The sequence below is a fragment of the Megascapheus bottae genome, chromosome 19, assembly GCF_031878675.1.
Source record: "Megascapheus bottae isolate mThoBot1 chromosome 19, mThoBot2.hap1, whole genome shotgun sequence".
NCBI lineage: Eukaryota > Metazoa > Chordata > Mammalia > Rodentia > Geomyidae > Megascapheus > Megascapheus bottae.
The window spans coordinates 11,262,898-11,379,343 of NC_143527.1; the positions used below are offsets into that span (position 1 = coordinate 11,262,898).

Below are 116,446 nucleotides of genomic sequence, written 5' to 3' on the forward strand. Positions count from 1 at the left end.
AGAGTCAAGAACTGAGTTCCAAGCTCCTGGGTTTGACTTCCACTGCTCCAAGCAAAGATGTGGGTCTTTGATGGTGTGAATGTTGACTGGGAACGGTGTGGGAAGAATGGTAGAAGCCCTCAAAACCCTGACTACAGGAGAGACCCTACTTGAGCCATCGGGGATCGAGGCTGAGAAGGGCACACAGAGCCCGTGAGCATAAAAGATGTGCGTGGATCTCACTCAGGAAGGCTCTGGCCAGGGCTCAACCTTGGATTCTGCGTGAAGGTCATTCACAGGTTTTGTCACATACAAGATGGTAGGAAAACTATCTCAAGGTCTCTGTGATTTATGGACAAGTGTCACATTTTATTATGGCCCACTCAAAAGAGGCTAAGCACGTTTATACTACTTAAAGTGTAATGTTAACTTTTGGTCACAAAACATAGTCGTTTTTTATGTTTCTTAATTAAGACAAGCAATTGGTGGAGTTGTGCTCCGTATCATATTTACTTATCTTTCCAAAGCAGCATTCAGGTCCCTCACAATAAACATCCCCACGCTCACCTGTAGTATGTGGAGCTTACAGTACCGCCCTCGGAACCTCCCAGAGGGGCTGTGGGTGGAGAGGCACTCGCTGTAGGATCCCAGCCTGTCCACGTTGCCATTAAGGACATTGCTCCCGAGCTTCCCCACCGAGTCATACACTGAATTCCAAAGCCAAGAAGATAGCGAAGTCAGTTGTCTGCTTTGTGTCTCTTGGAAACAAATTTACTGAAATCTGACTCTGCTTTCCAAACCTGTCTACCTTAGATGGGAGAGAGAGAGAGAGGCCTCAGACCTGTGCTTTGCACGAATAGCCTTGCTTATCACCTGGAAAGAACCATACTATATGTTCCTATACCATTTCACAGTCTGTCCACGGTTGCTGAAAAAGATGATTCTATTTGATTTCTTAAAAAAAAATACATACTTTCAGCTGGTCACCCTTCTTGTAATCCTAGTTACTCAGGAGGCTGAGATCTAAGTATCAAGGTTAAAAGCCACGCCTATAGAAAAGTCCGTGAGACTCTCATTTCCAACTAACCAGCAAAAAGCTGGCAGTGGAGGCGTGGCTTAAGTGGTAGAGTACCAACCATGAGCAAATAAAGGCAAGACAGAGCACCAAGCCCTAACTTCTACCCCTAGTACTTGTGTGCATGCATGTGCACACACACAACACAGACAATTCACTTCTACAAGCACATGGAGAAGCACCAGAAGGAGGATCACAGCTATGCTGGCCCAGACATAAAATTAGACCTTACCTCAAAAACCACCAAGGAAAAGGGGCTAGGCCAGGCAGTAGTGCCTGTAATCCTAGCTCCTCAAGAGAGTAGCTGAGATCTGAGAATCAAGGTTCAAAGCCAACCCAGACACAAAGTCCATGAAACTCTTATCTCCAATTAACCACCAGAAAACTGAAGTGGCACTGTGGCTCAACTTTGTAGAATACTAGCCTTGAGCTGAAGAGCTCAGGGACAGTGCCCAGGCCCAGAGTTCAAGCCCCATGACCGACAAAAAAAAAAAGGTGAGGGGCTGAAAGTATGGTAGAGGACTTGCCTTGCAAACATGAAGGCTGTAGTTCAATCCCCAGAATTACCAAAAATATACATGTTTTTCCTTAATCTCTTCATTTCCCTTCCCCAAAATGTCCCCATATGTTTGATATGTATGTATGTGTATATATATATATACAATTTGTAGATTATTTTTGACGGTCATAGGGCTTGAACTCTAGGCCTAGGCGCTGTCCCTGAGCTCTTCAGACCAAGGCTACTGCTCTATTACTTCAGCCACAGCACCACTTCTGGTTTTCTAGTGGTTAATTGGAGATAAGAGTCTCTCTGGACTTTTGTGCCCAGACTGGCTTTGGACCGAAATCCTCAGATCTCAGCTTCCTGAATAACTAGGATTACAGGTGTGAGCCACCAGCACCTGGCTTAATTTGTAGGTTTTTTTTTTTTATTTTGTGTATGTATATTGTCATTTATAGGAATGATTTTTTTATGTTTCTAATCTCCTATTGCATATCTTAATTGGAATCTAGCTTATATAATCCATATATTTATTATAACAACATGACCACAGATCCAGATTGTACCAGTGTCCAATTCTCTCTTAAAATGTTATAATTAGGTTAGATATAATTGGTTAAATTTAATATTTGTCTTTTTATCATCCAGTCATCACACAATCTATTGTATTAACTATATTTTCTTACTTTTGATGCTGTATTGAGGTGCTGGGGATTTAACTTGGGCCTCTTGTATACTAGACCAGTCTTCTAAAACTGAGCTTTCTACCCCCACTCCATCTTTTTTGAGATCCTTGATATCATCTGATATCTTTTTATCACTCTTTCCTTCTGAAGAAAATACTGCCATTGTTTGCTGAAATACTTTGTCACACTTCTTCTACTCCTCTTGTTTCTGTTTTCCAATCAAGGCACTTTTGGTTGTTAGATCTTCGTTTTGTTTATCTTGGTTTTAGGTTTGATTTACTTTCCATCCCTTTTACTTTTCTTTCTTGCTAAATGTTCAAAGAGCTATTAAACTCATCTTCTAGCTCATCTTTTTTTGTGGGGGGAGGGGCCTATATCAGATTAAACAATAGAGCTTAAACAATAGAGCACCAGATTAGTGAGGTAGCCCAATGAGCACAAGGCCCTGAATTCAAATTCTAGTACCACCAAAGGAAGGAAGGAGAGAAGGAGGGAGGGAGGGAGGGAGGGAGGGAGGGAGGGAAGGGAGGAAAAAAGAAAAGAAGGGAAGATGGAAGGAAGGAGCAGGAGAAAGAGGGACAGAAAGAAAGAATTAAATATTTCTAGTAAATGGAGATTTTTTTTTTTGCCAGTCCTAGGCTTGAGTTCAGGGTCTGAGCACTGTCCTTGGACTTTCTCAAGGCTAGAGCCCTACCAGTTGAGCCTCAGCACTACTTCCGGCTTTTCTATATATGTGGTACCAAGGAATCGAACCCGGGTCTTCATGCATGCTAGGCAGACACTTTAACCACAAGGCCAAACTCCCAGCCCAATAAATGGAGATTTTTTTAAAGAAGTTCTTGAACCTTCTAGAAAAATACACAGTGTGCTGACAAAAGATTTTATTCTAGAAGGAGATTTGTATTTGAATAATAGGAGTCTTGCATTTTGTCTATCTTGTTTAGGTTCCTTTGAAGGGTAGATTCATATATCATGTAAACATAATAAAACATAAACAAAAATTTAATTCACTATGTTTTCCACATTCCTCTATTGTCTCAAGTAGGGGCTGGCAATCTATGACCCTGCTGTTCTGCCAGGAGGGTCTTGTTGGAAGGCAGCTTTGTTTCCATACTGTCACAATTGCTTTCCAGCAAAATGGCTAAGTGGAGTAGTTCCACCAGAGGCCGCCTGGCCCACAGTGTTGTCGCAGTTATGATCTGACCCCTTAGGCTTTTTAGACATCTTATTTATAGATGTTACTTTCAGCCCTAGTGGCATTAAAATCAGCTGGCACGTTTTTTTTAAAAAAATTAACAAACACTGATGCTCATGCTTTTTCAGGCAGGAGCTAGCCCTGAGCAATGGAAAAGTGCAAAGACAACTCGAAATGGATGATGGAATCACAAAGGCTCAGAGAACACACAGTCGTTAAACTACCCGATTCACAAGTGCTTGTAGCCCTGGACGCTGGGACCTAGGGCTAAGAATTTCTTGCAGGCAATCTCAGTAAGTACTCATGTCTCAAAGGCTATTGCTGTTCTCTAGGAGAACAATCCACTTCCCCACACTCTTAAAAGCGTATTTGTAACAGGTACTTAAGCTGCTTTTTGCTGCTACAAATGGACTAAAAACAAGAGAAAAGCCTGGCAACTCTTCTTCCACTTTTTTTTCTCATCACTTTGCAATCATCACGGTCTCCAAGAAAGACAACATCTCTCTGATCAAGGACTTTCAAACCACCCCTGGGGAATAGCAGAGCCTTGCAGGGCAGAGAGCCTCCAAATGAAGATAATTACCTGTAATCATCAGACTGCACCCTGGAGCCAGGGGAGACATCTCATGGGAATCAGATCAGTCCCTTCAAGTGACAACACGCAACAACTCCAAGAACCTTTGAGAAGCATAGCTGAGCTAATGACCAGCCAAACTTCAAGTGTACCTGGAGCTCTTAATCTGTGCATCCTTCTGTTCACTGACTCTAATTTTCCCTCTACTTAAACCTAGTGCTCGGGGCCGGGAGTTTGGCCTAGTGGTAGAGTGCTTGCCTAGAATGCACAAAGACCCAGGTTCGATTCCTCGGTACCACATACATAGAAAAAAAAGCCAGAAATGGTGCTGAGGCTCAAGTGGTAGAGCTCTAGCCTTGAGGAAAGTCCAAGGACAGTGGTCAGGCCCTGAGATCAAGCCCACGACTGGCAAAAAAAAAAAAAAAAAAACCCTAGTGCTCATGTTTATACCCTGAAGATTCAGGCTAAGGATGAACTGGCTTTCCTTGGCACATCCATGCCTCATAATCTCCTTTCTTTGCTATTTCTCTATCATTTATCCTAACATTCACTTCCAGTCTGAATTCTCTTGCTGAATGTCTGGGAGTTGGATTCTTGCTATCAGCTTCCCTGACATTTTGGTAGCAGGCTCCACCTTCCCAAGAAAACTGAGGCCACAGGAAGGGATTTGACTACTCCTGTTTCCCAGGTGCTCCTAGCAGTGTGGCCAGGTTTTACTGTTCTGAACATTAAGATTATTCCAGACTCCTGAGCAGTACCTTAAAAGCTCTTTGCCCTCCCAGTCTTATCCTTCTGAACCTGAGTGCACTTCCTCTGTTCCACTGTTCAGGATACACCAGCCCCAGGTCAGCACTTGCCGTCTTGTGGTCTAGATTGTTTGTCCTTTCCATCTGCTGGGAAATACTGAGTCATTCTTCAGGCCTAGATGGAGGACAGTCTCTCCCAGGAAACAGTCCAGACTCTGGCATCGAAGCGAGGCGATGTGGATGCCTCCCTGTCTGTCTCCCACAGGGAGGAAGTTGCTCATAGTTTACCTAATAGGTGCCTCAGAAAAAGCTCAGTGGCTATTTGCTGAATTGAATTGAACTATGCTTTTTTACAAAATGAAGTTATAGGCCCAATCTATCCAAAAAGTAAAATAATCACAAACCATTGGAAGTATTTATTACACATTGACAAACATGTTGTTCAAATTACTTTCTCCCTCATTTGGTTGCTCAAATTCTGTGGCCTAAAATTTAAGAATCCAGAGCAGTAAGAGCTGAGGAGGCAGAAATGAAAGGTGTCCACTCTGAGCCTGCCTTCCACTAGAAAAGCTCTGAAGGACACAGACGGAGGTCAACATCATACTGAGATCATGCATTTCTTTCCAGCTGATGTTTTGCTTTGTAAACTGACTGTGTTTCTGGTTGAGCTCATTTTCTGGGCTCCACAAAATTTCAGGTTGTATCTATTTCCTTTCTGGTTATGAACTGAAAGGGACAAATTGTCCTTTTCTGGCCTCCACCCTAATGAGTCTCTGGAGAGAGGTAAGAGACAGCAGGGCATGGGCACCTTCTCCATCCAAGGGCCTTCAGACCATCCTGAGAGGCATGAACACAAGAAACTAAGCCCCTGTTGCACTTGTGCCTTCAAATCACACAACTATTGATCCAGGTCTTCCTTTTCAAATAATTAGAAGTGGCTTGTAAACCAGGAGTTGGTGGTTCACTCCTGTAATTCTTTATGGTTTGACTCTTATCTCAAATAAACCAGCAAAAAGCCAGAAGTGGAGTCAAATAGTAGAACATCAGCCTTGAGTGAAAAGGCTAAGGGACGATACCCAGACGCTGAGTTTAAGTTCAGCACGGACATAAAACAAAAGCAAAACAAAGAAAGGTTCCAAGTAATTTGTTGCGTCTTGGGGAAAGAGAGTCTTGGACATCAATTGGCTTTTTTTCTTTTCCATCCCAGATGATACACATCTGCTTTTAATTCTTGAGACTGTGTTTGGAGGCTGGATCAATCCATATTCATTTCTGTATTTATTTTCTAGAGCCATTGTAACAAACCCCCATAGCCTGGGTAGCTTACAACAACAGACCTGTGTTCTCACACAGTGCACTGAAAGTCTGCCGTGGGGGCTGGCAGGGCCGGCTCCTGCTGGAGGCTCTGAAAGTCTGTTCCCTGCCTCTCTCTCCCAGCTTCCGCTGGCTGCCAGCAGCTCTTGGCATGCCTCCACTTGCAGATGACCTCCTTCTACCCCCCGTAGTTTATGTGGTTCTCCCTGCTGTCTCTCTATGTCCAGATTCCAGATCCCCTCTGAAAAATTAGCTGGCTCTGTGTAGTTTACATTGCAGACTTCGTTGATAATTGTAATTCATGTGCAGAATGGGTTGAATTGTGTGTTTCCCAATTCATATATTGAAATCTGAAGCGCAGACATATTAGCAACATCACACAAAAAGAGGAAGGTTGTCTGCTTCAGCACCCAAGTTGCTCACACATGGACAAATGTGTGCAGTTTTGATCTTTTCTTGTTTTCTGTTCATTTTATTTTTGCCAGTCCTGGGGCTTGAACTCACAGCTACCCTCTTTGTGCTCAAGGCTAGCACTCTACCACTTGAGCCACTGTGACACTTTCCAGCTTTTTCTGAGTAGGTTACTGTAAATAAGGGTCTCATAGACTTTTCTGCCCAAGCTGACTTCAAACCTTAATCCTCAGTTCTCAGCCTCCCGAGTGCTTAGAAGCATGAGCCACCTGTGCCCAGCTTTGTTTCCTGCTTAGATCCCTCAGTAAGATAAAGAACTAAACCAGTGTTCACAACAGGATTTTGTATCATCTTGCCAACCACAGATCAGCTAACCACTCCAACCTACTAGAGGCACTCACCCTGATAGAAGAAATATCCACAAAGACCCTATTTCCAAAATAAGCTGGCAACCACAGGAACCAGGGGCCACAGTTTGGGGGCAATTCAACCCACAACACTCTCCAAGTATGTGCTCTTCTAAATTGTACTGAGACAAAGGATGACATGTGATTCTATTAGTTGGCTAGACTGCCATAGCCAAGGGTCACAGGCTGGTGCTTGTAGCAACAGGAGTTCATTTCCTCACTGTTCTGTAGGCTGTTATATCTAAAATCAGGTTGTAGGAAGAGCTGATTTCTTCTGAGGTCTCTCTCTGGGGCTTCCAGATGGCTTCCATCTTCTGTGTCCTCAAATGGCCACTCTGTGAACATGCCAGTGTTTGACTCTCTTCTTTCTTTTTTGTGCCAACTCTGGGGCCTTATGCTCTCGGTTGGCTTTTTCCGCTCAAGGGTGGCATTCTACCACTCCAGCTTTTTGCTGGTTAATTGGAGATAAGAGTCTCATGGACGTTTCTGCCTGGGCTGGCTTCAAACTGCGATTCCCAGAACTCAGCCTCCTGAGTAGCTAGGATTGCATGCAGGAGCCACCAACACCGATTTATAATCTCCTCTCTGATACTTGGTATTGGATTGAGGCCCTTTCTGCTTAATCTTGCTTTAGCATAATTTTCTTGTTAATGACCCAATCTCCAAATACAGTTGCATGTTGAGATACTGAGGTTAGATTAACATGTGAATTTGGCGCCATAGAATTCAACCCATAACAGATACAAAATTATGAACAATATTAAAAATCTACAATACTCCTTATGAACTCCACAAAGAGCCAAATTCACAGAATGCTTTCATTACACCCCCTCCCCTCCTACACACACACCTGGAGAAGGGTGGGAATAAACTTTTGTATCTGTACCTAGTCTATAGTTTCAACTGACCAACAAGTATAATCTTGACTTGAATGTGAGTTGGTATTTTGCCAGCCTTAATGAGTAATAGGAAAGTGAAGCAAAGATGTAGTTGGCCTGTACTTGACCATACCCTGAATAATTTGTATGCTGAGCCAGGTGGCAGTTTGAAATCCTGAAGACTATCCCCTTGTCTTTTTGTGGAATGGATAAGTTGATGGCTATAGACATTACACATTTCTAAGTTTAACTTGCATTTGTAACTATGTCTCCATCAGTTTCTTAAGTCTAGACAGTCAACAGGACAATAAATCAAGCTCCAACTTGTAGCAATTGCTCAATTCCATGTCAGCTCTGCTGACTTCCATTTCCCAATGAAATCTGGCTGATCACAGAGCTAGAAGGCTGTGTAGAGTAATGCAGCTACAACTCCACCATGCTACAAAGCATTAATAAGTAGTGCAGCTAAGTACTTGCCTAGTAATGCATAAGGCCCTGGATTTCATCCTGGGCACCATACAAAACCCAGAACCTAAAGCCCATTTACAAAGCGGTTTGCTTAGATACCATTGTTTCTAACCTGAGACAACATAGCTGTATCTGCATATACCTATTAGCCAATAGACAAGATGGCTTCTCTGAAGAATAAAACCCCTTATTATCACAAGCAAAGTCAATGTCTAGAAAAAGAAACTAACCTTTGCCATATGGCAGGAAAATGCTATTGTTTCCAGTCATAATAAACAACGTAATGAGATTTATAAACACTTCTTTTATCAGGGTGTTGATCCTTATGAGATTCCCATGGTCAGATAGGCCATAGAAACTTTCGCAATGAAAACCCTCCTCCCTCCTTGATGCCTGCTGCAATCTATATGCTAAGATTTAAGGCTCTGTTTTTCTCTGGTGTAGTATTTCCAAGCAGGCACTCTACCACGTGAGCCATACCTCAGGTCTTTTTTACTTTTGTTATTTTTTTCCAATATGGTCTTGTTTCTCCCAGGCCAGCCTGGACCATAATCCTCTTATTTAGGTTTCCTGTGTAAGTGGAATAACAGATGAACACTTCCACACCTAGATTCTTATTGGTTAAGGAGAAATCTCATGAACTATTTTTTTTTTGCTAGTTCTGGGGCTTGAACTCAGGGCCTGAGCACTGTCCTTGGGCTTTCTCAAGGCTAGAGCTCTACTACTTGAGCCACAGCACCATTTCCAACTTTTTCAATAGATGTGATACGGAGGAATTGAACCCAGGTCCTCGTGCATGCTATGCAAGCACTCTACTACTAGGCCAAACTCCCGGCACCTCTCATGAACTTTTTGCCTAGGCTGGCTTCAAATCACGATCCATATCCCCTCCAAGTAGCTAGGATTATGGGCATAAGACACTGTGCCTGACTGGATGCTGTATTTTTAATTTCTAGTGAGGTCATCTAAAATGCTCGTACCACATACCTTAGACTGCCTAGCCAATGGGCCTGGCTGCCTACTTACTTCTCAGAGCGTATTCTTTGGGCTTCACCGAATTCAGATCAGAAAGGAATTCACTGGTATCTTGCATGCACTTGAGAGAAATGTTCCTTGCAGGAAAAACAAAAGGAAATTTAAAAAACAAGAGACAAAATAATGCAGTGAACCCCATCCCTCTGCCTTTATCTGTCAGGATCCACCTCCCTTCTCAGACGAAGAGTCTTATATTTATGAGGTCCAGGACTACAACACATCGGTGGCAAATGTGACATTACTCACTCCTTAACAAGCAAAGAGACAAGCCGCATCTCCTCAGCCACCTGCAAAGCGAGCCTAGATAAACAAACCATGGAAACCAATTTATGTACAGCTTGTTATTGCTGAGTAAAATAGCAGTGCGGAGGTGCAGCCCGCTGACCACCTGGCTTTCTTTAGTTATGCAGATTAACATGAATAAAACTTGACATCTATTGAGGGTCTGGTGTATATCTCTGAGTTGAAATATATGTGCGTGTGTACATATATATATATATATGCTAAGTAACAATATTTGGATTCTGCCCAGGAATGATAACAAATCCAACTGAGAAATGTTTAGATGTATATTAAGCACACAAGAGCTTCTTTGTGGTCATGTGACTAGGTCATCTGTCTGTAAGGAATTCACTGGGCTGTGAAGGCAGTGCTACACAGGGATGATGGCCTCTTCCCTGGGAAGAAGATCTTATAGGACAAATGCATGTGTATCTACATGTGTGGGCTTATGACACATGTGTGACAAAAACAACATGTGCTCATGTCAGTGCTGTAGACCACTTTCAGGAAATGTAAACTGTGTTGATTTCAATTTCTCATTGTGTAAATACACTCCCCCCCTGCCCCGCAAAAGGACCATCTTTAAATAGTATACTCTATCTCTACTTAAGGGGTGGTACAGGGGCGCTAGTGGCTCATACCTGTAATCCTAGCTACTCAGGAAGCTGAAATCTGAGGATCTCAGTTCAAAGCTGACCATCTGAGCGACTCTTATCTCCAGTTAGTCAGTAATAATCTGAAGTGGAAGGAAGTATGCTTAAGTGGTAGAGTGTCAAGCATGAGTGGAAAAGCTAATCGAGACTGCTAGGCCCTGAGTTCAAGCCCAAGTGCCCACATAAATAAAAAGGGTGGTACAGTGTCTTCATGCCTTGTTTATGCTGCTGAAACATGTCCGTGCTTCCTGATCCTGCTTCTGGCATCCCAGACTACTGTGTCTTTCCAAGCACACACTCCTGTGTCCCTCTCTTGGTTCTTTTGTTTCCATGGGGCCCCTGTGCCAGGCATTCTTCTCCCCACTGTCCTCACCAATTTTTCCTTCAAAGTGGGTACTGGCCCTTCCAGGAAGACCAGGAGGGTCTCTTCTTAAGTGATAATGTATTTATCAGAACTGAGTGCCACTATCCTAGCCATTCAGGAGGCTGAGATGGTTCAAAGCCAGCCCATGTAGGTAGGTTGTGAGACTCATCTCTAATTAACCACCAGAAAATCAGAAGTGATACTGTGGCTCAAAGTTGTACAATGCTATCCTTGAGCAAAAGAGCTCAGGGACAGCACCCAGACCCTGTGTTCAAGCCCCATAATTGATAAAAACAGAAACAAACACACACACACACACACACACACACACACACACATATATATATATATATATATATCAGACATTCATACTGCACACACACACACAGACCTTGCTATCTCAGATCTGTTCTACATTAAAACTATTTAGTTGTTCTGGGGGTTGGGGAGTGGGAGGGAAGGAAGTTAGTGGAAATTGTTAAGCTACCATTGGATAAATAGTTTCTTGAAAAAATAAATCATTAAATCAAATTATAAAACAGATAACTTCAGAATAAAAGAAAGCTTTCTAGTCATAGAAATCACTCAGACATATGCAGGTTCTTCCAGCCAGAACAGAGCTCCAGACTAGAGGTGCTGAGGTACAGGTTGAACTCTGGCTCAGGGAGTTAGGCAAGAGATGCAAGCAGCACACAGTCCTCTTCGAACTCAAACCCCTCTGCATCTGCTGCTAGCACACTGATGGCTGTTAACATACCTCTGAAGAGCCAGGGGCTCATGGCTCTAATTCCAGCTAATCAGGAGACTGAAGTCAGAGGATTGCCATTCAAAACCAGCCAGGCAGGAAAGTCTAGGAGACTTTAATGGCCTACTACTCTCTCTCTCTCTCAATCTCTCTCTCTCTCTCTCTCTCTCTCTCTCTCTCTCTCTCTCTCTCTCTCTCTCTCTCTCTCTCTCTGTCTCTCTCTCTCTCTCTCTCTCTCTCTCTGTCTCTCTCTCTCACACACACACACCATCAATATGACATTAACTCTAAGGATTTAATGTTAAATGTGCCATCAATAGTCAAGACCTCTTAAAAAGGTTTTCAAAACTACCAAACTAAGAAGAAAAAAATAAAAAAGAAAGAAAATTGCACTTTTGAGCAATTAATGGTTCAAGACCTTTTACATGTTGGAACCAATCTCTAAGAAATAAAATTATAACAAGTCAAATTTAAAGCAATGCAGACATTATACAAGGATATTTTAAGCACCTGTTTTATGCAAGGCAGTGCCAGGGTGGGGTGGGAGTGGGGGACAGAAATAGGACAGGAAAACAAATTTGGCCTTCCTTTCCAGCAAGAAGGCCTTTGTCATTTCCTGAAGAAGCAGCTGTCTGTTGGCAATGCTGTGACAAATGCCATGGCCACTGAGAAAGAAAGGGCCTGGGACCTTGCATCACTCAGACCCAAGAAAACTCGGGTCTGTTTTTGCTGACAAAAATAAGCAGTGATGTGATAGAAAAAGTGGAACTAATTCCTGCTGCTCTCAGGCAGCAAAAGGAAAAATGCCTCTTGTGGTGAGAGGAAATGGCGACAGCCTGACTGGCAGCAAATGGAGTTCATGGAAAAGATCAGAGCACTCGTCCAGAGGCTGACTGATAGTTAACAGGCATAGGATGTCTGGCAGGGCTGAGAGCTGGGGAGTCTAGGCAGCAGGCTTCAGCAAGAGACCCTGGGAAGGTTTTCTGGGCAGGCAAATCCTGAACTGATTTAAAGGAAGGGAGAAGCTCGCCTGGGAACCTCTTGGGAAAGGCCATTCCAGAAGAGTGGAGAACATTCCTTTGAGAGCCAATGTGGTGGGATGGGATAGGAACGGGAAAGCTGTGGAGAGGGAGGAAGGATGTGGCAGGGGATGAGGTCAGGCATGAAAACAGGATGTGGGGGAAGCAGGTCTCCTGGGATGGATCTCACTTCTGTTTGTCTGGGTGAGCGTCTCCTACCATACTTGGCATTGACGTTTTCTTTGACAGGACTCTCAAGTCAGAAGGGTCTAAACTTTACTGCATCCCGCCATGGAGAGATCACTGCTTACTTTCAAAATGACGCAGGAGCCCTTATAAGACAGCCATCTTCCCTCAGCCTGACCACAGGCCACTCTATTGGCTGTCACCATGAGCGTGGCCACCATGCCAACAGTGTCATACATTTCATCTGTCCTTGCTTCTTTACCCAACTTACTTGAGAGTCAAGGCAGGAGTGTGGTTTATGCTCCTGCGCTGTCTTGTGCGAGGCTGGTATGAGACAGGTGAATAGCTCCCAGCTTCCATGGGAGACCAGACCCATCTCTTGCCAAGAGTCACACAATACCAAGTTCCCCAGTACTGGGTGGGTAGTTCAGATACTGAAGTGGTTAAATAAATGTGGATTCTCCCTGCTGACTGACCCATCTTCCTCTTTCCTATGGCAGTAGATGCTGCTCTGCTGTCTGCTGGCTGTCCTCATGCTTTCCAGTCAATGTCAGCCTTCCTTGTTCTTTTCCAGGGGTGCTATTTATTCTCCAGAAGTAATTAGTTCAATGAAGCCTCACTTGACCTCAAGGTCAGAAAATAATTCTTGAGCAAAACCCACAATTTCTGGGGCAAAATGGAACATGTACTATGATGACTTCTAAATACAGGCTTTGTCCGACTCCGTCCTGCAGACATGGTCTGTCTTGTTTACAAGCAGATCTGTCATGGCAGTGTAATTTGCCAGTAAAGAAAAGCCAGTGGATAGGTGGCTTGTTGTAAAATAAAAGCAAACTGAGTACACAGTTCCCTTAAATATCATGAAATATTATAGTGATGCGTTATGTGACTTTAGCACTAAACCTATAAAATAAATTTTGAAACTTGTTAAAGAATATTTGCTGGGAAATGCTATTCTGTTTCCTTGAGGGAAAATAATCACTTGGGGAAGTGTATAATTTCCAGATAGGCTGGTGGAATAATTAAAAGGAAAAGGTAAAATCCACTCAGTACTGTGCTGGCAGCTTACCTAGAGGAGACGGGTACTTGTGGGTAGGAAAGTTGGTGTAGCCCTTTCCTCTACTCTTCTCTGTCCTCTTTGTGCTCAATAGTCATGTCCAGACTCCTTCTCCTTTTATATTGTGCCGATCATGGTAGGTTCTGGCCCCATTCTTTGTCAGGAGAGTGAGCCTGTAATCTCTCTCCCTATCATCCCTGTGACATTGTAGCTCTGGCAGTGGCTGCTATTGATTCTGTTCCATGGCCCCCTGCTGAGGTTCTGAGGCCTGAAATAGGGGAAGGGCTTCCATTTTGCTAGTCCCAGGATGTGTCAACAATCTTTGTTCCAGCCCATAACTCTGTATGTATTCCATTTAACTTCCCAAAGTTAAATCTTATCTGCTGTGCTGTGCTCTGTGCACACATATTTAAACTGGGGCTTGCTCTCAAGGCCTGGGCACTGTCCCTTAGCCTTTTTGCTCAGGCTAATGCTCTGCTGCTTGAGCTATAGCCCCACTTCTGACTTTTTTGGTGGTTCAAGAGAGATTAAATTTCACCCAGGCTGGCTTCAAACTTTGATCCTCAGAGCTCAGCCTCCTGAGCAGCTAGGATTAAGTACATGCACCACAGGATGCTAGCTTCCCCTGTGTTTGTCTTGTGCCAGGACTCTCCTTGAAATAAGATCTACTGCTGGCCACTTCCCCAGGTCTTTGCAAAAAAAGGCAGCTCATTATTTTCCTCCTAATCTGATCCTTACTGATAATAGAATTTCTTTCTCTATCTCACTGTATGGAACCCTCAATAGCTACTTCTGAAGTTTTACTCAGAACTGTGTCTAAGCCAATCCTTGACTACCTTAGGTCAAATCATCATACTGGGCTACAGCCATTACTCCTCTGGCTGTCATTTATGCCATCTAAATGTTTTCAGCCTTCTGGGCATAGGAGGGACGGTGTTTCTGGCCTGCTGGGGACCTCATGGATCCAGGTGATAGTTGTGGCTGAGTAGTGAGAACTGTTATTACTTCTGGACCACAGCACTTTTTTTGTGACTGTGACAAAACAGGATTAAAAGAGAGCGAGCCATGCCTCAGCCATCTACAATAGGCACTGATAAGTAAGACACAAAGTCTTGAGCTAAGCCATTTGAGATGGCAACCATGTAAAACCTGCTTGCAGCCAGGCAAGGTGGCTCACACCTGTAATCCTAGCTACTCAGGAGGCTGAGATCTGAGGATCATGGTTTAAAGCCAGCCAGGGCACTAAAGCCTGTGAAACTCTTATCTCCAATTAACCACCAGAAAACCAGAAGTGGTGCGATGGCTCAGGGCATAGAGCTAAAGAGCTCAGGGACAACGCCCAGACCCAGAGTCCCATGACCGACCAAAAAAAAAAAAAAAAAAAAAGAAAGAAGCCTGCTTTCTCTGCTTACAGTCCCCTTCTCCCAATCCAGCATAATACTGCAACCAACCCATCTATTGTCTTCATTATGTGTTCTTATAATTATCCAAGTACAAAGGGTTAGCATTTCACCCAGATTCTTACAATTCACTCATGCCACGTCTTTCAGACTCAGTTCCCACATTTCCACTGTTGTAAATGATTTCCTAGCAACTCCTTAAGCATGCTTTATAGGATTCTACCTTTGGTCAGATGGTCTTCTCGTTCCCAAATGCCTACACCTAGCAAGTAGAACTGGTTAAGGGCAGGGAATGCAAACCCTAACCCATGGATTTTCCCCCCTGCATTCTGTTACTCCAATTATTCATGGTTTTCTTTAATGCCCAAGACATTTTCACACTGACCTCTTGATTATTTCCCTCTTTCTAGAATTCCTGCTGACCCTAAATTGGGTTTTAATTTGTCCATGACTTTTTTTTTTTTTGGTATATATGTGTCAGTATTGGCAGTTTGAACTTAAGAGTCCGTGAACTATCTCTTAGCTTTTCCACTCAAGGCTGGCATTCTACCACACAGACTATACAGCATCACTTTGGCTTTTTACTGGTTAATTGAAGATAATCAGTAAACCATTAGACTTTCATAACTTTGAATCTCCATCTTCAGATCTCAGCCTCTTGAGTAGTGAAGATTACAGAAGTGAGTCACCAGCATCTCACTTCTTCTAACCTCTCTTCCATGGAGTCTAACCCTCATCTCTGTATTACAGCCTATTGATTCCCATCCCTCCCTCCTACCCAACCAATATGCCTTCCAGTTGAGTACACCCTCCCCAGAACTTACCACCCAGCTTTCCCCCAGAACTCCCATACACCACATGCTTTTCTAGTCTGTTTCAGCTGCTTCCTTTTAGACCTGTGAACACTTAAAAATTCTTTAAACATTCCATCTGACATTCAAAATGAATTCCATATTATCAAGTAGTTCCTGAGTCTTAAAAAGACTGTGAGATGATCTTATAAAAGCCAGTGCCCAAAACAAAAGCTCTAGCGTCATGTTTTGCACATACTTTTTTTTATTTGTTGAATAAATGGATATTTGTCGATATGTACATAACCACAAAGAGCGAGCACTAGATTTAGAACAAAATATTTGGGTTCTAATACTCAAAGCCACTCAGCAGGTATGAGGGCTTAGGCAAAGAACTTAAATCAGAGCTCGGCTTCCTCAGCTGTAAATCTAGGCTGTACAGACCTGCGTGGCCTCCACGCGGGCTTATTGCAAGGTTCCAATGCAGAAACAATGTGAAAGTGCCATGAATACAACTTAGAGCAATACAAACAGAACAAGGAACAGCGATCCCACTTCAAGTTGAGGAATACGTGGTCACACCCTTCGATTGTACCAATGTACGGATGGAGTCAACGAGAAAGTGACAGAACAGCTGGTGACCGGGGAGCACGAGTAGGCCACTCTTCAGAATGGAAAGAATTCTGCAGCATCCAACAGCTTATTCCATCCAGCAATGCATCACTTCTTAAACTCCAGGAAGATGTCAGCCCCACCATCAATAACTCTCTCACAGAAGCACAAGGCCAAATGTCCCACGTTTTATTTACACGTGAAATGTGTTTATCAATAGTCATGATAGATGTGGGGCCTACACCTGACAGCAGCAAGACCTTTTGAGGAACCAAACATTGACTACAGTCTATCATGCAAGTATCTATATATACACAAAAGAATTCCTTTTCGTTGGGAAAAAAGTAAAAGTATAAAACATGTTCGGGGACAAGTACAAGGTATAAAATACAAAAGAAAACACAAAACTCAAAAACAAAAGTACATATCATGATAGACACACACTGTGTCTATATAAACTATGTTTATAACTCTCCCAGAGAACTATGAACGGAAGGGACAGAAGAGCACCTGCGCGGTGCGTCAGCTACGTAGAACAGGAGCTACACTATTGAAATGCAGAACGAAAGCCGGTGGTGGCTCAGTGCTTCATCCAATGGCCAATTGCCCAATGCAGGCTCCTGCATTGACAGGTCTGTGGTTGAAGTTGTGCATCCCAACTCTAAGTACCAGAACGTTTGGCAGTAGCACCCAGAACAGGAAACGCCAACTGTGTCGACGGCAAAGGGGTAAGTCAACTATGACTTTATATTTTTTCCTGTCAAGAGCCAGAGAAAACGACTTGATACTCGTAGTTGTGTGTTTTTGTAATAGGTAATAAGTTACATGACAAAAAAACCTGACTAGACGGAGCTAGGTCTGACTCCCCAGGTGTAACTTTTATAGTAGTCTAGCCCTTTCCTAGCAAATCTCCTTGTGCTCTTGAAGTCAGCCTTGCCTGTCTGCCCTGGTTTTCCCCTCTTTGCAATTAATTCTCTTCTTCCCCCTTTCTTAGGATAGTACAGAGGAAATCTACGTTCCTTACTGGATTTTCACCTGTTGTTTCCAACCCTGGGGACTCAGGGATCCTTGCAAGGCTGCTTCAACTACCACTGGGTGCGGCCTGACCCAAGGCCAGGCCGGGGAGCATGGAGTCCTGGCTCCCTTGCAGCAGGCACGCTGGGGTGGTGCTAAGACACTTCAAAGTTTCTAGTGTTGTGAGAGCCACAACCACCTAACACATTATGTAGTGGATTCTAAAAAAAAATTAAAAAAAAAACAAAACAAAAACAACCAACACTAAAAAGAAGGCAATGCCTGTTACTATAGTTATCAACCCATTCAAATTGGTGACAATACAAAAACGGCTGGTTTGACTTTAGGAACTGCCCCTAGTACTAAGAACTGTTTGTAAAGAAACAGTACAAAAAGGAAAAAAAAAAATCAAATCCATCTGAACAAACCAACCAACAATAACAACAAAAAAGAACACCTCCAAACGTTTTCTACCAAAATACTGATACAAACATGTAACAAAGAGTATAAAAAGTTATCGTTTAAATATATACAAACTCTTTTGAACTCAAATACTGTCTGGAGACTCCTGGGGACACGTGGAGGCGGAGGGGTTGGCGGGTGGAGGATCTATTGCAGCGGCCTTCACCGTCCTGTGAGCCCGCGCACGCGCGGTGACGCCAGAGGGCGTGGCCGGGGCGTGGCCGGGGCGTGGCTGGGGCGGGGCTACTTGTCGGCGGCGCTCATCCTCTTGGACTTGATGAAGGCCATGCCGTGCGTGCGCATGTGCGTGTTTAAGGCAGCTTCCGTCTCAAAGGTCTTGGCGCACACTTTGCACTTGCGGTCCGACACGGCACCGTCGGCGGCCTCGTCGTCCGGGCCCGGCTGGTTCTCCTGCTGGCCGTCCTCGCCGGCCCCGTTCTGCTTGGTGGCGGGCTGCGGCTCCTTGAGCTTGTGCACGATGAAGAGGTGCCGCGACAGCGACACGTGCGACGTGTAGCACAGGCCGCACTCGCGGCACTGGTAGGACGAGCCGTCCGACTTGTGCTGCGGGATGTGTTCGTGGAACTGCAGCAGGTTCTCCGTGGTGAAGCCGCACACCGCACACTTGTGCACCTTGAACACGTTGATCTTCAGCTTCTTCAGAGGCTGAGTGATGGCGCCGCGGGGAGGCCGGAACTCCAGAACCGGCTCTTCCAACTTCCGCTTGGGGCTGGGAGCCTGTGGGGGAGGGGAAGCGGAGGAGAGACCCTGCTGAGCACCCAGGGACCAGGTGCTGACAGGGTGACCCAGCTGAGCACCCAGGGACCAGACACTGACAGGATGACCCAGCTGAGCACCCAGGGACCAGGTACTGACAGGGTGACCCAGCTGAGCACCCAGGGACCAGACGCTGACAGGATGACCCAGCTGAGCACCCAGGGACCAGGCGCTGACAGGGTGACCCAGCTGAGCACCCAGGGACCAGACACTGACAGGGTGACCCAGCCGAGCGCCCAGGGACCAGACACTGACAGGGTGACCCAGCCGAGCGCCCAGGGACCAGGTGCTGACAGGGTGACCCAGCCGAGCGCCCAGGGACCAGACGCTGACAGGGTGACCCAGCCGAGCGCCCAGGGACCAGACGCTGACAGGGTGACCCAGCCGAGCGCCCAGGGACCAGGCGCTGACAGGGTGACCCAGCCGAGCGCCCAGGGACCAGGCGCTGACAGGGTGACCCAGCCGAGCGCCCAGGGACCAGACGCTGACAGGGTGACCCAGCTGAGCGCCCAGGGACCAGGCGCTGACAGGGTGACCCAGCCGAGCGCCCAGGGACCAGGCACTGACAGGGTGACCAGCCGAGCGCCCAGGGACCAGGTACTGACAGGGTGACCCAGCCGAGCACCCAGGGACCAGGTACTGACAGGTGACCCAGCCGAGCACCCAGTGCCCAGGTAATGATCCAGTGGCCCAGCTGAGTAACGGGTGACATAACTGAACGTGGGCATAGGTAAACAGTGATGGGGATGAAGACTGACACAGCCAAGGAGACTGAGTGACAACTGAAGACTGCGTTGCTAGGAACATGTGCACTGCACATTGGAATTGGGGGAGGGGGGTTAAAGCAATGGTCTGCCCTTTGTGGCCCCCAGCATCCCCACCCCACCAGTAGGAGCCATGTTCCTAGATGTCCCTCCAGCAGTAGACAATGGAGCCCCTGCACGGAGCCCAGTGGGTATGGGGGGGAGGGGAGGGAGGAGGGACACAGTATGGTCAGGCAGGGCAGCAGTGACAGGTATAGGAAAGCTGTGGAGACACAAGGATGTCAAGGCCTTTGAAACGTCACAAGGGGGCATACCTTTATGGGTATAATAGTAAATTTTTTTAATTGTCTGATTGCGGCCTAGTGCTGATGGCTCACCACTATAATCCTAGCTACTCAGGAGGCAGAGATCTGAGGATGGTGGTTCCAAGACAGCCCAGGCAAGGAAAATGCACAAGACTCTAATCTCCAGTTAACCACCAGAAAACCGGAAGTGGTGCTGTGGCTCAAAGTGGTAGAGGGGCTAGCCTTGAGCAAAAGAGCTCAGAGACAGCACCCAGGCCCTGAGTTCAAATCCCATGACCACCCAAAAAAAAGTATAACTGTCAAAAAAACAAAAAATGTAGGGAAAGAGAATGAACCGAGAAAGGAAGAAGGTCAGCCCAGCCCCTCTGTAAAGGAAAGAGTTGCAGTGTTTCACCTTTGTGTCTTCCTTTATCTCCACTTCCTCCTCATTGGTAGCTTCCGTCATTTCTTTCAGGTCGGGATCCTTGATCCCATGCATGAGCTGAATGTGTTTCTCCAGCATCAGTCTCTTGGTGAAAGTCCGCCGGGAGTCTGGGCAGTGCCTGCAGTGCATGGGCAGGGAGGGAAAAACGATCAGTGCCATGAAGCCTTGGCAAGCAGCACCCACCCAAGTCAGAAGAGTGATTGACATGGGGGCTCCATGTGAATAAGGCAGTCTAGAGCTGAGAAAAGCACCTCTCCCCACAAGCTCATGTGGTATTTGTGCTTCTTAGATCTTATTCAAGTGAAATAGTTATGTTCTAGGTCTGGATAGGGAATATTTGACGTGTACCTCTCAATGGCCTTGTAAAAGAATGTTATGTTTCCAAAATTTTCTTTACCATGGCTCAGAGAATGCCCTCGGACTGGACATCATGGCTGAAGATAACCCATCACAGACCCAGCCCTGCTGGTGTTCACTGCCCTTGTTCCCTCTGCGTGACAAGACAGAGCCCCGGCAACCCACCAGAATACAGATGAACACACGGGTTCATCATCACAGCCCTTGATTGAGAACACTGTCCATTGAGTAGATTACAATGTAAAAAATGGACATTAACCAAGATAGGACACGAATTTATGTTTTATAGATTAGGAAGGTGGTTTCTTTGAAAACAGTAAAATTACTGTGTTCTCAATAAACGTTTTGGCCAAAAGCACATGAGCTCTCCTCCCCGAAGCTCTGGGACTATGGCTGGTGTCCAGCACGCAGAGAGGAGCAGCAGGAGCACTGTGCAGTGGGGCGGGTGGAAAGCATCTCGTGCTCTTATGTACAACCACATCTGCTGCCTTTGAAAGCCTTCGGAGGGTTTTGTGATGACAGATCCTGAACGCAGCCCAGCCCCCGCACACATACTCTCCATAGTCAAGTGTTTGCTGGAAGTAACCCCAACATTTTACTGCCTTACAGTGACTTCCCAAGGCCCAGAGGCCTCCTTTCCCTCTCTTCTCAGCCCGGGGCATTTTACTAATGTTAGATTCTTTTATTCTGTCAATATACATATTTTTATTTATGTAAAACAGCTTACTGGAATCTCTCTCCACCTTATGATCCTTCCTACCCAGGAATCAAAGTCCCAGCAAACTCCTGCATGTCAGCTGGCTAACTTTCTACAAAACCCCCAGCTCCTGCCCTTACTGCATTTATGCCACATTACATTCATCTTCTGCGTCTTCGGTTCTGTCTTTTAGGCATGTCCTAATTGAGTGGGTGATAGGATTCTCCACCAACCATAATGAAGCACATCCTGGCCGTCGACATCAAGACCTGGTTCTCCACTGGCCCATTCAGTCCCTGCATGTGTTTGGTCTCAGTCTGTCTTAGGGGGCAGACTATAGTTAGATGGCTGCCGTGTCATCTTTATGGGTCATGATCCAATGAAAAGCACCACTTGCTCAGTCAGAATTTAACATTGTAAACAATATAAACTAGAAACCAGGGCAATCAAAGGTAGAATTGAAAACCGTTGGAGATGTTCTAATGGTCTTTCCATGGCACTTCCTTATTAGAAACCACAAACTTTCCTTGCTCCCTGAAGATGGCAGAAGGTAAACTGGGGTGCCCTGATTGTGTGGCCTCAGGCCATGTAATCCTTATTCTCTGCCCTATTTCTTTCCTAATAAAAAGGAAAGGAGGGGCTGGGAGTTTGGCCTGGTGGTAGAGTGCTTGCCTAGCATGCACAAAGTCCTGGGTTCAATTTCTTGGTACCACATACAGTGCTCAGGCCCCGAGTTCAAGCCCCAGGATTGGGGGGAGTGGGAGATAGGAGCCACTACTTACGAGCAGGTGTAGACTTTCCTGATGCCTTTGTGCTTGATCCGATTATGTCGGCACAGGCTGTGGGATGAGCTGAAGGACTTGTCGCACTGACGGCAAGGGTGCTTCTTCATTTGCTGTGTCAGGAAAGAAGAGAAGGCCAATTGAGACAGTGAAGCAGAAAACATTACTCTGTTTATTTCTGGCAGTGCTAGGGATCAACCTGGGGCTTCATGCATGTACTCTAATACTAAACTGCCCCTGCCTCCCTCAGACCTAAATACTGCAAAAACTTAAAGAACACCTATCATAGTCGAAGTCTATACTCACTACCTAGTAATATATTAACAAAACTACAAGACTCTTTTAGAGAAGCAACTAAAATAGAGAGCTGCACCACACTATTGAAGAAAGGGCCAATTTCAGGAAGATAGAATAAAACTAAGAACAAAAGATTAACCCCCCAGTACTTTTTGTTTAATATGACACAAATACACAGGTGTTTTAATAATAATAATATTGTTATATAATATAATTATATTAACATATTTTTTACAGAAGACTAATACTATTATTTAAAATATCTAGGAAAAAAATACTTTAACAAATAGCAAGTGAAAGCATTACTTGATTTGTTGCAAATAGAGAGAAGCTGTCACCTTTTCTGGTGTGAGGTATTAAATTATAACCTGGGCTAATTATAAATACTTAAAACTTTCCTCTTCAATGACTAAAAATTATTCACTATATAAGTAAGGGCTTTTGTTCCATACAATGTCATTACAGAGAATTCTGAAGTCACTTTCAGGATGTATATGTAGGTTTATGTGAGAGATAAAGAATGAGATAGAGTTGACACTTTCACAAATGAGCTATCAAGTAGGTAAGAATAACTTTCCACGTTTACATTTCCACTTTGGCTAACTAAGTGTGTGTCCAGGCAGAACCTTTGAAATAGATTAGAGGCTTAGCTTTAAAACAAATTCTTTGAATATGACATGCCTCAAGCAGCCTGGAACTAAACAATGCCTTATCACAAGGAAATAGAATCCTAAGGGCTGTCACAAATGGAACATGAACATGAACTCCTGGAAATGGAAACAAGCAAAAACAAAAACACACAATTTGGCATGAACCCTCATTAAAAAATGAGGCTGAGAAAGAATCAGTCCTCCTATGAGATAATATTATCATTCTTGGCAACAATTCTTGGAAGCGATACACATGCAACTGCAAGATAACTGAAGAAGAAATAATAGTTTTGAAAATTTCAATTAACCAGCTAACAAGTGTATCTATATTTAATCTGATGAATGGAGAGAGTCTGACTGGACAGAACTAGAGAGGGGCTGATGCCAATGACAGACCAAGAGTGACCGAGTACAGCTACACAGTCACTACTTGAGGGGGGGGCAGGTATCATAAAATGCCTTCCTTGTTCCGGTGTGGTGCCTCAAGCCTGTGGTCATGGCCACTTGGACGCAGAGGTTGAGAGCTGTGATTCAAGGTCAGACGAGGCATAAAAGTTTGAGATTCCATCTGAACCCATGTCTGGGTACAGTGGTGTGTGGTATGTGACTGTTGTCAGGCAACAAAGGGAGAAGCACAAGTAGGAGCAGCCCAGATCAGGCTGGGAATTAAAGCAAGACACTACCCAAGCTAGCAGAGGGGCTCAACTGGTAGAGCACTTGCCTAGCAAGCACGAGGCCCTGAGTTCAGTCCTCAGTACCACCAATGCCTTTGACTTCCTTCCTCAGCATATGACTTGAGGGAAAAGAATAAAGTGTTATAAAATGGCAATACGTCTGTACCTTAATAATAAATACCTTAATAATAAAATGTATTTTTTAAGAAGAATGAAGTGACCAATTATGCATCAGATTATGCTGCCTCCTCACCGAAGGAAGTTCTTCATAAACCTTTTGATCACACAAATGCACTATCAGCAATCCCTAGTCTATTTATATAGCCAAAGAATGAGGAAGGGGTAATAAGTCTTTATTAAGAGTAAAGCCTGAAGAATATATGCATGAATATGTAATAGTTTTATGTCTCAAAAAATACTGAATTCTTTTGTAATTGTATATGCGTGTATGACAACATTAAGACTGATCCAAAGAGCCAAAACTCAAACCATCCTTCTGAAAAGACTGTTTGGGGAAATAATCCTAACAGATGCAGAGAAAGGAAATACACCTTCCTGGCACTGAGAGTGCAAGAGCAGCTTTGTCCTTAAGGTGTTTAAGATTCCACTTCTTATTGTGTAGTTATACTGACATTGAAGCAAAATCTGAACAGAACAATGCCAGGGAGGAGTCTTAGCGGGCAGAAAGTCTATTCTCACAGAGCAAACAGGCATGAGATAACCTCATCTCTCTTTATCTTCAGTAGAATACACAGAACTGAGTGTCATAATCCTCAAACAATAGAGCAGGCCTTCAGCTTTACTGGTGACAAGAAAATGAGAGGGTTCAATGTTGACTTCCAGATCAAGACAAGTGACATTTTTCTTCTCTGTTAAACTTCACATTTATTTCCAAAGATGCTTCAGAGATTTTTACAACTCCTTATCTTCCAAACAATGAGTTCACAGCTGCTACTTTATGATACCAAAAACAAAAACCCCAACCAAAAAAAATTTATAGCTCAAAAAGAAACAGAAGAACAATCTGGACATAGTGGCATATGTCCACTGAGCACCGGAGAGGGCAAGAGGATCGAGGAGCTTCAGTTTGTGGCCAGCTTGGGCAACAAGGTAAGAGCCACTTGCAGAAAGCAAAAAACACAACAACTAAAGAAAAATATAAACTAGAACCCATGTGAGGAATGTTTCTACGATGTTTTTGGCTTCTGGCTTCATGTGGTACAAGTAGAGAGAGAAGAAAGGGTCTGAGTAGGCTTTTTTTTTTCTTTTGCCAGTCCAGGGACTTGAACTCATGGCCTGAGCATTGTCATTGGGCTTTCTCAAGGCTAGAACTCTACCACTTGAGCACAGCACCACTTCTAGCTTTTTTCCCCCTATGTATGTGGGACTGAGGAATAGAGCCTGGATCTTCATGAATGCTAGGCAAGCACTCTACTACTAGGCCAAACTCCTGGCCCTGAGTAGGCTTTTTATAGTTTACTTATCAGGAAAGGAATGTATCTACTCATGCAATGCCCAGTTACTCTGCTTGCTAAGTGGCACTCTTGGGAGAAACAACTCATCGCTGGCAAGGGCCCAGAAATGCTCACACAGAGCTTGAGAATAAGGTATCGACCTAGACAAACATGAGAAATGTCCTAAACTTTATCCCTGACCTCTGAATCCCAGTGCTCCCCAATTTTACCGCTTCATTCCTCTTGCCAAACCCCCTGCTGTGAGTGGGGCCAGCCACAGCTCAGCACTGCTCCCTGCCGGGGCTGAGACACCTCCTAAGATGCCCGTGGGATGTGTGTGCCTGTAGGACGTGTGTCTGGCTCTCCCACAGCAGACACTCCAGCGCCATTTCAAAGTCCTTTCTTGTGTCTGCTTCAGAATCACTGAGGGAGTGAGAAGGAGAAAGGGAGGTCCCGCCCCTCCCGCACATCTGGAGAAACACCTGGCCTTTTCTGAGAGCCCTGTTTTACCTCTGCCAGGCCTTAGTCACATGTGGAGGGGCTGCTAACATCCACACACCTACAACAAGAGGGGGACACAGACTTCAAGCCACGCCCAACCCCTTCAGGTGTCACTACATTCTGTAAACAAGGACAGACAAAGTCAGTTCCACAACGGAAACATTTCACAGCCATCCTCCCTCAGACATTCTAAGTTCTGAACTCTTCTGCCAGGGATCTGCCCTATATTCCAAGTCTCTCAAAGGCTGCCTAAAGCCTCGGTCAGCACTGGAACACACATGATCTAGGTTCTCTCATACAGGAGCGCCTTGCCTTGTGATGGGGGTGCATCCTGATAAAGCCACCCTAAGTGGAATTATAAACTTGAAAGACTGAAAGACACACCACTGCATGTTGAAGACAGTCTGGACATATATACTTATAATAAAACTCTGATTCTTTTTGAATTTTAGTATCTTTAAATAGCTATACAAAGGAGTTGCCATTTATGAATACAATGTAGCTTCATCAATGTCACCCCTTCAAAATTCTCACCCCTCCCTCTGCTTTCCAACCCTTCCCTTACTGCTTGTTTTGTGGGATGTATATTGGATTCCTGACTGTATTCTCCCCCTCCTCTCCTTTTCATTCGTCTGCCTTTCCCCTTGGCCCCATCCCATCCCTTTCAAGTAATCATTTCCAGGAGTTTTATTTTGCTCAACTTTGACTTTAAGTATAGCAAGTGGTTCACAATGAATAAAACAGAACAAACAAAGCTGTAATGAGATGTGCACATGGTCTCTCTCCCTCTCTCTAAAGAACCAAGCATTATTTTCACCTTCTTCTTTAAATGCATCAACTTATGATTTCGTTCTGGCATCTGAATTGCCAATACCACAGCTCTTATTCTTTGGGGCCATGATTAGAAAAATAAAAGGTTACTATTATGCAAAACTGACCTGATAAGCAAGGCAATAATTGACTAATGGTGGATAATATAGAATAGTATAGTACAGTATCATATAGATACATAGACAGACAAACAGACAGGAACTGGAAATGCTGGACAAAAGGAAAACTCAGTTCCTGGAAGGGACTAAGTAGGACAGAACAAGATGCTATGGCACTCAAAATGTACACAACTTAAAACTGATCAGCTTTGTTTATTTCTAGAATTTTCCATTAGATGGTGGATGGGGATGACCACACTTGTATAAAGGAACTTCAGTACCTCAGGCAGGGTGCTGGTGGCTCACTCCTATAATCCTAGTTACTCAGGAGACTGAGATCTGACGGTCTCAGTTCAAAGCCAGCCAGCCCAGGCACAAAACTTCATGAAACTCTTATCTTCAATTAACCACCAGAAAACCAGAAGTGGTGCTGTAGCTCAAGTGGGAAGAGTGCTAGTCTTAAGCTAAAGGGCTCAAGAATAGCACCCAGGGCCTGAGTTCAGGCCCCACGACCAACACCATGCACACATGCACACGCACGCGTGCACACACACATAGATTTATCGCTGCATTCCTTCCTATCATTTGAATTTTTAAACCATGTGAATACAGAACATAAAACTTAAGTGAATATACTGAGGAAGTGCTTACAGAATGTAAAATTTATCTTAAAATATGGTTCTGTGAGCTTTAAGAGCTAAGAAATTGCCATAACAATCAAGACATAGATGTACCCCCTAAAGCTCCATATGCCCCACCCCCTCTGCAGCCAGCCTACACACCTGGCTTTTGGCAACCATGACCTGTTTATTTTTCCTTCAGTTTTGCTTTTTCCATTTGTCATATAATGGTAGCTTCCTTCACCCGGCATGATTCATGGATAATTTGGTAATTCCATTCTATAGATGTACCTCAAGTTTATTGATAGATATTTACCAAATGATAGATATCGGGCTGTTTTCAGTTGGGGGAAAATAAATCCCAGTTAGAAACATAAACCCAGGTGATGAGGACATAAGTTTATGGGCTAGGATGAAAACTGTCCAAGAATAAATGGACACTCATAGTACAGCAGTGGCTAGCAATAAAGCAAGAATACCTAAAGAAATATTGCATCCCAGAGGCCTGGAAATCAGCATTTCAATAACAAGTGCTTCACACGCAACCAGAAGACAGCGAGTGAGTATTCAAGTCAATCAAGTCCCTGGAGACTTTCCTCTAACAGGATGTGCTGATGGCACAGGGAGGCAGGGCCCGGCTGGGCAGGGGGCGTCGGGAAGAAAAGACTCCATCTGTAAGACTGGTTATAAAGGGAGATGGAAAAAAAAATCTGAAGACAAAGGCAGGAAAGACAAGGATGGTTATGACACCCTAGATGATCAATAAAGAGGCTGGTGTGACACAGCATCGCCCCTGGAACAGAAAGGAACAGACCATGTCATGAGCTAAGACACCACAGCCCTTCCCTCCCTGCCCACTGGAAACTACTTTCCCTCTTCCTGAGGCGTGTTGCCTCAAGCCAGCCCAGGTGGGCTCTATGGGGCCTTCTTGGCCCCTGTTGTCACCAGTCCCTTCCTTTCCCCTCTACATCCCACACTGCTGTCAGAGCAAACCACAAACCACAGCAAGTTCACATGCCAACAGGTGACTGCTGAAAGCCAGCAGAGTAGCCCTCGCCTTAAGGCCCATGCCTTCTCTCCAGTCTTAACACACATAAAGATGTGTGTTGAGAACTGGGTGTCTAGCAGTCACAGTTTGTCTGGATCTGCTTGGTACCACTCCTTATGGGTTTGTTTTTTTTTTCTTCTTTCCAGTCCTGGGGCTTGAACTCAGGGCCTGATCACTGTCCTTGAGCCTTCTCAAGGCTAGGACTCTACCACTTGAGCCACAGCACGACCACTTCTGGATTTTTCTATGTATGTGGTACCACAGAATTGAACCTGGGTCTTCACAAATGCTAGGCCAGCACTGTCCCACTAGGCCAAACTCCCAGACCCTGGTACCACTTCTTAAGTAAACAAAAGGTGTACTCTTCACTCAGATTCAAGTTTTACATCAGTATAAATAAAGAAAAATTACCTGCTTCAAAAGTATTAATTTCTCATTCAACCAGCCTCCAGTAGCTCATACTCTGTAATTTTAGCTTATTTATTTGCTGCCTCCAGACAGCAAAGTCTGTGAGACTTATCTCTAATTAAATCACCATCACCACCACCACCAAAGCAAAACTAAAACAAAACGAAACAACAACAGAATTGACACTGTGGCTCAAGTGGTAGAGCACTAGCTTTGAGCAAAAAACATTCTGGGACAGTGCCTAGGCCCCGAGTTTAAGTCCCAGGACTAGTTCAAACACACATACAAAAACCATTCTGGGACAGTGCCTAGGCGCTGAGTTTAAGTCCCAGGACTAGTTCAAACACACATACAAAAAGTTTCTCATTCATTCCTGCTAGGTCTGGGTATAGAAACTGAGATCACAAGCTGGAAAGCTTCGGCTCCTACTATATAAAACACCACCTCTGCCAGGAGTGTGGCCTTGTGGTAGAGTGCTTGGCTAGCATGCACAAAGACCCGGGATTAACTTCTCAGTACCACATACACAGAAAAAGCTGGAAGTGGCACTGTAGCTCAAGTGGCACAGTAGTAGTCCTGGGTGTCCAGGCCTTGAGTTTAAGCTCCAGGACTGACAGAAGAGGAGGAGGAAGAGGAGGAGAAGGAGGTGGTGGAGGTGATTGAGGAGGAGGAAGAGGAGAAGGAGGAGGAGGAGGAGGAGGAGGTGGAGGAGGTGGAGGAGGTGGAGGAGGAGCAGGAGGGGGAGGAGGGGAAGGTGGAGGAGGAGGTGGAGGAGGGGGAGGAGGAGGAGATGGAGGAGGTGGAGGAGGAGGTGGAGACAAGACAACGATGACCACCTCCATCTCTGGTTACCAATGTTAAATTATAGGGAATAAACCTGATTACCCTTAGCAAATGATCCTTTTCACAGACAAGAAGTAGCCTCCCCGTAAGTTTGGAATATTGTAAGTATAAAATCTCCAGTCTTAGTGTGAGATTGCAATATCTAGGGCTCTGGTAAGATTTTCCAGTTCTCATTTCATTAGATCCAAGAATAGACAAAGCATATTTTGATGCATACAGCACAGGAAACCCAAGCCGCCTACACGTGGAAGCTTTGAGAAATACAATTCAAGTACGAAAATTAATCACATCACCCAGCTTTCTATCAGCTGAGGCTGAGGGGCTCTAGGGAAATCTCTAAGCACAGCAACATGGCCCACAGATCAGCCAGGCTTTTCTGTACCAGGCCAGCAAGTAAATACATTAGATTTGCAGACTGTAAAGTTTGTGCTGTAGCTACTCAATTCTGCCCTTGTAGTTTGAAAACAGATCATATGTAAATCAGTAGGCGTGACTATAGTTTTACAAATCACTTACAAAAATAAATGACAGGCCATATAATGCAGCCTGCTAATCCCTGACTTGGACAATTGTGTCAATCTAATAATAAAGAGAAGTAAATCCAACAACCTGCAAATCCATTTAACCAAGCAAGACAGTCCATCTAGGCAAAGCAAGCTGGAACTTAGCAAAGGAAACACTTGTGGTTCCACATAACAAACTACACAGGTTCTGAGCGCCACTGTTGTCACTGTGAGGGTCTAGATTGCTCAGAGGGTAGCTTTGAAAAGGACAGCATTCTAAGAATGAGTATGTGCCTACTGCTGGCTTCCTTGGCATCAAACCAAACCAAGCCTCTCAGCTTTCTGGTTATAAACCTTTCTGGTTTGCTGATGACATTGACAACTGAGAACCAGTAACATCCAACAGGGAAAAAAAAATGTACAAGAAAGAAAAGCCAGATCCAGAGCAGAGAGGAGAGCATCACAGCTCCCCAGTACCCATGCGTGGCCCAACAAAAGCTCATTTCCTAATGAAACTGTGGCTGTGGGGAAATGAAACTCAGACACATCGGGCGTACCACAGGGGTTGCCAAGAGCATGTGCCTTGCTGGGAACCCCCTGCTCCCTCCACTGCCCTCTCAGGGTCCTCTATCCCCTTGCCACTGGCTTGATTGTTGATTTTATCTTCCCTTAGCTAATCCCACCTGGCAGGCCCACACAGGAAATCCTAAGCATTCAGGGAGACATGATGAGGCTAGGGATAGAGCTTGACAGTAGAGCGCTAGTCTATCATGTATAGGGCTCCTTGTTCCTCCCCGACAAGTACCAGAAAAGGCACAGAGGGAAGCATGGGCTCTGTGCTTCCTGAACTCTCAAATATCTGCCACAGACCATAGACCATAGTCTATGGCAGTCTAAGAGGACTGTGAAGCCCACCTTGGATGCTCAATTCCCCGGCTCACCTCCGCCTTCTCTTCTACTTCCTGGGGTGGATCCCATCTCTGAACATTCGTGTTGCTAAAATGTCTACCTACAGGTGGGAACTCTGCTTTCTATTATTTCTATTCTTGGACAACCCAGGCTTCCATGAGGGACCATTGGAGGGAATGTATAGACCATCTTCGTTCTATACTTTTTTGCTACAAACAAAAAGCAATTCAACTAGAGAAAGAGCATTGTAGAAGAGGTGTTTCCTCCTCCAACTGCTGTTACTTTATAAAAGGAAACAAAATGGTGCAAAAAAAAAAAAATCTCAAGTGCTAAACACTTAATATCTTCAAGACAAAATAATCCATCCTTATAGGAGATAATAGATTTCTTTTTTGTGTGGCCAGCTATTAAAATGTAAGCAAACACAATTCAATATCCAAAAGTGAATCATGAAACTGATTAATGATGTTATTGTCAATAACTTTGTTCCTACTCTTACATCACGTCACATAGGGATTTTTCCAACTGTCTTAAGTTGGTCCTTCTAAGGAGGTGGTATTGATGGGTACAATCAACCAATAACCAAAAGGTGGGAGCAAATTGGGCTGGTGCCACAATCCTGGACCGGCACAATCACTACTATTTTCAGCTCTGATCCCATCAAGAAACTCATTCCAGGACAAATCAAACCTGCAGGAGCTACAGCCATGCTGTGCCTGCCAGGAACTCGAGGGTTTCTGTGTGGGGTGGGGGTGGGAGACCCCAGGATGAGAAGCCAAGACTGGATCCCCATGTGGCATGTACATAGTACAAAGACAGCAAGACTGGAATAAGTCAGAAGACCTAGGAGCTGCAACCCTTGCAGCCAACAAAACCAAGGGCAAATTGCTGTCTGTACCCTGGCAGTGGTATTATTTTTAGTGAGAAATGTTCTCAAGCAAGTGAAGTCTGTGCATTTGCTTAAAGGAGACTGCAATGGGAGCAGGATCCTACTCTTCCCTGTGCTAGCTCAGTACCAGCTCAGTGCCAAGGGAGCCTCCCCTCCACCTTTCTCCACTACCTCCTAGAGATCAACAGGAAAGGCTTGAGGAGGAAGCCTCTTCCTTGATCTTCAAAATGTCAGTGGCCCTGCAGGCAGAGCACCACAGCGTCTGTAAACGTTTTAGTCACTATGTCTAAAGGACCAACTTTAACCAGTTACTTTAACTCCATTCCTTATCAAGTCGGGACTCTCCAAGTACCCCATCTCACACAAAAGGATGTACCATGTGCTTACATCTGGAATGCTTTCCCTGCCTGAAACCACCTCACGAACCCAGATCCCTCCCTTCTTAGCAGGCAAAGCTGGCTAAAGTTTTGCATCTGCCAGGCAGCCAAGTAGCACCCAAATGTGCATCTGTGACTACAAAAAAGAGTCCAAACGTGTGGTTTTGGCCAGCACGCGGTAAAATTCAGTGTCTGGACCAGCCTAGTTAGTCTAGTGTCCCCAGGAGTCTTTCTACATCCACAGAGCTCTGCTTTCGACTCACAGGATCTCCTGCAGAAAAAACCCCAAAGAGAACCCAGCACACAGAGGCCCTCCTGAGGGGGCCTACGCCACAGGAGGAGCAGTGCGACCCCAGAGCCTGCTGCCAGCCAGGACAAGGGCAGTAAGTAAAAGGAACAGAAGTAGCAAAGACCAAGGTGCCAGGGTGCCACAAGCTCTGTCATCGAACAGCAAAACAGACAAAGTGGAGGGTTGTAAAAATGGCCGGATCATCTAGCTCAGACAGGACTTCAGAGGTCCAGCTGAGAACAATGTGCAGAGACCATCAGACATAAAGACTTGCACTGAAGATGAAGGCGGCAGCAGCCAGGGATCTCAGATGCAACCAACAACTCAGTGGAAATAGTTGATATGGGGGTTGGGGGGGCGGAGAGGAACAACCCTACTACTGAGCAGACATATTTTTGTGTTATTCCCTAAACAATATATTGTAATGAAAATTTGCATAAGACTTGTACCTTTCTTTTTTTTTTTTTTACGATTTGGGACAAAACCACTTATCTGTATCCTAGGACTCAACTCATTTTCCTTACTACTTTTTTGCTATAAACATGATGGCATCTCCTTTGATTTGTAGTTTTTCTGCTCAATTACCAATGTCATATACTTCAATGTACACTTCTTTCACATAATGTAATCGTACTATAGAAATGATATCTCCCATGACAACAAAAGAAGAAAGCCTTTTCTTTTTTTGTTGGTCATGGGGCTTGAACTCTGGGCCTGGGTGCTATCCCTGAGCATTCCAGCTCAAGGCTACTACCCTACCCCTGGGCTTGGGTGTTCTCTTAGCTCTTCAGCTCAAGGCTACCGCCCTACCCCTGGAACCACTGCCCCACTTACCATTTTCTAGTGGTTAACTAGAAATAAGAGTCTCTTGTTCTTTAGTGCCCTTTAGTGCCCAGGCTGGCTTTGAACTGTGATCCTCAGATCTCAACCTCCTGAGTAGCCAGATTACAGGCATGAGCCACTGCACCCAGCTCCATGTCCTTTTCTTTAGAGCACAAACAAATCCATGCCTACATTTTTTGTGAAGCACCCTCAAATGAGTTTGCAGGAAAATGCCTCTCAAATGGCTACACAGACATCTGACCAGAAACCAAGGCCCTGCTCCAAGAGTAAATACTCAAATGTATCTGAAATCCACCAATCCTGGTTATGAGCAAGGCAAAAAATAAGACATGACAGCCTTATTTGAATCACATTTTCAAATCATTTACATTTCTTGCAAGATTTTATTTTCCTCCATTTTTCTGTCCTTTGTGGAATAACCAGCAAATGTTACAAGTAGAAACTGGGTACTTGCTTGCCATTTCATTTTCTTTTCATTTAGAGTTTCCATAGCTCCTTCTGTATTCTTTGCTTTATTTAGATTTAGCGCAATGCAGTAGAATTGCTTTCTGCTGGAAAGCTTGGCACTTTCCAGATTCTGGTTGATGATCCCAAAATAAACTGGTGTGTCAAAATAGTTCAAAAAATATTATAAGCCAACATTAAGACATATAATTTTTTGTGTGTGCCGATCCCAGGGCTTGAACTCAGTCACTGTACCTGAGATCTTTTGCTCAAGGCTAGGGCTCTACCACTTGAGCTACAGTTTCACTTTTAGCTCTTTGGTGATAATTGAATATGAATGTTATAGTTTTCTTTCTCAGGCTGGCTTGCAAGTATAATCTCAGATCTCAGCCTCTTGAGCAGATAGGATTACAAGCATGAGCCCCCAGCACCTGGCTAACACATATGATTTTTAAGATAAACACTTAAACGGAAAGTAGAGGCAAACTAGAGCTTTCTATTTTTAAAATACAGAGCTAGGGATGTCGCTGGGTGGTAGAGTATATCATGCCTAACACACTCGTGTCCTGGGTTTCATACCCAGCACCATAAAATTAAAAAATGAAAGTATATTATCTCCTACTCTGAAGTTACTCTTCAATACAGTCTTCCTATTAGAGCAGCTTCTCCCAGTTCTGTAGCATAAAAAGCTAAGCACTCTAAGAAACTTTTCTCTCAGCTGTCGACTTCATTTCTATGCAACAGAACTTTTTCCAGGGCAAGAAAGGGCAGAAGAGTGGGAGGGAAGGTGTGTGTGTGAGTGTGTGTACATGCCACCACGATCCAGGAGAAGCTAGAAATAGACTTCACTCCCACTCAAGTCCCTCCGACGCCCTGGTCCCGGCCCCTACAGCCACACACCCTTAAGAAAGATGGCTTCAATGCTGCTCTGCGCCCGAATGTCTCCAGATTCTGAAACTTTCTGCAGGGAGAGCCTCTCTTTCTGAGAACTAACCAACCAACCAATCTACTCGGCACCCATATACATCCTGTGCAATGGCTAAGAAATACATGCCACTCTTAAGAAAGAAAAAATAGCACTGACATTGCGGGAAGATATGCCCAATTGACTGATTATACCACATCACTGTTAACCATTTGCAATCAACTCCAGAAAGGATGCTCCCCCGAAGCCTCCTTCACTGGGGTTAGCATACTACCCAGAGCTCAACCACACAGAGCTAAACCACACGACAAGCGCGAGCCAGGGTAAACACAGCATGGAGGAGGTGTCTTTGCTAGCTGATCCACATGAAGATTCAATGAGATGAAATTGAAACAGGTTTTGAAATGCCAAGCTCTCACGTCTCGCCAACAGCATGGTGTAGTGGTGCACGAAGCATCTTCTAAAATCCCTCCTACTCCATCCTTTACAAGCAGCCACCCACCTGGCCACTGTCTGAAGAATGCCAGTAAGAAGTAGACGTTTGCCCACGTGCAGGCCTGTAATCATCTCACATGGGTCCTCCCGTACAAAACACAGATCTCTAAAGACATCTGTGAAAACTCCCTTCCCTCCAGTCCATTTCAATTGGCACTGTCTCAAGCCATCCTGGCCACCCCTGTCTGAGTGCTAGATTATCAGTATGCATCTTAAACAAACGGGGCATGTGCAGCGAGAACCTGACCACCTGCATTCAGATTTGCAGAGGCCACCTTTGCTGGGGTGTAAAATGCAACTCATGATTCCCTTTCTCGGGAGCCAGAAGATAACACATATCAGAATCCTTCCATGGGACACTCACCTGATTGTGTCATACCAGAATACAATAAACAGAAAATGGAGCTGGATGGTTATTTTCTTATAGAGTCATGCTATAATGGTGATGCTGTCGGGTTCCAAACTCCCAGGTTTCTTCCACCTTACAGGCACAGAACTTAGTCACACTCATGATAAGCTTTAAGATTAATTAGACAGAGCTGAGTTCCAGAATTTGGCACATGCCCCTCTGCTCTAGTCTTTCTATGAACGAGCTGAGCAACGGTTCCTTCATGTGTGTGGGATGCCCAGCAGTAAATGAGAAAAGGTCACCAATTACCATAGATAGCACTGCAGTTTTTAACTTATGAACAAGTATGAATGACTTTACTTTTACCATTGTCACATAATTGACAAGACATGTTTATCTGTAAGAATGACCTCAGATTCCACTGTACCCAAGGGACCAGGGATGCTATTTTGAAGTTCCTAGAAAGAACCTTCACAATCCAAAACCAAAAACAGATTACCAGGAGGTATATAACCCAACTAAAATTGTGTGTGTAGACACCTGTCTAGGAAGAGCTCATAGCTCAGATGAGATTACCAGGGGAATTAGTGACACCAACAAGCTGGTTTTTTCATTGAAAGTACAGCTTGTTGCTGGTGGCTCACACCTGCAAGCCAAGCTGCTCAGGAGACTGAGATCTGAGGGTTGCAGTTAGAAGTCAGCCCAGGCAAGAAAGCCCATGAAACTTTTATGTCCAATTAACCACACACACACACACAAGCACACATGCATGTCAAAAATGGAGCTCCTGCATAAGTGGTAGAGAGCTAGCTTTGATTACAAAAGCTCAGGGATAGACCTAGTCTTTAAGTTCATGACCCAGGACTAAGCCAGCCCCTAACCTCCCCTCCCCCCAAAAAAAGGAAAAAAGAAAAATAAAGTAGAGAGACCTCAAAGGAAGGTATATAAGTAGAAAACTTTAAATCACCAAACCTACACTTTACTATATCGAAGGTGATGGGAATATAATGCTTTCTATGATGTAGATGAACAATGGTTGAACTTTGGAGACTGAAAGTCAAGGAGAAAACACAGGAAGACAATCTCAGGAAGAAAGACACAGATAAGGATGCTATCTGCAAATATATGATTAGTGACACTCTGAGAGTGGTTGAATTTTCTGGAAAGAGAATTACAATGTTTTTAGAATGGGATTGGGAAAGACAGGGATATCAATGGAGGAATGACATTGATCAGGATGCATTGTACTCAGAATCTGGCTTGTATTGAAACTCCCTCGTACAACTACTTAAAAATAAAAATAAAAATAAATAAGTTTTAGATACCTGATGGGATTTCTAAACAACAGGACAGTTCGACAATAATGATACTAAGTCAGAAGGGCTGAGAGTGTGGCCTAGTGGTAGAGCTCTTGCCTAGCACGCACAAAGCACTGTGTTTGATTCTTCTGTACCACATGAGCAGAAAAAACCCAAGTGATGCTGTGGCAGAACACTAGCCTTGAGAAAGCTCAAGGACAGTGCTCAGGCCCTGAGATCAAACTCCAAGACTGACCAAAAAACAACAACAATAATGATGATGATGACACAAAGTGCTTTTTGGAAAGAACTACCAATTATGAAACACCGCCGTGGAATTGATCCAAGTAAAGTCGGAAGCACATCCAATGAATTCAACAAGCAGGTGGGCTGAGCAATTTGGGTATGGCAGGGAAGTAGAAACAAACTCACAGGTGCAACTTAGAGCCGTATGCAGGTAGGAGAATGGGAAGAGAATGCCTTGCTACACTGGGATCTGAAGAAGAGGAAAAAAGACATTGTAGGTAATTCAAAGTTTGAGCTTTAAAGCAAGAGTACTCTGATAAAAGCATCAAAATAAAGACAAATACACTTGTAAGGAGGATACTTGAAAGTGGAGGGTTCCAATCCTATCCAGCATAGCAGATGCCAGTACTGGTTTCTGACTGGCTGTCAACACTCTTCATTCTACTAACTGATGTCAGGTCTTTCCTTCCTTCTTCCACAGTCCCTCAATTCCTTCAGAAGACATAGTGAAAACAGGTAATCTACTCCAGAAGCCAGGATGTCAGAGATGGAGCTGTGGCTGAAGTGGATACCCAAGGCTCTAGGTTCAATCCCCAATACAGCCACAAATATACATATACACATACATACATACATACATACATACATACATACATACATACACACACATACATACATGCACACGTGCACACACACACACACAGTAATTAACTATTTAAAAAGAGGTAAAAAGAAGAATTTGACTATTAGATAACTAAATTTGTCTCCTTTGAACACTTATGAAATCCATTTTGGTACAAAGTAGATTCTAGAATCCACATGCAAGGCACTGCTGATGTACAGTTCTGAAATGATTATCTAAGAGAACTGACATGGTGGATTAAAAACACAATGCTAAGAATCATCCAGTATTTACAATAAAACCCAAATTACAACAATAAGAGACATGCCACTCAAGCCAAATAACAGTATATATAGACTACAACTACACGAAATGCAACAAAAACAAATCTCTATTCAATTTGTGATCATTGTGATGGCTGTTCAAAGACAAGTTTATACCATTTGGATGTTAATGAGGTAACACATGAGCTTCACAAGTCGTTCAAATATATGAGATTAATAATTATGATGAATACTTCATGTTTCCAAAGATCAGTTTGATATAGATACATGAAGACAGTATAATAAAACTTGCCAAGTACTGTTTGAAAAAGGAGGGGAGTAAGGGAGAGAAGGATTAGAAATATGGAAGACATGATGGGAAAGGGGTATGGAGATTATTCAATGTGTACCCTACACATGTATAAAAACATCATAGTAAAACCCCGTCATCTAACAAATGCATGCTAATTGAAAAATAAAATACCTGTTAAAGAAAGAGCCAGTATGCACTAATTACAAGTCAATTCCTGTGTATGCTTTACACAAGTTACTAAAGGACAAAGCAAAGACAAAGGATAAAGCAGTAAGATGGCTCTCTTAAAAAATATTGTACCTCTGAACTTATTAACCCACCTCAGTATATGGCTAAAAGTAAAACGCTTGTATTAGGTTCCTCATGACCTATTATGTCCCTCTGATAGATTTTTATCTAAAACCATCAACTTGAATAACCAAATTATGCGATAAAGAGGAAAAGAAACCAAAAAAAACACAAGCAATTATCCAAACCCAGTAACATTAGGATTAACTCACAGGGATTAACTCACAGACCAAACCATTTAACAACAAATCAATGGCACATTAAAACTTAGGGTGAACCACAGTGGGGAAGAAGATTTAAATTATAAACCCAAATAGAATATGGACTCTTGGATCCCAACCAGATAACCACAAACGCAGACACAACCTAGTATTACACTAACTGTGGTAAGATAGTGCTCAACTTCTTGAGAAGTAGCTAGGAGTGCAGGCGTGGGCCACTGGCACCCAAAATGTACTTATTTTTGTGTTGTTTTACTTCAAAGATAAAGAAAAATTATATATATATATATATATATATGGATATATAAGTGACTGATTTTTCACGAATTCCTGTGGCAGCCTCTTCTTACTACAACTTCAAGCAAGATCAGGGAAGCATGTGGGACAAATGCTACCAGCAGCTCTTGGTGGGACTGCTGCCTGGCCCTCCTCTTTCCCCATCACCTTCAGAAGCACAGACCTGCTCAGCAATTAAGAGAGTGCTTATTTACAAAGCGTACTTAGGTGCCTGGATCTTGCTCTCAATTGGCTCAGCTCTAAACACACACGTGGTGGCCATCTTACTCTGATGAGCGTGTGAAGGCCATTGGGGAAAGTTATACAACAGTAGTGGGAGGATTTAGGAGTGTCCGATAAATTGAGGCATGGAGGCACAAGGCCAGAGAGATTTCTGAGCTGGCACTATTACTAATCACCTTCAGAGCCAAGCCAAGAACCAGGTCTTGGAAGGTGGTTGGTGCCGCTGGCACACTCCTGCACTCCCTGCATGGCTCTGTCTCTTACTGACCTTCCCGTGTTCCTTCCTCATGTGGGAGATGTACACTTCCCTCTGCGTGAACAGGCGGTCACACTCCCAACAAGTCCACCCAAGAATGGCCGACTTCTTGGATTCCACGGACTTTTGTGCAGGAGACGGTGACTTCTTTTCCAATTTCTCTTTCCCATTCGTGGACTTGGTGTCCTCTTTGCTGTGGTGTGATGAATTTTGAGATGCGGGCTTAATGATCAAAGGCAAGTGTATACCCAAGTTGGGAGGCCCTTCAATACTTTTCAATGTTCCATGCATAGACTGCATTACAAAAAGAGAAGAAATAGCTATCACAAGTCACACCGTAGAAAGAAAGCACACCTAGACGGTCTTAATACTCTACAGACATTTCAACAGGTTGTTTAAATTAAATCATTCAGGAATAGTTCCTAATTGGCAATGGAGAAAAGCCAAGCCAAAGAACAAAAAACGTAAGAGATTTTTTTTAAGAGCATTAAATTTTATAACTGTTATGTGTTTCTAATTCCAAAGGATTCTTTAAAAATGTTTTAAAGACAGATCCCCATACTGAATCACATTAGATCTGATATTCTTCCTCTCCTGGCCTGAGAGGACTGAGTCCTCTCTACAACAGACCATTTCCAAGGTCTGTTTCCTTTTCTGATCTGCAGTGATGTTTATATAGGTTAGTATACCATAGCTCACCAACTTGACCCAATTTCTAAGACCCTCGGTAGCAACAAACCCTTTTCTCTCTTTTTCACGGTCTTGGAACACTTGTGATTCTGTAGGATTTTACTGATGAGTGGGGGTAATTTTCATCTCCCCAGCTCCTATCTATCCATTCCTTCTAACTAACAGCACCCAGACTAGTGAACCGTACATAGGAGGTACTTAAAAGCCCTGTTTGGCTATTTATTACTATTAGCACAATAGACAAAACAGCCACCTAAAACTCACAGAACACCAAATGCCACAGATATAAAATCAGTGCTATTGGATTGTGAAGACCGGCTCACTTTGGTTTTTGTCTTTTGTGTACTCAGGACGTAAAGCCCACAAAAATAAAAGGAAGTGAGTGTGCCTTCCTCAGTTGATCTTACAGTTTATCTTCCAATGGGGCTGACTGCTGAACAGGATGCAGACTGGCAGCTCGCCTATACATCCTGAGCCTACAGGAGACAAGACCTGGACTCACGCCCCGACAGGCTGTGGCACCCAGATTCCTCGAGTCACAGAGCCTGGTTCCATCACCTCCCAGCCACAGTCCTGCTGAAGCTCAAGCTCACAATTTCTTCTGCCTGCTCCAGCTTTCACAGACAAGGGCTTATCTAAACAGCACCAGGATTAGCTGGCCCACATTCCTGGGAGGAAAGGGTGCCATGACATTCTCTTTTAGCAGGTCACAAGGCCTAACCAACAAGATAAGCATTAAACTGGCTGGTCAATATGGATAGGAGATAGTCCCCATCTGAATCTTCCTCTCCAGAGAAAAGCTGGGCGGCACGGTTTTCAGTCAGCCCCAAACAATTCATCAGTACCATCTCCACTATGCAGGCAGGCAGGCAGGCAAGCAGGCAGGCAGGCAGGCACATAGCTTCTAGATTGGGTCTTTTATCAAAATGGAAGCTAATTTTATTTTTACATTTTGAGCCATTTCAAATGCAAAAAGACAAAGTCCAAAACTTTCCAATAAAACTTTTTAGGCAAATGCATTTCAACTATGTGCCTGAAGAGAACCTAAATTCTAAAGTACTATAAAAGTTACAGAAAAGAAGTGAAAATTCTAGCTGGGCACAGTGGCTCACACCTGTAATTCTAGCTACTCTGGAGGCTGAGATCTGAGGATCATGGTACAAAGCCTGCCCTGGTACTACAGTCCATGAAACTTCTATCTCTAATTAATCACTAGAAAACTGGAAGTGGCAATGTGGCTCCAGGGGCAGGCCAGTAGCCGTGAGCTAAAATGCTCAAGGACAGCACCCAGGCTGAGTTCAAGCCCCATAACCAACAAAAAAATAAATAAAATAAGGAAGTGAAAATTCTGTCATGACTAAAAAGGGTTATTGGAGATTGCTAAAATGAGATTAAAAATAAATTTATTTACTTTACAATGCAGTAAAAATTATGGCTAAACCAAATGTCCTTTTTTTAATAAAAGAAATACAATTGGGCTGGGTGCTGGTGGCTTATTCCTGTAATCTAGCTATACTCAGGAAATCTGAGGATCACAGTTCAAAGCCAGCCTGGATAGAAAAAAAGGCTCTATGAGACTTTTGTCTCCAATTAACCACTCAAAAATTGAAAGTGAAGCTATGGTTCGAAGTGGGGAGTGTTAGCCTTGAGCAAAACTGCCTCAAGGGCAGCACCCAGGCTCTGAGTTTCAGCCCCACCACCAGAAACACCACCACCACCAAAGAAATACAATTGACATGTGCCTTATCGTAGCGTACTTTGTTCAAGGCCTGGGTTCCATAGGAAGGAGGAAGAGGGAAGGAGAAGGAGGAAGAGGAGGCAGGCAGGCAGTCAGGCAGAATTGATTTCTCCTTAGCTTTTACAATAAATGACAATTTTTTAACTAAAAGGCTTACTTCAAATGTGAATGGTACACAGATGACCTGAAAGTAAATAAATCTGTTTTGATAGAACAAATAAATGGTATGTCTTGGACAGTGCTGGGCCAAAAAAAAAAAAAAAAAAAAAAAAAGCCACTTGTAAGTGAGTCCCTATGAGTAGCCACAGCCCCACCCCCATTCCATTCCTTTCTCCCAGTTCTCCCAGTCATCAGGGAAGCTACATACACAGCAAGAGCTGGATACATTATTAAAAAACAAAAACAAACAAAATGATACCCTAAAACTTTATTCTTGCCCACCCCAAATGCATAAATGCAGGATAATATTTTAAGATGCACTGAACATGCTGGAAAATTAGGCATGGTTCAACATGCCTATAATCCCACATCAGAAGGCTAAGGCGGGAGGATTAAAAGTTCTAGACCACCCTGGACTACACAATGAGACCTTGTCTCAACAAACAACAACAAAAGTCCATGACTGAACAGAGGACCTCAGTGAGGGAGCATTCTTTTTATATCACCGAGGCTTGTAAAGAATTGGGTGACTAAAAACATTTGTCCTCCATAAGATTCTCCACTCCACAACACTCACAAGAAACCCTAACCACAAAGCCCACCGCCCCACTTTCTGATCTGTCGATGACTTCCAGAAGCCAGACTCTTGTAAGACTCTTAAAAGGAACTTTTCTTTCTCTCCCTTCCTTCTTTCTCTTCTTTTATGACACAGAAAGTATTAGTACACAGTGTCCCTGTGTATTTATTAGATTATTTCCCTGTCATTCATGAATATTTCTGTTAGACCGTTTTATAGTGCACACTGTAATCTCAGCACTTGAGAGGTAAAGGCAGATGAATTCTGAGTTCAAGGCCATGAAATAGTGAGATCCTATCTTAAAAAGAGAAAAAGGAAAAAAGCAAGTGCTGGTTTCCATTTCTTTTTTTTCTTCTGGTTTCCATTTCTTAAAACCTCATATACACATATTATCATTTCAGCTCAAACATTTAAAATATCTTGAGGATTTATTGAACTTCGACTGAAAATGAAGATCCTCCCTCGCCTAGTACACCTCATGCCCTCTAGCAATGGTGGTGCCACCGCTACCTTCACTTTGCCTCCAAGAGCAGAAGCTTCTACTGTTGAGTTCATTGGTGGCAGGCTGTGTGTGTGATCAGATATGCTCAAGACAGGAAATGTCAAAGACTAACAATCCATTCATCTAATGAATATGAGACTAAAATTATTGATATACATCATTTGACCTGCCACCCCATGTAGTAGTAGGATTTGAACTCAGTGCTCTATGCTTTCTCAACTTGCTTGGCTAGCATACCATGACTTGCGCCAGGCTTCCCATTTGAAGTGTGTGTGTGTGTGTGTGTGTGTGTGTGTGTGTGTGTGTGTGTGTGTGTGTGTGGTGTGTGTGTATGTGTGTACTAGTCCTAGAGTTTGAATGCAGGACGTGGGACCTAGCCACTGACCCTGAGATTTTTTGTTTTGTTTTGTTTTGTTTTTGTGGTCCCTGAGCTCTTCAGCTCAAGGCTACCACCCTACCCTTGAGCCATGCCCCAATTAATTGGAGATAAGAGTCTTGGGTCCTTTTGTGCCCAGGCTGGCTTTGAACCTTGATCCTCAGATCTCAGCCTCTTGAGTAGATAGGATTATAGGTGTGAGCCACACCAGAAATTTTTTTTTTCAAGGCAAGCACTCTACCACTTGGATTCCAGCTCCACTTCCAGCTCTTTCACATGTCTAATTGAAGCTAAGAGTCTCAGCGACTTTCTGCCCAGAGTTCACTTTGAAACATGATCCTCAGATCTCAACTTCCTGCTTAACTAAGATTCCAGGCATGAGCCACTAACACCTGGTGGCTTTGTGATAGGTATTTGAGATGGAGGCTTTTGAACTTTTTCGTCCATGCCAGTTTTAAAACTGCATTCCTCTGGATCTCAACCTCCTAAGTAGCTAGCATTACAGGCATGAGCCATCAGTGTCCAATTACTTTATTTTTAACTGAACTGTTTCTCTCTCTCTCTCTCTCTCTCTCTCTCTCTCTCTCTCTCTCTCTCTCTCTCTCTCTCTCTCTCTCTCTCTTCTCTTTCATATGCATTTTTTTTTCAGTCCTGTGGCATGAACCCAGGGCCTGAGCAGGGCTTCCTCCAGGCTAGCACTCTACCACTTGAGCACCACTTCTGGCTTTTTCCTGTCTATCTGGTACTGAGGAATTGAACCTGTGCCTTCAGGCATGCTAGACAAGCACTCTACTACTAAGCCAAACTCCCTCAAAAATGCATTTTAAAGAGAAAGAAAAAAAAATTAAGATAAAGATTGAGTTGAAGATAGTATTAGATTTCCTGGTTTTCTAAAGGAAGCTCTGTTAACCCCTGAAAGCCAAAGGACCTTCCCGCCTAAGCACTCAAATAACAAAAAACTGGTAACGTGTCACAGTGTCCCAACAAACAGGCACAAGCCAGGAGGGAACACTGGCCTGGGAAAGCTCAAAAGACTAAAAACACAGCTTTGCATCCCTCTGAGAGTGGAGAGGCATGATCCAAACAAGACATCTACTCACTTAATATCACACCAGATGTTCTAGTCTGAATATTTAATCCTCGTTTTTATATAAGGTTTTGTAGAGGAAGTGAAAAAAAAACTAAACTAAAATCCCAAGGACATCAAAAGTAATGCAAATTCAACTGTGTATAGTATCACAGAGTAAAATCTTTTTTCAAAAAAGAAATGAAATATGATGTAAAAATCCATGTTAATAAATTCTTAAAAAGAAAAGAAAAAGAAATGAGGGGGCCAGGAGTGTGGCCTAGTGGTAGAGTGCTTGCCTAGCATGCACAAAGACCCAGGTTCGATTCCTCGGTACCACATACATAGAAAAAAGCCGGAAGTGGTGCTGAAGCTCAAGTGGTAGAGCTCTAGCCTTGAGAAAGTCCAAGGACAGTGCTCAGGCCCTGAGCCCAAGCCCAGGACTGGCAAAAAAAAAAAAAAAAAAAAAAAAAAAGAAATGGGTGGTATTTGTATGAGTTAGCATAATTCCTATCTAAGTATCATGTGCAGTAGAGTTCTCAAAATAGTAATTTCAGTTGTTATCTTCATATTATATATATATATTGCATATATATATATATGGGGGGGTGTCTACATACACACACACACACACACACACACACACACACACACACACCCCACACACATGCATGCGCGCGCGTGTGCACACGCTTGATTATTCTTCCACAAAATCAGAGCATTCATCTGTTCCCTTGCATTCGTCTTTGCAGCAGACAGATCCAGATCCCTGAGTAAACAGCGCCCACCATCACATGAACACAGGACAGGCAACTACGATATGCTGCTCACTGACAACGACCGCTTCCATCCCTTCTCTGGACAGTGCAATACGCCTTGCAGAGGCCTGTGGCTCAGCCTTGGCTTATGTATCTGCAACTCACTAAGAGGAGAGGAGAGGAGATGCACACACACCTTGATATGGTCCATCATAAGTTGCTTCTGTGCATATAAAAGAGAACAGTCTGGACACTTGAAAACAGACACCTTCTGGTTTTCAGTGTGCTGGTCAAAGTGGCGAAACAGCAAGTTTTGCAGCGTGAACACAGTGTCGCACATGGAACACTTATAGATTACTCTAAAATAGAAGAAGCGCAGCGAGATCTCGTCAGTCAGCCTCGTCTCAAGTCAAAGGAGCTGCTACTTGACATCGAAGGGACTCAGAAGGCAGAAGCAGGTTGAGAACACAAAGACAATTAAAAGAACAACATTTTAGCTTTGGAACAAACTTTTCAAGACAGCTGGCAGCAGTCAATTACAAATATTACCATTCCACATCAAGAAGCCGTAGGCTACACCTATTGAGAAATGTAAACTGAAGACCACATGACACCTCCTAAATCAATACGAGATGCATTTGGATGTTCCTTTGGAGCAAAAGTATCAGCAGGGGGAGGGAAGGGGCAAGGGAAGACAGGACCAGAACAGTTCAGGGGTGGTAGTCTAACTTGCAAAAAGAATTTGGTTAAAGATTTACCTAGGCCTACAGGACTCCAGTGCTGGAACAAGTTGTTACTTGTTACAATTCTCCTTTTAACGCTAGCAACAATACCCTCAAAACAAAGGAAATCACTACTGAATAATAGGGGGAAATCAGGTACGGGGAGAAACCTGGTAGATGCCAATCTGGCTCAAGGATGAAGGACAGAAACTGCTCAAGCCGTTAGTGAGACCCACTGAGAAGCCAGTGATGGAATGGGAAGACCATCTCCAAGATGAACCTTGCATCCTCTTTGGGAGAACCAAGCAGAGGGGGGGAAGACAGTAGGTAGACATGGGAGCCACAGGACAACTGATTCCAAAGGCTAAGCCCAGATTAGGATTTTGGGCCACTGGGCATGTTGGAATGCAATTTACAAGCAGGCTGACGTGACAGTCCACACCAGCTTCCAGGGTGGGGGTCTGTTTGGTGATGACTTATATGAACATGCTCTGCAGGAAGAGAAAACACTCAAACTGCGACTCCTACAGATACATGGTCAGGGTGGGGCTTAAAAATGATGGACAGGGGCCAGGGGTGTGGCCCAGTGGTGTGCTCTTCTAGCATGCACGAAGCTCAGGGTTTGATTCCACAGAACCACATACACAGAAAAAGCCGGAAGTGGTGCTGTGGCTCAAGTGGCAGAGTGCTAGCCTTGAGCAAAAAGTATCCAAGCATGATGCCCAGGCCCTGAGTTCTAGCCTCAGGACAGGCAAAAAAATAAATAAAATAAAAGGACAGAACCAGATACTGGTGATTAGGAGAGGCGGAGGTCTCAGTTCATTCCTCCAATAATTCTTAGGGCAGAAACTATTTTTTTTTTAATGATGCCACTAATGTATCAAACCAAAGAACAAAAGTACTACAGGATCACAGGATAGATCATGAAGCTAGAAAAAACTCCCCAACCACAGTGGAACAACCCAGGAAGACAGCTGCCAACCCAGTAGAAAGATGGGAAAGTCTCCAGACAGGAAAGGCCCCCTGGCTGTGAAGGATTATAGCATAGTGTGGGAAACAGTGAGGACCCAAGGGCAACTGGGTTCCCAGGGTATGGGATGGATTTAGGGTATGGGGTGGATGTGGGGCATGGAGGGAAAGCTAACCCTAAAATCTAATCCTATTTGTAAGACTTGTGAGGGGGCCAGGTAACTACATGGTAACAAAAGGGAGAGGAGAGAAACAGGGAAAAAGGAAGAAGAGAGGGTGGGGCACGAAGGGGGAAAAAATAGAATAGAAAACTGAAAACACACACAGATTCACATCAAACTTACAGCAGCCCAAACTTTGCAGAGCACAGAGCTACCTACAAGTGAACTTGATGTGAACAAATGAAGAAAGGGTTGTAAACCACTGACTGAATCTCACCAGGTGTGTGGTACCATTCTCTCCATCCCCACATGACCTTCCACATCCTTGAGAGATGAATTTACACTACTACAGTGCCCAGGTGGTACACTGACACTCAAGAGACAGTAGATTATTGGTTCAACATTGAATAAGCTCATGGCTCTGGCTCAGCCTTTTCTGAGAGCATGACCCACTGTCATGCCACAACTCTAATTCTACACAAACCATTTCTTAGGAACGTGCTTAAAACCTCTGTCTCTTAACTTTGAGGTTGGAACTTCTTCACTTACATATGCTTAAAATGGAGAGGTTTTTTTTAAGAACACACAATTGCAGGCACTCAGTAGTGGCTATGTGGGAAATGAATGATGTAACTTGTGGGCAGGGCTTGGAAAGGGAGATGGGCAGGGGATTGGGGGGCTGTGAAGGTAGGGGTGACATGTCCAAAAAGAAATGCACTCAGTATCTGACTTATGAAATGGTAACCCTTCTGTACCATAACTTAACAACAGAATAATATATATATATATATATGCAAAGCTTTAGCTCCCAAAAACGCAATAGTAGGCAAGTAAAGTTGAGTTATTTCTAGCAAAAATGAATGGCGTGCACAGACAGCAAGGAACTATATCTGCTAGTACAATAAGAAACAACAAAGTGCCGATCACCGTGCCTGGCATAGAGTAAATGCTCTGAAAAGATGGGGAATGGAAGAACCGGGAGTCTGGCCTAGTGGCAGATTGATTGCCTAGCATGCACAAAGACCTGTGCATACCACATACCCAGAAAAAGCCAGAGTGGTGCTATGGCACACGTGGTAGAGCTCTAGCCTTGAGAAAGTCCAACGACAGTGCTCAGGCTCCTGAGTTAGTCCCCAAGAAGGGGAAAAAAGACAAAAAAACATTGGGGAGAAGAGGATGGCGGGGAGCTGTGGGTCAGTGATCAGTGGTAGAACATTTGTCTAGCAAGTAAAGGCCCTGAGTTCAATCCCCAGTACCACCAGGAAAAAAAAAATGGGGAGGGAACCCTCTAAATGTAAAATAAGTCAAAATCCTAATGGTGCTTTTTGAACTGAGGCGCTATGACTGCAGATATGGAAAATTCTTTCAGGCATCCATATATTATTCACTAAGGAAAAATGGGTGGGAAACTTTTTAATAATAAATTCATAATAATGATTCACAAGTTATGCAATCTGTACTAGTTTTTAATTCATTATCTGCATAATCAAACCCTGCTAGGAGATTTCAGTGTCCTGGGTCTCTTTGAGTTAGAGACTACATACTCATTTTGGACTTAATTCCAAAATGAATGTTTTGGATCAAATGCAAAAGTGGCTTGAAGGTGAGTCTTACAGGAGCCCGGCTTGTGAGGTAACAATGAGGGTCAGAGACAGATACTGTAACTAGGGGATAGAGAAGCCTCAGTTCCTTCTTCCCATAGTTTGTAGGGCAGAAACTATTTAAAACAAAAACAAAAGCTAAACCCTGCCCTCTCACTCACAGGAGAGGAAGGTCACGTTGCTTGGCCCCGGGATGCCTGAAACTGTGGACAATCCCCACGCTATGGCTGAAGCCTCTTCAGCCTCTTCAGCGCATTCTAGCACTATCTTCAGCCTACTTCAGAATTTCACAAATCCAAGATTTATTTTAGCATGCATCTTAGCATATAATCCCCCTTTTCTATGTGCTGGTCCTAGGGCTTGAACTCAGGGCGTGGGCACTGTCTCGAAGCTTTTTTGCTCAACGCTAGCACGCTACCCCTTGAGCCACGGGGTCACTTTCAGCTTTTTGGTGGCTGAGGTAAAAATCTCACGGACTCTCCTGATGAGTGTAGCTTCGTTCTCAGATCGTAGCCTTCTGAGTAACTGGGACTACAGGCCTAAGCCACCAGAGCCTGGCTTACCCCTCCATTTTAAAAGAGCAAAAAGCTTCTATAATTTTACCTAAAGAAAGCACTTTATGGTTTCTCTTTATTTCAGAATCATTACTCTTGTGCTTTGGGACCATTTATATAAAATAAGAGTCACAAGAACACAGGCGCTTCACTTCCTCAATCCAATGCCAGGCTGGTTAATCAGTGACCAATCAGCAGCTGGTATGGACAACATATACATACTGGGCAAAGCGGGGGTTTGTGCCACAGGACACTGAGAAAATCTATCACACTTCTCAGAATAATGCACAATTTCAGTCCTTCAACTTGTTCATGCCCGAAATTCCCCCATTTAATATTTTCAAACCATAGTTGACCACAGGTAACCGAAGCCACAGAAAGTAAAGATGTAGGTAAGGGGTGGGAGTGTGGCAGCAGACTGCTATACTCACATAGTACCTGAGCATATTTTAATTACCACTGCCCTACGTTATCAGGTTACGACTACTATTCCAGAATTCAAACACCTTCCGGAAAATAAAATTCCATTTACAAATGCAGAATAAGTACAACACTAGTAAGAAAAGGTTGCATAGCATCACAGCATCACAAACGCTGAAGATACTAAGACTCACTAATCCTTGTCTTCAGAGTCAGGCAGTATGTGGTACATGGTGGGGTGGGGGCTAGAGGAGTTGCTCAAATGATAGAACACGTGGCTAGCAAGTGCTAGGTTCTACCCGAGTACTGCCCAAAAGGCACATCAACAAATAAAGTTGCATGTAGATCCCCTAATTTATAATCTGTTTTATTTTAAGGATCGGTGCACCAAAGATTGGGGTGAAGCTCCTACTGGAGTAAAGTTAGATTTGTAAACAGTGGCTTCTATAGTATTCAATGGAATACCCCCTAAATATTACATTAAAAGGTAAGTTGTGCCAGGCACCAGTGGTTCAATCCTGTAACCCTAGCTAACCAGGAGGCTGAGATCTGAGTATCTAGATTTAAAGTCAGCCCAAGCAGGAAAGTCCTATCCCCAATTAACCACCAAAACGCTAACAGTGCAGCTGTGGTAGAGCAGGTGGAGGAGCACTAGCCTGGAGCAAAAGAGATCAGAAATAGAGTCCTATGCCCTGAGTTAAAGCCCTAGGGTTGGCACACAAACACACACACAAAGTTTGCATGTCTTCTCTTCAATAAATTGTTGATAATGGACAGATAGGCAAAAAATGTGTCAACAGACTTTGCACAGCAAAGCTAGCCTTGTGTGATTATGAATGAATCTAGGAATAAAATGAACATAACCCAGAGCATTTGAACCAGTTGAGGGATGGAGAAATGCAGGAAGGAACTAATGGTTACAAAGCCCTCCCCACTCCATAGAGGGCCCAAGTGCTACATATGTTAACCTCTCACAACCTTGGGATGCAAACATGATCTTTGCTTTACTAGACAGAAAGCTACAGTGGAGAAAGGCAAGAGACCAGGGTCACACAGCTGGTAGGTGTTGGGATTCTGACCTGCTCACACTGTACCCCCATCCCTTGGGCAGCCAGGCCGCCCTAAATGTCAAGGAACCATTCCCCTGCTAAAGACTTCACAAAGCAATTATTGTTCACCTGATGAGCAAGATTAAGGCAAAAATAAGCTTAACTTCTACTAATCCTACCAACTAAAGGATCATACTGATTATGAAGTTAAATTTGTTAACCAACATCTTAAGTTGACTTCTTCTAAACTCTACAGGGAAAAGTGTATCCTGTAAGACAGAAACTATGGGAAAGCATAAAGGACAGTGCTTACGTTTGAGTGTTTGGGGTTGTTTTATATTTTTTTCTCTCAATTTTTTGGTTGAAATAATCATCTGAAGAATAAAATAGATAAATATCCACTGGACCAAAACTGATTAAAAGAGCATAAATGATAGGTGACAATTTTGACCAAGGTTTTTTTACCTGGAAAAAATAGAAAGGTTTGGGTGAGCTATATAAGTATCAAAATCAACCCAGCTGCATCAACTTCAAATTTTACTCAATAGAATGACCATCTCCTCTAAATGACTCATACAGAAGTGGAGTAAAACTTGGCAGTCAGGATGACTTACTTTGGTTCTCCTATCTTGATGCCAGGATGCTGTGTGTAGGCGTGGGAGTGTGTGCTTGGGGCAGACTTAAACGCCATTGGACAGTTAGGGCACTTGTAGAAGACTTCACAGTGAGAGCCTTGAATGTGAGACTTCAGTGCAGCCACATCAGAGTACACAACATTGCAATGTACACATCTGTTAGAGAAACAATACCGTTGTTAGCACAGACTACTAAACAGGTGTGACTTCACTGTGTATGAGACCAGGTAAAATGACAGTTCACAGCCAGGTTAGGTTTCAAATGGCTTTGTAGAAATGTTTTGAATTGGGTCTTTATTGTTTGTTTGTTTTCTATTTATAGTAGATGAAAAATAGATGTTGAAGAGGGAAGATCATGAGGAAGAAAAGCAAAACTCAAATGGTTGATTTTGGGAGAACATCTTTGAAGTTTCTAGAAATCATGTGTGTACTCTAGACTACCGAGGATAATGGGTTATGGGGGACGGATGAAGATGAGGGGACACAGCATGCCCTCCTGACTCCTGGCTCTGAGGACTTCCATGTGCTTCCATCCATCCCGATGCCCTCAAGGCTCTCAATGGAAGATGCCTTCGCCATCTAAACCCGCAAGCCTTTGACAGTGGGAAGAGAGAAGCTGCGGTCCATCACCTTCTGGTATACACGGCTCTGATCATAAGTCATGGTAACCTGCAGGGTGGAAGCCAACCACTTAGGATTTTTGTCTACTGGAAAATAAATGTGAATGTACTCATATTTTTTAACTACATTAATTCTAAACTTCTGAAAAATAATTATCTCTTCTTTTTTAATATCTAGTCTTCTTCTTTATTGAATTCCTAATTCCAACCCCTACACAATTTAGCTCATTCCTTAGTGGTCTAATTCCACAGAAACCAAGTTAAAGTACAAGACATTTCTCCCACACCTCACCTTTTTTGTACAAGGACCCTTAGCAACATTTATAAGCCCTCCAGTTAATGAGTCTTCTTGGTTCACACCTGAACACTATATAACCGTGGCCTTGAGACTCTTAGGAGCCACTGTAGATAATTTCTCCAGGATGACAACACGTGTGCCTGGATGTGTGCATAAGTCACCACGGGAGAGGGGCTGCAGACGGGACCTGCCCTCTAGGATCCAGTATATCTAGGGACCTCAACAATAACTTAAGGTATCTCTGCTTTAAAGTGTCTTTCTAGATCTTAGGGCTGCTTCCAAACCCATACACAACAGTGGGTTCTACACTGTACATATTCTATAAAGTGTGCCATGTGGAGGTGTTATAAGCACTGCATACAAATCATTATGAATGCATCTGCACTGATGTCTTAAGTCCGAGAGCTCAGAAAACACAGACATTTAAAACCACTGAAGAACAGGAGGAAAGTTTCATGTCCCCTGTCTAATGCAATGGGATAATACAGGAGCCACCGGGGCTCACTCAAGCCCTTTTGAGTTAATTTACAGTGTAGTCTTGAACACAGGCCAGTTACTCATTTGTAAAATGAGAAGACACAGATCATTTTTCAACCTTCTGCACTCTAAAAGCCTGACTCAAGGGAAAGGAAGAGGGAGGAATGATGCCAAAGAGGATAGACGGGTAACTAGTGAAATCCAAAGATCTCCAAACCACCAGCCACAACAATCTCCCCATCAGTCATAGCGAGGTGGTATCCAAAGGGCCAAAGATCCAAGAACAAAAAGGAAAAGAAAACAAACTACTAATCACCTCTGGTCACTTGGAGTAAAAGGAAGCTTGAGCCTACAGAGTATGAAGACTGCAGCGGCCCATACCTGTAATATGAGCTGCTCAGAAGGCTGAGGTCTGAGGATCACAAGTTTGAAGCCAGACCAGTCTGGGAGACCCTAATCTCCAATTAACCATCAACAAACTGGTGCTATGTTCCAAAGTGGTAGAGTGCAATCCTTGAGCAAAAAATGCTGGGAAGCAGCACCCAGGCCTTGGGTTCAAGTCCCAGGACTGAACTCAAGTCACACGGGACTCCATGTAACATTTTTGATGCAATGACAATGATTCAGTCAAAGAGCACTGGAGAGGCCAAGAAAAAGCCGACAACTGAGGAAGGAACACAAAGAATTTAAAGTCTTAGCCGGGTGCCATGGCTCATGTCTGTAATCCTAGCTACTCAGGAGGCTGAGATGTGAGGATTGCAGTTCAATGCCAGCCTGAGCGGCACTAAAGAACGCGTGAGACTCAACTCCAATTAACCACTAGAAAATTGGAATTGGCGCTGATGCTCAAGGGGTAGGGCAGTAGCCTTGAGCTGAAGAGCTCAGGGACAGCTCCCAGACCCAGAGTCCAAGCCCCATGACCACCAACAACAAAAAAGTCTTATTAAGAAAGGACAAAGTTGTAAAGGATTTGCCCACAGGTAACAGAAACATGTCAGGTAACAGAGACCAGCATCTCTGAGGCAGGCTCACGATAGCAGAATTTGAAAGGCTCAAACAATATAATACTACTACTAAAACCTCTGGCATATTAAGTAGTGCTTGAGTACCAATCAAGTTTTTCACTTGATTTTGATTAAGAAAAAAAGATTCATCAAGTGTCATCCTCTAATAATCTTCTTTCTAGATGTAGACTCCATGTATCCAGGCAGGAAAATTTGGAAAATACTGCATCCTTATCAATATTCGATTTTTACCAGGTTAACCAGGAGCTGGAGGTGACCCCTGTGGATCTGAGAGATATAGCCTGAGCAAAGAAGAAGGGAGCAAGACACTTGCATCAGGAAGAGACAAATGGAAGTGTAAGAAGAAAAGACAACAACTAACTTTGGATCTAAAAGGGAATAGCAAAGACTGGCAGCTGCCAAGCTCCAATCCAGCATCATACCAGACCATTGTTTAAAATAGTGAGGGGAAAATTAAGGTTAAAACATTTTCCCCCCAAATCTCTCTTGTAACATGAACTAAATGTTGTAACAAATACAATATTTGGACAGCTCACATAGCCTCAAGGGAATAAAACCCCATACTAAACACAGACCTTTCAGGAAGAATTTGAGATTTATACAATTTAAAGCACCAAATGTATATATGAGCTCTGAGGACAGGGCAGAAGAAAAGCAAGGGCCAGGGATCTTTCCCCAGTGGAGGCGGCTGCTGGCCAAGACACATCTGGAGCTTCTGCCTTCATACAGGAAACCAGGAATAGCACACAGAGCAGAAGGGGTACTTCCCTTAGTCATTCCAACCTAGCTTCTTTCTCTTCTGTTATGAGAATAAACTCAATGTTGGAGGAAATTTAGCCTTAAAAATAGAAAAGCACTTGCATAATGGTGCAGTGATGCTTACTTTTACTATTGTCAAATCTATGAATCATTTCCAAACATGTAATGGTAAAAAGCAAAGAAGTACCCTGGTGTAGAATCTGTACAGAGGCCACCTCTTGTCCTGTTTAACTATCACATCCCTCAGTGGAACCAGAGGTGGGCAATGATTTTTTAAAAAAAATGAGAATCCATGACTTCCCACACAAGGAGTTAGAGGCAAACTTTCACCAAAAAACAAAAACCCTCCAGTTTCTTGAATTCTAATCTGAATGATTCCTACCAGATTCCATTTGCTTCATAGATTCCAGTCCATGAAACATGTGTGTGCTGCAGGTTCGGAGGCAGGAGACAGAAATGGGAAGTCAGTTTCATCTTGTTTAGTGCTAGTAAAAATGGGCAGAGCCACCTAGGACTCAATAGTCTCATAAACTGCAATAAAATGATTCATTCATGCCAACTGGATTTCATTTTTTCATAGGTAAATTACAATTAAGAGAATACTGTGTGCTCACAGCCTCACAGGAAAGTTACCGGATCGCCAAACAATGGTTAAGACAAACATATGAAGAAATGGTACTGCTAGCAACTGTTGTTGTGAGGACTTTCACAGCCCAGAAGGTCAGAAGGTGGTGAATAAAGTTCCTGTACATCACTCAGCACTAGCTAAACTAACATTAAATTTGCCAGCTGTTGCAAGTACACATTCGTGAACCTTCAGGGGCAGCAAAGAGCCAGGGTTAATTGTGCTGACGGAGGAGAGAAGGAAGAGACCTGGCAGCAGGTAGAGGAGGAGGAAAGGAAGGTTAATTGGAGTGACAATTCTTCCAAAATGAGTGATGCTAGGAAAGGATGTACATGTGATCCTTTGACATGGATAAAAGCAACGAATCAGCTTACCATTTCTATTTTGCTTGGCAGAGGGAAAATGTTAAGAGGTGACAAAATGCATGCTATTCTTACAGCGGGGGGAGGGATGTAAAGAGTGTGTCAACAGAAAAAAAGGTCTGAAAAGAAAAGCTTCTGTGGATCAATCAAAGCCAAATCTCCTTCCATGCCCATTCACCTAAAAGAACAGGCCCACTCACCCCCTCGTGTGGACCAGTCAGGCCAATGTTACATGAAAAGGATTCGGAGGTGAACTACACTACAAAAGAACTAGGCTCCCAGAGAATCTCACCGTCTGCCCGTGAATGCTACTTAGGTGCACAGACCTCTCAAACGGCAGTGCTGTTATTAGCAACCGAGCTGTACTTGCACGTTAAGTGAACGATACTAACCGAAAACCAACTCTCCGTGTGTAGTGCAGACAGTTCTTGGTGACGTGGGTCTGGAAGTGCATCGACCTGCAGATGGCCCCACACTCAGGGCAGGAGTAAGGAGATTTGTGCTGATGGATTCTCTGGTGTGAAGCATAACTGCACTGGTTAGGAAGCAGCATCTGGCAGATAGTGCAAGTCTTCTAAATAAACCAAAGGGGGAAACAGGGTTGGTCCTGCTAAGTAGTTTCTAATATGCAAAGAACCTTAGTTAAACCTCACAGTTAATTATGCGCCTTGTCATTTCTAATACTACTGTCATTGATTCTAAGCCCAAGGGGAAATGCAAACTGGAAAATTACATGTTCAATGGAAAACTCTTTACTGTGTAAAATAAAAAGATCAGTGCTGAGTAGTCATTCATCCTCAAAATAAGAACTCCTGAGAAGTCCAATTTTCAATGCTTCCATTTTCATGACGCTCACATTTTATTTAGTGCGAAGAAGTATTCAAGGTTGTGTTTTTGCAAATTATGTTAGCAAGCCAACTTTATTTTACATTAACAGGTTTGTAGGCATGTGTATTTTGACAGTATTAACAGTTGCACAGCTCATAAAATTTCTTCAAACTAATAATATTAACTAGAGGCTAATCTAGTTTCTTTTTCTGCCAATCAGTTTGTTATGTGAGTAGCCACTTGAATTTTGCACTTAAACTGGCCTGTAAATTAAGTGGCCATAATATGATTTATAATTAAAATCAATAAACTCAAGCTCAAATGGGTAAAGTTAGCTATTTTATAAAGCTTAATGGCTGATGGCATATATTGTTTTTAAATGATGACTGAAATCCTCTTTGGCAAAGGGTCTACATTATTAACTACCTAAAATGCTATTTTTTAATCTCTTTATGTGAATCTAGATGTAATATATTTTTAAAAAAATAAATCAAAAAGTACTCAAACTAATATAAACTGAGGACTTATTTCTTCTACTACAAAAGTAAACCTAGCGTGACATATAAAATGATTTTTAGATATTCATGCAAAAGCAAGGGCCTCTAAAACACACAAGAAAGCCTCAAAACATAGATAAAAATGTTCCTTTATATCTTATTCTTCATATTTATTTTGAATCAAGTCCAAAAACTTAATGTTTAAACTTTAAGAGTATCTTAGACTAAGAAAAATAGAAAACTCACTTGGAAATTCTTTGTTGGGTATTTTCCGAAAGGACTAAAATACAAACTTTACCCCACAAAATGTTTATTATAATCACAAAATAAGAACATTACAGGTAGCTTTGATGTGATTAAGCATCATTTTTTAAAATAGCATTCCTTTTCTAATAGTACACATTTCAAAGGTTATATAATAAGCCACAAAGGAAATCAATGGACAAATTTATTAATTATAGGATTCTGTTGGTGTATACAGGTATTAACATTATTACCAGCCATCATTTGTTTCTTTGAACTAATGTTTTCTATCTACCTTCACATCATCATTCCTTCCAGGTAGTAAATTATGACATCTGGATTCCCACAGGCATCTCAGGCCTTGCACTTACTTGGGATAAAGTACTTTCAATATTAACGTCAGCCAATAAAAAGATACTATATCTACACAATCCATCCATCCACCACATATATGCATATATATACATATACATATGTTCACAGTGTAAGTGCACATGTAAAAAATATAAATAGGGATTGGCCCCATTTCATCATGAGCCAAACAGTGAATCAGGTAGTTTAATCAGGTACTTTTAAATATATAAAGAAATTTAAATACATGTTCTCACTTATTTTTCATCTATGAACTTGATAATACTCCCATTTTATAGATGAGGAAATCAGGCTTAGCCAACTTAATACACTTGTCCAAGGCCCCGTAACTCTTAAGTGGTTTGAACAAGATTCAGTTCTGAGGCCTCTAATGAAGAGGGGATGTCATAAAGAACAAAATATGCAGGGTTGAAAACTATTAGCAAGTACACCTGAATGCCAAGGATGACATGCTAGCATTAGAATCTCGTCCCCAGCCCCCCAACTAGCTTCTCAATACCTAAAGTAATATAATCATACTACTTTTATAATAGTACAAAATTAAAAGGGAAGAAAATCTAAGAGGGATAAGGTATGTTCCCTAAAAGTTAAAAAGAATCCTTTCACTCTGTGTGTTATTCTTCCTAATGTATGTAAAATGCACAATGAGTTAGTTACTTAAGCTCATGGTCACCACATCATCAGATGTCCCTCTTTGCACTGCCCACAGGGAGGTGCGCAGATGCGCCTTCACCAGCTCAGGGGCCTCCCTCATGGGAGACTCAGCATGATTTCAAGGAGCCAGCTAGCTTCTCCCTTTCCACTGCTTTCAGAACATGAGAGGGTTCTGAGGCTGACAGAAGGTGTACATTCTCTGGCTTTGGGGGTTATAGTTTAGCAAAGTGGTGGGAGGCAAAGATTTCCTTATAGTCTAAAGAATCTGATGTTAGCTTCCTTTTTTTACTTATTACTTTAAAAAACAATATTAGATGGCAGTACTGCTTGAAGCTGGGGCCTGAGTCTCGTAGAACTTGTTGACTCAAGGCCGGTGCTCTATCATTCATGCTTCCAATTCAGGTTCCTGTATTTCATGGTTAACTGGAGATAAGTCTCAGACTTTCCTGCCCTGGCTGGCTTCTAATTAAGATTCTCAGATCTGAGCCTTTTAACAACCTAGGATTACAGGTATAAGTCACCACCTGCACCAAATTCCTTTTTTGGGGGGGGAGGGGGCAGTCCTGGAGCTTGAACTCAGAGTCTGAGCACTGCCCTTGGGCTTTCTCAGGGCTGCCACTTGAGCCACAGCACCACTTCCGGCTTTTTTCTATGTATGTGATACAGAGGAATTGAACCTGAGTCTTTGTGGATGCTTGGCGAGCTGTCTACCATTAGGCCAAACTCCCAGCCCCCCAAACTCCTTTTTATGTTACTGGAAAGATGTTTGGTTAAAAAAAAAATTTTCAATCAAATAGATCATACCAACAAAGCGTTATTAGCAATATTAATAGCTACTTGGATAATTTATAACTGATGATTAATATTAAGTGATTGATTAATAAACAAATTTTAAACTCCCCATCGTGTAAACTGAGCTACTTATTAAGAAAAAGAAGCAGTTTCATTTATTCAAGATATGATTCCTTTTTAAAGTAAACATTGTTTTTAACAGAGTCAGGTACTACTAGAAAGCTATAAGAAAATAAAGCTAAGAAATAATCACTTTCCATGCTATAAATTTCTCTCCCCCCTCCCCTTTCTCTGTCAGAACTCTGGGCCTCAGCACTGTCCCAAGCTCTTATGCTCAAGGTCAGCACTCTACCACTTGAGCCACAGCACCATTTCTGGTTTCCTGGTGGTTAATTGGAGATAAGAGTTTCATAGACAGCTTGGCTTTGAACCATGATCCTCAGATCTCAGTTTCCTGTGTAGCTAGGATTACAGGTGTGAGCCACCAGTACCTGGCCACGCAACATTTTTTTTTTTTTGCCAGTCCTGGGCTTGGGCTCAGGGCCTGAGCACTGTCCTTGGGCTTTCTCAAGGCTAGAACCCTACCACTTGAGCCACATCACCACTTCTGGCTCTTTTTTTTCTATATAAGTGGTACCTAGGAATCGAACCCAGGTCTTCATGCATGCTAGGCAAGCACTCTACCACTAGGCCAAACTCCCAGCCCAATCTTGAGCCTTTTTTACCCCATCCTGCCAGTGAAATTGATCACTGGCTCACAAATGCCAGGGTTGGTATAAGGACAGAGGATTTAGGGCTCACTGCCCTTCACCTAAGCGAGGAGCTATCCGAGTAACAAGTAAAATAATTGCATTTCCATTCATATTTTGGTGAGGAAAAATTGCTTGGGAAAATGAAAGGGGAAGAAGAAAGGCTGGAGATGTAAGTGAAGCATACATTTATATGAATAGACCCAACTCCAGTGACAGCTCAAAACACTAGGTCCAGAGGTCAAAACACCACCAGCTTCAGAGTCAACCAACTAAGTAAATTACTGCTGCCTAATTAACAGCAGCTCCATAAACTCTATCCACAGTACAATTAACAACAACAAAAAATAGTAATCAGAAAGATATGTTTCCTAGCCTTCATATTCATCCAGTTTCACAATAAGAACACACACACACACACACACACACACACACACACACATACACACACACACACACACACACACACACACACACACACACACACATTCCATTTCAGTTCACACTTACATGGGAATAACACAACCGCACACAAAACATTACAGAGGAACTGGCTACAAAAATCCCTTTGTTTTGCTAGTTGGTGGCAGTTTTGTTCTCAAAGCATATGCAATCAAAAGTCTTAACTAGGGCTGACAGTTAAATGATCACATTTAGTGAAGGCTGCCTGGTGGACATGTATAATCTACTTAGGTGATTATCGGTGAAGAATATAAAGTTGGTAACACTAAAATATGAGCTAGTCTGAATAAAATAAAAACTCAGCACTTAGGAAAGTAGAGCCCCAAACTAAGACCAACAAGGAAGTTTGAAGAAGGGAAAGGAGCCTCATAGATTGCAGAAAACACTTGCAACAGGATACCTAGCAGTCACAATTAACTCTCAATAGAATGTGATATACTTCATGTGCTATGTATGGCAAGCTCCAGAATCTAAAATGAATCAACAAATAAGGAACAGGCTCAAATCCATCTCCTCTGTCCTCTATCTGTACTTTTTTTTTTTTAATTCATCAAGGGCAATATTTATTTATTTATTTATTTTGCCAGTCCTGGGGCTTCAACTCAGGGCCCGGGCACTGACCTTGGACACTTTTTCTCAAGGCTAGTGTACTACCACTTGAGCCGCAGCGCCACTTCCAGCTTTTTCTGTGTATGTGGTACCAAGGAATCGAACCCAGGGCTTCATGCATGCTAGGTGAGCACTCTACCAGTAAGTTATGCTTTCAGCCCCCTCTATCAATACTTTTAAAGCCAAAATGGATCTAACCCTAAGAGTCCACTCTGCCAATTCTGAGGTCCCTGTGCCTGTAAACCCTATGCTTCTGTAGCCACAGGAATATGCATAATGAAAAGAAAAGGTTGGGAAGGAAATAGGGATAAAAACATGAGAAAGGGTATCAATGTATATGAAGTAATACACCTTCTATCTGGCGAATATTACTGTAACCCCTCTATTACTTACAATTAAAAAATGAGAAGAAAAGAAAGGTTATGCCAGGCGCAGAGGCGCATGCCTGCAATCCTAGCTACTCAGGAGGGAGGCTGAGATCTGAGGATCATGGTTCAAAGCCAGCCTGGGCATTATAGAACATGAGACTCTTATCTCCAATTAATCACTAGAAAATAGTAAGTGAGGCTGTGGCTCCGGGGGTAGGGCGGTCACCAGCAGTGAAGAAACATTGCCTTGGTTTTCTTCTGCCACTAATTGGACATTTGTTTTTACAATTGCAAAATGCAAGCAGAACAAAGGACCTATCTATCACATTCATCGATTTTTTTTTTAGGGCTGACTTAAAGTCAACAGAAAATACATTTTAGCAATTAAGAGGTTCCAGTATGTATTGCCAGGCAGTACGTGGCTAAATTTAGTCATAGTTTTACTAAGAGGTGAAGCAAAGACATTCTAATACATTTCAGTATCAATTATTAAACTTATAGTCATCCACTCTTAAATACTTCATGGAGAGAAGTCCTGCTTGTCTGGCCTCTGCCCACTGCCTTTCTCAAGGTGACCTCCCCAAAGCCAGGGTTATGAAACATAGTTCAGACCAGGAGCTTCCAGCTGGGGCAGATGTGCTCGTGTGACTGTCGATTCCCAGTAAGCTCCATTTGCAGTGCACTGCTTGATTCCATGCACCTTCCTCTCTTCCTCCAGTGACAGCCTTCTCTGTGGGGGAGGTACCCTCAGGTAGGGTAAGTGAATTCCTTGGAATTCTTTCCTAGAGAGCCACAGCAGGAAGGGTGTGGCTGAGCGCGCTGACTGAGCTAACAAAGGGCTGTGGCTCTGCATCTCCCATAGATGGCTTCTCCACAGGAGGGGAGGAGAAAGGCCCCAGCCTACAGGACAGACAGCAAAAAGCAAAGGCTGTCTGAGTGGTGACAGCCTGGCATGGCATCAGAAGGTTGAAGAGCTGTGTACAGGGGGCTGAGAGATAACAAGAGGTGCAGTCAGAACGGCCACAGACATGTGCAGAGGAAGAGTCTTGGTTTGGACAAGCAAGGAGAACAAAGAGGCCTACGCTGAGGCCTTTGGGGGCAAAGGATAACAGAGAGAAGACAGAAGAAAGGAGGGGAGTGGGCTGGGGTGAGGCTCAGTGGAAAGTGAGTTACTGAGCACAGGACAGGGTTAAATCAAGAAACGGCCGGTCTTGGGAGCAAGGCCAAGCGCCTGAGCAGGCGCACCAGATGTGAGGTGATTTTCCTTCCTGCTTTGAAAGATGGGCTGAGAAGGGGGGCATTAACCCCAGAGAGGGAACAACTGTGTTTCATGTCAAATACAATGGGAAGGCCGATTCCAAAAATCCCATATTGTCAGCAAGTCTCAAGCAGAGCCTGACAGAAGGGCTACCTCCACTTTAGAAAAGGGGGGCAGCAACCAAGTATGGTAGCATATACCTGCAAACCCAGTGTTCAAGAGGTAAAGGCAGCCTGAGAGTCTACCTCAAAAATTAAATCATTGCCGGTGCCACTGGCTCATGCCTGTAATTCTAGCTACTCAGGAGTTTGAGATATGAGAATCAAGGTTTGAAGCCAGTCTGGGTAGAAAAGTCTATAAAAGTCTTATCTCAAAACCTGTTAATTACCAAAAAGCCGAAAGAGGAAGAGCTGTGGCTAAAGTAGTACAGTATTAACCCTGAGTGAGAATGCTCAGGACAATGCCCAGACCCAGAGTTCAAGACATGCCCCCCCAAACACACACACACACACATAAATATACCTCAAACACACACACACACCAACAACAACAACTTTAAAAAAGGGGAAAGAGAGGAGGAGGATGATGACAACAGAGGTGAAAGAGAAAATGGAATACATCTTTCACCTGTAGGAGACAAAATAAAAGTGCCTTTTCTACCCTTTCCAAGAAGGGCAACTAGAAAGCTGGTGTGTTAAACAGCCACAGAAGGACTCTGAAAGGGAGCAAGATGACCTGTTAGGGACTTCAGGGTAGAAGAATGGCAAGTCAGAGAGCTGGACATTTCCTTTTGCCTCACATATCCCAGGCTGGAGCTGAAGAAGCTGGCAACAGAGAGATGCCAACACGAAGAGAAAAAGCACCCTGTTCTCTGTGGAACAAAAGCCTGTTTTCTGTTGCCAAAGGAGCAGGCAAGGGGCAGCCTAGGAAAAGGAGAAAGCCTTTAGACAATTACTGCTCTACTCCAGCCTGCCCCCACAGGAAACACTGTGGCCCCACCACACCAAGCCAGACTCCCAGCCCTCCCGAGACTGTAATGAGAAGCCCCAACACCCCTGCACAGCTGGAGTTGAGAATGGCCAAGGGGCTGGATAATGAGCCCCTCCAGCTCAGTGGGTATAAAGAAACCCCCAGAAGAAGTCTCCAGGCCCAGGTGACTTTGCTGGAGAATTCTACAGCATTTTAATGAATGACTCACACCAATTATAGACACATTCATCTAGAAAATTCAGAAGTACTAGATTCGTTTTATAAAGCTCTTATTAAACTACCCAAAGCTAGAAAAGGGGTCATCCCCAACAAGAAGCTCTGCAATAAGATGACCAGGTATGTGACCCCCTGATGACGAGGATTCAGAGAGGCCTGGCATGGCCTGAGCAAGCAGCAGGAGGAGGAGAGAGAAAGGAGGACTCAGCCTTGGATCAGGAGATCGACGAAGCTGACCCTGACCCTAAGGAAACGCAGAAGCTCCTGGACTTCTGCAGCTTCTCTAACCTGCAGGTCACTCAGTCTACCTTGAAGATGAACTTTAAAACACCTTGCAGAGCTATTTAACTACTGTGCTGAAATCCTTTCAATAAATTGGATAGCAAAAAAAAAAAACCCCACAAGCTAGAAAAGGGTGGCGGGGTCTACATAAATACAGATATGAAATAACAACAAAATATTGCCAAGTATGATTTACAAACAGGAAAGAACTAGGTAGCCTCATCAAGTAGATTACTTTCAGGGATATAGAAGTGTTCCAACACCTGAAAAACCATCACAAAGTTAACTCTCCAAAGGAAAAAAAAATACCCTCTAAAACCAATAAATTAGCTCAACAGTCACAAAATAAGAAATGGGTATGAAAAAACTAAGTTGTGTTTTTATATATGAATAAATATATGTATGCCAAAATTATACTATTTTATCATTGCTTAGAGAAACAAATTGGGGCCGGGTATAGCAGAGTAGTAGGGTGGAGGCCTAGCTTTCATGACCTTGGGTTCATTCCATAGAGCTGGGAAAAAAAAACAAACAAAAACCCAAACATGTACAAGAAAACTATGGAAGAAATCAAAGGGGAGACAGCCTGCATTCATGGATTCAGCACAGTACAGATGTCCATTCTCCCCAGAATGGATTTTAAGTTTAATGCAATTCCTGTCAAAACCCTAGCAAGATTTTTTTTTTTTTTTGCAGATCGACATGATTATTCTAAAAATTTGTATGGAAAGACAAAGGAACTAGAATAAGTAAAACTTCTAAAGTTTGAAAAAGAAGATGGTCTCTTAGAAGTTGAAGGCAATATATTGTTAGCTACTCAAGACTGGGTGACATTGGTCTAAGGACAGACAGAGAACAACAGAATATGCTCACCTGGTATTTGACAAAGACACAGAATCAATTCAAGGGAGGAGAGACCGGCAACAAATGATGTTGGAGGAATGTATATGAACCAAAACAATTATCCCAGCCTAAGCCTCATGTCTTACATGGAAAGTGTCTCCAAATGTATCACAGATTTAAATGTGGAAATCAAAAAAAAAAAAAAGAGTAAAATTTCAAAATCTAGAACTAGGCAAACCAAAAGCATATGGGATAAACAGGAAAATTGATAAACGCGAACCTCATTTAATAGGTCAAAGGCCTATAAAGTGTAGGAAAAGACAAGCTGCAGACTGGAATTAAAGGCTTGCAAACACATACCCTGCAAAGGACCCTTGTGAGATTTTTTTTTTATTTTTTTTGGCCAGTCCTGGGTTTGAGCTCAGGGCCTGAGCACTGTCCTTGGACTTTCTCAAGGCTAGAGCTCTACCACTTGACCCTCAGCACCACTTCCGGCTTTTTCCTATATGTGGTACTGAGGAATTGAACCCAGGTCTTCATGCATGCTAGGCAAGCACTTTAACCACTAGGCCAAACTCCCAGCCCCCTTGTGAGATTTTTATCTGGAGCTTTTAAACTGTGAACCTCAATGGAAAGGAAAGAAAAAAAAACCTAAATAGCCTATTTAGAAAATGGACAAAATATATAAAAAGGTATTTCTGAAATATATACGTATTATATATAGCTAATGTGTAAAATTATGGTTAGCATCATTAACTAATAGGAAAACACAGGGAAATAATATATCTAAGGAAAATCTAAGACTCTTAACTCCAGCAGAAAGCTGGAACTGAAGGCATGGCTCAAATGGTAGAGTAGCAGCCATGAGCAAAAAGGACAAGCAATCTTACAAGGCCCAGAATAGGAAAAAAATAAAATTAAAAAAAAAAATGGTACCACCAACTAATTCTGGCCAATCTGTAGAGAAACTTGATTGTTCCTGGGGACAGCTACTCTAGAACATTTTCTAAGCATCTAAACAGGCAAATCACATAAAAACCAGCAATTAGGCAAACTTCTGGGTACTACGCCATAGAAATAAAAACCCTGTTCACACAAAAACTTGTACACAGTGTTCATGGGAGCCATATTCTGAACAGACCCAAACCCGCAGAAGTCCAGCAACAAATGGTTACAGAAAACTAAGGTGCAACAACAACAACTCAGGTGTAAGGAATGCCACTGTGTAATTAAAAAAAAAAAAAGACTAAGATACAGAAGGCCCAACTTGCAAAAGTTTCTACTTTCATTGTGTAAAAGTGATACACTTCCAGGAGAATTAGGCTCAGAATAGAACCACAGTTGGAATGTTGGATCCTGATCTTTTCCCAGGCCAGCAATACATTCTACCATCTCTCTCAAGGCTGGGCAGCTGCAGCCACCACTGGAGAAACAACAGATAATCTACAGCATATTGTGTTGCTAAGCTAGGGTATTTGGCAGGTGAGGAACTTTTAATGCATTTTCAGCTAATACAGTATTATTGAGAAGACAGTTGCAGCATCACAAGCAGAGAAGCATTTGTATTCACACAGGCAAGAACCTGGAAGAGTCTCCAGGGAATCATGCTGAGTGACAAAATTCCAATCCTAATGACTATACGCACAGCATAATTCCAGGCACATAACATTCTTAAAAGGACAGAAATGCAAATAGTGGTCACCAGGGCTTATAGCGGAATGGGTGGCAATAGCAGCTTCACATTATAGAATTTTTCTCTCTCTTGACTGCATTGATGTCAGCATCCTAGTTGTGATACGGACTGTTTGTAAGCTGTGACCCTTGGGGAGAACTGGGTAAAGGGCACCCCTCAGTTACTTCTACAAGTCTACCGTTACCTCAGACTCGGAGGCAAAGAAAGAAGGGAGATCCCTGCGGCCGGCAGAGGTTCCCCTTGCCCAGGCTTGACTAACTGCAGCTGAAAGGCAATGCCTGATGGGCTCTGATCTGCAGGTCTAGTCAGGACCTGGAGGCTTCCTGTAGAACCTGTCACTAGCAGCAAGGGCTTGTGGGGAAGCTACTCTCTAGGACTAGTGACTCTCTAGACCAGGCAGCTGTGCAACATCTAGGCCCAGTCTCAGGACTAACAATGGTACAGACGTAAACCAGGCAGCTGTGCTGAGCCCAGCCCCAACTCAGGACCACCAACACTGTAGGCCTCCGGGGGAAAGCAAGGTAAAGTGTAAGCCTTACTATAGAGAAAGCCAGTACATTATGTGGGCAGTCCTTGTTTCTCAGTTCACCAATGAGTTATCAGAACACAAAGGTCGGGGCCAGGGGGATATAAAGGGAAGTTCTAAATCCAGGAATACAGCAGACAACAGAAGAAAGAGGCTCAGCGAAGTCAGCAAAGTTTCTGGTCCTAGAGGTGCCACTAGTTCATCTTTTAAATTTTGTAAAGGGGGAAAAAAAAAATCACAAGGCTTTCAGTTCCATTCGCACAGGCAAAGTTTTTTTCCCCCAATGGTCATGTGATTGGTAAGTGAAAAGATAGAAGGACAGTTCTTTCTTATTGTAGCCCTACTTCCGGCCACCACATTAACCAACATTGCACTTTTGACAGTGACATAGGAGAAGGGACCCCAGCTTGACTGCAGTGTGAAACTGTGGCACCTTACAGACCTCTTGGAGCTGGAAGAGATGAGGTGGCTGAGTCTGCATATGTAAGTGGAAACGCAGCCATTTCACAAAGGCTGCCGTGGCCCGGGGCTCAGTTAGAACCCAGACTTCCCACCTCTGTCCAGGTAAGAAAGATGAGGCTGAGTCTGCAGGGACCAGGAAGTGGACAGGGGGTCTCCTGACCATGACTGCTATGGGAGGAAAGCATACCATGGGCGTGGCTCCATGTCGTTGGCCTCATGGGACCCAGCTGACCAGCTGGCTGATGCTCACTGAACACACATCTTCTGAGAGGTGCTGCTCAGTGTATTTCTGACCTTAACTATAGTCTGCTATGGCTCGTTCCTTAGGATTCCATGTAGCCTAGGTAACATGCACATTTTACTCGTCCCAGCAAAATAAAAGTGATGGTGAACCCACTACACACAACAAGAGGGACATTCCGCTTCTCTCCGATGGAGGATTCATCCTTATCTGGGCCTGGCTTTGCTGTTGAGTCTTCAAAAGTAACACAGAACCCACACTGGTGAACACTGAAAACAAGAGACATTCTTACCCCTTTGCCCATTGCCTGCAGGCTCCAGGAGAAAGCAGCTTCCTAAAGAAGACACAGGAAGGCAGTGCCAAAGATACCCATGCAAAAGTGGGGTGAGCAAACCTTCCTGGGCCAGGTCAGAGGCCATGACCCACAGGCACAGCAGGAAAGCTCGGGACAGACAGAACAGAAGAGATGCTTGCTTGCTATCTTTTACTGCAGACTTAAGATGGAAAGAAATTCTATCCTTGTGATTAAATGGTGGCAAGGGAAGGGAGAAGCAGGAGGGACAAATCCCAGACACCGTCACTAGGACATGTGCCAAGAGCCACAGCCATCACTGCCCCTGGAGCTTGCTGCTGTTCTCTTCCTGGAACATCTACTGTGGGAACCATGAGCACGATAAACACGACGCCTGCCAGAAGCCAGTCAAAACTCTCATTTCCACAGCCACTAAACTAAAAACCAGAATAAAGTACAATAATGTCGGTCTTTTCTTCCCCAAACTCAAAATCCTACAAATAAATCAGTAGCTGCCTTTGAAAATGGATCACCAAGACAGAGGAGGACTTCTGGCCTCAGCACAAATCTCCTAATTAACGAAACACTAGAAGAGAACATCTGGTTCTTCATAAAGAGAAGTCTGAGCCACAGTGAATGTGAGCTCACGCCAGCACTCCCTCCCCCTTCAAATAGCACACATTTTCTGACTGAGACTGTAAGTCCTATGGTCTTTCTAACTAGACATTATTTCATTCAGCATGTCCAGTTACTTCCAAATAACAGGCATATTTGTGAAACACATTCTCTAGTACTTAAAACACTGTGTTGCCTCCCAGAGAGAAGTAGACGACGAAGGTGATCAAAGCCTGCTGCCTATTGTGAAATGTCTTTCACCCATACCAACCTGCAGAAACACAAAAGAGCTACAAAACCAGCTTACTATAAAAAGTGCCGGTTTGTTATCCATAGCTTAAATCCACTGCAGGTAAGAATATGACTAAATAGGCTTCTGAACCACTGTCTTCTTAAGCAGACACACTAGAAAAGTTGGTACCCATCAGATGTGTTTGGAAAAGACATTTCAGGACTACAAGTAACCACAGAAAGTACTTTTAAAAATACCAAAATCGTCGCCGATAACTGACATGTAACCTGACAGTGGGGTCACACTAATTTGATAGCTAAGCCTCACACTATCAACATATCCTCCAATAACCAAACAACTACCGTAAGTACCACACCCCAAAGCAGTGTACACACTTTGTATCTTCATGTCTCAGCACTGCTCCTGCTCCATGAAAACCATCCCCTCCTTCTCCCACTCCCGTGCCTACTTGCATACATATACGCATGCCCTCCTCCATGTAGCTATACTACCACCCCAAAAAGCAAGGCAGCTTACTGATCACTCATGGCTATAGACTCGTCACCGAAACACCAAAACGTAAATGATACTCTACTTGTCCACTCGTATCTGCAGCCTGCTGGAAATGTGTGGCCAGCGATGTCTCGTCCTGGAAGACTTCGTTACACTCCAAACATTTGAGACTGTGTCTACAGAGTTTGGAGGGGTCTTCGTCTAGGGGCATAGCTGGGGAGATGGGTGTGCTGGAAGGAGCTGATATAACCGTCCCCATAATGCCAGACTGGATTTTGGTTACAGTGTGTGTGCCGGCTCCCACAGAGCTCTGCAGAGTGGGAGAGGAAGCAGAAGTATTGCTAGACGGAGAGACTATCATTTGATCTGCTGGGACGGGCTTGAGAATTAAGTGGGAACACTGCATGACCACTCCTTTCTCCTTATGTCCCCGGGCATGGGAAAGGAGGCTGCATTTGTTGTAAAAAACGAGGTTCTTTGTACAGTGGTTGCAGGTGACTTCGATGCGCACGCTGCGCCGGTCGTAGTGCTGGGTCAGGCTCTTCTCCAGGGCGAAGGAGTCCCCGCACTCCAAGCACTTGTACCCGCGGTTGGGGATGGTGATGCCCGCGTTGGCGGGAGGACTGAGGTTTGGGATGTAAACTGGGACTGGGTTGACACTGCTCAGCACCTTGTTGAAAGCTTCCACCACCGAACTCTGCAAGGACGACACCACCTGGACCCGGGACACCTTTTTGGGTGGCTGCGAGGCCGCTGCATTGATTATTGCCTGCTTTATTTGTTGCTGAGGTTTGGTTAGCACTTGGCGGAGTTCGGAAGTGGCCTGGGCACCCTGAGGCAGGAGGTTAAGGTTGGCAAGGTGCACAGTCTTTGGCACGAGTTTGGCGTTAGCCAGGCTGGATGCTGGCACCACAACGGTCTGCTGCTGAATGGCGTTGGCGGCTTTAATAATGGCGCTGCTGGCGCTCTGCACAGAGGCAGCAGAAATGACCGTGGCTTTCACTGTTGTGTTGTTCGCCAGCTTCAGATTGATGACTTGGGACCCCGCCGTCTTCACGGCAGACACGGGGAGGAAAGCAGTGGCCACGGGCTTGATGGTGACCTGCTTGGGGGTCAGCTCTGCAGAAGAAACGGCCTGCAGTGGCGCCCTGGTGGGTGAGGAGAGGACTGTGGCCGAGGCTGAAGAGGACAGGAGGGATGTCACTGAGGCCATCACTGTCGCTGTCTGCTCACAAGGCTTCTTCCCCGAGTCCAGATCCACCTCTGGCAGAACCCTGGTCACTGTTCTCTTGATCTCCCCGGAAGATGTCTTGATGGTCTTGATGCGGACCTTGGGGATGGCTGGGGTGGACCCCGCAGGAGATGCAGGGGACCCTCTGCTGCTGTTCTCACTCGAAATGCTCCTGGGACTATCCGATGGCTTGAGGGAGGCTTTCTTGGGGCCATCGATGAGGCTCTGGGATTCGGGAGACTTGTCAACGGCTCTCAGGCTGTCGTTTTCTTCTTTCGGTAAGGGCGAGGCTTCCCTGGAGTTCGCCACAGGCTCTTTGCAGGAGTCGGAAGCCGCCTTTTTGGCGCTCAGCGCCGCAATGGCAGCTATGCAGGAGGAGAGCTTAGAGGCCGCCTTGGTCTTGGACGGCATCACCCCGGCAAGGCTGATGTCGTTCTTCTCCAAGCTCAGCTTCCCGTCAAGAACCCTGTTTTCCAGCACCTTTTCAGAATTCTCCTTCGACTTGTCCTCCAGCTTTCTCACTTTAAAGGATTCATAAACACTCAGATTTATGGAATTGCTTTCTGATTCTCTCTTGACTTTGTTTTTATCCAGGCTGCCTGGTGTAGCCATCCCGATTTTGCCTGAGTTTTCTCCTCCGAGTGTCTTTAGCTTATCACAGTCCTGCTGAGAAACAGACCCCGGTAAGACATTCGATCTGAAAGTGGAGCGTACCTCCTCCTTATCAGGGGGGTCGTCCACCTCGATTTTCTCATCGTCATCAAACTCTTCAGCACTGGAGATGGGGCTGAACTGGCTGAATGCCGAGTCTTTGAGACTCACCTCTGAGGTAGGTGCATCTCCTTTCAAGGACTTGGCTCCATCTTTACTGTAACCATCCAGCGAGGATGCTGTGAGAAACCCATTGTGCAAGCCGTTGCCTGTGGAATTGTGGCTTTCCTTCTCGGTGCCCTCTGAGGAATCAATGTTCCGCACGTTCTTCACGATCACGCTGACACCCACGTCGGAGGACGATGGGGTGTGTGAGTCCTCATCCACGTGAGCATTCTGCTTGATGTGGCTTTCATGGTCATCGTGTCCAGACTCAATAGCTGCTTTGGGATCGACCATATCTGGGATGTCAAATGCTGCCAGGAGGTCATCAAAGTCTGGGGTCTTCATATCCCCCATGGTCATGAATTTGATCAGATGTTCTGTTAAAGGAACGGGAAAGAAATTCATCAGCGATGAACATTTGTGACAATGAGGCAAACCTCACTGGACACGGTGATGACCACCAAGAAAGCAACTCGGTAACTGCACTTAGTGAAACTACGGAAACCCCAGTCAACGTGACAGCCACAGACCACACATAACCCCATCATTCGCATTCCAAAAGCAACCTTTCCAGCACACGGAAGAATGAAGGTGACCGACGCTGTGATAGCACAGAAAAGCAGGTTTTAATGGAGAAATGAGAAAGGATCGTGGTCCACTGGATCCATCACTTTTCATGCGAAGCTACTCCTCCAAACTTTTTTAATCCATAAATTTTTTCTCTAGGGGATGGAAGTATGACAATGGGGTTTGAACTCAGGGTTTCCCACTTGCTAGGCAAGCACTCCACCACTTGAGCCACATACATCCATGGCTTGAACTTAGGGCTTGGGCAATCTCCTTGAAGTGTTTTTTGTTGTTGTTTTTGTTTTTGCTCAAAACTGTTGTTCTACCACTTGAACCACAGAACCACTTCAGGCTTTTCTGTGTATGTGGCAACAAGGAATCAAACCAAGGGCTTCATGGATGCTAAGCAAGCATTCTACCATTAGGCTATACTCCCCCTCACACACACACATTTTTTGTTGCTGTTGTTTTTATAACTCATTTTTCAGATACTATGGGCCAGCCTTAGTCTATAATACTCCAAAGACCTACATTTCCTTACCTATCTATTTCAGCTGGGATTATAGGTAAGCCACTCTACCTGGCTTCCAAACACATTTTGATCTTGGTGGTGCTTAATTCCATTTGCAAAATAGCACTACCATACTCACCATTTTATTTGGGATACTAAATTAAAAGAAATAGATTGTAATGCAAAGTTATCAATATTAACCCCACGGGGGGAGGGGGGATGGAGAGGTGGCAGGGGAAGGGGGTTGGGCATGCAAACCTACCACAGAATAGCTACTAATGAGTTCAATTGGTGTATGTATGTATGTGTGTGTGCATATATATATATATATATATATATATATATATTTAAGACTCCAAGGATCACAAGACCCCCAAGTTGTATCTATGAAGGAATCTGTCAAGGAATGGGGTTGAGGTGATAAAAGACTACAGAGACAAGATACCAGTGATGGACAGATTCTCAAATTACATTCTAAAAGAAACTTTTCTTGCCAGTCACTGGTTGTCTCACAACTGTAATCCTAGCTACTCAGGAGGCTGAGATCTGAGGATCGTGGTTCAAAGCTAGCCCAAGCAGGAAAGACCATGACTCTTATCTCTAATAAACTACTCACAATCGGCCAGAAGTTGCACAGTGGCTCAAGTGATAGAGCTCTAGACTTGAGCACAAAAGCTCAGAGTTCAACCCCAGGACCAATCAAAAAGTAAAGAAATTTTTCCTATTTATAAGTAAAAAGGAAAGGGGACATGTCAAAAACAAAAACTGAAGGGCTGATTCTATCCATTCATTTAACTCTTATTTTTCCTTTTATGTTAAAAGAGGTATTTTCCATAGGAGAATGGAGCACTTCAGCAAAGCATACAAACAGTTCCTGTCATTCCCAAATAGGAAAGACACATAAATATACTTAGTTGAGGCCTTCACCGCACCTTTGGAGACTAAGTGACAGGCCCCGTGGTGTCCCATCTTAGACATGCCCTCCAATGCATGTGTCCTTGTATCTCCTTACCTACTGATCTACCAGCTGCCTGAGGTCAGGTGATGTAGTTTGTTAATGAGCCACAAGATCTGAGGCTAGACTTATAGCAGAACCGGGGCCCAGCCCCGTCACTCACTAGTACTGAGACCTATAGGAAATAAGAATCTTCCTGGCCCTGGTCTTTGCTTTGGCAGTAAAGGCAAGCAACTAGGAAGAGAAGTAATTGGGATAAGGATGGAAGAAAGAACAAAGAGAATGAAACACAAGGAAAGGAGGGGAAAGCAGAAGAGGAGGGAGAGAATCAAGCAATCAACAATGGGAGGGCTGCACCAGACAAGCAACTTCCAGAAGGAAAATTAGCCTGATTGGAAGGCATATACTCCTGGATTCTACATTTCAATATTTACTGTTGTTTCTCCTTTAACTTTGTGTTGGTGGTCCCTAAGAAGTGGTCTAATGTGTTTAACTGGACTATCCAATGACTTTTTTTTTTCTTGTAGTCTATAAGAGATCAGACGTTCCTATGAAGGCAACAACACGGGGTCAAGACAGAACCTTTACAGATGAGAATACATATTCCCATGAAAACTCATATAAAATGCATCAATGGCTGCTGAGACCCTCAGCCTATGAACTCACTCAGGAGACAGTTCTAAACACTTCTAAGACTCTTGCTGGGAAAAATTGACCGTGGCAGATGAAAGAAACATATAAGTTCAACAGGAGTTCAATTATAAATCACCTACCACTTGCATGTGTCTCAGTTAAACAGCACTGGAGATGTCTTATGTGCTTAGAGCACAATACACTCTTCTCTACTTCTACTACCAGACAACAACAATATCCCCAGCATCAAGTCACCTTCAGCATAAAAGGTGCACAGGAAATAAAACATGGACATTTCCTAAGTGATAGTGATGTGAAAATATCCAGGCTCATGCCTGTAGGAGGCTGACATCTGAGGATCAAAATTCAAAGTCAGCCTTGAAAGAAAATTTCATGAGACTATAATAAACCACCAAAAAGCCTGAAATAGAGCTGTGGTTCAGGTGGTAAAGCATCAACAAAAAAGCTCTAGGAGGGACAGTGCTCAGGCCCTTTACTCATGCCCTAGGACAAGCAGCACAAAAACAACAAAGGTACCAGTGGCTCCTGTCTGTAATCCTACATACTTAGGAGGCTAAATGGAACAGAAATTCAAAATCAGCCTGAATATACAAATCCATGAGACTCTTTACTTGTAATTAACCAACAAAAAGCTGGAGGCCAAGATATGGTAAGGGGAAGCGTGCTGGTCTTCAGCAAAATGCTGTGTGAACACAGGGTCTTGAATGCAAAACAGAAAGGAAGGGAATGGGAGGAGATGGGAGGGGATGGAGCAAAGTAGAGGAGAGGAGAGGGGAGGAGAAGAGGCAGGAAAGGGAGGGTCAGGAGGGAAAGGAAGAGTATTGGCACCAAAAAAAAAAAAAAAGAACGAGAGAACAGCAAAAGAAAGAAAGGAAGCAAGGAACAAAGAAAGAACCTAGGAGTAGCGAGTAATAGTTCCTGGCTGTAATCCTAGAACTAGGGAGGCAAAGGCAAGAAGGTGAATTCAAGGTCAGCCTGAGCTACCTAGTGAGATTCTATCCCAAAATTAGAGGGAGGAAAAAAAAAACCAAACTTTTATCTTAAAATATCACTTTACTATTGTGAACTACATATCCCAAATCAAGCTATATCTATCTTTACCCCTAGATTATTTATCAGTATTTTTTTGGAAACTTAAAAATGCAGAACTTTGCCAGGCATTGGTGCTCATGCCTGAATACTAGATACTCAGAAGACTGAGGTCAGGATGATCATCTCCAAAATGCCAAATAATCAGCTAAAAGCAGGTGTCAAGGAGTAGCCCAAATGATAGAGCACCAGACAAACAAGCCAAGCAAACACTAGGCCCAGTTCAAGCTTTCTTACTAGCAAAAATAAATAAATGACTCAGAACCCTGAGCAATCTCTCCCCCAAATCATCAAGGTGATTTGAAAGAGTCTGAAAAGTAGGTCTTTATTCAGTGCCACCACTTACCTGACGCTGGGACTCAGGCTCCTGTAGTCCCTGGTGCTAAGTGGGCCCTGCCTAAGTCCTTCTAGCCAGAAGGATCTGCACCACTTAATGTCTTTATGAAGTGGTAAGCAAAAGACATCACATAGTTTCGCACTGTTCATTCCAGAGGACAGTCCGTCCAGAGCAAAAAGATGGTAAGATAATTCATACTCGCTGGGCGGTAGGCCCAGGACATACAACCACAAGAAATAATAAAAGGTTACCACGTGAAACAAAACGTGCAGTTGGCGGTTCAGCTCAGCAGTGCAGCTGGCAGGTATTCCTATGACACCAGTCTTACCACCTTCTCCTAATTCACGCACAAACACTGGGAGCAGCAGGACTAGATCCCTCAGTGAGAGCTAAGTCATTGCCCCTATGCTTCCTGCATCCTCTGCCATCTGCTCAGCTCAAGCCCCAGAGAGGAACCTTTGTTACCTGCAAATCCCCCAGGGGTCAAGAAGATTTATCCTCTTCTCTCAGACAGAAGCAGATAAGTGAGCCCAGCACCAAACAATGAGTGGTACATTCTGCCGATTTATTACTAGAGTATAGAGTGACTCAAACAGCAGAACATCTGCCTGGCAAGCTAGAGGCTTGAGTTCCATCATTAGTACCAACAAAAGAAAAGAGGATGTCAGTATATAAACGAGCCCCGAGTATTAGTGGTGTATACCTATAATCCTGGCACTTGGGAAGTTGAGGCAAGAGGATCAAGAGTTGAAGGTAGCAAGACCCCATCTCACAAGAACACAAAATACAAACATACACAGAGACAGAAGGAAGCCTGGGGAGAAGCATTTTAAGGCCCAAGTGCAGTAGAAGGCTTTGCACATGGCTAGAAACCTGAGATGGCTGCGGTAAGTGGACTTGCCTCTCTGGGTTGTATAATTAATGTAATAAAAACCACTCTGCAACTTCATACTTCTTTTTGGGTTTCTCGAAATGTTTTTCACATTGTTCTATTAATTTTCCCTTCACATGGTAGAAGGCAAGCATAAATGTTTTACTTAGAGACAGGGGAAGAATGCTTTCCTCCTACTTTATTTCCCAGTCATAATGAATGCAAAGCAGACATTTATGCCTGAAAATTTCCTTCATGTTCTACCCCAGTTCCTAAGTACTATCATCTTAAAATAGGTTCATGTGCTGAAAACTAATATAAAAATAAACCTGTCTTCTGTTAATTGATAGTATAAACAAAGCAATCTCATTGCAACTTCTCTTCCCCAACGGTTTGATTTTCCAACAGAATTAGCTTTATTTATGATCACAATGTCTTTCATTTCATTTCTACCCCATAAAATATATCTCCTTACAAAGACACCAAGGGTCATTTAATTTAAACTGAACTCTATATAAATAACTGTAACTCTCTAATAGCACTTGTGTTTAAAGTATAATGTCTTTTCACTCTGATAATATCCAAGGAGCAAATGTGAGGCCCAATTAAAGGAGGAGATAAAGGCAGGCACTGGGTGGCTCATGCCTATAATCCTAGGTACTTAGGAAGCTGAGATCTGAGGATGGAGGTGCAAAGCCAACCCAGGCAGGAAGTGTGTGAAGCCCTGACCTCCCATGAACGACTAAAAACCTGAAAGTGGAGCTGTGCCTCAAACAGTAGAGTGCTAGCCTTGAGCCTAAGAGGCTCCACCACAGTGCCCAGGACCTGAGTTCAAGCCCCAAGACCAGCACAAAAATAAAAACAAATGAAAGGAGGAAATAAAAAGAACTGGGATCTGCTAAATGATTGCTTTACTCCCTATCACATAGATAAAACATTCCCTTTCCTACCAAAGCCTCTGGAAATTACAGAAAGATAATTCATTGTTCTTGGCAGAAGCCAAAAGTTATCAAGCCAGAAGAAAACTTTCAAAAGAATCTATTCACTCACTCCTATCATGCTTTTTATACATTGCAACAGAAACAAGAAAACTGTTTCTTCCTTGCAATAGGTTGGCTTCCCAATTTCCACTAGACAAAGTCAGTATTAAAAGGTTCCAGTGAAACCGAAAGTTTGGCCTAATGGTAGAGTGCTTGCCTAGCATGCATAAAGACCCGGGTTCCATTCCTCGCTACCACATACATAGAAAGAAAGCTGGAAATGGTGCTATGGCTCAAGGGATAGACTCTAGCCTTGAGAAAGCCCAAGGACAGTGCTCAGGCCCTGAGTTCAAGCCCCAAGACTGGCAAAAAAAAAAAAAAAAAGTTTGAGTACACAAACTACCAAATCCTAATTTCAATAATGCCTAGGCAAAAGACATAGGCCAGTTACCAGTTTGTTCCTAGAATATACACACAAAGGTTAATCTGACTGGTAAAAAGCTTCGAATTCTTCAACAAAGAAACAAGTATTCCCCTTTAATGAAAACAAAGGAACTCTAGATCTTAATAGTTCCACTAAAGGCAAAAAAAATTATTCTACAGACTACCATCCTGCCAGTATTATATATAGTTCTCAGAAGACAACAGTGATCATACAAAGACAGTAATTCTCCCTGGGGACTAGGACAACTGTTTTCTAGCACCATTTCTAGCATTTTCCCATTGTGTCTTTTTAAATTACACTGAATTATTTTTTTCTTTTCTTTTCTTTTCTTTTCTTTTCTTTTCTTTTCTTTTTTTTTTTTTTGTGGGCCTGGGTGCTGTTCCCAAGCTCTTCAGCTCAAAGCTACCACCCTACCCCTTGAGTCACAGTTTTCTAGTGGTTAATTGGAGATGAGTCTCACATTCTTTAGTACCCCCGGGCTGGCTTTGAACTGAGAGCCTCAGATCTCAGCCTCCTGAGTAGCTAGGATTACAGCTTTCCACTGAATTCTTTTTTTTTTTTCTTTTTTCCTTTTTTTTTTTTTTTTTTTTTTTGCCAGTCCTGGGCTTGAGCTCAGGGCCTAAGCATTGTCCTTGGACTTTCTCAAGGCTAGCTCTCAACCACTTGAGCCTCAGACCACTTCCGGCCTTTTTCTATGTATGTGATACAGAAGAATTGAAGCTGGGTCTCCATGCATGCTAGGCAAGCACTCTACCACCAGGCCAAACCCCCAGCCCCTCCACTGAATTCTTAAACAAATTAAGTCAAAAGTTGAATGGATCTAATTTGTGTTTGTATGCTTCTCTTCCCTTCAGATTTATAAAATGTGCTTATAGTGTACATCTACATTATATAGTATTTCAAATTTAGCTTGTTTCCTGGGGGGGGGGGGAAGAGAGGGATGGGAATCAAGAAGCAGGCCTGGGCATCTTCAAGGGAACACAGGGGACTGGCCTCCTAGGCCTGCTTCCGTCTACACTGTCCAACCTTCATGCCTCCATCCCATTGCTCCAACTAAGAAACAGGAAATCCCATCCCCTCTTTCTGTGACTGACCTTTTGCTTCTATTCATTCAAATTGGTTACCTGGGAAAAAACATTTTCCCGATGCAATTCCATCTGTAATACAAAGCCAGTTCAGTTCTATGGGTCTGCCTTGTCCTTCCTCACTTCTCCTAAGCCAGAGCTGGATATGTTAACAAGCACTATTTAAAAAAAAAAAAAATCAGCTTCAACCTTGTAGCTCCTGGGAAGCTGGCTCTGTAAAAGGAGCTGAAGGAAGGACTAAACTCCAAAACTGACAGACACTGAGACCTCAAACACACCCTGCATGGCTAATTAAGGAAAAGTAAGCCAAAATCAAAGTTATGGAATCTCTTTTTAAAAAAATCACATGTCATTTGAAAGTCAGTCCTGTGTCCTCCACAACAGCTAGACTCTTGAGTTCATCTCAACAGTGGGCCTGTAGGCTACTGCATATTTCCCAGTTACAGAGAAGAAAAGGACAACGTGAGAGGCCCCCTCGATCCAGCTACCCTGCAGCCCTGGTGGGGGCCGATGACACTGCTTGTTGAGAACAGCTCATTTTCTGAATAGCCAGTTCGAAGCCCACTCCAAATGTAATTCAGTTGTCGGGAGGGAAGGGTATCAGAACATGAGAACACGCATGTTAACTGCGTCCATTAACAAGACATTAGCAAACATAGTTCCTATTCTGCAGATTATACAAATGGATATGTGGCCAAAGGAATATGTCTCCTTCTTGGGTTAACAATATTCCTGATGTGAAATAAAGCAGACGTGAACACCAAACTGTTTCTGGAAAGCGAAGCCCAGAGACCTTTACTAATGCCATTAATCACAATATTGGGACAGAGAGATAAACCAGCCCAGGACATTCCAACAGATACTCTACTCTTTTCCCTCAACTCTTACCATTTTCCAGAAATGGCTGGTGCTGCACCCCCTCCTCAACACACACACACACACACACACACACACACACACACACACACACACACCTAGGCAAGGATCCCTGCAAACCCCAGCTCTCTCCATATTTCAACCTATCTCCCAGGCCTACGTGCCTCTGTGCCCTATCCAAAGAGTTCACTGGCCTCCTCCAAGCACACCTGGACCAAAAGGAAGCTCAGCAAGAACAAGCTGTTACATCTTTGCAGCAGCCAAGGGAAGCCCTAGAATACAGCAAACATGGTGAGGCCTGAACGCACAAACCCTGCCCCTCACCATCTGACATAACTTCAGTGTTCTTGATCACTGAAGTCCTTCCGGTCTTCCTTATTAACTTCATTGTGCCAGGGGCAGAGTCCCTTTCTAATCCTTCCTTTCCTTTCTACAGATAAAGGCTCCTCAGGTCTGTTTTCCTCTCTTCATTGCTAGTCTGGCCCTGTGGGGTCCTCCCGAACCTCTCTTGAGTCATTCCTACCTGCAGTCTGCTGGCACAGAGAGCTCCCTCAGTATCACCTGAGGAATCCGTGACTCTATGTCCCCTTGTCAGGTTTCCCAACATTGAGACAACTCCCACAACAACCAAAACCTTCCCAGGCCCTTAGCAATGCACATGATCCATTGTGGCACTTCTTGTTCTCGTCCCACAAAAATAGTTCTTCCCATAGTGCCCTGTACCATCAAGTAATTGGTGCAAAGCCCATGGGTGGAGATATGGAAGGAGCCCCATAGCATAAAAACCACCCTCCCAAGCTGGGCACAGTGGCTCACACCTGTTATCCTAGCTACTCAGGAGGCAGAGATGGGAGGATCTCATCCAGGCACTAAAAAATCCAAAAAGTCCATGAGACTCGTATCTCCAGTTAACCTCTAGAAAACTGGAAGTGGGGCTTGGCTCAAGGTTAGGTCCTGGAGCTGAAGAGCTCCAGGACAAGACCCAGGCCCAGGGGGAGGGCGGTAGCCTTGAGATGAAGAGCTCAGGGACAGTGAGCAGGCCGGAGTTCAAGCCCCATGACCCACCAAAAAAAAAAAAAAAAAGAGTCCAGGCCAGGAATTTGGCCTAGTAGTAGAGTGCTTGCCTAGCATGCATGAAGACCTGGGTTCCATTCCTCCGTACCACAAACATAGAAAAAGCTGGAAGTGGTGTTGTAGCTCAAATGGCAGAGCTGTAGACTTGAGAAAGCCCAAGGACAGTGCTCAGGCCCTGAGTTCAAGCCCAAAATCTGAAATGCTTCTGGCTCCAAGCTCTTCCAATGAAAAAATGCTTCTTCTGCCTATAGCACAGAGCTACTAAATGAAACAAAGGAAGCATCTCACAGTTAGAAAACACTACAAAGGGCTACAGTGTAGCTTGTGGACAGAACACTTCCTTGCCTAGTGAGGCCCGGTCCTCAGTGTCATCAAAAGGAGGGAGCAAAGAGAGGGGGAGGGAGGGACTAATCCAGGCTCACTCTTAGTTCCCTCATCCCAGTTCTCATTGCCTTTCCTCTCATCCAACTTCTGCTGACTTCCTAGGACTTTCTTATTATGTCTTTCCAGGATCCTGCAGACTCTGGATTAACAACTCCTATGGACACAGGGATCACACAGGAAGTCAGCCTACAACTAACTGCCTTAGGACCCAATGTCCCCTGTACCTGTCTGACATTCCACCCTAATACGATGATGCACCTAAATGAAAACAATGCTGTTCTGTGCAGCCTGCTCCTCTTCCAGCCCTTAGCTATGTTTCCCCATGGCATTCACCCTTTCTGGAAACACATAAACTCTCAGTGGCCTTTCAGACCAGAGCATCACAAAGACAGGACTGAAATAAACTGCAAACACTCCACTTTTCTGGATGAGACAGATTTCTTTCATAGCCTTTAACATACGTTAACAAATATTTTAAATCTCAAAAACAGAGATGCTAGACAGATCAGATTTTGATCTTGCCACAAGTCACCTTTCCTGACCCATAAACACAACTGCCAAAATGATTTCCCAAAAGGATACAAAATTTTGTTGTTCCCAGTTATGCATGAGTTATATTTAGTGCATCTGTCCTTTAGTTTTATAAATATTTATTAGCTGGTATCAAAGGCAACAAAATGGTGCCTTTGTTAGTTGGTTATTAGCATACACTGGCTGCAAACAGGGTGTTTTATTGTGACATTTCCACTCATGTATACAACCTCATCCAAAATGGTACCTTTTAATATTTCAATTTCTATATTATTATTTCCAAGCTTTCCCTATGGATTACCTACTTGGTGTAAATGAAATGTTTGGTCAACAAATGATAAGTGAATAAAAGGCAGGCAAATCTCTGCAGCTTACAAAACTCTTGTCAGCTATCAGAAGATAACTCAAACCTGCCAGCCATCAAAACAGAGGAGCCTGAATGGAAAAGATAACTAAGGAAATAGAAATCTACATAAAGCATGGACTTTATTTAAATAGAAAGAAAAAGAAAAACAAGATGGAGATCATGAATAGCCCAAAAGAATGGGTTAGGGGATAGAGGGCTTCTCTAGGTCACCCAAGCTAAGAAGCCTCACAGTGAAGCTGGGACAGAGGTGGGACTGAGAGCCAGTTCTCCCTTTTACTACCCATAAGACCAATACCCTGTCTATGCTCCAGGCAGGAACCCAAGAGGTCTCCCAGAATGATGCCTCTAGGGAACAGACACAGGTGCTGGCCTGCTGGATCCTCCAGTGTGGACACGAATCCTTGGGAAATCACAGAGAAGCTCCCAAGGGTGTGCTCGACCTGTGTGGGTCCAGGTATGAGCCTTGTATACAGAAGAGATGGGAATAAATTAAAAATAAGACTGGGAGGGGAGGGAAATGGGGACAAAAACATGAGAAGACTTCTCAATGTGTGAGAAGTCTACCTATTATCTGGTGAATATAACTGTAACCCCTCTATACATTACAATAAAACAATAAATGAATAAAAAATAAAACTAGGGGGAATGGGAGGGGCAACACTGTAGCTCAAAGTAGATTACTGTGCACACAGTTGGTGTCTTTGAGGGCTAAGGGTTTAGCCTAGTAGTAGAGTGCTTCTCCGGCATGCACAAAAGACCCAGGTTTGATTCCTTGATACCACATACATTAAAAAAACAAAACAAAAAAAAAAGGCAGAAGTGGTGCTGTGGCTCAAGTGGCAGAGCTCTAGACTTGAGAAAGTCCAAGGACAGTGCTCAGGCCCTAAGTTCAAGCCCCAGGACTGGCCAAAAAAAAAGAAAAGAAAAGACACAAACAAACAACAACAAAATTAGCATCTTCGAGAGTTATTTGGAACTGTTTAGAGATTATATTCAGGACCAAAACAGGTGGAAACAGAGTCAAGGAAAGCAGGATCTCTCTCAGAAAGCAGAAGTGAAAAAGAGCTTGGACACTTGGTGGGGAGTGTTGATGGGTTTCTCCATTGGATGAAGGTTAAAAAAAAAAAGCTTCCAAATCAAAAGTTCAATCCAGTTGGCCCAACATCTAATTTAGAGTGCCCAGCTCTTAGCTACTCAGGAGGCTGATCTTCTGAGGACAGAGGTTCAAAGCCAGCTTGGGCAAGAAAGTCTATGACACTCTCCAATTAACCAACAAAACAAAAAGCCAGAAGTAGAATTGTGGCTCAAGTAGTAGAGCACTAGCCAAAAAAAAAAAAAACAACACCTCAGGAACAGCATCCAGGTCCTAAGTTCAAGCTACATAAAAGGAGAAAAACTCCAGAGCCCAAAGGAGCCATTTGAAAATGCCCTCACAGTGCCTCAGATAAACCATATGATGCTCAACTACTTGCCAACTTCTGATAAACAACTAATAATCCTTCAACTCAGTTCTGTTCCCTTCTGTTTGTCTGGGCATCTTGCATTTTTTTACCTGCCCAACCTGACAACCCAGTTCCTTAGATGATCCAAGACACCAATGAAGAAATCTACACCGCCTGAGTGCACACAGCACCAAAACACAAGCAGCAGCCGCATGCAACATGGTCCGGCCTCACCGCACCCATTCACAGGTTGAAGGCTGTGAAGGTGTCATCATACTGAGCCCCAACAATTGGGGTGCATGGAGGAACTTGCCCAGACAAAGGAGCCTGTAGGCCTACGCGCTAGAAAATTCACTTATCTCAAGTACACAACCAGAAGACTATGTTTTTTTGAGTCTCACGGGAAACTGGTTTTAATTTGGGAAACTAGCTGAGCAGATGGGAATTCTGGAAGAGAGCCAAGAGAGGAGGAAAGGCCTGTGCGTGCAGGTCACAGCCTCAGTCTGGGTCACTAGAGAAACAGCAGACATGTAGGGGGAAACCCCAGGTAACTCAGCAGCCAGACTTGTCTGCACTCAGAAGGCAGTGTGGGGAGGTGTAAAGGGTGGGAAAACACAAGCAAGTTATTCTGGGTGGCCGTGAGCCATCCAAGCTCCCTGGGAAGCTGGAGCCACTCAGATGTCACTGGGGATAGAAGGTCCAGCCACAGCCCACTTCCGGCCTGTGTGGACAAGAGGGCCAAGCCAAACAGAGCTTGATTTAAACCTTTTAAATATTTAGGCACAGGGTATATACCTTTTAAATATTTAAATATACCTTTTAAATATTTAATTACACATTTTAAATATTTAGCCCTCTGGTCTCCATTGGTACTTTTATTCTAGGATTTACAAACGCCTACGGCATGCTGGTGCTATCATTATCATCATCATCATCATCATCATCATCATCATCATCATCATCATCATCCCTGCTTTATTTTGTAAAGAGAAAAATTATCTTTTCTCAAGGAGCAGTTAAGTAGTGGGTGGGAAAGGATAAGATTGAATCTAGACCTTCTGTCTCCACAGTCCAGGCTTATATAACTGTCTCTATGACCACAAACACCTAAAATGAAGAAGTTCAAATTCAGTGATAGGAGCATGTTATGTAGAAATAAGAAAGAAGTAAATAATAGAGCAGCAAACCAAAATGGAGAGCTCTATGTGATTTTCTTTAAAGGCAAAAAAAAAAAACAAAAAACCAACTCATTGGAAAGTTTTGAAAAATTAACAACCCTAACTTCACATTTCTTCCTTCGGTAGAAACAACTTCAAAACACACCGTATGGAATTTATGGATTTTCCTAACATGCGCACAATTCTTCACATGGTAGAAAATATTTGCTCACTGTAACCCTAAAAGCAATCCAGCATTTAGTGTGATTCCAAAGTTGTTTGCAATGAAATATAACAAATTCTACTACTTGCAGAAAACATTGACTAAAAATCAATTTCAGATTGCAAAATTGGATTTCATGAATATATAGAAGGTGAATTTTTAGATGTATTTTTTCTAACATTTTCCTCAGTGTCAATGCTTTTAAGACCCTTATCTAGCAAGTGCTTTGTTTTTTAAAATAAAAGAGACTGAGTTCTAAAGTTCATGGATCAAGGTGGTAAACAACTAGCCTTGTGTGCAAAAAGCTCAGGATAGCAAGGCTCTGGCTCACGCCTGTAATCCTAGCTCCTCGGGAGGCTGAGATCTGAGGATAGTGGTTCAAAACCAGCCTGGGCATTAAAGTCCATGAGACTCGTATCTCTAATTAACTACCAGAAAAATGGAAGTAGCTCAAGGGGTAGGGTGGTAGCCTTGAGCTGAAGAGCTCAGGGAAACCCCCCACCCCCCTACACTTGCCAGGTTCAGAGGTCAAGACCCATGACCCACAAGAAAAAAAAGAAAAAGCTCAGGGGCAATACCCACGCCATGAGTTCAAGCCCTATGACTGGCGCACATGCGTGTGCACACATATATACACAAATAAGTTAATAAATATTACATTCTATACATATATAGTAAGAGGGGAGGGGCTGGGAGTTTGGCATAGTGGTAGAGTGCTTGCCTAGCATGCACGAAGACCCAGGTTCGATTCCTCGGTACCACATGCATAGAAAAAGCCAGAAGTGGTGCTGAGGCTCAAGTGGTAGAGCTCTAGCCTTGAGAAAGTCCAAGAACAGTGCTCAGGCCCTGAGCTCAAGCCCAGAACTTGGAAAAACAAAAAAAAAACAATAATAAGAGGGGAAATGGGAAAGAAAAGCCTTTAGTATCTTAGTTCTTCTAGATTATCTATATTCCTGAAAAATGTGGTTTATATAATTATTAAATTTAATCATAATTCAGATACATGGGGACTCTTGTTTCAACTCGCCAAATCAAAGAGCACACATGATGAAATGTTAGTAACAATCTCCTGCTTAGACCATTACATTACCAATATCAAAGAGAAATCTCAACCCAGAGAACTTATAACCTAAGACATAACCCCAGAACAAAGCCTGAAGTCTCTGAAGGACACAGACTGCAGTCCTTCTTTACACCAGCCTGGCTGTCTGCTACAAAGTGAATGGTTCCGTGGGCCTGGGGGGTCTCCTCTCTTCTTCTGCTTTCTAATCTTACTCTGCTTCATGAGTCAGCCCCTGCTTGGCTGTCTTCCTTCTATTCTGTCCAGAGTCCTGCCAACACTACATACCAGATTCGTCCCTACCTATCTCAAATTCTTTTACTTCATTGGTGTTTTCAGTATTCTTTGCAATAGTTATGTACACCAGATGTTATTTTATTATCAAATAACTCTAAGGAAGAATGAGGTGGTTTATAATAAGTAATATAAAAGGTAAACAAAAAGGCAGGCAGTGGCAGTTTCTGCCTATAATCTTACTTACTTGGGAAGCTGAGATCTGAGGAACATAGTTCTAAGCCAGTCCCAACAGGACAGTCCGTAAGACTATTATTTCCAGTTAGCCAAGAAAAAGGACAGAAACTAGAGCTGTGGATCAGGTGGTAGAGTGCCATCTTTGAGGAAAAGGCTAAAAGATACTGCCCAGGCCTTGAATTCAAGCCCCAGCACAAAAAGGAAAAGAGGGAAGCAGGGAGGAGGAAGGAAGGCCTCCGTGCACATTGTAAGCTACTAGAAAGACATTTCAGAGAGCAGGATGGACAGAAGGACATAGTAAACTGGCATACAGTGTGAAAAGAGCTATCTTTTCTATTTTCTAACAAGGTGGTTAACTTAAGGGTTCAGGGTTTGGCCTGGTGGCTTGGCACTCAATTTTTCTGCTAGAATAATATCAGCCAGTAAAGAAAGAGAAAGAAGAGGAACTGCTTTGGGATAAGGAAGGATTATTTTTTATTTATTATAATGGGGAGGAGGTAATGGGGCTTGAACTGGGCCTGTGGGCTGTCCCTAAGCTCTTTAGCTCAAGACTACAGCCCTACTCCTTGAGTCACAGCCCTGTTTTGTAGTGATTAATCAGAGATAAGAGTCTAGTGGTGGTCTTTAGTGCCGAGTTGGCTTTGAACCAAGATCCTCAGATCTCAGCTTTCTGAGTAGCTAGGATTACAGGCATGAACCCCTGCACCAGTGAGGCGGGAATTTTGAACCATAAGATTTTGTCTTACCTTCTAAAATAAAATTCTCTCCTAATAACTTGAGCCCTGCCACTATAAGAGAATCAGCAGACCCTGTAGGATCTTCTTTGGAACTGACTGCTAAAAGTGTACCAGTTGCTTTGTTACAACTAAATGTGAAAAAAAAAAAAAAAAGATTTTGTCTTAAGTTGTTCCATGATGAAATTAAGACACACCTCATATTGTTCAAGAAATAGCAGAGGGTGTGAGGATGTTTTAGCGATTACTTGTGTACTGTTCATCTTAGTTCAAAGTCGTTTCTACGGTCACTTTATATAAATATGTCTTCCTCTCTTCAAACTGTGAGCTGAGGGGCAGAGCCTCTGCATTAGAAAGAAACAGGGAGAAGCCCACCTCTTCTGTGTGCTTGCTGGCCAGGTTTTAGGCTGATGGGGCACCTTTCTGCAGAAATCAACTTTGCTTTCATACATCCCTATACAACACTCCCTGAGCCACTTCTAACAAGAGAACAGAGGCCAGCAAACTGGGAAAGAAACCCACAAGACATCAACATAGCTATTTCCCAAATGACATTCCATGATCCGCCATTAGCAGTAAAAGAGAGTCAAAGATCGAATAGCTAAACAAAGCCTCAACTGGTTCTTTACCACAACACTTGTCTACTTTCATATAGTCTCTTATGTGATCTTTAATGTAGTGATGTGCTTTTCTTCTTCAACTTGGCAAAGGAGTTCTAGAGAATAAATTGTTCACCAAGGAGCTAATCTCCACACTCTTTCACCCCAGCATCACAGGACCTTGTCTGTGCCTTGGGAAATACTACCTTCAAGAAATGGGTCTGCTGATATGCTGCCAAATACAGGGCTCAGTCAGCCAGGCCCATGACCTGGCTACAGCACAGAACAGGGCCACTGATGCCTTCTGTGATTGGCTCCCTGGTGGACAATCCAAGCTGAGCAAGCCTACATGGGTCGTGCCGTATCAACAATTTACAGAGAAATGCTCAGCAGGAGCCTCTGCCAATACACCCTGTTAGACATGTGGGGAAGGAAGGCAGTCTCCTTTGTCCTTTCCTGTAGGATGATAACAACTTGATAACTTTTCTGAGTTCCACACACTTAAAAGACCACAAACTGTAAGTCAAGGTTAGTGACTCACACCTGTAATTCCAGTTACTCAGAAGGCTGAGATTTAAAAAATTGTAGTTCAATGCCAGTATGAGCAGAAAAGTCCATAGGCCTCCATCTCCAAAATAACCAATAAATAAATAAATAGCAAGCTGGGCTGGGCAGGAACTGTTGGTTCACACTTGCAATCCTAGCTACTCAGGCCACTGAGATACGACAATCAAGGTTCAAACCTGGCCTGGGCAAGGAAAGTCTATGATACGCAGCTTTGAATGGAAAAAGCCAAGTGAAAGTATGAGGCTCTGAATCTAAGCCCCAGTCTGTACCAATACCAAATAAAACAAAATAAAAGCCAAACTGGAGGTATGACTCAAATGGTACAGCACTAGACATAACTAAGCAAGTTGAGCAAACACTGAGTTCAAGCCCGAATACTGGTAAGAAAAAAAAAAAAAAGAAGAAGAAGAAGAAAGACTACAAACTCTTTTTAGAAGCCCCTAAAATTTTACTTCTACTAGTCTCCAAATCTTACCCCAAGGTGAGGAACAATACAAATCTGACCAAAATATCAAGGTGAGGGCTAGGAGTTTGGCCATAGTGGTTGAGTACTTGCCTAACACGCACGAAGGCCCAGGTTCAATTCCTCAGTACCACATACATAGAAAAAAAGCCGGAAGTGTTGCTGAGGCTCAAGTGGTAGAGTTCTAGCCTTGAGAAAGTCCAACGATAGTGCTCAGGCCCTGAGCTCAAGGCCCAGGACTGGCAAAAAAAAAAAAAAAACATCTACATGAGGGAAAAAAAAAAACAAACCAGTAGGTAAGCTCTATTAAAATGCAAGGAACTCTGGAATATCAAGAAGAGCTTTGTTATAATAGAAACAAAGTGGGTAAGAGGAAATCTAAGAAAGGCAAATGATGTCCTTCCTTAAGGAAAGACAAGGAAAGTCAAGATACAAACACCCAGCACCCTAATCCCAGGATAAGCCACAGCTCTAAGACTAGATGAGTAAGAGTATTATCTGTTATTTAAATGCTTCCTACACAGACACAAGTCGTTCTGTTTTCTTTTTTCTTTCTTTCTTTTCTTTTTGTGGGTTATGGCACTTGAACTCTGGGCCTGTACACTGTCCCCGAGCTCTTCAGCTAAAGGCTATTGTCCTACCCTTGAGCCAAGTCCCACTTCCCATTTTCTACTGGAGATAAGAGTCTCAGGTCCTTTTGTGCCTGGGCTGGCTTTGAACCTTGATCCTCAGATCTCAACCTCCAGAGTAGCTAGGATGACAGGCGTGAGCCACCGGTACCAGCTTCACACATGCATTCATCTATGTGCAAGAATGAGAGAATTGCAGACAAATGAGGACCACAAAGAAAGCCAGCCATCAACCACACAAGTTCTAGGACAGAAATGGCTAGCAGAGCAACATTTCCTCTGCTAAGTGGTGGGCATCTGGAAAATGGTTCTTCTACCTCATTACTAAAGACAACTCAGGACAAGAAAAAGCCATAGTAAACCCAAAAACAGTTTTCTTGGCTTTCCTGAAAAATCAGGAAATGGAGGACTCCTTCAAGCAATCCATACACAACTTATACAAGAATCATGAAACTTTTCATAGATACTCACAATCTCAAGCGGAAGCTGGACACTAGGAGTGCACGCCTCTCAGAAGGCTGAGAGCTAAGGATCAACATTCAAACCCAGCTGGGGTCGAAAACCTGATGACTCTCATCTCCAATTAATCCCTAGAAAACTGGAAGTGGCACTGTGGTTCCAAGCAGAGCACTGAAAAAGCAAGCAAGCAAGCAAGCAAGCAAGGAAGGAAGGAAGGATACGAAGTAGTATAGATTTGCTGTCTGGACTAACTTTAAACTACAATCCTTAGATCTCAGCTTCCTGAGTAGCTAGGGTTATAGGCATGAGCTACCAGTGCCCAGAACTGCCATCTGTTTAAATGTATCTTTCTTTAATCCCTGGGTTGTATTACAAGAGTTACAAAAGTTTCTTCCTTTTTTTTTTTTTTTGGCCAGTTGTGGGGCTTGAACTCAGGGCCTGAGCACTGCCCTTGGACATTTCTCAAGGCTAGAGCTCTACCACTGGAGCCTCAGCAAGACTTCCAGCTTTTTCTACATATGTGGTACCGAGAAATGGATCCCAGGTCTTCATGAATGCTAGGCAAGCTACCACTAGGCCAAACTCCCGGCCCACACATGTTTTCCAAAACTCTCAGGCCCACAAGTCTAGCAGCAGAAGACAAAAGCCTTGGAGAAGCTAACTCACCTGAGAGAAACTGGTAACATTTAGGAATGAGATCTCTAAACACATTCATGAGCATAAATATAAACGCACGCACGCACGCACGCACACACACACGCACACACGCACGCACACTTGAACACTGAGGTTTGGGTTTTTTTGTTTTTTTGTGTTTTTTTTTGCCAGTCCTGGGCTTGAGCTCAGTGTCTGAGCACTGTCCTTGGACTTCCTCAAGGCTAGAGCTCTACCCCTTGAGCCTCTGTATCACTTCTGGCTTTTTTCTACATATGTGGTACCGAGGAATTGGACCCGGGTCTTCGTGCATGCTAGGCAAAGCACTTTACCACTAGGCCAAACTCCCGGCCCCCTGAACACTGACTTTTGACACATACATGAAGTACACATCTGTGTGCCCTCATCACATCACTGACGTGCCTCACGTCATCTCAACATGCACAGCCATTCGAGAGTACCCTTTTAGGTAACAATAAAATTGCCCCTCTACAGCTAATGTATGCTTAAAAATAAATTAGGAGTATGTTTTTAAATTTCCAAACTGTTTTTAAGGCAAAGTAAGGATCCCTACAGATAATATTCTTTCACAAATTCTGGCAAAAATAAGAACACATCAAAAAATAACCTTTAACACATACAGTGTGGAATTTCACTCATTTGCTTTAAAATCTTAAAGATATATTTTTAACTCACATGGGAAAATGAAGGGTTAGAGAACAGGAGGGAACAGAGATATTGAAATTATTCATTCAGGTTCTTAAATCACAACCTTTATGGCTGCAGATGGAGCCCAATGGGAGAGTACTTGTCAAGTTTGTGCAAGGCCCTGGTTTTGCTCCTCAGCAGCATGAAAAATCACAACCTTGTCCACCACGTCCACAGAAACAACTTCTGTCACTCCATCCATCATGACACCATCTGCTATGAGTTTCACAGTATGCGAGACTTGCCGTTATGTCACTACAGCCTGGTGTATGCCCATTTTTACCCTCTTTTACTTAGGATCTTAGCCTAAAATAAATCCTCCAAAAGGCAAAGGATGAACCCTTTCCCCCAACTCCCGGAAGTAATGAACCGGAAGTTCATCACACCTAAGTTTAGAGGGCGCATTGGCCCTTTGCTAGATGCAAAGGAAAATGGCAAGTTCAACGAGGAAAGGACAGAATGAGACAGGCAGCTTTCCCCGGGATGTGGCTCAGCGGTGAAGTACTTGCCTACCATGCACAAAGCACTGGGCTTCATAGCAGCACAGCAACAAAGAGAGAAAGAAGAGAACAAAGACTGAAAGAGGCAACTGTACAAGACATTAATCAATTTAATTATTAATAAATTCTTTGGGTTTTGTTTTTTGTTTTGTTTTGGTTTTTGGTTTTTTGGTCCATCCTGGGGCTTGCACTCAGGGCCTGAGCACTGTCCTTGAGCTTTCTCAAGACTAGCACTCTACCACTTGAGCCACAGCACCATGTCTGGCGTTTTCTGTATATATAGTAACAAGAAATTGAAATCTAAGGCTTTGTGCATGCTAGGCAAGCTCTCTACCACAAGGCCACACTCTTGGTCCCAATAAGTTCCCTTTTGAAACTGGGTGTGTGGCATGGGCCTGGAATCCCCCAGCTCACAAGGGGTTGTAGGTAGGCAGATCACCATCCTAAGCCAGACCCTCTTAGAAATAACCAATTTCCAAGCAAGAAAAATTCACAAGGCTGTACCTCCTCTGTCCTAGCTCCAAAGGCTATAAAGATGAACCCACTACAGCTGAAAAGAAGTGTCAGAGGGATCATCAGAAGTTCTGCACACAGCAAAGGCAAGCACCACCACTTAGTGAAACGTGGCTATTTTTTCCAGGTCTGATGAGAGAACAAAGTGCACATAAATACAGTCCAAATCTTGGAAGGCATTAAAAGGGGAATTTTCAGATCCTTCCTTTGCCAATCCAATGGTACAAGTTTGTATGCCATGTGTATTATCTTCCTAACACACCTTTTTTCTATTATTAAAAATGAAATAAAGTAAAACAATGCACCTAGATGGCTCTTACCCTTTGATCATTCTCCCCTATCCCTCCCAGCCCAACCCCCCTTCAATTTTGCTAGTTTCATATTCATATGAATTGAACAATACGATTGCATTCTCCTGCACCTTCCAATTTTCCTGTATTAGAGCTACCTGGGACTTTTATCTTGACTCTGCTTATGTAAAACCCTCCATGGAAGCTCTAGTTTACTATCCACATAGGATGATTTTTTAAAATCCTAAATGTTTATCATTTATATCAACTACAATCCTAGAAAATTCTTTATAGGAACATACCACGTTCTTTTCCCTTGACTGAGAACTAAAACAGCAGAGAGGAATTTTTGAAAGCACTGCAGTAGCCCAACAAAAGATTGTGTGGGGCACACTCCTTTCATTCCAGGCCATGTGGAAGACATGCATTTGCATATTACTTCTACCATCCTGGCCTTCCCCAGGGGTGCTGAGAATAGAGGGGTCTCAAAGCCAGTGCCTAAGTCACTTCCTCAGGAAGCAGCCACTGCAGCCCCCCAGAACTGATGGCCTCCAAAACCTACAAAGCTACCATTGGGAAGGTACACACAACCAGCAATCCTGGCCAGGCCTGTGTGGTACAGGCTGCGGTGAAAACAAGCAGGCGCGGTGGTTTCTGTTTGGGTCTGTGGTCTTTGTGTGGGAGGCCAGGTGGAGGGCCGAGGCCCTGCACTGCCTACCAGTTCCATTCTTTCTCCCCACCAGCCCAAGCACATGAGTGGCAGGTGCCCGAATCCGCAGCAAACCACATCCAAATTAAGCAACTCTGCGCAACCCACATGACCCACGTTTTCTTTTTCTTGCTCGAGAGTCAAAAATAGAATTGTGCTGACTTGCCATGAGACGAAGGTTCTAAACAGCAGTCTACCTGCTTACTGAATATACAAAACTTCCAAAAATACCTGTCTGGTGTTTGTTTGTTTGTTTTTTTTTTGCCAGTCCTGGGCTTGAGCTCAGGGCCTGAGTCCTGTCCTTGGATTTTCTCAAGGCTAGAGCTCTACCACTTGAGCCTCAGCACCACTTCCGGCTTTTTGCTATGTATGTGGTACCGAGGAATCGAACCCGGGTCTTCGTGCATGCCAGGCAAGCACTTTAACCACTAGGCCAAACTCCCGGCCTGTCTGGTGTTTTTTTGCACAAAAGAGAATGCTAAACTTGAAAGAAGATTGCCCTCAGCACCTCAAAAGATTGAATGTGCAGGAACAACTCAAAGCACATAATTCAGATTCACATCACTGCATGGGTGGAAAAGCCTGGGGTCTGCCTCTGCCTCCTAAGGCCCCTGGCACTACCACCCCTGGAAATAAGTCACCTGATCCAGCAGGCTGGTTATCTGTGTGTACCTTCCTCCATTTAGGGGGTGGGTGTCCCTCATTCCACCTCCACAATGAGTCTTCGGAACCAGGTCACCCACCTGGTTTAGACATGGGCTGACGGCCATAAGATCTGGCACAGGATCCGTAAAAAAGAACACAGGGCTTATCTCGGTACCCAGTGAGTTGACAATCTGTTTATTGAAAGAAAATCCTCAAGCCAGGAGATTGCTGTGGGGTGGCTTCTCTCCAACAGCTTGTCACAACCGATCATTTTTATTTTTTGGAAGTACTAAGATTTGAACTCCAGCTCACTTGCCTTGCTTATTTGGCTAGGGGTTTATTACTTGACTTATGCCTCCAGCACTGCTTTTTGCTGCATAGTTTAGAAATAAAAGTATCATGAATTTTCTGCCCAGGTTGGACTCAAACCATGATCCTTCACATCCTGAGGCGCTAGGAATTATAACTATGAGCCAGCAGCACAAACCCAAATTCTTAAAATATAGACAAGGGGAAAAAAAAAAAAGTTTCCTTAATTACTCCCAAAAAACAATGAGCAATGGTTCTATCTGCTACAACAGGATGACATATCATTGATCTTAAGAGTTTAGAAACAAGGATTTTGTTTTGTTTGTGTCGGTTGTGAAGCTTGAACTCTGGGCCTGGGCATTTTCCCTGAGCTCTTCAGTTCAAAGCTAGCGCTTTACCCCTGGAGCCACAGCACCCCTTCTGGTTTTCTGGTGGTGAACTGGAGATAAGCCTCAGGGAATTTCCTACTGGGCTGCCAAGGACCATGGTCCTCAGATCTCAGCATCCTGAGTGACAGAAACAAGGTTTTAAACCAAAAAAGTAAGTGTCTCGATTCACGGATATACACATATATACAAAAAAAAAATGGGGAAAAGTTACTAGTAAAATATAGGTTAAACAGTAGAAATGAGATAAAAAAAGGGGAAAAGTTACTAGTAAAATATAGGTTAAACAGTAGAAATGAGATAATGCTTATCAGCAGGAAAGGATTATGGTATACAAGTGATTCCACATCAGTCTCGGTTATTCAATTTCTCTTAAAATTTTGGTAACGTATGTAACACAAAATTTACCATCGTAACCATCTGATTTGGTTTGGTTTTTATGGTGCTGGAGATGGAACCCTAGGCCTCACACATAAGCTACCATTCAAACTACAGGAACTACCACTCTGCTCTAGCTCCACGCTCCATTTTAACCACTTTCCAGTATATACTTCAGAAGTGTTAGAGACATCAAATGTCTTTGGCACAATTTATTTTATGATAATAACTATGCTATCATTAAAGGATAGAGCCACTGTAAACTACTGATCTGAAACAATCAAAATAGAGCATCGAGTGAAAAACAAAATCAGGTCAGAAAATAAAAGCTATACCTATATTTTTATGGTGTTACATGTATAACTACACAAAACACATAGGTAATATAAGAAAGGCTTATAAAGAGCACATGACACGATTTGATCTTTTATTTAGAAAAGGGCAGGGGGGAACTGTCATAGTACTTTGCGCTTTTACTCTAAAGAAAAAAAAATTTAATTAACTATAAAGTTTCCCCCTTATATGGGTTGAGGATGTACATCAGTGAGTGCTAACTTAGCATGCATCAGGCTCCATCCTCAGCACCACACACACACAAAGTTCATCTGGAGCCAGGTACGGTCGCTCACACCTGTAATCCTAGCTACTCAGGAGGCTGAGATCTGAGGGTGGTGATTCAAAGCCAGCTCAGCTTGGGCACTAAAGAATATAAGACTCTTATCTCCAATTAATCACTAAAAAAAGGGGGGGAAGTGGGGCTGTGGCTCCAGGGGTAAGGCAGTAGCCTTAAGCTGAAGAGCTCAAGGACAGCACCCAGGACCAGAGTTCAAGTCCCATGACCCACAAAAAAAAAGGGTTCATCTGGATGGATGCACCGATCCATGGTTGCATCAATAGATGGATGGATAGATGGCTGAACTGATGGACAGATTTGCATTTTTCAAACTCCTATCTATACAAAAAAAAGGATGCAGGTCAAAGTTTCAGTTTACTACAAACTTAGGGAAAGTCAAAATCATCAGTAAGGGCAATTGAGTCAAGACACTTTGGTATAAGCTCCATTTGCCACTGGATTCATGACGTTCTTGTAACTAGAGGAGCCCTGTGCTGGCAGTGTACAAATGAACTTAGAGGAAGACTGAATGGATGTGAGCAAGGTCTGTCTCCATCATTAGCAAACTTCAGAAAAAGCATTACAGACTGTTGAAAGTAGGCTAGTCGCAATTTCTTCACTGCCTTTCTCTTAATAAATCTCTAAATAAATCTGATAAATCCCAAAATGTCTTACGTAAGATATTACCTTCCCATGTAAATACTAGTAAATGCTTAAAAGTAATCTTGTCTACTCCATAAAAGTATGCTTCTGGTGTTTTATAATAACCATGCTTTTTAGCACTATCTCTACAATTTTAGTTCGAAGCAAATTATAGATTTCCTAAATTAGAAGTGGTATTTTGCACAGAGAAAGAACTTTAAAATCATTTCCCTTTGTCACCTGAATAAGCCTTTAAAATGTCTGCACCTAAGTCCCAAATTCTACTCAGGAGCCTGTCCCTGGCACGTGGCCACCAGCAGCAATGCTTCCTACTATTCTCATTGGCTTATTTATTTATTCATTTATTTATTTTGCCAGTCCTGGAGTTTGAACTCTGGGCCTGAGCATTGTCCTTGGGCTTTTTCCTCAAGGATAACATTTTACCACTTGAGCCACAGCACTACTTCTGGCTTTTTCTATGTATGTGGTATGAGGAATCAAACCCAGGTCTTCTTGCATGCTAGGTTAAGCACTCTACTAATAGGCCAAACTCCCGGCCCTTTGCTTCCTTTTTTTTTATTCTTTCATGTTTTAATCATTAGTCACTGACATCTATATTTCAAAATTTTGCATATTTGCATAGTAAAAATATAGTGTGTGTGTGTGTGTGCTGGTCCTGGGGGCTTGAACTCTGGGCTTGGGTATACTGCCCCTGAGCTTTTTTTGTCTTTTTTTTTTTTTTCATTCTCGTGGCTTGTACTCAGCTTGAACACTGTCCTTGGACTTTCTCAAGGCCAGAGCTCTACCACTTGAGCCATAGCACAACTTCTGGCTTTTTTCTATGTATGTGGTACCAAGGAATCAAAATCCTGGTCTTTGTGTATGCTGGGCAAGCACTCAACCATTAATTCAAATTCCCAGCCCTTTTGTTTTGTTTTGATCAAGACTAGTGCTGTATCATTACAGCCACAGCTCCCCTTTCAACTTATTGATAGTTCCCTGGAGATAAGAATCTTAGAGATTTTAGCTTGGCCCACTGGCTGACGCCTGTAATTCTAGCTACTCAGGAGGCTGAGATCTGAGGATAAAGGTTCAAAGCCAACTAAGGCACAAAAGGACCTGAGACTCTTATCTCCAATTAACCTCTAGAATACAGGAAGTGGAGCTTGGCTCCAGGGTAGGGCAGTAGCCTTGAGCTGAAGAGCTCAGGGACAGTGCCCAGGCAGAGTTCAAGCCTCATGACCCCCCACACACACACACAAAAAAGAGAAATCTCAGAGATTTTTCTGCCTGAGCTGGCTTCTCACTGAGATCCTCAGATTTCACTCTCCTGAGTAGTTAGGATTACAGGCAGGGCCACCGCTACTGGGCATGGACTCAGAATTCCAGACTATGTTGCACTACTGGCTCTGGGTCATCCACAGCCCCAATATGGTGGCTCCATCCCATCCCTTCTCTCCCTCCAAGCTCCCTGCAAGTTATCTCTACAGTAAGGAGTCTCCAAAACCATGCCAATTCTCATAAGATAGCAAACCCAATCACTTCTCATCCTTTCAGCTAGGATCAAGTGTAGCCGCCAAATTCACTAAAAACATTTTTTTTTTTAATGGAAGCATTGTACTTGCATTTAGGACTGAGAATCCCCCAGAGTTATCATTCCCAGTCTACCACTGCTGATACCTAAAATATACTCATCTACCAGCTCTCTTCCTAGAGTAGACAGAAAACAGATTTTTCAAAAGAAAAAAGTCAAGAGAATGAAAATTACATCATTTCACCAATCACAGTTATATGAAGAGGAAGAAAAGGCATGGAGTCTCCAAGAATTCCTCACAAGTCTTTCTTCCATCTTCTAGAAGTTTCAAAGACACTGGTGGCTCATGCCTGTAATCCTCGCTACTCAAGAGGCTGGTGTCTGAGAATCAAAGTTCAAACAGGGCAGTTGGTGACTCTTATCTCCAATTAATCACTAGAAAATGAAAGCCACAAGTGGAACTCAGGCTTAAGTGGTAGATAGCTAGCCTTGAGCACAAAAAGCTCAGGGACAGCACCCAGACCCTAAGCTCGAGCCCCAGGATCAAAAAAAAGGACAACCAATAGTATGCGATGCTGTTACCTAGGTGTGTGTCTTTGGTTACTAAAACTTTCCATGGAAAAAAAGTGATACTGGCTTCTACAGAATAGGAATTTCAGAGTGCTGAGCTAAAGCGCCCTGCACATACTTATACACATGATTCCTTTGTCACCACTTCCCAATGATGGAGTAGACTCTGAGTAGCCAGGCCTTCTGGACACTGGAGCTCTCACACGGCACCATATTTGCTTACACTGGAGGCAAGAGTCAAGTAATGACTCTGAGAGTTAGCTTTAGGAAACTGGTTCATTCTGGAGTTGGATGAAAGAAAGATATTGAGTACCCACTGTTTCCCTGACAACTTGAACTCCATGCTTTTCTCTGCAAAAACCAACCTTGCATCAACCTAAAATGATATTTAAAAAAACAAACATACCAGGCAGGCACTGTGGCTTATGCTTGTAATTCTAGTTACTCTGGAGGCTGAGATCTGAGGATCGAGGTTCAAAGAATATGAGACTCTTATCTCCAATTAGCTACTAGAAAATGGGAAGTGGGGCTGTGACTTCAGGGGTAGAGCAGTAGCCTTGAGCTGAAGAGTTCAGGGACAGCACCCAGGCCTAGGGTTCAAGCCCCATGACTCACCAAAACAAAACAAAATAAAAAGTATCCATGCTCCAAATAAGAAAGATAGTAATAAAAGGTTTCTTCAGGGTCTGATATTTAATGCTATTAAAATTACTGAAAAAGCTGTAAGTGGAAGTATGGCTCAAATAATAAAGCAAAAAAGCTAAGGAATGGCCAGGAGTTTAGCCTAGCGGTAGAGTGCTTGCCTAGCATGCACAAAGACCTGGGTTTGATTCCTTGGTACCACATACATAGAAAACTGGAAGTGGTGCTATGGCTCAAGTGATGGAGCTCTAGCCTTAAGAAAGTTCAAGGAGAGTGCTCAGGGCCTGGGCTCAAGCCAGGACTAGTAGGGAAAAAAAAAGCTCAGGAGCAATGTCCAGGCCCTGAATTCAAGCCCCAAGGCCAGTAAAATAACAACAACAACAAAATCTTGTCTGGCTATCTGTGAGTACTGCCAAGCAGGCTCTTTGGTGTTAGACAGGGCACATGTGTACACAGGGATAGGTAGGTATTGTGAAGGATAGGGAAAGTGCTATCTTTCCAAGTGTGGGCTTTCAAGAGTCACTGACACACCAGTGTCCTGAAACAAGCAAGGAACACACTGGGTTTTGACAACAGGAGAAGCACTGGTTTACCTCAGAGCAGTGGCTCTGAACCTCACAGCCATTTGAGCCTCCATTATGTAGCTACAGAAATGACACTTCTAAACTACAGCACACTGCAGAGGGTAGAAACATGGGATTCAGAATAAGATAAATTGAGTCCTGGCTTTTCCCTTTACAAGTTAGAAAACTCATCAGGGAACCAGCAGTTCACATCTGCAATCCTATAGCTACTCAGGAGGCTGAGATCTAGGGGCAAACAGTTTAAAGCCAGCCCATACACAGAAAAAAATCAATGAGACTCTGTGTCTGAAATGACCAACCAAAAGCCACACCAGAGGCATAACTCAATGGTAGATTTTGGGGAAAAAAAAAAATCCAGCTGGATGCAGTAGTATGTATGTTTAGAATGCCTAGCCTGAGATACACAATGGGATGCTTCAAAAACCAAAGATAAAGCCTAGCAGGTGGCTCACGCCTATAATTCTATCTACTCTGGAGGGTGAGATCTGAGGATTGTGGTTCAAAGCCAGTCCAAAGCCAGCCCAGCACTAATGACCTAGAGATCCCTAAAGATGAGAGACTCTTATCTCCAATTAATCACTGCAAAACGGGAAGTAGGACTGTGGCTAAAGGGGTGAAGGGGTATGGGTACGGTGGTAGCCTTAAACTGAAGAGCTCAGGGACAGCACCCTGGCCCAGAGTTGAAGCCTAAGGACCCACAACAACGACAACAAAAAAAAGATAAAGCCAGGCGCTGATGGCTCACGCCTGAAATCCTAGCTAGTCTGAAATCCTAGCTACTCAGGAGGAGGCTGAGATCTGAGGATCGGGTTCAAGGCCAACGGGGCAGGAATGTCTGTGAGACTCTTATCTCCAATTAACCACAAGAAAAATGGAAGCAGAGCTATGGCTCCAAAGGGAAGAGTGCTAGCCTTGAGCAAAAGAGCTCAGGAACAGTGCTTAGGCCCTGAGTTCAAACCCTGTGACTGACAAAAAAAAAAGAAAGGACAACAAGCAACCTCAGGTACAAGATTGTAGCATAGCAGGAGTCTGGATGAAACTAAGGCACACACTGACACTCCCACACAGACAGAAGGCAGTAATAACACAGAAGGTCCAAACATAGAGAGCACAGTGAAGTGAAGCCTAAAGTGGCCTGTAGAGACAGGCAGCTCAGCAAGGTCTTCTAAGAAACAAAACAGATGCAGACAAGATTTTTCCTCTCCTCAATGACCTGAAACCTGAGCCCTATGTAACCAGACATGACAGCTAAATTCGAAACCCAACCAGAGTCAACAATATCCCACGGCTCAAGATTAGAGAACAAATGCTGTTTTAATTCTGAGTCATCTAAATCAAAACCATTAAAGCCTAATCACTATTACATCATACGCTAAACTATGTGTTTAATCTCTCCCAAAATTAACACTCGCCAGAAAATCAGACTAGCATTTTACCAAATACTATAAATACTCATGAGGGGCCCCATGGCACACATGTGCGTGTATGTAAGCATCACATGTGCAGATACACCCCTTCACTGCAGAGGCCTCGCGTGTACAGATCCCATGAGAGACTCTACGGACTAGCTGTGAACAATTCCTCCAGTCACTCAGCCAGGGCAACTCTCATTCTTCATCACTTCTTACCATGAGCTGGCAACTGCTCCCATTTTCCTCTTGTGGAGAGGGTTTTGTGCACCAGTCCTGGGTCTTAAGCTCGGAGTCTAAACATTGTCCTTTAGCTTTTGGGCCCAAGCTGATCTCTACCACTTAAGTCACAGCTCGGCTTCTGGCTCTTTGGGGGTTCATTGAAGATAAGAGTCTTAGGGACTTTTCTGTACTGGATGAGTTCAAACTTGATCCTAAGATCCCAGCCTTCTGAGTAACTAAGATTCTATGGTGTGAGCCTCTAGCACTTGGTTCTCTGTTATTACCTTTTCTAACCTAATGGAGAAATCCACAACATCACTAAATATGAACATTCCTGTACACAGGATTACATGTTAAACTTATTTAAATGTCTCTCAACATTCCAGACCAGCGCTAAGAGAAACATGAGAACTGTAGTTTAAGGTTTTGTAGAAATTATACTTTAGAGAATAAAAAGGAGAAAATGGTTAAAATTTAATGCTAAAATGTGTCGTAGATATAACTCAGTGGTGCACGTGCTTAGAATATGCAAGCCCCTGTGTTCAATCCTAATATCAAAAAAAAACATAGTAACAAGCTGGGCACTGGTAGTTCATACTCTAATTCTAGCTACCCAGAGGGCTGTGATCTGGGAATCCACTTCAAAGCTAGCCCAGGCAGAAATGTCCTTGTGAGACTCTTATCTCCACTAAACTACACAAAAAAGGCAGAAGTGGTGCTGTGGCTCAAGCTACGAGCACTAGCCCTGAACACAAAGAGGCTCAGAAACAATGCCTAGTCCCTGAGTTCAAGCCCCGGATGGGCCAAATAATAATAATAATGATAATAATAATAGTAATAATAATAATAAACAATAATTGTACTTAACCAAAATCTTCAGTTCAATATATAATCAATACAAAAAAAAAACTGATGGACTTTTTCTTATCTCCTTTATTAAGTCTTCAAAACTGAATGCGCATCTTATTAAGATGAGGAAAATTTCAAGAGATTAGTGGCCACTGAGCTAAAGGCCACTGGGCACAGCAGTTCTCAAAATAAAATAACTTTCATGGCTCTCACAATCCCATCTTTATTCCACTTTCAGTTAGCTCCAGTCCCAGTGTGCAGCCACTGTGACATAAACATAGGGAAGAAATGAAAGGCATTTGCTAACCTGGCATATTTTCACAGCCAACTTTTGTTCTGTTCTGAACTTTAGTCAAGATAAATGACACCAATACACAGTCTTGACCATGGTCAATCATTGATTGAGCTGTCTTTTTAAAATTTTTGTTTCTAAGTTTGAATTTAAGGTTCACTTGAGCCATGACCTTAGTCTTGATTGGACTATTTTCATGAATAGAAGAGTTGAGGTATGAAATTAATTAGAAAATTTGAACAAGGTGTCCAACTAAAAATAAAAACTACAACCAAGTAGGCACCTACATTTTACACTTTAATATTTTTCTTTTTTTGATTGTCCTGGGGCTTGAACTTGAGCACTGTCCCTGAGGTTTTATGCACACGGTTAGCATTCTACCACTTGAGCCACAACTCCACTTCTGGCTTTTTGTTGGTTAAGTATCTTGAGCATCTAGGATTATAAACATGAGACGCTTCTAGGATGGGTTAAACTTTTCACCTATTGAAGTTTTCAACAGCTGGGAACTGGGGGCTCAATGTCTGTAATCCTAGCTATTCAGGAGACTGAGATATGAGGATCTTGATTCAAAGCCAGCCTGGGCAAGAAAGTCTGTGAGACTCCTTCAATTGACTACCAGAAGTGTTAGAGCACTAGCCTTGAACACAACAACAAAAAAGTTTTCAACAATCTAAATCTTAGGACACAAGTTGAAGGGGAGGGGGGGCCAAAGAGCTGTTCAAAAGAAAGTTATAGCCGGGTGCAGTGTCTCACACCTATAATCCTAGCTACTCAGGAGGCTGAGAACTGAGGATCGTGGTTCAAAGCCAACCTGGGCACTAAAGTCTATGAGACACTTATCTCCAATTAACCTCCTGAAAACTGGAAGTGGTGCTGTGGCTCAAGGGGTAGGGCTGTAGCCTTGAGCTGAAGAGCTCAGGGACAACGCGTGACTCAGAGTTCAAGTCCCATGACCGACAAAAAAAAAAAGTTGTAAAAGCAATACTCAGGAGCCAGGGGTATGGCCTAGTGGTAGAGTGCTTGCTTAGCATGTACGAAGCCCTGGGTTTGATTCCTTGGTACTGCATACACGGAAAAAGCTGGAAGGGGTGCTGTGGCTTAAGTGGTAGAGCGCTAGCCTTGAGAAACCTCAAGGGTAGTGCCAAGTCCCAGATTGGCACTAAATAAGTAAATAAATAAAATAGCAATACTCATTGTTAGCCATAAGAATCAACCTCTGAAACAAGTTTGTACGCCTAAAAGAAAGTTTGAATAGGCTGACTTGATCCCTCTAAGACCTAGGTTGTCTTATGTCTCCATAGGTCATTCATGATGCTTAGAAGCCCTAATTGTGTGAAGCTGTAACAATGAGGGGAAAAATTTACCATGAATGTGGTATTTGTGGGACCAGGGAGACTCCTCAGTAGGGAATATATGGGGACAGTTAAAAAAAAAAAAGCCCCTTTCAGTTCAGTTTGTCTAAAATTACTTATTTCAGTCTCCAAATGTAAATTAAACAGAATTTGCTTCCATCCCTGAGATCTAAACCAGACTGAATTTAGAATTTCTGGCCTGGAGGAAATGATTCAAATAATTCCTGAAAGTGTGTTTATTATTGGATTTTTCTCAGCATGACTTTCAGTGTATTTTGCTTTTCTCCTCTTTTTTAAAGACCTCATAAAACAAAAACATATTCTATCTTGCTTTTATTTTGTGCCCTTACCCTAGTTGCCTGGTAAAACTGTCAAAATCTTGGCAGGCCAGATGCCCACATCAGTAACCCTAAACACTCAGGAAGCTGAGATCTAAAAGACCGAGTTCAAAGCCAGCCCAAAAGCAAGATTATGAGTTCCAACCTCGATATGGGGGCGGGGAGGGGGGGGGCATGGGGAGGAAGGAATGTTCATAAGATTTTTCAATTTGCTATTGCTAGATCTCTTTCTGTGACACATAGCGGATTCTCCTCTATAATGTACAGTCTGGGAGATCTGGGTAAACATGAAGATCACAGTGTTTGGTGGCCCTCAAACTTCACCATTGCACAGGCCAGGGAGCAGGCATTACCTCACCTGAGCACCAATAGTATATGTTGCTTGGCACCTGCTAATTCCTGGAGCTCCTTGTTAGCTACCAAGCTCCAAGGCCTCCTGAAAGCCCTTTCCTTTACATCCTTGGGGCTGAATCCCCTAGTGAGTGAATCAGTTCACACTTCCAATCCTCCTCAAATACCATTTATGATCTGGCAGATGTTAACCAAGGTCCTTGCCTCAGTTTCCCTACTGATACCATGGGGAGGATGCCTGTAGGCCAGACGCCTCATGACACTGACATTGTTATCTCATTAGCAAAGGACCTCCACTACATGCTCATTGGTGTAAATTTTGGACACAATGTCCAACCTTTCTAGAAATCTTCTTTTGCCCTCCAACTTTTCTTTTTCCTTCATTTTGTGGTGCTGTGAATGGACCATGCCCAGAGCAGCCCATAAGCTAGCAAACACTCTATCAGTAACACCCTTCACCTTCCCACAATGTCTGGTGGATGCATTTTAAGTTCCCTCTTTTTTCATAGGTTTTTACTATACAAACCATTACCTTCTGGGACCCCAAACTCAATCCTTTCTGGCCTCTCCTCTTCTCTCCCCTCAGTTCTATGCTAAAGATAGCGGTTTCCTCTTATCTGTGATTTCATTTTCCAGTTTCTCTGGGGTCAACAGCAATTAAAAAAGATAAGCAGCGGGCCGGGAGTTTGGCCTAGTGAAGAGTGCTTGCCTAGCATGCACGAAGACCTGGGTTCGATTACTCGGGACCACGTACATAGAAAAAAAGCCAGAAGTGGTGCTGAGGCTCAAGTGGTAGAGTTCTAGCCTTGAGAAAATCCAAGGGCAGTGCTCAGGCCCTGAGCTTAAGCCAGGACTGGCAAAAAAAAAAAAAAAAAAAAAAAAAAAAAGATAAGCAGAAATTTACAGGAATGATTCATGACTAGTTTTAAATAACCACAGTGTTATAATTGTCCAATACTAGCTATCGTTTCTCTCATAATGTGCCTAATATGAACACGAGTAGGCATGTACAGAGCTCAGTACTAGAGTGCACAGTATTATATACTATGAACCGTACACCATTTCAGATGCCTAACGGAATTTTCTGTGTGTGTGTCACGGGGCTTGAACACTGGGCCTAGGTGCTATCCCTGAGCTATTCACTGCAGGGCTTCTGCCCTATTGCCAGAGCCCCACTTCCCGTTTTCCAGTGGTTAATTGGAGATAAAAGTCTGACATTCTTTAGTGCCCCATCCTCAGATCTCAGCGTCCCCAGCGGCTAAGATCACAGATGTGAGTCCCAATGGCATTTTTGGAATGTGTCCTCGATGGAGAAAGGAGACCAGACAGTAATATTCTCCCAATCTAGACCTCTACCCCAAACAACCCTCCTAACTTCCAGAGAGAGCCACTGCACCCAAACCTAACCTCCCCTCTAGACCACTACTATCAAGACAGAAAGGACCAAGACACACAGATGGCCCCTCAAGGGCACCCTCTCACACACCAAGCCAGAGACCACCGCGCACACCTGGCCCCCTTCATAACCACCACCTGATGCTCCAACTCCACAGCCACGGGTCCCTCAGGTTTTCTCCTCTGAACTGTGGCAGGGGACACACTAAACCTCCCCACCACCATGCCATACTCCTGGGCGCTGCCACAGGACCTTGGTGATAAAAGTCAAGTCCTTCTGCCAACACTGGCCACAAAAGTCCACACACTGCAGTGTACCAAGACCTTAAGCAGTTTGGCCTTGCCTGACTCCCAGAGGCACTGACCTGGATCTCCACATGCTCTCCATGCCTTCACACCCCTGCTCCACCCCTGCAAGCAACCTCCCCTCAGCTGGGCAGCCTGCCTTACATTCTCACACAGGGTTTTCCAGGTTTGGCTCAGAGGTCACCTTTTCAGGGCCTCCACTCTTGACCCTTGGCATTACAAGGCCATTTGCATTCCTCTCGTAGCTTCCCACTGGATTTTTCTCTCTGGTTTCCTTTTCCTTGGGCATTCACAGGACTTAACTAACACAATGCCTGGGGCTCAGAAAATAAGTATCAAATGAACAGCTGAGAGAATCCCGATTTAACCCAGCTCGCCACCGCCCTCTGCCATGACCTCTGTCTACTGGGTCTCTCCCATTCTGAAAGATATTTATCCATGTGTGTGTATGCGCACGTGCACGCACATGCGCACATCCTTGAATTCAGGACATGGGCACTGTGCTTCTTTGCTCAAGACTAACACTCTACCTTTTGAGCCACAGCTTCACTTTGGGTTTTCTGGTGGTAAATTGGAGATAAGTCTCATGACTTTCTTTCATACCCAGTTTGACACTGAACTATGATCCTGAAATCTCAGCCTCCCTAGTAGCTAAGATTACAGGCATAAGCCACCAGCCCCAGCAATTTTGTCTTTTTAAATCTGCTTGCCAACTCCCTGCCCGTCTTCACTGCTTTGATATATTTACATCCTTACAAGGTATTAAAGCTGAATAAGAACTTCAAATAGTAAGTAAAGTGTCACCAATATTTTGGCAGTCAATAAATCAAATTATAACGAAGAGGTTATTTACACACAACCATGATTTATTTCAACACAGATATCTGGTATCACTTTCCAAAATTTCAGCTCTATTATTGGGTGCTGTTTAACTGAACCTGAAGACAAATGTGAAAACTTAAACTGCCAAATGGTTCTGAAGACATTAAAAATAGCTGAAGGAAATAAAGGATATTTTACAACTTACAGGTTTTTGTTTCCATGTTGGCTAATTCCGATTAGTTCAGGGCTATAAAGCATGTCATCCCATTCGAGAGCTGTATTATCATGATCATCCTTCAGTGTAGACAGTGTGCATGGGTGTGCCAAAGACACATCATTCCACGTTGCTCCAATGAGCTCCATTTCATTCAAGCTTCTTGTTCCCATGTATACACCATAAGATCAGACAAGTGCCCTCTTTCCCAGAGAGAAGCAAAAACTTGCCACTCAGAACTTTTATTACAACCAACAAAAATTGGGAACAAGCTTAAAGTCTTTCAGCCAGTAAACAGATAAACAAATTGTGGTATATCCACACAATGGAATAGTACTCAGTGCTTTTTTTTGTCTTTGTTTTGTTTTTTTTTTGTTTTTTGGTTTGCCAGTCCTGGGCTTAAGCTCAGGGTCTGAGCACTGTCCTTGGATTTTTCTCAAGGCTAGAACTCTACCACTTGAGCCTCAACACCACTTCTGGCTTTTTCTAAGTATGTGGTACCGAGGAATGGAACCTGGGTCTTCATGCATGCTAGGCAAGCACTCTACCACTAGGCCAAACTCCCGGCCCCTCAGTGCCTTTTTATAAAGGCACCAGTGGTTCACCCCTATAATCCTAGCTACATGGGAGGCTGAGATCTGAGAATCGCATTAAAAGTCATCTTGGACAGAAAAGTCTGAAAGACTCTTATCTCCAATAGCTCAAAGTGATAGAGAGCTAGCCTTGAGCAAAAAAGCTCAGGGGCAGTACCCAGGTCCTGAGTTCAAACCCCACAACCAACAACAAGAAAACCAGTTCAGGAACAGCACCCAGACCACTGAGTTGAAGCCCCAGGCTTAGCCAAAAAAAAAAAATCTTAGTGGCCTAGAGAGCGTGGCTCAAGTGGTAAAACACCAGCCTAGAAAAAGCTAAGAGTGTGAGGTCCTAAGTTCAAGCCCTACTACCAGTCCAGCATGGCGGGTAGGGGAGGGCAGAGGGAAGATCATCCTTATTAACACAAAGATGTGGCTTTCTGTTCTGTCAGGGTTGTTGCTGTTCTCCTTGAACACAATTTATGGATTAGGAGCTTTTAGGGAAGTAAGGTAAGGGCAGCCCCAAGGATTCTTCAGGTTCTTCCCGTCTCCCCAGTGCTATCTCCTCATTTCAGGCTCTACTTTTAGACCACCTCTGCACATGAGGTGGAGCCTCCTAAGATAAGGGAAAGGCCGTTTGTTGTGCTGGTCCTGGGCTAGGCTCTGTCCCTGAGCTTCTCTGGGCTCAAGGCTAAAGCTCTACCACTTGAGCCACAGCTCCACTTCTGGCCATTTCTGTTTATGTGGTACTGAGGAATGGAACCCAGGGCTTCATGCATGCTATGGAAGCATTCTACCACTAAACCACATTCCCAGCCCAGGGAAAGGCTATTTGAGAGCAACTGAAGACAACCTGTACTCTTAGGAAAGCTCAAGGGAAGAATTATAGGGGAATGGAAAACAAGGCTCCTAACTCACCCTGTCCCAAAGTTTAAGGAAAAGGTTGTACTTGCCAGGTGTGGTGGCTCATAGCTGTAATCCTAGCTACTCACAAGACTGAGACCTGAGGATCACAGTTCAAAGCCAGCCTGGTCACTAAAGTCCCTGAGACTCTTTATCTTCAATTAACCATCAGAAAACTGAAGTGGCGCTATAGCTCAAGGGTCAGGGCCATAGCCTTGGGCTAAAGAGCTCAGGGACAGTGTCCCCACAACCAAAAAAAAAAAAGTGGCCAGAAATAATGACACACACCTAGAATCCCAGGATTTGGGAGATAGGCAGGAGGCTCATGACTTCAAGGCCAGCCTAGCTACATAGTAAGATCTGATTTTAAAGTAAATAAAATTCTACAGGGGAAGGGAGAGGTGCACTCCTGAACCAGGTGAGGCTGAAAGCTGTAAAAGCCTGGATCTAGTGTTCCTTAACATGGAAAATATGACTACATTTCAGGCAAAGGATAAAAACAAGAAAGGTTCAACACTTGAACCAGTTACACTTTCTTTCCAGTGTACCCTGGGCCAAACCCACACATTCCAGCTTGCAGAGGAGAGGGGAGGCCCTCAGGACATCCTCAGAGGAGACAGCCACAGGCAATTCCAAGCAGGCGCCAGGCCCAGAGGAGGCCCCGCCCCAAGTGTGGGTGCCTGGGCTGGCCTTCCTCCCCAGCTCTCCCCGTTTGCCCAGGAACAAGCCCTAGCATATTCTCCAGAATTCTCAGGTCCCGCTCCCCAGAGACAAGGGCCTGATGCATTGTTAAGAGCCCAGCGTGTGTGATCAACACCTGAGGTCAGCTCCAATCCAAGACGAGCTGGAGATTGCTGCCCCGGGGGAAACCAGCTCTCCAACCTTGCACCGCATTTGCAGCAGGAAAAGACAGGCCTGGATGCAAAACAAACGCTATTTTCAGGAGACTTGGGGGTGGGGGGAGAGTAGAGAACAAAGCTAAAAACCATCAGGAGTGTAAGCCAGAACATTCCATGACATGAAGTACCTAAAAAAGGGTTTTTTGAGGTTGTTGTTGCTGAACATTCTCAAGAAACAGTCATTACAAGGGGCAAGTTGGTAAAGTTAAATTAAAAATCCCCAGCTCTAAAAAGACAGGAATGAAGGCCTGAATGATAAAACAGCTTATTGTATTAAGCTAATTAAGCTTTATCATATTAGCCATCTGAGTTTTAGTTGGCACCAGAAATGCAGAAACAGCATATCATGCAACATAGGTTCTGATCTGCTTTGCAAGCATATTTCTGCCCCAGTCATCCACAGAACCTCTGGCAGTTGAAAATAAGATAGACTTGAAAACCAGTTTCAAACCAGTGATTCACAAAGAATTTTGTTCCACCGTATACGCTATTTGCTGGTATATCTATCCAAGATTACATTTATCTGTATTAAATACCACCTAACATCTTCCAAGCGAACCGTGTGCTCCTGTCTCTCCTTTTACCAGTTGGATAACCATAGGCAAATGAAAAACATTTCAAAAATTTAAAAAAAAAATACTCTGCATACTTAACGCCCTTCACTGCAGCTAGACTGCCCACCAACTGCCAGCACAGGACCTAACCAATTCTAGGATCCACGACATTTTGAAACGACTGTTCTGCTGAGCCCAGAGAGGCATAAAATAAACCACTTCTAAGTGTGGTAGATAAGTATTTGCAATCACATCTCCAATGGGCACCTCTTGACTATCCTTTTAACCAAACCAGCAGAAAGGCAGAACCAGTTCTGTGGCTGAGCTCAAGTTGGATCAGAGTCTGGAGAGACAGGTTTCCTGTTTGGGGAAGTTGTCTTTCTTTTCACAAGGAACCCCCCAAGGCAAATTGTTTCATGTTCCTCTGGAAGCTCCCCCCAGCCTTTGTTCTAAATTCACTTTGCTATCCTCCTTCTCTGCTTTCTCCTCTCCTCCAGCCTCTGTTTTGGGAAGGTGCACAAAAATGCCAGCTCAAATCTAAGTGCAGTCTTTTTAAAGCATTAAGACATTTTCTACCACCCATTACAGTAAAGCTGTGAATTGAGAGGCATCTTTGTAGAGATGAAGCCAGACTCCCCAGTTTCCTTCTTCCTGGTCTTCCATTAGAGTATTCCACATTAAAATGTATGCTACAAATAATCCAATGAAGAACTCACCGTCGACAGCCCCCAAAATCAATAAAAGACATTCCACCACTTGACTCCAGTGAAAAACCTTTCAGGTTAACAGTGAGAGCAAGGTTAAAAAAAAAAAAAAAAAGTGATGAATGAACAAAAGACCAGTTTACCTCCACACTCCTCAAATCCTAAAAAGGGCAGCTAGGCTGCCTCAATTTGGTGAAGCCCTTCTTCACGTTTTCTTTCAAACATGGGAAGAATGGTCCATGTGTGCTGCTTCAGTCGTATGCAAAGCAGCGCATTCTCACAAGGCCCTGCCGCCTACCATTCTCTAAACAAGCCTCTTTCCAGGCCTGAAATTTCAAAATGTCCAGGCACATGCGATTTAATGAAGGCATTCAGATTTCACCTTGGTAGCAATACCATCAAAAAGTCACTTAAACACAGACAACATTAAGAGTATTTCCACACCAAACCCCATTCACTTCCAGGATACCAATGCACTGTCACTCTGTGTTTGAATGGATCTGCAAATTAATATTTAAATTCATGCTACAAATAGCATCTCTCACCTTGTGAACCTTGACCTTTGGGAAAGACTTGGGGCCACTGTTCAGTTACTGTCACACAGCTGCATTCTCTGCAAATAGGAAAGGGTTAAAAGCAGCCCCAGTCAACAGGCCTACAAGGAAAAAAAAAAAAAAAAAGACAGCATGTATGGCTAACAGCATCCCTGGATAGCATTTCTGCTCATTTCCTAGAACAATACTGTTACCTTTTGGCCTTCATAATAGTCAGAAGTATCCCCAACACCCTTTAGGAGCTTCTAAAAGGAAAAGCACAAAACAGAACATACCCTGCAAGAGAAAAAAAGGCATGCAAAGTAGCATTCTCCAGCAACAAACAAAGTACCATTACGAATCCATCAGTTCATCCTGGTTTTTGTTTTGTCAAAAAAAAAAAAAAAAAAAAAGCACAGAGAAAGAGAGCGCAAAAGAGACTGCACAATCCAAGTGTCCCCACCCTAGTAAGGCACATTTTTTTTTTCTTTAATAAGGGTCATAAATCTCAGCTCCTTGTCCATCCCTTAAGCAAAAAGAAAAAAAGCAGGAAAAGCCCAAGTCATCTCAGACCTTGCAAACCTGCACCTTTTTTTTTCCCCCTTCATCTCTCTACACAGGATCTTTTTAGGGTTCCATTAGTCACGTACCAGTGCTGTGTGCTGTCTAAGTGTGCATTCACATACTGTGTAGGGATGGCACCTTCCTGCAAGCTCCTCTGCTTTTGGCTGCCATGAAGGGAGGAAGCTGCTATCCCACTGTAGTAGCTCAGTGACTGCATTGTGTTCAGGAGCTGATCTGCCTCAAACCAGTTTCAGCCGGTTCTGGTCACCCTACATAAAAAAGCTATGGCAACCCTCGCTGAGTTGCCAACAAGTCTCTGAAAACCATCAGCATGGGGGGGACCTGGCTGGGGGCTGCCTCTCCCTTCTAGGCCTTCCTGAGGAGGGGAAGGTCATCGTGTGTCCAACCCCCCCCCAACCCACCCCACAAGCACACAGCCTTGGAAATGTGCATCTCACAAGCCCTCCACAGGCCCTTCAGGGCTCCACCAACCCCCCCTCCCTGACCACCCCAAAGCCCACCGCAGCCACTGTTTCCCCCTCCTTCTCCTTCCCCCACTTACCTCCCACAACCTGGCTCAGATCTTTGTGTACGTGTGTGTCAGTGTGTGTTCTCTGTGTTGGTGGCTGACAAAGAGCCCCCAAGAAAGCAATCTATGTGTGTCTCCTCACACAGGACGCGTCGGCTGTGGGGAGCCGGCCTGGCCTCCTAGCAGAGTGCTGCTGGCTTGTTGACCAGGCTCCTCTCTGCCTGTCACCCCCCACCCCACCCAGCCCCCTCCTCCCTTCCGTCCCTCTCCCCTCTCTCCCAGCCCTGTCACCACCACCAGCACCAGCACCAGCACCACCACCACCAGCACCACCACCAGCAGCCCCCCCACCCCCAAGTCTCCTCCTCCTCCTCCTTCTCCAACCTTCTCTTCTTTCAAGCACCTGGGGGGGAGAAGTCCCAATGCCTTCACCTCGGGGTGGCACACCTCGGGGGGTGACTGGGGATGGCGGGTGGGGGGACACGTGAAGAGGCAGTGAGGAAGAAGGGGCCACAGAGGCCTTGGGAGACTCAGCTCAAGCCCAGCCAGCGATGGAGGGAGGGGGGAGAAGGGTCGGCTGCGCTCACGTGGCCCCCTCTCCTTCTGTCTGGAGCCGGTGGGGCCTAGCACGGCCAGCCCAGGCCCGAACCCCCGCCCCCCACACACAGGAAGGTGGTGGGGCGCGAAGGCCAAGCGGGCCCCGAGGCGAGGGTGGGCCAAGCCACCTCGGCCAGGCCCCGGGGCCTGCGCCTCGCGCTCGCTGGCCCCGGCCGGCTGGGGGTGGCACGAGGGGCCGGCGCTCGCGCTGCGCCCGGCTTGTCCTCCCGCGCCCCGCGCCCCGCGCCCGGCCTGGCCGCCCCCCCGGCCGCCCCCCATGCGCCCAGCCCGGAGGCGCGCACCCACCCCCGGGCCTGGGTCGGCCTTGGCAGCGGTCAAGCCCGGGCGTCTGGGCCGCAGCTCGGATGACCTTTGTTCCGCGCGGCGCCGCCGGCGGCGGCGGCTGCTGTGGCTGCTGCTGCTGCTGCTGTCGTCGGAGCGGCGGCGGCGGCGGCGGCTTCCATGTTACGGGCGTGTCGTCTGCATTCCCGCGGCCGGGTCTGTGGGTGCCTGTGCGGTGGAACGGCCTCGCCACCGCCACCGCCGCCTCCCCGGACTCCCGGGCCGCCGCCGCCGCCGCGGCCTCGCCGTGCGCCCGGCCGGCCCCGCGCTACCCCGGGCCCCGCGCGCTGTAGGCCGCGCGGCGGCGGCAGCAGCGGCCCGCCCGCCCGCCACGCCGGGGCCTAGGGCTGGGGGTGCGGGCCCGGGCGAGGGCGGGCGGCGGCTCGGGCCGGGGGCCGGGGGGCCGAGGCCGGGCCCCGGGCGGCGAGCGAACAAAAGGGAGCGCGGGCGAGGGGGAGGGGGCGGCCGCGGGGGGAAGGGAGATTCGGGAGCCCCGCGGCCGGCGGCGGAGCGGCGCCCCGCAGACCCGCCGGGTCTCGCCCTGCTGGGGCTGCGGGAGCGCAGCGTGGCCCGCCGGGGAGAGCGGAGCCGGGCGCTGCGGTGCTGGTGCGGGGGGTGGTGAGGGGGCCGAGGGGAAGGCGGCTGCTGCTTTTGGTGGTGGTGGTGGTGGTGGTGGTGGTGGTGGTGGTGGTGGTGGTTGGGGTTCTTTTTCAAACGACATTTCTGACTCTCACCCGGTCCTTTCCATGGCCCCAAGCCGCAACTTACTCGAGTGGAAGGAAGCCCAGGCCTCGCCAGAGATGGGGTGTTGGTTGCAAAAGACCCAGGATCTGGAAGCCAACGTGGTGTTCTGTCCTCCTCGTAATGGTGGCAAATAAGTAAGAAGAGAGCACGCTATCTTCAGATGAATTAAATCGGAACTTCTCCCTGGAGGTGGAAGCCAGGGCTCTCCTCGGGTTAGTTTAGTGGTTTTTGGAGCCCTTTTTCGCCTTAAACTGAGCCACAAAAGAATAGAAGACACCCCTGGGGTGGAGTGAGAAAGCCCTGGTGGAAAAGACACACGTTTTGCTTGCAGAGAAAAAGCCACTGGGGCCAGATTGAAACATGGCATGTTCATTCAGTTCATGGAGGGGCTGGTGTTTTCTTTTCTTTCTTTTTTTTTTTTTTAAATGGAGGAATGATATTGAGTAAACAAGATGTAATCGCTAGATCTTTAAATTCTAGAAGGGAGATGTACAAAATGTAACAAGCACCTTCTATACATACAGCAGGTGGTCATGGTTTACAAAACACTGAAAGATACATGTAGAAGGCCACTGAAGGGTTATAATCACAACCCATCCGAGATTGAGACAATGTATTTCCATTCCTAATTTATGTAATGTTATATTCCAACCTGGATTCCTGGCCCCTATATTGCCCTCCACTGAAAGGGTTTAAAAAAAAAAAATAGAAACATACACATAGAAACCCTCCACGTCAAGCTAATTGTGCTGACACTGGAAACAAGACAAAATGGAAGGACTAGAAAAAAATGTCACCATTACCTCCCAGAAAGGCCCCCTCCTGTTTGCTTGACTCTGAAGACAACAATCTGAGGCTCCATGAAGACTCCCCAGCACAGAAGGCATTGCTGCGTGTTTTATTTTAGATAAGATTGATTTGTGAATATCCACGAAGCGTTGTAGAAAGTGTAAAAAAAGAAAAGAAAGAAAAGAAAAGAAATCTCAGTATCTCACTCTGGCTAACTTCCTTGGAGGAAGCCATTGTTCTCTAATATAGGAAGACTTCATGATGTAAATCTTAAAGAGCACTTTTGCTATTTAAGATGTTTCATGCAAACAACCCAGAATATTCGTACCTCAGAAGAGCTGTGTTCAGTTTCAAAGAGCAAATTATGTAGGAATGTGCATAAGTGTGAATACATATTTACATGCATACAGAAAAACCTAGGTGATCTCCCAATCCTGCTGACCACATCCCATTATCAGTGTTAAAAGACGATGAAACTGGCTTCTTTGAGCCAGGGAAACAATGCAGTACTCTGTGTGTAGAGTTTCCACTGTACCTGAGCTTAATTTCATTTGAAAGGAAGGCTTTTATTCTCCCAAAGGTAGCCCTGTATTAATATGCATGCAAAAAAAGTATATTGAACCGTATATACTAATTTGAAGCTGTGATACTCTATGCACATTTCAACACATGGAATTTCACCACGTTGGAGGTTGATTTGGAATCTTTGTTTACTTAAAAAGCTCTTGCGCCCATCCCCCACAGCCTCTCCTCGGAAAGCAGAGCAAAACAGCATTTGAATGGTTACAGGAGTTACACTCTCAAAACCAAAGTCTGAATTGCTTATCATAAGCAGTCTTGGGTTGTACTTCATAATACCAAATACTTAATGGTCAAAGCTCTGTCAAATCCCAATGTTTTGGTTAACCTTTGACATGAGGAAATTTGTTTTAAATGCAGAATTCACCATTTGCACAAATGCCAAGATATAACACTGAATCTGCTTTTAAGTGCCATAAGCAACCCCCCCCCCAAAAAAAGTAAAACAATACTCATTTTGAGCAGGTTATCTCAGTTCTATTTCACAAGGAGCATTTCAGAAAAAGCTCCTTGCCAGGTGGACCAATAGTTAAAAAGCAAAGCATCCATCTTGGCTCATGTGGCAAATGGCTGGATTTCATAGCTGACAAAAGCTTCTAAGTTAAGAAAAAGAAAAGCAACACTCTCCATCTCCCCCCCCCCCAAAAAAGAACAACACAAAAAGATTCATTCTGTTATTCTATGTAAGACCACCTTGTGTACTATTCTGTAACAATAAAATAGTAATTTGACCACAAGAATGAAATAAAACTATTATCTGAGCCTAGTAGATAAGGGAAAACAGAACAAAGAAATCATATGATTCTCAAGCCAAATAGAAACTAAAGGAATTGCAAACCCTTTAGGAATTTGCTGTTGTTGTTTTCAGGGCTAACTCTTAAAGTATCTCAGATTTTGTCCCCAATTAGTGTATTGAGCATCCTAAGTTCTTTTTTATTTCGTTTAATTTAATCTTTTGTATTTGGAAGCCTGTTTGGCAGAAGCACATAGATTCCCCCTACTTTTCCCTCCTTCTG

At 43.9% G+C, this 116,446-nt stretch overlaps 1 protein-coding gene across 6 annotated transcripts; it reads right to left on the reverse strand.

Annotated features, from left to right (window-relative positions):
• Nucleotides 1–18,080: 18,080 nt before the first annotated feature.
• Nucleotides 18,081–113,505, reverse strand: Znf532 (zinc finger protein 532). 6 transcript variants are annotated; one of them, XM_090353019.1, is made up of 11 exons: nucleotides 113,283–113,505; nucleotides 111,502–111,583; nucleotides 111,299–111,366; nucleotides 69,397–71,738; nucleotides 55,970–56,151; nucleotides 51,391–51,567; nucleotides 45,497–45,659; nucleotides 39,447–39,728; nucleotides 21,962–22,074; nucleotides 20,096–20,243; nucleotides 18,081–18,593 (listed from the first exon to the last, which is right to left on the reverse strand). In XM_090353019.1, exons 2-11 carry the CDS (start codon nucleotides 111,513–111,515, stop codon nucleotides 18,099–18,101), a joined length of 3,984 nt encoding a protein of 1,327 aa, XP_090209145.1. In that variant the 5' UTR covers nucleotides 111,516–111,583; nucleotides 113,283–113,505; the 3' UTR covers nucleotides 18,081–18,098. The 6 variants fall into 6 exon arrangements, with proteins under 6 accessions (XP_090209145.1, XP_090209146.1, XP_090209144.1 ...); XM_090353020.1 differs by lacking the exons at nucleotides 111,502–111,583; nucleotides 113,283–113,505 and adding an exon at nucleotides 111,973–112,264 and having other exon boundaries at nucleotides 69,397–71,211; nucleotides 71,368–71,738; XM_090353018.1 differs by lacking the exon at nucleotides 113,283–113,505 and adding an exon at nucleotides 111,937–112,057.
• Between the last annotated feature and the right edge of the window lie 2,941 nt (nucleotides 113,506–116,446).

Bases quoted from the DNA above. Each gene is read 5' to 3' on its own strand.
- Znf532 (XM_090353019.1), bottom strand. The intron at 56,152-69,396 runs GTAGAGTATCAT...TGGTTTATTTAG, and splicing joins CTGCAGATACGAGTGGACAA to AAGACTTGCACTATCTGCCA. The intron at 20,244-21,961 runs GTAAGTAGTGGC...CATGCACTGCAG, and splicing joins AGGAAAGTCTACACCTGCTC to GCACTGCCCAGACTCCCGGC.